The 105,052-nt window shown below is 42.1% G+C and overlaps 6 protein-coding genes and 1 non-coding gene across 10 annotated transcripts; 3 read left to right on the forward strand and 4 right to left on the reverse strand.

The window, feature by feature from the left end:
• The first annotated feature begins 3,731 nt into the window (after positions 1-3,731).
• Positions 3,732-10,341, forward strand: ogfr (opioid growth factor receptor). The gene is made up of 7 exons (XM_069141579.1): positions 3,732-3,890; positions 4,382-4,447; positions 4,553-4,634; positions 4,741-4,819; positions 5,716-5,782; positions 7,198-7,346; positions 7,457-10,341. The coding sequence occupies exons 1-7, from the start codon at positions 3,759-3,761 to the stop codon at positions 8,499-8,501; spliced, it is 1,620 nt and encodes a 539-aa protein (XP_068997680.1). The 5' UTR covers positions 3,732-3,758; the 3' UTR covers positions 8,502-10,341.
• Positions 10,342-11,891: 1,550 nt separating this feature from the next.
• On the forward strand, positions 11,892-27,326 carry col9a3 (collagen, type IX, alpha 3). Of its 2 annotated transcripts, XM_069141580.1 has the most exons (32): positions 11,892-12,146; positions 13,091-13,159; positions 14,310-14,345; positions 15,084-15,155; positions 15,358-15,411; positions 16,956-16,991; positions 17,339-17,362; positions 17,524-17,577; positions 18,210-18,263; positions 18,459-18,500; positions 18,613-18,669; positions 18,771-18,824; positions 18,966-19,019; positions 19,159-19,212; positions 19,297-19,350; positions 19,565-19,618; positions 19,711-19,764; positions 19,879-19,932; positions 20,414-20,467; positions 20,676-20,720; positions 20,820-20,873; positions 20,990-21,043; positions 21,817-21,870; positions 21,962-22,033; positions 22,784-22,819; positions 23,036-23,080; positions 23,654-23,686; positions 24,359-24,505; positions 24,614-24,668; positions 24,778-24,960; positions 25,849-25,926; positions 26,171-27,326. In XM_069141580.1, exons 1-32 carry the CDS (start codon positions 12,081-12,083, stop codon positions 26,353-26,355), a joined length of 2,037 nt encoding a protein of 678 aa, XP_068997681.1. In that variant the 5' UTR covers positions 11,892-12,080; the 3' UTR covers positions 26,356-27,326. The 2 variants fall into 2 exon arrangements, with proteins under 2 accessions (XP_068997681.1, XP_068997682.1); XM_069141581.1 differs by lacking the exons at positions 11,892-12,146; positions 13,091-13,159; positions 14,310-14,345 and having other exon boundaries at positions 17,344-17,362.
• Positions 26,441-31,751, reverse strand: LOC138192904 (transcription factor-like 5 protein). Its single transcript, XM_069140582.1, has 6 exons — positions 31,171-31,751; positions 30,923-31,079; positions 30,667-30,820; positions 30,327-30,519; positions 29,439-29,580; positions 26,441-28,080 (listed from the first exon to the last, which is right to left on the reverse strand). Exons 1-6 carry the CDS (start codon positions 31,749-31,751, stop codon positions 27,967-27,969), a joined length of 1,341 nt encoding a protein of 446 aa, XP_068996683.1. The 3' UTR covers positions 26,441-27,966.
• A 2,671-nt stretch (positions 31,752-34,422) lies between these two features.
• On the reverse strand, positions 34,423-65,514 carry LOC138192905 (uncharacterized). The gene is made up of 17 exons (XM_069140583.1): positions 65,495-65,514; positions 64,823-64,839; positions 63,490-63,570; positions 62,058-63,228; positions 61,644-61,935; positions 61,095-61,403; positions 60,798-60,978; positions 45,847-46,417; positions 45,423-45,582; positions 45,145-45,261; positions 44,902-45,009; positions 44,568-44,724; positions 43,830-44,448; positions 43,539-43,692; positions 43,341-43,430; positions 43,051-43,246; positions 34,423-42,188 (listed from the first exon to the last, which is right to left on the reverse strand). The coding sequence occupies exons 1-17, from the start codon at positions 65,512-65,514 to the stop codon at positions 34,987-34,989; spliced, it is 11,445 nt and encodes a 3,814-aa protein (XP_068996684.1). The 3' UTR covers positions 34,423-34,986.
• A 155-nt stretch (positions 65,515-65,669) lies between these two features.
• Positions 65,670-81,705, reverse strand: LOC138193215 (MYND-type zinc finger-containing chromatin reader ZMYND8-like). Of its 3 annotated transcripts, XM_069141104.1 has the most exons (21): positions 81,598-81,705; positions 81,267-81,502; positions 76,077-76,147; positions 75,357-75,520; positions 73,564-73,785; positions 72,992-73,105; positions 72,753-72,845; positions 72,529-72,616; positions 72,389-72,444; positions 72,214-72,291; positions 71,986-72,101; positions 71,369-71,844; positions 71,118-71,246; positions 70,849-70,998; positions 69,959-70,471; positions 68,924-69,394; positions 68,682-68,827; positions 68,402-68,482; positions 68,236-68,314; positions 67,844-68,083; positions 65,670-66,883 (listed from the first exon to the last, which is right to left on the reverse strand). In XM_069141104.1, exons 2-21 carry the CDS (start codon positions 81,278-81,280, stop codon positions 66,705-66,707), a joined length of 3,480 nt encoding a protein of 1,159 aa, XP_068997205.1. In that variant the 5' UTR covers positions 81,281-81,502; positions 81,598-81,705; the 3' UTR covers positions 65,670-66,704. The 3 variants fall into 3 exon arrangements, with proteins under 3 accessions (XP_068997205.1, XP_068997206.1, XP_068997207.1); XM_069141105.1 differs by lacking the exons at positions 81,267-81,502; positions 81,598-81,705 and adding an exon at positions 79,110-79,430; XM_069141106.1 differs by lacking the exons at positions 81,267-81,502; positions 81,598-81,705 and adding an exon at positions 76,260-78,291.
• Positions 81,706-81,864: 159 nt separating this feature from the next.
• Positions 81,865-94,081, forward strand: LOC138193216 (translocating chain-associated membrane protein 1-like 1). Its single transcript, XM_069141108.1, has 11 exons — positions 81,865-84,966; positions 85,951-86,011; positions 86,131-86,249; positions 87,639-87,755; positions 87,842-87,900; positions 88,292-88,376; positions 89,263-89,333; positions 89,989-90,093; positions 90,210-90,353; positions 90,457-90,617; positions 90,733-94,081. The coding sequence occupies exons 1-11, from the start codon at positions 84,847-84,849 to the stop codon at positions 90,804-90,806; spliced, it is 1,116 nt and encodes a 371-aa protein (XP_068997209.1). The 5' UTR covers positions 81,865-84,846; the 3' UTR covers positions 90,807-94,081.
• On the reverse strand, positions 82,549-82,621 carry trnak-cuu (transfer RNA lysine (anticodon CUU)). Its single transcript has one exon. It is a non-coding gene; the product is annotated as a tRNA-Lys (tRNA).
• Positions 94,082-105,052: the final 10,971 nt, after the last annotated feature.

Raw genomic sequence — 105,052 nt, forward strand, 5'->3', positions numbered from 1 at the left:
TGAGTTATATTTGGTGCCGTGGTAGCTACAACAAGCACAGAGGACCGCTGCACTGCACACAAGGGCGAAGCGGAGGTATTTATATCACATTGACTTTAAATGAAAACACACTGATCGATAAGACTTGAGCGTTGAAGATTTCAGACCTCTTTTGCAAGATAGAATACGTATTTATTTCAAGTAGGAGTTAACAGATTTAATTGCAGTCAAATGCCACTCCATGCTTCAGGAGAAATACTTCCCCTTTGTATTTGATGATTTCTGTCATGACATTTGATCTCTTTCTCTTTTTTTTGGTATGTCCCTAATTTCTGTTCCTACTCTTCACTGAACAGGAATAAACCTTTGTATGTCATCTGTTTACTTTGTCAGCAGTTCAACAGTTTACCGGATTGCTGCACAGTGGAAGGAAGTGATACTATTTATGCCTTAAATGACCAATGAGCACTTTAGTAGTCTTGTTTTCAAAGGTAGTCCCAATTTCTGTTCATTCGCATGTCATGCAGCTCATACGGTTTTTTATACGCAGAGTCAGCACATCATTTCATGACCACCTTTACTATCATAATGAATAAGGAGTTAAAGCACTTAAATTTCGGTCCATAAAAATGTGCAACATGGTGTTTGTATTATATGTATTTAAATATAAAATGTGATATTTATCAAATAAATGTAGTAAAGAGAACAATATCTGGCTCCACTTTGTAGAACGGAATTAGCAGAAAATGGAAATGCTACAGTTCCATTGTTCCATAATACAGTATTTGATTAAATGTATTTTCCACCATTGGTTAGGTTCTGTGTGTTAAAAACATTCATTTCTCCATGTAGTAAATACAACAAAGTCGATCTTACATTCACAAAGAACTGGCTTTCAATATTAATGTGATCTTTGGCCTCTTCAAAATGTAATTTTGGGGAGTTCTTCTACAACTTGTCATGCTATGGTGACTTTATGTTCACATGTTGTAGTTTAAGGTGCTACAGATGTGGTCACATGACATGATGTTAAGTTGTTTCTCACCAGCTGGAGACATTGTTTACGTTTTAGCGGTCTCTGATTTAGCACATCAGTTAGAAACTAGCTAGTGAGTGAACAAACACCTGCTCCTCGTGTGCAGGTGATCCTCGACTCCAACCACCGGACTCCTGCAGGGTTTAACAACAGGGACCTTGTGGAGTTGCAATCTCAAGCTGAAGTCAGTAAAAGCACGTCAAATCTCTGACATACACCACCAGACTGTGTTTATGTTCTCTGTGTATTCTGTCTGAACTCACTGAGAAAAAAAAAGGCGATAGGGAATCCATTTTATGAAGCAGAGGCATTAAAACAGCAACAGCAAATACCGGATTCCTGCAGAGGCCTCTGGTTTCCACAGTAACTAAGACCAAAAATAGTAAAGCACACCAACGGCCATTCAACACTGAATCCCCTGAGATAATACGTGATTCTATTTATACCCTGTAATGGTGAAATGCTTCCTTGTATAAACGCATCTGTCCAATTACTGTCAAAAGATGGATATCATATGACCAATTTTACGTTCACACCTCTCAAGTCCCGCTTTATGCTGCTATGAAACCTGACTACAGCTTATGATTCCGTAACACAGAAGCTCATACATGTGTAAGACATCTTTACTGAGAACTGAAACTCGATCAGTCCGACTATATTTGGACTTTGTGTGTTCGGGCTGCGGAGGCTGAATGGCTGCATTGCTTATAGGGCTCAAATGTTAATGACATGAGATTGATTTGTTTTGAGAATATGCAAACATTTTTGCGGCACAGTGCTCACACACACACACGCATGCACACGCACGCACGCACGCACGCACACACACACACACACACGTGCGCACGCGCGCGCAACATCAAACGACTCATCTATCAGCACATCAGATTTTCTGCATTTATGTCCGATGAAGACCAACGTAGAAGCTTTTATATGTTTGCTTTTGCAGCAGCATCTAAACAATAATCTGAAATTAGGATCAAACAGTTATTAGATTAACTGACAAGTCATTTATAGAAAATGCATCATCAGCTATTACAGCAATTGGTTAATAGCTAAAGTCATTTATCAAGCAGAAATGCCAAACATGCCCTTGTTCCAGCTTCTCTGTTTAGAGAGACATGAGACTAACTGTGGATTTTGGTCTGTTGCTAAAAAAAAAATAATAATAAAAAAAAAAATTATGAAATAATGTTAATTCCAGTCCTAATTTTAAATTAATTGTTTTGATTTAGTGGTGGCTGGGGCTCAGGTGGTAGAGTGGGTTGCCCACTTATCTTAGGTGTTCACCTTGCATGGCAGCTGTGTCACCATTGGTGTGTGTGTGTGTGTGTGTGTGTGCGTGTGTGTATGTGTGTGTGTGTGTGTGTGTGTGTGTGTGTGTGTGTGTGTGTGTGTGTGCTTATCAATGAGAGTATGGGTGCAGACCATCTGCTAATATCATTTAAAAATATCGATTTTTCAAAATTGCCAAAATGTCTTTGTGTATCAGCTGATTTTGTGCTTACTGGTTGGTGAAACTTTATTAATTGCCTCTTAATCCACAGGTTTTCTGCAGTGTTTCCACCGTGATCCTAATTTTCAACATAATCACTGAAGAGTGTGTGCACTACACTCACCTCAACATCAACAGTCCCACAGATACGTAAATACAACGACTTAGCAGCACAGCATCTGGTTTTTGATTTTTCTGTAATATTTAAGACAATATTTTTGCCATTCTGCTGACAGAGAGAAAAACACATCCACATGTGGCCTATTTATCATAGGCTAGTACACAATATGCTATAAAGTAACATGGGTTAGACCTTAATGAGGTTGTGGTCTGTTACGAGTCTGGTACCGTGTTATTTTACATCATATCTTTAATCGTTATAAATTCCTACTATAGACTAATGGATTTGATAATACAATAGTTTCCTGGTTACTTCATACGGTGTTGTTATTCTTTTAAGTTTGTTTGTTAATCAGATATTATCTATCATAGTATTAATGTTGCTTTCTCGTTACATAACAGTAAAGTGAAAGAGGTTTTTCTGTACTTAGGATAGTCTATCTGACTCAGCTGGTTTGCATTTTTTAACACCATCAACCAACACAGCAAGTGTGTTGCCTTCCAGGCATATCGGAAAATCGAAACGCTCATGTTAAAGTATCTTCAAATCATAATTAAGTGTCAAACAATACCGCAGTGGGGTAAGAGGGCTTTTAGGATCAACGTTTACCTGAAGACAAGTAGTCATGAACTTTTTTTTTACTATCAATGATTTGTTCTTCCCATTTTGTGAAGCCACGTGGTGATTATCGGAGGCAGCAACCAACAATTACAGATGTAGGATTTTGTTTTGTCTTTAAAAAAATAAGTTGCCTCCAAAAAAATATATACATATATATATATATTTTTTTTAATAACCAATTTGTCTCCAATAAAATTAATACCAACGCAGTTGCGCGTCGTGTTGTGTGAAGTTGGATAATTCCTACTCGGGGGGGGGAGTCCCTGAAGGCAGCGTCAGTGCTGCAGCCACCGACGGAGCCGCTGTCTGACGACGGTGGGCTGGAAACACGGATGGTCAGGTCCGTCCCCGTCGAGCAGTAACTCGATTCATCCCCGGTTATAGTGCTCACCCCGGGCTACACGTTTCTTGAGCTTTAGCTGGTCATTACTTCCTTTTTATTTATTTTTTTTATTTTTTTTTTTTTAGGGGTGGGGAGAGGGAGGGGGGGGTGGAGGAGGAGGACAATGGAGGACGACTGCGTTTGTGAGTACGACTCGACCTGGGACACGGAGAGTGATGGAGACGATCCGGCCGGAGAGACCCAATCCCGGCGGTCAAATCAAGACAAAAACAAATCCAGTTGGACTTTAGTGACGGTAAAGGGGCTTTTGATTCCCGCTCAGCCAGCCGGACCGCCGCGCTGCGTGGAAGTGGTTTCTCGCTGGTCCTCCGGTGTCCTGTGCAACGCGAAAGCTAACGTTAGCTCACTGCTGCAGCCCTGCTAACTAGCCTCGCTGGACGTTCAGCTCCCATTTGAGTTGAAAGTCGCAGACGTCGTGCTTAAATATTCACGCCGAGCCGCCGCGATTAATATCCACGCTCAAGTAATTCATAGTTGGAATTGGAGCCTCCCGAGTTGTTAATTAAGCTTCTTTTTTTTTTTAGCTCGGCCCTACGTCAACGTTATTTCCGCTTTCCTGTCGTTAGAAACGTAAACGTCGCGGCATAACGAGCTTTGATAACATGATTTATCTTTTTTTTTTTTTTTTTTTTAAATTAAAAAAAATAAATCTGTTAATACTGCGTCATTTATTCGCTGTTAATGTCACTATTTATTTATTTTTATTTTTATTTATTTTTTTTGCAGTGGCATCACACGCCCAGAAACATGAGGGCGGCAAAGGACATGCAGACCTACAGAAGAGGATATCCCGTAAGTAAGAGCTTAAAACACTCGGTTAAATAGAAAAAGACCACACCTGAGAGCCGACCAGTCAACGCCTGCTTTTTTTTGTTTTTGTTTTTGTTTGTTTGACAGAATCTCACAGAAGAGGAGTGCTCGGAGGACAAAATGACCAATTTGCAGTTTTATCTCAACAAATTCCCCTCCTCTCCTGACGGTAAACGTATTCGGTCACTCTCTCGAAAGGCTTTCTCAGCGTTCAGGAAGGTTTGCGATTGTGGTGGTGATGATTTGAGATGTTTTCCTTTCTTGTGTTGGCGCAGACGTCTACATCGAGTCGTTCCTTAAAGAGTGGAAAAACGACTACAAGAGACTGGAGAGGGTTCACTCGTACATTCAGTGGTACGTACCCGTTCGAGTCTTTCGGCTGGTGCGTTTTTCCTGTCTTGAAGTTTGTTCACGCTTAGAAGAAAAAAAAAAACAACCCCAGCAGGTATGAAAACTCAAAATGCTTCATGTTCGCTCGTGTAAAGGTAATGAAGCGGCTTCTCGCATCCGGCGCGAGTAACGTGGGGAAACAAAACAGAAGTGTTTTGGTTCATGTTGTTGTTGTTGTTTTTGTCTACTTGTGACATTTATTGGCAATTATGTTAATATTTTAGGATTATTTACCAGCATTGATAAATAGCAAACTGTTGACGATGAATATGTTTTATGGAATTGAAGCAAAGTTTCTGTTTTTAGTATTTGCGATGCATCGCGTGTGCGTCGAGAGTTCGAAGCCGCTTTTATTGTTAAAATAAAATTGAAAAAAAAAAGTTCTGCCGCTCAAGTCCTTTGTTCCTCAAAGATCAAAGTGAGAAAAAAAAAAAAAAGGATTTTCCTGCGTTCGCATGAGTTTCTAAATGATTTCCAGAACTTGGAAATTACTCTTGAAACTCTGAAGTTGCTTATTTTTTTTTTTAACGATGGCAATTTTCTTGTCTTAACCCGTCACAGTACATTAGAGTAGGTGATAAAGTGAACTCGTCGTTCCAGTGATGTCCGGAGGGACGTCGACGCTGTCTCTCTACATCGTGTTAAGTCGTCGTTTTCAAAGTGTTTCTGAGAAATATGTAGTTCGGGTCAACCGTGGGGCTTCGGAGGTGCTCCGCGCGCGGCGTTTTGAAAACCGTTTTACGTCGGGCTCATCGACGGTCACAGGGACGCCGACGTCACCTCCGTCGGCTCGGAGCGGATTTGGTTGGAGGTTGACTGTCTTTCTGTTGTTTCTCTTTTGAATGGTCTGCGGTCGTCAGGCTGTTTCCACTACGAGAACCGGGGGTGAATTACATGGCTTCGGAACTCACCAAGAAGGAAATTGAGGTAAGTTTATCTCAGGAAACACGTTTTTTTTGTTTTTTTTTTTGGAATGAACACTTAACCAAATAGTTGCAGAATGTCTTTGTCAACGCACAACACGAGGCCGCACAACAACATCATTTGCCCGCTCGCGACGATGCCGAGAAGACGGTATCGGATGAACGCGAAGCCTGAATCGGGTGCCGTCCGGTGAACCGGGTCGTCGGTGTTTCTTCTGATGCTTCGACTGGAGATGCGTCATCTTAGAAAGGCTCCGAACGCCGTGTTCGATCAATCGGAAGGACGAGCAGCTGCTGACGTTTCTCTTTAAGTTCACTTCAGTTTTTGCTGGAGCGATAAAGTCCTTCCAAAACGAGACGAAGAAGTTAAGCGCGTTAACTTTGTGCCGGTGTAAAGGTTTAAGACGCTTCTATCTTGAGTTGTATAATGCCTATAAAAAAGTATTCACACCCCAACCCCCCCCCCTCCCCCCCCCCTGGATGTTTCACCCTTTTGTTGCTTTTATACATGAAATCGTGGTCAATATAAATTTGGCTTTTTTTTGACAAGAATTTGAAAGAAAAAAAAAAAAAAAAAAGCTTCTTTCTTTCTTTTGCAAATTCTTGTCAAAAAAAGCCAAATTTATATTGACCACGATTTCATGTATAAAAGCAACAAAAGGGTGAAACATCCAAGGTGGGGGCGGAGGGGGAATAACATTTTTTTTTATAGTCGTTGTATATTCTCTCCGTCCTCTCATTTTCTCTCACCTTTCTGTTCAGACTCAAAATAGTAGAACCGCTGCATTGTATTGCCTTCATCCGATACCGTTTCGCAGTCCCGTGATCTTTTATAAAATAGCACGCGTAGTATCAAATCACAGCACAAGTTTCCTCAGGGCGCTCAACAACGTAAAGGTCGAGGGCTTAAACGTAACGGAGGGAAACAGTTCGGCAATTCCCGCATTAAAACGACTGTAGGGAGCGCACACGCACACAAAAAAACAACAACAACAACAACAAAAAAACTCCCTTTTTAGAATAGAGAAACCTCCGACAGAACCAGGCTCCGAGGCGAGAGGCCGCGCGCCTCGACAGGATGGGGCGAGGGGACAAACCCCCGGGCGGGCGGGCCGGCCGGCTCGGATAAGGAACAAGCGGCTCCTCTCGGCCGGAGGTTCCCGCAGAAAGCTGCGCGTGGAGATTGGACCGAGAGCAAAAAAAAAGCACCAAGTCGATGACGCGCGACGGCGGCACACAAATGCGCGGGGGCGATAAATAAAAGAGCACGGGAGAACGGTTAACCGCCGGTCGTCACGGAGAGCGTCATTACACGTCGCTCGTGTTTGGCGCGACCGTAGAAGCTGCTTAAATGTCTCGCAATGTTTAGTGCAGTTCATATTTTTTTTTTTTTTTAACTCCAATGTATTTGCTCACCAGACCTTCAAGAAGAACGAGGACGCCAAAAAGAGACTAATCGAGTCCTATGAACTCATGTTGGGTTTCTACGGCATCCGTTTGGTCAACAAAGAGACGGGCGAGGTGAAACGTGCAGAAAATTGGAAGGAGCGCTTTGGAAACCTTGAGCGGTAAATATGAAATGCTCTGACGGCGGTAACTTTTGAGATGTGCACTTTTTATTTTTACTTTTTTTTTTTAAATTTGTAATTGACAGCTTCAACCGTCTTAACTCTCACAGGAATATGCACAACAACCTGCGGATCACTCGCATCCTGAAAAGCCTCGGAGAGTTGGGCTTCGAGCACTACCAGGCCCCGCTGGTACGCTTCTTCCTGGAAGAGACGCTGATCAAGAAAACCCTCACCAGCGTCAAACGCAGCGTGCTCGATTACTTCCTGTTCGCCGTGCTGGAGAAGCAGAAACGCCAGGAGCTGGTGCGCTTCGCTTACCTCCACTTCGAGCCGAAGGACAAGTTCGTGTGGTGCCCCCGGAAGATCCAGAAACAGTTCAGAAAGGCGGAGAAAAGGGCCGACGCCGTCGGGAACGGGGACGGGAAAGAGGAAGTCTGTCCACGGGGCAAAAGCAAAGACGGAGAAGCAGCCGCGCAGCAAAAAGAGGACGGACCGGACAACGTCGCGAAGGCTCAACAAGAAACCGAGAAAACGGGAAGTAAGGACAAAAGCAAACCGTCCGAGGCGTCCCCCGAACCGAGACCGGAAGCTGACGCGGTCGGAAATGGAAACGTGGAGACTGAATCGAGCAGTGACATTTTGGGGAATGGAAGTGACTCCTCGGACGACGTTCGCGAAATGGATCAGTCGCCCCGCGCCGACGCCGCGACGGCAAAAACCGAGCCCCGCGCAGACGACTCGAAGGACGCCGTCCGGGAGGCGGACGGCGCCATGCGAACCGAGGGGGACCCGGACATGGAAAAGCCACCGAAGAAGAAGAGGGAAGACGACAAGGTGCCGCCGAGCGACGGCTCGGCCGGGAACTCGGCCGGCGGGCGGACGGAGGGAAAAGCCGCCGGTCAAACGAGCCCGTCAAAGCAAACTCCTCCGAAGACCGCGAAACACTCCCCCTCTCTGACCTCGGAGAGGGAGGGGAAAATCCCAAGGACGGATTTTAATCAAGTGCCAGATAAAAAGGAGGCGGGAGAAACGACGCAGGGAAACGTGTCGGCGGCAAAAGGCGCGGATGAACAGACGAATGGGAAGGAGGCGGAGGACATCGACATGGAATCGAACCCCTCGAGCTCAGACCAAAATACGGGGAATTCATGAAGAGACTACAGAAAATGCCTAAAATGTAATATAAGGGACAGAGTATGATTTAAAAAAAAAAAAAAAAAAGACTTTGTAGGCCTTATTTTTACTATACAAGGGGCAATCAAAAACTTTTGAGTTATCGTACCGGTGCAGGTACGTCTGCAACTTCACAACGGACTGAAAGCGGCGCGCGTCGCCGTCGTCTCGGCAACGGGACCCCCGTCCGTATCTCGTTTCCCCGACGGGGGGGAACGAGATACGGACGCGCGCGCGGAACAGCCGTTACCTCTCGTAACTCGTCTTTCATACCGTTCCTGTGCAGCGGTTTGGTTTTTAGCTCGGCACGAGAGCCGCTCTCGCATTTTATTTGATTTATTTTTGTTGCAACTGAAAGTGGCGTTAATTCGTCGGTTCCTCAGCCCCGCTGCTCCGTCCGTCTGCGTTTCACCGAGGTCGACGTCGGCTGCGCTCGTCTCTCTGACCGTAAAGGAAGCGTGGTTAAAACAGCCGAAATGAAGCCGTCGACGGGCAAACCTCGACCTCAAAACCGGCCGCGGCCTCTGAACGTTTTTTTTTGATCGCCCCTCGTATCGGATGTCAAGATATTGGTTCTTTCCGCTTCGAGGGAAGTATTTGAGTCGGGTCAATTCACCAAATGTGGTTCTGGATGTTTTCTACGCAGCCATCAGACAATATTAAAGAATACAGTTCGCGGCGTTCTATGTTTTTTGTTTTTGTTTCGATTGTTTTGTTTTTCCCCAACAAATCCAATAAAGACCAGAAGCGGCGGCGGCGGCGGCGTCAGCCGGGCTCTCGATACCTTCAGGTGAAGACTAAACTGCAATAATTATGAGTTAAGAATGTGCCAAATTTATCCTTCGGTATGATATTGTTACGAGTTGTGATGTGATGAAAAGACTTTCATATTGTGATAATTTATTAATAATATTTTGACCTGTTGATGTAAACGATGTAAAAGTGTTCGGCGGTGTGTTGGCGACAATAAACACGGCTGAAAGCGGCTCGCCGGTGGAGAAGTTAGTTTTAAAAAAAAAGAAATCAACTTTTTCACATTTCCGGGCGACACCGGCCGCCTTCAACCACCACTTAAAATAAGTCTTGTCGGTTTTGGTCTTCATTTGATTTGAACGGAACAAAGAAAAATATAGAACATTGCCGGACTCGGCAGCGTATTTCACATTTCTGGAGAACGCGCAAGACGCCGTCGTTCATGTATATCAATAAAATGAAGGTCGCAACACTTTTAACGTCCCGATAGTTTTGACAGTTGAACATTTTTTTTGTTGTTTTTTTTTTTTTGCACCGAGAAATAATTTGTTTTCTTTCTCTCTTTTGAGCCATTTTTATTTGTGTGAATTCGAGTCATCCTGTGTTTCTGCTGTAATTAAGACTGAATTGTCGTTTTAAGTTATATTTCGGTACTGTCGCGCAAGTCTTTGCGTTTCCATGGAGATTTGGTAAGTTAGACTTCTGACCCAAACTCGCCAGCCTCCGAAACCGCGATGAGACTTGGTTGATTGTACAAATGTGTTTGTAATCTCGGCAGAGAATTGATAAAGCTTCGGCTTTCATTCAAACTCCACCGGAAGTTGATTTTTGAATGGCTGCGTCCACGGCAACGTCCGCAAGCCCCCCCCCGGGGGGGGGGGGGGGGGCGATTATATTGATCCATCAATTTATATTTGCACTTCATTTTTCCACTTTTACCCTTTTGAAGTTACTGTGTTCACCTAATGAAATGGTAATAACTTTCGACGTGAATTTTTTTTTTTTTTTCCCCAGACTAAAAACCTGGCTTGTTAACGAAGCAGAATAAAGTTCCGCTATTTTCTGATTCTTCTACGACGTGAATGTGTTTAGTCGACGTCTAAACTCCCGTTGAGTTTCTTAAACTACGTTTCTCAGGACGACGGCGTCGGCTCCTCTTACTTACTTGATTTTGCGGTGCGGCGACATATATTGAACAAATGTCCGTTTTTTTTTTTTGGTTTTCCGGTAAACGGACTCGGCGAAGGGATGCGACTCGGAGCGGAGAGAGGGAAAAAAAAAAAAAAAAAAGATTATCGCGATTTCGATGCGGCGCAACTTGTTCAGGCCTCAGGATTGGTGTTGAGGAGGAAGGTCAGTCGGAAGAAAACGCTCGCCGTTGGAGATGCAGCTCGGCGTCGGTGCCGGCGGCCTATCTATAGATCCCCCCCCCCTCCCGTTCTCCCTCTCCAAACGTCTCTTCAGACTCGGATTAGATCACCGGGCGGACGATCTGCTCTTCCTGCGCGACGGAAGATGCGAATATGCGATTGTTTGCTCGTCTCCGCTGGGTCTGTTTTTGTCTCCCGTGTTTGTCGCGAGGCTCCGATCGTTGGTGAGGTTTCCTTCTCTGAAGATTGTTGTGGTCAAGATGGAATGATGATGTGACCCTGTGTGTCAACAGAAAGTTAATCTGCAGCTAACTTGATAATGGACTAATGATCGAAGTGATTTACAGCAGCGGCCCTGGGTGTGTGGAGGAGGGGGGGGGGGGGGGGGGGGGGGGGGGTTCAGCACCGCAGACTGCATTTTCCAGCACAAATAGCAAACAAGCACTTGATCAAGCAGCCAAATTCTGAGAATGCGCTGCTCTTCTTTGATTAATGTGATGGTAAGGTGACTATTTTGGGATTTTTTTTTTTGAACGGTAAGTATATGTGTAATTACAAAATTGATATTCTTCCATTATATTCTTGACATTTTATAGAGCAAAATATGTATCTATAGATTGAGGAGAAAAAGGCTGCGGATGAATTTGGTGATGAAAGTAAGCTGCTGCCGTAGTTTGAGGACGGATGGAGAATGAACGTAACCTGTGTACGGCCTGTGTGGCGACTCTGGGCGAGCCTTGTCAACTCTGATGATGTCATTGTGATGTCATCGGGGTTATCTCGGCAAGGGCTCTGTGAGGAAACATTTGAAACAAAACCTTAAGCTTCAAACTGGATGTCGGGGAGTCTAATGAGAAGATGGAGCTGCATTATGGGAAATGTAGGATCCAGTATTTATTTATTTTCTTTGGACACTGTCCTCGCTTCATACTACCTCCAGTTTGTCCATTTGTCAGTATACGTGTCTCTTGCGAGTCCTCTCTGGCTTTGTCCCAAGGGCAGCCTGATACTGAATTGCTGTAGAACCCCTTTCTCACACTGTACTTCTACAAAGTGCCGCGCTGCATCCCTTCACTTTCCTACCTTGCTGACTCAAGACTTCCTAATTGGCCAGTTGGGTATTTTCAATATTTCTTAGCTCGGCCCTCTTTTCTAGTGTCCGACATGGATTCCCCTCTGCGTGCTACCTCCTCTCACCACTCCCCCCCCCCCAACCCCCCACCCCGTGAGCAGTGTGCTGGATTGAGTTCAGCCCCTTCTGGCTTGGAGGCTCGGGTTTATCTGGGACCGAAGAGAAAGCCATTCGGAAGCTGCGCGACGTGAGGTGAAGGAAAGGCTCCGTTGCGGACGCTGGGGGGGACAGAGAGAGTACCGGGAACCAGGGATTTGACCTTTTCCGCATAAAGTCGGGGTTTGTGAGGGCGAGCGGGGAGCGATGGCTGTGTTCTCTCCTCTTTGGGTGCTCTTACTGTGCCAGCTTTTGACATCATCCTCAGCCCAGGTAAGTTACCCGGAGCTCCATCCCCGCTTTCCTTCAGCTGCCCCGCATCAAGTGCCTCGTGGTGACCGTGTTTTCTCGTTTGATGCCTAATCTTAACTCAATGCAGTGCACGTGACCCTCCCATCAATTAAAGTTGTATTTATTTATTTTTTAGCTCTTGTATTAATGATAGTGATGATGCTGATGATGACAGCCCTCCCCACCCCCACCCCCCCCTACCCCCCCTACCCCCTTCTTTCCAGCAGCTTTAGGCCTGCTCTTGTTTAACCTAACACCTGATGCTCGTCTCTTAGTGTACAAGGCGCATTTGTTCCTGCTCTCTCTTTATTTCAGTGTGATTGGTGTTTTTCCTCCCTTTCCTCAGGAGGCCTATTCGAGCTCCACTCCGTGGGTGTAATTGCGTGCAGGTGGCTCTTATCTGTCGCACTAGTCGCTGAAGTCGGGGTTCTGTTTTCCCTGAACCTGCGGAATGCGCGGATTGGAGATCAGTGCGCACAATGCCACCTCTGTTCATTCAGCGTCCCCGACTGAGCTAAAACTCCGCGGCGTGTTTGGAAAGTTCTCGGGGAAAAATGTTTGTTTTATTAATCGAACAATAAACCGCAGATTTGTTTGTGTTTTTGTTTGGCAGTTAGTCAAGCCTTCGTGGTGTTAATAAGAGATTTAAAGCGGGGTGTTTTTTTTTTTTTAGACGTGGGTACTTGCGTCCTTCTTTTCATAGTGTTGCAGTTTTAGATCATTTACGTCTCGCTGCATCTACAGAATTGGGCTCAAATATTGAATTTCGTTCATGATTTTTTTATTTATTTATTATTATTATGTCTCACAAGCTTGATGCCAAAACATACCAAACCACAGCCTACACATTTTCTTTGCATCAAAGCTTCAGTGGTTAATGTTTCACATGGAGGAATGCTTGATTTTTAATTCATTTTCTGTTGCAGAGGCCGGGCCCCAGAGGAACTACTGGGCCACCAGGATCCCCAGGGCAACCAGGACGGGATGGCACTGATGTGAGTAGACCGGACTCCAATGGTGTCGGCACTTTAAACTAATGTTCCAATCATCAGAGTTAAAAGTAGATAAATTAGCTCATAATTTTATCTTTGTTGGTCATAAATTCATTTATTTTTCTCCTTTTGAAAAAAATAAGGTGAACTTAAAGATCAAGAACACCAAAAACTAGAGTATATATATATATATATATACATATATATATTTTTTTTTTTATCTGTGACACAGACTGTTGAGTGATAGTTGATGTTGTGTTTGAAATGTGGATCCCCACTCATTTACCTTTGGTAGACAGTGTTTTACTTGTGCATAAGTGTGGCTGAATGTCTGTAAATGTTAGTTTATCAGATTGACTCCTCCCACAGCCCCTCCCACAGGAATTAAATGATTATTTATAGACCTCAGGTAGGCAGGGTTTAGGTGCGTGTCTTCTAAATGGAGTTCTGTGAAGTAAAAAGTGTTTGAAAAACTACAGTTTAAGTTATGGTACAAAGTTAAATGATGTGATGGGACTCTATTTACACATGTTATAAGAGGAAATTAGATTAAAGGGAAGCTAAGTAAAAAAAAAAGAAAAACTTTGTTAAGTCTTTCATTTCTAATCTTTTTTTTCTTTTTTTTTTTTTTTCTAACTTTCTGTTACATAGACAAACGTCAGAAAAGCATTTCAGTCGTAGATATTTTTGTGACTCCAGTAAAGTTTGGACACACACAGGGCCCATTCATACATTCCCCAACCCTGTGAGACCCTCTAGAGTTTCACCTCGCACCTCCCCTCCCTCCCCCCCACCCCCCCGCCCCCGTCCAAACCAAACTGAGGCTTTTCATCGTGTGACCGGGCTGCGTCGGATCCAGTGTTTGTTCTTCCCCAGCCACTTGCAGAAGCTGAACACTGCGGACTTGTGATGCAGCCCACAGATTTACTGCTTCGGCCACTCGCTGCACAAAGTTACTGATGAATCCGAACGAGGATCCGCTGCTGCCGTTTCAATAAAACGCTGCAGTCGCTGGGAATGTTTGGGCCCGCGTGGCCACGCGTTAATAATAAAAACTTCATTCGTACGACCTTCTGTCGGCTAAAGATGTACAACAGATGAGCTTTTAACACGAATGGAAGTTTGTAATAATTATTTTTGATGTCGTAAACAGGGCAAACCTGGACCTGCTGGACTGCCGGGGAAAGCAGTAAGTATTTCCAACAAGTCGAACAAAGTCACTTTTTTTCAGGGGTCGTATGAAAAGTAGGAAGCTGGTCAAACTTTTGGGTTCACTTGGTAAAAAACAAATATATATATATAAATAACTCTCCTCAGTGTCATTACAGTTTTCTTAGCACTGTGCATTTGACTTAAAAAAAAACAAAAAACAGCCTCCCTGTAACATGCCAACATAATAGAAACCGTGTTAATCTGGTGCCACTTGTTCAATCACGTGCTCCAATTTAAATGAATACAACTATGATGCAAAGACAGAACTGTTGTCCTCTGCAGATGGAAAAGCAGAATCTCTATGAACCATAGTGCAAAGAGGAGCTGCTTTTTTTTTCATGTAAATAATGATCTATGTAAATTGGGAAGAAAAGCTGATATTAAAATGTGAATTTAGCATGATGAAAAAAATAAGACCCTTTCTGCTCTTCAGCAAAAGTCAGACTACAGACCTCCTCTATTCCTTCCATGAAGTCCCTACTGTAACCTAACATCACTAATATTTATTACAGGGCTGTACAGCACACAATACTCTATTTTCTTAATTCAAACATTTCCAAAAAGCCTTTAACAAAGTGGAACAGCGTTTTTTTGGGGGGTTTTTTGTATTTTTTGTTTTTGTTTTGATGATGTTGAGATGGAATTTAATTTTTTTTTAAAGTAGAAATCAGTTTCTCAGTTGGGTAGGTAACTACTTCATAAATCTGTGATTCAGGGTCCCAAAGGGAAAGCTGGCTTAGCAGGAGGACCAGGACAACCGGGCCTGCCGGGACTTCCGGGTGTGGATGTAAGTGTCCGATAAACACACACACACACTCTTAAAGTAACATCAACACACCACCTCTGTGTTTACCTGCGATGGGACGTCAGGCTTTAGAGCTCAAACGGTGTCATTGATTAAACTGAAAATGCAGAGTCACGGACCAGGTTCCAAATGACATCAGAGCGCACGACGTAATGAATAAACACCTGCTGCGTTTCCTCGTCAGGGTTTGACGGGTCCCGATGGTCCAGCCGGCAAAGACGGACCCACGGGGGAGGCGGTAAGTGTGTCCCGGGTCTCCTGAGCTTCCTGGAATACGTTCAGAGATGAGTTTCATGACCTCCTACCTCCTTCACGCCGTCCCTCATTAATCGGCTATAAATCCACCACCAGCAAGACGCGGGAACCCGTCTGTACGTAAACTACACGTCGATCGGGTTGCGTTGTGCGAAGATCTTCGTGAGGCTCTGACGGGCACCGGGTCTGTGTTTTCTCTTGTCAGTCTGAATTTGTCAAGCTGGCTCAGCCTCCTGGTGGGAATATTTTTAATGAGGGATCAGAATCGGATTTATTTCTGCTGCTTCCCTAATCCGGCCCGGAATGCGCTGCGGTTTCCCACCAACCTGACACTGTGAGAGATGACGACCTGTTGCCCCGACGCTGAAGGAAAACCTGTATTATCCCGAGAGGGGCACAAGAGGAGGCAGGATTACAACACGCGCGACATCTAAGCTGCTGCTGCTGCTGCTGCACCACCGCGCGATTAAACGGGACGACATTTTTTTATTTCCCACAATGAATAAAAGATATGATTTAGGGACCTCGGCTGTAAAGCTGCAAAGTGACTGTCAAGATAGATAACAGCCCCTCCCTCCCTCCCTCTCCCCGCCCACCCTCCCAGCAATTCAACTAATTAGCCAACCTAATGAGGAAGCTTGCGTCAACTCATGTCTCTAATTACTCTGATAACTACACTGTTATGGCTGCCTCATAGTGCTGAGGAGTCATACGAGGACAATCGGGGTAAAACAAAGCCTAAGATGATTTACAGCTCACTGGGCAAGGCGACTTTTATTTATACAGCAACATTCAGACTCAAGGCAACTCAAAGTGCCTCACGGAGGCACACAAACGCGTGAAAAACAAACACAAGAAGAAGTCGCAACTAAATGAATGAAAAACAAACCGGATATGAAGTGTTAAAGTAAACGGAAGCGTTATATGCAGCCACTGAGGAATGCAGTGAAGAAGGGTAACGTCGCCGTGTTAGGCCTCTTTCTTCTTCCGGAGTCTTTTGCCAACTCGTCATCTCGACAACACAAATACAGCTGGGAGGGTGCAAACAAAGGCGAAGAGGAGGAGGAGGAGGAGGAGGAGGAGGAGGAGGAGAATTGAAAGCAAAGCAGAGGGGGCACCACAGGAAAGCACAGTTTGATCATTTACTCTACTTTAAGTCAGTGGATGACGCAGCGAGATTTATGAATGTATTTATTTTGAATTTATTTTCCCTTCCCGGGGAACGTTGCAAAGTTTCTTAAATCTTAGTACTGATAAACGGTGTTCGTCCAATCAGATGACTTTACTTTGACAAACTAATCCGTTTTTCCAAACACACATTCTCCTCTCAGTGTTAGTAACCGTACAAACTGTTAAGAACATTTCAGTACATCACTTTCCTTTCCAACATGCGTTTCCTACTTTTTCCTCTTCTTAATACAGATTTGGTTGCATTTTCACCTCGACCGTTATTTAACGGCCTCAAGCTTTTCTGTCCTTCTTGATTCTGTCCGAGAGGCTGATTGTGATTTTCTTTGCTGTCTACAGGGTGAGTCTGGACCTTCTGGGCCAGCCGGACCTCCTGTAAGTGACCCCCCCCCCCCCCCCCCCCACGTACCCCATGTTGTGACGCTCACCGCGTCGGCCTGAACAATTCTTCCTCGTTCTTGCGCCGACGCGGTTTATTTAATTATTTAATGCTAACGGAATCCAGTTCTGCAATTCTGCCCCTGTTAAGTCGGCGCTTACAATCAGACGCTACGTGAACGTTAAGGCCGAAGGACGCTCGTCGTCCCTGGCGTGAGAGAAACGCCACCTCGTGACGGCAGCCTGTGACAGACTTTGAAAGCGCGTCGGAGGCGGTGTTAGATTTGGTGTTGTGAGTGTGTTCGGTGTTTGTGACTTAATTTGCCTTCCCGTGTCTTCCGTAGGGCAGAGGGAGACCGGGAGCTGCAGTGAGTACACACACCGCCGTCTCTCCATATCCGACCGAAAGGATGTGACCGTTTGATGTATTCATTTCATTTTGACACCGCTGAAAGTGTCCACTCGCTGTCCCAGTCCGGACACAGTGCTCCGATGTCTTTGCACACACCGGGTGTCTTTTTGTTTTCAGGGACTACCTGGAACCAACGGGTTGCCGGGCGGAGTCGGACCTCAGGGTGCAGCGGTGAGTATCCATCTCATCTCCCCGGTTAAGACTTCCTGTCGTCGACGTCCGATCCAGAATGAGATAGAACAAATGTATTTACAAGCGTGTTTGTACAAGCTTTAATGGACCGTCCATTAAAGCGGGCAGCGACCGTAATCTCCTGCTGGTATCAACCAGCACGACGCTGCCCTAAATTCCTGTTTGCTGTAGCAGGGGGATAAGAATAACCGCCGGACGGGAAGGACACGGCCTGCCGGGTCACTCTTGTGTTCTGTGTAAAAGCTCGCTCTGTTCCGCAGAATAACGTGAGGTCTGAAACGGACTGAGCAGATTTCACCGAGTCGGAACGAATCTTAAATTCAGGTCAGAATCAGGAGTGCCTGAACTAGTGATGTCACAAAATCCTGCCTTGGTTTGTAAACCATAAATTCAGATTTCCCTCTTCGACAAGATGAACCGTGAACCGGCCTTTCGGTGTCCAGCACGCGTCCACGTGACGTGACGAATAGAAAATCATGTTGTTTTAGTAGCAGGAGACTTTTAAGTGTTACTCTTTCCTGAAAGACCGCAACGGATCGTCATGACGGTGCAGAAGAAATCACTTTGTTTTACAGTGAGACGCTGAAGCTGCTCTTCTGTCTGATTCTCAGGGTGCCGAAGGTCTTCCAGGACTTCCCGGACCTCCTGGGCCCGATGGACCCCCGGTAAGTGCGCTTGTCCTTATTTGTTTCATAACTGGCACTATGGCGTCGTCTATTTTCCCGCCGCCGCCCAGCGGACCTCCTGTTTAATATCGGTGAATTCACTCAAACACGCCACCTGCTGGGTTAAAAAAAAAAAAAGAGAAAAAAAAAAAAGAGAACGTACTGCAGTCCTGTTAAAATGTCTCTTTCTCTCAGGGTCTTCCCGGCACTCTTCATGATCTCAACGGTGATCTTCTGGTAAGACTTCCTGTCACGTAACCTGTGAAATCCGTGTAATGACAGTAAACTGATGTGTCCTCATCGTACAGTGACTTCAGAGTCCTCAGTGTTTTGTCCCTGTCCCCTGCAGTGTCCCGCTATCTGCCCCCCTGGTCCCTCTGGTCCTCCTGGGATGCCAGGATTCAAGGTAGATAAGAGTCTCTGTCGTGGTCTTTTTTTTTTGTTTTTTGTTTTTAACTTTTATATTTCTCATCGGTCGTGCTGACTTCTGTGTTTTTGCTCATGTAGGGTCACACCGGGCACAAAGGAGACAAAGGAGAGTTTGGAAAAAATGGAGAGAAGGTGAGTTGAACATGCGACGTGAAGATTTTGGGCTTTTACTAATCGCAAAAATACTGATTTTTAGAGTTTCAGTTCTGCTGCTCATCTCCCTGCGATGTGGCGTTTCGACGGTGCACTAAATGTCCCTTTGTGTCTCTCTAGGGAGACGCCGGTCCACCGGGCCCACCGGGTATTCTCGGCACCGTGGGTCTGCAGGTGAGACACACAGAGGGGGAAAAAAAAGTCAAGGAAATAACATAACGGACATTTATTTATTTTTTACAAATAATTATTCAATATTCTGAGCGGTGACGTCTCAAAGTGTCCTCTTCAATGCTCCAACGCTTCGTTTCAGGGCCCGCGCGGTCTCAGAGGTTTGCAAGGTCCGATGGGAGGCGTAGGCGACAGGGTAAGTGGCTCCCTTTTTCACGCCGACGTTTAGACGCGCGTCCGGCGACGCTTCCTCCGACCTCATCCTCCGTTTCGTCTCCAGGGCCATCCGGGTTTCCGAGGCAAGCCGGGCGTCGCCGGCGTCATCGGGAAGACAGTGAGTCTCTCCTCGTTTGCACCGCATTCATCACCAAAAGCAGCGCGTGTGTGTGCGCGCGTGTGTGTGTGTGTGTGTGTGTGCGTGCGTGTGTGTGTGTGTGCGTGCGTGCGTGTGTGTGTGTGTGCGTGTGTGTGTGTCGGTGGCTCGCAGCTAGAACAGATGGCTGGTCCCATCAATGAATAGCTGCGTGTGTTTCATCTGATGTCTCCAGGGCGACGCCGGAGAAAAAGGACCGCAGGGATTCAGAGGACCCAAAGGAGAAATTGTGAGTAAAAAAAAAAAAAAAAGACTTGTAAGTTGTGACGGTCGGTGTATTTAAGAAGTATAACCGAAACCCTCGCGCGCGTCCTTCAACAGGGTAAGATCGGTCCTAAAGGAGCCCCCGGGGGAGCGGGACCCGAAGGAGAGCCCGTGAGTGCATATCGGCGAAATTGGCGCATTTCCGATGTCCGTCGGCTCTCGGAGCCGTGAGGGACGGGAGGGAGGGGGGAGGTCATATTTTCACATTTTGACGTGTTTCCGCAGGGGATCCCCGGCCGAGATGGCAAAGACGGGACACAGGGACTGGACGGCGAGAAGGTAAACTGCGCCGCCGCCGGAGGAGCTTTTGTCTCCCCTCTTCTGCCGGAGAGTTCAGAAACGTTGTCGACCCGCGTCGACGTCATTTCGCTCCTCTGTTGCTGCTTGAAGGCGGATGAATGGAATAAAAAGGCATCACGACCTCCTCAAAAGTGACTTGAATTGATCCATTTTGAGAAAAAAAAACAATCTACCAGAGCCATATGATTGAATTATTCGATCTCCGTTTTAATTAGCATTGTGCAAAATGAGCTGGTGGGAATATGTGTTGCTCTCTCTCTCTCTCTTTCTCTCTCTCTCTCTCTCTGGCCAACATGGGAGCATCACTTCACTCAGCAGATGTAACGAACTCTGAAACGCAGAGATTCGTCCGATCACGTTTACCAACAGCTTGAATGTCCTCCAGGTTTAAGTTGGTCGCGTGCGGCGGGCTCGAGTAAAGCTTGACATCTCGGTCTCTGTGTTGTGCGTCTGTTGTTAGGGCGACGCCGGACGCCACGGAGTAGTCGGGGAGAAAGGACCAAACGGGCTTCCTGTAAGTATTGAGGAAAAAAAGGACTTTGGATGTTTCCTGTCCTAATGATCACGCCGGTCATTCCTCATTATCGTAATTTGTACATTCACGGGCGGGGGGGGGGGCAGTTTGCTTGTAATTTTCTGCATATTTTATTTTCCCGCTCAGCCCCACTCACCGATTTTAGTGTTTCAAAAATAGCGTGAGAATGACATATTTCCTGTTCCAGGGTCTGCAAGGAAAAGCTGGCGGAAAGGGATCTAAAGGAGAAGCCGTGAGTATTGCGACAAAAAAAAAAAAAGAGATCCCGACTTCAACCTTAAATCGAGATTCGTACCGCCGAACTCGCGTGTCCTTCTTTCTTTAACGCCAGGGTGACGTGGGGTTGGCTGGGGAGACGGGACCCTCGGGAGAGCCGGGTATTCCTGTAGGTATCTGACGGGATTTCTTTTTGGTTGGGTTACGGCCTCTCCGACGCGTCACTTCACCCGACAACGTCCGCTCTCTAACCCTAACCCTGACTTTGTCTACGACGTCTTGCAGGGCGAGATCGGCGTGCCGGGAGAGAGGGGGGCGGCAGGTCCCAGAGGACTGGCGGTGAGTTGATGCTCGCACGGGACCCCGCCGTCACGTCGCGAGCAATGCGAAAGCGCAGCTGTCGAACGCTTCAGACGCGTCTGTTAAAGGACATTTAGGAAGAATCTTTGCCCCCATTTCAAGTGGAGTTGCGAGACTTCGTGCCGCTCAGATGGCCCGTCTGTTGGGTTTAACCGATTTTGCAGAATCGACGCTGGCTTTGACGTACACGGCTCTGATGACCAGTGTGCACATAATGACTAAAAAAAAGAAGAAAGAAATGAAATTCATTTAAAGCAGCGATATTAAAAACGCAAAAAAAAAAAAAAAAAAAATGCAGAGCAGGACTGCGACATGAAACTGGAATAGCAGGATAATCAACCACCCCGGCCTTCGAACCGAACAATATTCTACAAAAGAGTCTTCCTTCAGACCCCGAGGCTCTCGGAGGCGGAGCTGGTTAGTAACGGAGGCGGATACCTTGCAGGGATGTGAGCAGGAATTCACGAGGGAGGAATTCATAAACAGAGAGATCTTTTGTTTTTCACATCAGACCCCGCGGCAAGGGGAAAAAAAACAAAAAAGATAAAACAGCAAAGGGATTAAAACACTGCTGTCAGACGCCGCGCTGCACGACCAATCACACCTCAGACAGCCGCCACGGCAGTCCGATGTTTAGATCCTCCTCTTTGAATCAAGGTTGTCCAAACATCGTTAATGTGCGTTTTCCCGTTTCATGTCCGCCGCGTAACGCCGTCTCTCTCTCTCTCTCTCTCTCTCTCCCCCCCCGGCAGGGAGGCATCGGAGCGGCGGGAAACCCTGGACCTCTGGGAGTGAAGGGCTTCCAGGTCAGTTGGGCGACGTCACCGATCCTCACGGGTGTCTTATTGTTATTATTTTTAGTCAACTCGCCGGCTCTGTGTGCGTCATGTGCTGCAGGGAGTCAAGGGAGCTTTGGGGGATCCGGGTCTTCCGGGGCCGACCGGAGTCCGTGGAGAATTTGGCGAAAGGGTGAGTTTTTTTCCCCCCTGCGAGATGTTATGGGCTTATCGTGATACGATTGAGGGACGCGGCTAATCGTTATTGTTACTACATATTCGTTGTTATTGTGATGAATAAGTCGATATCGGTCAATAAAATGTCCCCGGAGTCCACCGCCGCGTCCTAAGATGTCTTAGTTTTGTCCGACCGACAGTCCAAATCCCAAAGGGTGGGTTTTACTTAATATGAAGAAAAATGAGAAAATAAGAAATTGGGACGATTTAAAACAATAATTCATGACAAAATAGCAGCCAATTAACTTTTTGTCATTTGCACAACAACAAAAGAAAAGTAAAAAAAAAGAACTCCGTTATAATTCAAACATTGTCCAGTGCTGCTGCACACCAGCTCATCTCCATGCAGAGGTATGTTCACTGCATCCAGCCGCATCCAGCTGCATCCAGCCGTATCCAGCTGTGCTCATGGGAGTGCAGCGTGTGTCATTAAGCAGGTCGTCCGTCCTCGGTCTTATTGGTATAAAATCAAACTGCTGCCAGCAGAGACACAAAGCGGCGTCCTGTTCAGAGTGTGAGGACAGAGAACAAAGCCGGTCTTTATACCAGTCCTGGTTCCCCTCAACCAGCGCGCCTCACTTCCCTTCACCCCCCCCCCCTCCCTCCCCCACCTCCCCCCTTCCTTCGCCCACCGCCGGACTTCAACAAATCTGTGCAGGGCTCTCGTTTATCTTCTTTTTTCTTTTTTTTTTTTCAACCCCTACAGGGCCCAGTTGGAGCTTCTGGAGCCAAAGGAGACGTGGTGAGTGAAAGTCCTCGCGGGTCGAGGTTAGGTATGACGTCCCGTGAAAGCCCTCGCCCGACTGTTGGAAGGCGAGAAGAGGGAAATTGTCATTTCGCATGCGCTCCCGACGGGCCGGCCTCGTTTCTCAGTGACGGTGCTGAAAATGTTTTGTGTTTCAGTCACGCGTTTTGAGAGATTTCGTCAAATAATTCAGACGTTCCGTTTTCCTTTTAGGGCGTGGCGGGAAGTGACGGTTTACCAGGAGAGAACGGAGAACCTGTGAGTATTTCCTTAACTTCATTTGTCCAAATCCAAACACCTGTTTCAGGAACCCCAAACACTCCTGATTTTGTTTTCAGTAATTAGTTGTACAGCTGCTTTATGACGCATTTACACCCGTTTGAAACCTGTTACTTTAGTCTCTGTGTTCATTTAAAAAAAAAAACCAACATCTAACTTGTCTTTAGAGGACTTCATTGTTGAGTAAAAGTTGACTCGGCGCTTCGTGTCTTTTGTGTTGCAGGATGTTAAAAACCTTTGGTGAGGCGGCTCGGAGTTTTTAGGCTTGGGGATGTTAAAAAGCCTTTAACCACTTTAACCTGCCTTTTTATTTAAAAGTGTTGCTTATTTCATTATTTAATTATCTTCGAACATGTTTTTGGTCTTTTAGCTTTTTATGACATTATCGTTTTTTTTTGTTTTTTTTCATCCAGGATATTTTTTTTTGCTTTTTTTTACTTTTGCCTTTAACCCGTGTGGAAGGTGCTCAAACGATACAAGTTTTGTGGATGGATTGAGTCACGTTTGGAAATCTAAAAGTCCGTTTTTCACATTTCCCCAATTTATTTCCAGGGTCCTTTCGGGCCGGTTGGACAGAAAGGAGAGGTGAGTCCCTTCATCCGTTCTGATGTCCTCACTTTCGAAGTGTCTTCCGCGCTCCTGCGTGGAACCCCTCCCGCAAACCGGTTCTCTAAATCCGGTCGACGCCCGCGTGTTTCGCGCCGAGCGTAGATCAGATGTTGTGCGTGGGTGTTATTGGCGGCACGGGTTTTGTTCCAAGCTCCCTCTGCGTGTCTGCTCCCTCGCTGAACATTTAGAAAGTGGCGCCTCGCTCTTGAGCGCTTTCCCGCTCGTCAAGAGTCGCTGCACATGATTCAGCCTCGCATTCCAGGTTTAATAGGATTAATTAGAGACAGGTATTGCTGCTTTCGCTTTATTGGCCCGTTTGCCGCCGTTGCCACGAGGGAAAGACGAGGCGCGTTAAGCTGCGGCACAATTTATGTAATTAGAGATACAGCCCTGATGAGCTTCACTCTCTTAGTCTCATTTACTGTTTGCTGTGCCGGTTGGAGTAATTATCAAGCAACGAGATGCCGTATGAATCCACCCCCGCGTTGTCTCAACAGACCCAGTTTGCTCCTCGGCTGGTGCTTAGTCAACAAACAAATCTCACGGTTGTTTTTAAAGCTCCAGTTTGGAAAAAGTTGATTTGTTTTTTTGTTTTTTTTGTGTGAAACGTAATGAGTTATTTAAACTGATAATTCTTGTTGATTGTAGTCAGGGAAGAGGGGTGAACTGGGGCCGAAGGGCGTGACGGGTCCGCAAGGAGAGCTCGGGGCAAGAGGGCTTCCAGGAAAACAAGGAGTAATGGGCTTCCAGGGGGAACAGGGTCACCCTGGAATCCCAGGAAAGACGGGAGTACCCGTAAGTCTGTTTTTTTTTTTTAAATCCTTACACAACTGTGAAAGTGTCTGATTAAAGTTGTCATATAAACTGCCTGAATGAGTTTACGCTTGTCCTCTTGTGTTTCAGGGTAAACTGGCAAGTGAGCAGAACATCAGAGAGCTGTGCGGCTCCATGATCGATGGTGAGAGATCTTGATTTCATCTTCACCGACGAGTCACTCCGATGTGGAATAAAAAAATGTTTTTTAAAAAACAAAGCCGAGAACCGAGCTGCTGTTTTCTGTCTTGCAGATCAGATTGCGCGGCTGGCCGCTAACCTGCGAAGACCCCTGGCACCCGGCATGGTGGGCCGACCCGGCCCCGCCGGGGCTTCGGGGAACCCAGGAGTCGCCGGTTCTGTTGGGCATCCGGGGAACAGCGGACCACCGGGGTACAGGGGCCTGCCAGGAGGACTCGGAGATCCGGGTCCCAGAGGTGAGAACCGTGAAGGCAGACTTCTGATCTGTTGATGGGAGCGCAGAAATCAAATTAATAAGTGCCTCTTTAGATGTACGGAGGGGGGGGGGGGGGGCATGATCTAAATATTAACATCAGCGCTGGAGGACGTACTCAGATCCTTCACTTTTAAGTTAAAAGTACAACGGCGTGAAATACTCCATAAACATCTTGGATTTATAATCCAAAAATAAAGTGATCGGCGTAATTGTTTCAAAGGAGCAAAAATTCAAATACTCATTCTTTATGTGAAGAAAATGGACCCCGCAGGTGATATCCTCTTTATTTCACATTATTAGATTGTTAAAGACTCATCAGTGCATAGGCAGCATATAACCTAGTTTTACATATTTGATATACGGTCACATAGTTGAGTTCTTCCAAAGAGCCACAAGATGAACAGGGTAAGAAAAACTGTCCTGCTGCATCAAAGTTATCTGCAATATTGTTATCTTCTCTTTGCTTTTTCACAAAATGCTGAATAATTTGATCTCTTGGAGCTTCAAACATTTATCTAAATGAAACAATCTGGTAAAGTTCTGAAGGGAAATCAGTTTTTGATCAGTTTTTGGATTAAACATAAGCCAATGAGGTTGGGATCACTGGTTTGAAACGCAACAATCCGTTGTATTTTGTAAGGTTATGTTTTTTAGTTGTTTTTTTTTAATTTTTTTAAATGTAACCTTAATCTGAAAAGTAACTTCTAAATATATTTATCGGCTAAATGAAGGGATTAAAAGAAATTATATTATCCTTTTGGAAGATGGAAGAGTTAAGTAGCCTGCAATAGAAGTACCCAAGTAGAAATTCAAATTGTATTTAAGCACCAAACTTAAATGCAAATCAATGTTTGTATTTACACAACAGGTGATGTTGGCCAGTCCGGTGATAAGGGATCCCTCGGCAAAGCTGTCGTCGGGCCCACCGGAGACCAGGGATACCAAGGTATGTGGCCTCATACGGTGCACCTTAATCTGAGCCCGAGTTGTTCCCCAACAATCCAAAGGTCACTGTACATAAACGCTTCAGACATCGAAGACATGAATGTGTCCCATGTGACATTCATGTTTGTGATTTAACAGTAAAAAATGCAAGGTGTGCACGATGATTATCCTTTTCTGATACTCTTTGTGAAATTTGGGCAAGTGTTGAATCTATTCAACTTCTGACAACAATACTTTTGCCACAGGACTTCCGGGTGTACCTGGAGTCGTCAAAGATGGCCGCGACGGGGCTCCAGGAGATCCAGGCGAGCCCGGAGAGCCAGGCAGGGGAGGTAGGACCGGGCACCAGGGACCTCCTGGAATCTGTGACACATCAGCCTGCCACGGAGCGTCACCCGCCGGGAAATCCTCCAAACCCAAGAACTATTAAACACGACTTCCTGCAACCCGATGCCATCCGCTCCCGAGGAGGGAGGGCGACGAGTGAGGGAGGAGGGCGTGAAAGAGGAGAGTGATCACAAAAAAAACCTGCTCTTTATTTTAAATACATGTATCACAAGATGGGAAGAGTAACAGCAGAAGGTGTGATATTTTGAGATGAATAGAGGAACATCCCAGGAGTGACGTGAACACCAGAGCAAACTGAGACCAAACAAAACAAAAAAAACAAACAAAAAATAAATAAATAAATAATACAAAGAGCCAGAAATTACGTGGACAGAGGCACGGAAAGGTGCAAGAGAACAGCTGCATTGATCCGAGTACCATCACATAACAAGACTTGACTTACAAACAACTGGAAAACGAATGATGAGTCCTTTTGTGTATAAAAACTTTGTACATGTTGTTTCCATGCCCCAGTTACGTTGGTTAACATCCTTCTGGCAGATAACACGGTGGCAGCGGCTGTCTCTGAAGTGAATGTGCATTTACCACGGCCGTTATGTAAATCACAGGTGTTACCTCAGCATACAAGCTTACAGTGTAAAATATGGAAACAGGTGCCGGAGGCAAAACGCCTCCGCCGAGGAGCTTTGTATGTATTTGGAAAAGGAATAAAATAACAAACACCCAGGTGCTCACAAATTGTGTAGATTAATGCAAAAAAAAAAAAAGTCTTTCTTTTTTTTTTTTTCTTTCCCCAACTTGTTTTCTGTTTTTGTTTTTGAAGTTACATGTGAAATTGATTCTCCAGATTTGAGAGTCAAAAACGAGATAAAACTTGTGGATGCACAAAATCAGACTTTGTAAAATACAAAAAGTTTAAGAATCTTAGGCGAAAGGTTGTTTTAAAAAAAACAAAAAAATTCTTTTTTTTTTTTGTTTTTCTTCCCAATCTGGAATGACCACATCCACTATGTACTACCGGTGCTGTAACTATTAAATATACATGACTTTAAATACTATTTATTATTTGTGGGTGACTGTTGTATGTACAGTAAGATGCTACAGCGACATGTTGTAAGAAAGAACAAATAAAGCCACTTTTCAGTAAAACATCACTCTTCTCTACATATCAAGTGAACCGTCTGGATTTCCGAGTAAGACGCTCTAAACACTATGAAATCAAGTCAACTCATTCCTTCACCAAGTAGCAACACTTACTTGTGCACCAAAACGCTTAAATATAAGACTACAGAATAGATGTTGGCAGGCAGTGAGCTGAAGAACGTTCTCTGTGTGAATTAAGTTGAACCACAAACAATTTAATAACTTTGAATAAAAGCGCAACGATGCGGATATTATTACTGAAATCGGTCTCATCTGTTTTTCAAAGAGAAACGGCGCCACCCGTGTGTGAAAAGTGGTACATCCCAGAATCCCAATCCTACTGTGATACATACAGAGTGGTCTCGAGTTGCGGCTGAAGAAAACCTCCTTCTGTGACCCCAAAAACCTTTAACTTCCCAAATCATTGCAATGCAGCCAAGAGGACGTATTAAAACACATCGACGTGACCCAGACCTCCCCGGAGGTTTAAGATTTCATTAAAACATCGTCATACGCGCGGCTGATGTTGCGGGACCAAACCACGGGGAAGTCACTGTTCCGCTTTGCTCAGCGTCTCGTTCATCTCCTGCTGGATCGCGTCCTCACCTGGAGGACAGCTGGATTTAAGGAGTCCTTTCTCAAGAATGAAGAACTTCTGAAACTCCTGCAAAGGAAAGAACGGGAAGTCAATGTGGTTAAGGACAGACTGTACCCGTGCTAAGGCTGCCACCGTCATAAAACTTTTAATTAACGATGAACAGTCACATAAAGTCACACAAAGTCTGTTTATTTTATACTACTGTTAAAGTAGAAGCATAATGACGGCTTCGTAACACCTTATAAAAAAAGACTCGCCAATTATTGGCACTGAACATTATAATACATGCGTATATGAAATTGCAATGCTGTTTACCTTTTGGGCTTTGCAAACGAAAACGTAAACAAACAGAAATAAACTGAAGAAGGGGACGCAACGAGATGATGTCGTCAGAGGAGCATCAGTCAAACATTAAACAGGGAAACAACATGGAAACATAAATGGAAATATAAGATTTCGGTTAGTTTCATGTGCGTTTATACAGACGAGTGGAAATGAAATGATTCTAACGATGATGCAAAGTGACTGTTCAGCTCAATAATTTTGACAGGCCTCACCTTACAAAGAGGTTATATCGGAATACATCATTTTGAGTTAAAAGTTTATATACATATATATTCTGAAGGTTGGTGGTTCGATCCCCAGCTCCTCCTGTCCACACGCCTAAGTGTCCTTGAGCAAGACGCTGAACCCTGAATTGCTCCCGATGGTTTACCGTCGGTATGTTGTAAGTCGCTTTGGATAAAAGCGTCAGCTAAATGAAATGTAATATGTTTAATATAATATACATATACACACACACACAGTTGAATTACTTGTTACATTTTCAACAGAATATCTAGTAATCTGTAATCTTTTACATTTCAAAAGTAACATTTCCAACACGGGTGGTGGAAAACAGTTGTTGTGACCGGTCCAGAAAGGAGTGCATAAAGCTTTAGCCTAATGTGAATTAAAAGATATTCACTCCAGTCCATCCACTGGCCATGAAGACCATCGAGTGTGCACTTACTACTTTGACAGGGAGGATTACTTGCCTCCAATAACGAGAAGAAATCCTCCACCGAAGCCTTCATTCCCCCAAAACAAATACCGGACCGGATTTGAAACGTTTCATACCCAGTAGTCACTTCGACCCGAAATGGGTTGAAAAATGCAGGTTTTATTTGACTTTATTCCTTATTCCAGGTGGCGCTTTGTGCACTGTCAGTACGGTTTGATTTGAATTGCAGATAGATAATCCATCACATTAAACGATAAAGTTCATTTCAGTTTGCGGTCAAATCTGATTTGAACTCTCTAGATAAGTCACATAAAGTCAGCTGCTGCACTAATTAGACAGGCAGAGAAGAAAATGTAATTAAACTCTTATCTTCCGGCTCCAAGTTTCTCGTCCCAAATAATTCAGTTGCAGCCAAACTTACCTCTTTGAAGAGATCTCCGTATGTTTTACTGAGGTATCTCAGGAAGGTCGTGGTCCACTGCAGGGTGGTGACTTTGTCTGTATCCGAGTCACAGAACGGCACCATCGTGTTCAGCTCATCACAGCACAACCGGATCCGCTTCCTGTTCGATAGTACAGGCAGTAAATATGTTTTTTTTTTTTTTTTTTTTTTTAATCAGGGCACCTCAAATGATTCTCTTCGATCCTGAAGTGTCGTGTCCAATTACTTATAGAAGAAATAATGTCTGTTCATTTTTAACTGAAATACACGTCACAATATCTGCATGTCAAGCAACAACATACTGGGTTGAAGCAGCACCAACTTTGGGAACCCCTGGACTGAACTAGTGAGTGTAGTGCTGCAATTAATTACAATCAGTAACAGTGTTTCCCAAAATCCAAATTACAGCCTAAAATGTCTTTTTTTTTTGCCCGACCAACAGTCCACAACTAAAAGATTTATTATCAAAAGGTTTATTATCATCGAGGACTAACAGAACCTGAAAATATTCACATTTAAGCAGCTGGAATCTAAGCATTTTCTTAAATAAAAAATGACTAAAAACAATTGGAAGATATTTTTTTTTTTTTGTCAATCAACTGATCGATTTGTCGATGAATCGTTGCACCTGTAATTTAGTGTTTGTTCTGCCGTGTGCCAAGAGATTAAATATTGGACGCGGTTCCTGTGATGGATGACGGACATTTAAAACCGTTTAAACCAACAACATGCTCGACTGCAGGGATCATGTGTAAGGCTGCGGTGACGCAAAATTCAGAAAATGAAAATGAGTAATGAGTCCCACGAGGTCACGTCACGCTGTGGACGGTGCAGAGACGCCAGCAGGCGTTCGTGACGGCTGCTCACCTGCGTTCCCTCTCCTTGCTGTTGTGTCTCTCCTTGCGCTGGCTGATCGACAAACAAGGTCGTGCTTTTTTCTTGCCGTTGTTTTGTGATTTTCCCGCCGAGTCTGCCGTTTGCTTGGCTTTGGCAGCCTTGGTGGTCAGAGAGCAGTGGACGCTGCAGTGACTCCTGGAGGCAGCAGGTGTCGCCACATCCTCTGTTCAAAAAAAAAAAAAAAAAAAAAACAGGTGTTCGTGAGACCAAGTAAGATTTCCACGTGTATTTGCAGCGTGCGGTACAGAAGACAACAGCAAAACATTTACAACTTTTGAAGCAATCTTAGATATAGCGTCTCAAATATTACTTTCAATCATCACCAACTGCTGCTCCTCTGCTGGATTGCCGCTGCTGGTATAGTGAACTTTTGAAGCGACCCTCTCTGGGTGAAGATTAAATAGAAAAGTCTTGGGGATGATTACACCTTGATGCTTGTTAGGTTCAACCATGTGGGCAAGAACCTGAGATTACAACAGGAAAAACAAGGATTTAACAGCGAGTGCTGCCTGTGACTAATGCTGTGATAAAAATCCATGTTAAGTTTTTTTTTTTTGTTACCATACCTGCCCACACATGTTGGTGACAGGGTCAAATACACCTCCTACATACGAGCTAGGAACCTCGAAACCATTTGCTCTGTCGGGTTCCTTCCACTTCTGCTTTTGAGGTTGTATGACTGCCTCTTGAGCCTCGGTCGACTGCTGAAGTATCGTCAAAAAACTGAAACAAGACAGCGGAGATTTTGCACATAGAAATAAAAGCGTTATATTTTACTATGAGGGGGAAAAAAATAGTCAAATATGAATCCTACTTGCTGAAAACTGCAGATTGAAAATCCGGCTGAGTTGTGATGTCAGCCGACATGGTGTTAAATCTTTTCTCCAAGCAAACTCTCGCAGCCGATCTGGATCGCTTCTGCGAATGTGATCGAACGCCGCCGGCGGGTGGATCGATCGCACTTTCTTCACCTCTGATTCTGGCCAGCACAAAACCCGGGACCTCCCCGTAAGACACTGGTGTCTTTTCTCCTGGCATCACCAGACAGTGGTCATCACTGGAAGTTGACAGGTCAATAGCTTGAGTGGATGTGAAGGGAGAAATCCCTGTGGACCCGGTGGTGTCTTTAAGCATCACCGTAGCGGGGTGAGATCTGGCATCGGGGCCGTCCGGAGGCCCAGCCTGCGTTTCCATGTGCGCTTGGAAAAAGTGCTGAAGATGTGAATATTCAACCTCCGTCATCTCCATCAGACCAAACTCGGTGCCCAGCATCTGGCCCTGGTCGTGGGTCGAACACCCGCTTTGGCTCAAAATCAGTCCGCCAGACTCGACGGCTTGTTCTCTGGACGAAGCGGATACGTTAACGGTTTTATAAGTGGAGGAAAAGGACGACATCTTTCACTGCAGAGATGGGAGCAAGATCGGGAAAAATATTATTTATCTCATAGGTGGAGGGAGTACTCGGCAATATCACGATGAAATAATACTCAATTACAAGAAGAAGTCCTGTCGTTATAATTAAGTAAAAGCACAAGAGTCCTGTCGGGGACGTGATTTAAATATCACAAATAAAAGTCCTCAATATGCAAAATGGCCCATTTTAGAGTGTTATATCTATTGTACATAAATAATTGGAGTATGTACATTTTAATGTCGTCGTGGTAGAGCTAATTTACACACATGGTGCTGTCAAAGAGTCTAATCTACGTATATTAATGCATAAAAGCATCTGGTCACATATTTTAGGTATAAAATGTTGATCTGAAAAGTAACTAAGAACTAACGCCACCATCTAAATGTGGTGGTGTGGAAGTATACAGTGGCATTAAATGGAAAATATTCAAGAGTAGTACAAGTACGTCTAAGTTGTACTTAAACGCAGTACTTGAGTAAATGTACGTCGTTACTTTCCACCACCGGCTGTAATCACGTCAACTGTGCTGTTAGCCTTTTTACACTTTAGTCTGCGAAAGTTGCATACATAATTATTCAAGTTGGCCTAAACGACCAAAACAATCTTCTAATTTTTAAACATTTAAATTCCAAAAAAGCGAGCTAGCGAGCCAAAGCCAGTTAATGAGGAATTTAGCTAAGCTAACGTCGGCTAATTAGCATTCGTATCTCGATAAAAAAAAAAAAACAACTTAAAAAAAAACTCGCCATTTTAAAACGGGTGACGTCAATAAAAACGCCTTAACATTTTTTTTTTTTTTTTTTTTTTTTTTTTTTTTTTTTAAATTTAAATGGACAATTACGAAGCCGAATCCCTCTCGTAATAACGCAGTAGCGGTTGTTAATTATCGATATTTGCGTTGTCTTTTCTTTTTTTTGGTTCTTAAACTTACGTCTCTGTGTGTGTGTGTGTGTGTCAGCTCCGTCCTCGTTAACTTGCGGTGGCAACAGACGTTGTTGTCCGACTGCCAGGTGCTATGTGACGGTTGTGTACACGTCGCGAGACGCACCCGCGCGGATCAAATGTATCAGAGCGTACTTTGTGTCCGTCTCGAGAGCGTGAATTTCATACATTTCAGAGCCTCGTTTATTATCAACTTTGACCGGTTCAGTTTCACAACCCTTCTTCGTTTATCTTGCATTTGAAACCCTCGTTTTATTCCGAAGTTAAGCTTCGAAAAGACGTTTTAAAATAAAAATGAAATGAACACAATACAAACAAATTAAGGTCTTAAAACTTAATTTTTGATTTGATTGTGATGAAGTTTTACTTTATTTCTAATGGATTTACGCAAAATCAAGTTATGTTAACATAAAATTCAATTATGAAAATCTGACTTCTGGACATCTGCATATTTAACCCAGCTTCATGTGTGGTGGGTTCAGGTTAGATTGGAATTGAGGGAAATTTAAGTATTTAACTATATGTTTGCCCATGATCACAACTGTGTTTTTGCTGAATGTCTAATAGACAATGAACTATCCTAAATGGTGAGATATCACTGCTGTGGTAGTGGTAGCTCTTTTTTTTTTTATTATCTGCCCTGCTGTTCAAACCTCACTGAGCATGCTGATAAATAAAGTATTTTTTTTGGAATGACAAAGTCTGCATTTGATCAGATATTAAACAACAATCGAAGTCTTTTAACAATCCCCAATCTTTTAATGCCATACAATATACTAAAAGATGGCATATAGTAAACAGATTTTAAAATAATAATAATAATAATTAAAAGTACATTTATAATTGGCCTGACTTGTTAGATATGCTGGGGCAGTTTTAAGGATTAAAAAGTACTCAATAGAAATCAGTCAATCAAAATTCCAAAAATAGTAGCCAATTCTTTTTTTAAAGTGGGGAAAATATATAACTATGCACAAATATATGAAATTGCAGTGGTAGTTCATATTTTATAGCCTATTTATTAGCCCTCAGGAAATGACATGCACACTGTAGGCAAAAGGGAGAAATAAATGTTAAGGCAAAAGGGAGGAAATTAATTAAAATAACAGCAACAGTGCTTGAATTACATTAAACTACTATGGTTAGCAAATCTTCTGCCGCCCCCCATTGGTAAGACTGGAGCTCTACAGGAAGCCGTGGAGGGTCATGGACATTATTGCCTTTTGCACACCTTTTTGTCTTAAAAATGTTTCCTGCTCTCTTGCTCACTTATTCTCAATTCCCATGTACTTGTCACAAAAAAAGCCCTAAAAAACAGAGAAGAGCAAACCAAAACAAGACAAACCTGCACACTGCCATGTCATGATTCAAGATTGGATTGCCCCAACAATGTAAAGGTTACACCAGAGTAAGTAGCATGGCAGAAAGCATTTTCCCTGGAATGGGGAACATACCATTAGGTGACAAAACCAGTTAAGATCTTTTCACTTTGGCTGGAGGATTTGAAATCTTCTACCACTGGATACTAATTATACACATTGATTGGAAATATGTTAATAATTCATTTCAGAGTTTGATTTATCTCCATAATGGAAGAGCCGGCACTGCACTTTAATATGTGATTATTTTGGCAAAGTAATAGCTTTGGGTACTACTCATGTAGCTATAAATCAATCCAAATATCAATAACAAAATTAGACATAATACAAATTGAAAAAGGTATCTGACTTTATTGAATTTTTGCATCGTAAAAGAACAATGAAACCAGTAATTTTTTTTTTACCAGCAGATGAACATACAAGCCAGACAAAAGCTACTGTATTGACAGTATGGCTGTGTTAAAAAAAAAAAGACAAAGAAACAAAAACTGTACATTTTCGCTACAAAATATTTCCGACTGTTTCCAACTAGATATGCACATCAAGCGGAATTTACAACTGATTAATTACATTTAGGAGGCCTTTAGTCATAATCAAATACAAAATACATATCTACTTTGAATGCAACAAAACAACACTAGAACTCAATGAACTCAAACACATCTCCCTATGACTAGTTCCATATCGAGTTACAATGTCAGATTCTTCACATGGCTTTGCCTATGGATCATGTTGAAATTACAGTAATACATGGTTAACCATTCATTGAGAAAAAATAAATTCAGTGGGTTCTGCTGAAGTATCTCTATCCAGTGTGATGATTATAAGCATTTTTTTGCAGGTAAAAGTTACGAGCCTCAGTGTCCCAAAGAGTTCGTATGTTGGGATTTTCTTCCTAATTTGGCTCAGCATTGCTTTGATTTCCATCACTGTCCATACTTTGATTGGTTTTAATTTCTACATCTGCACCAATTCCCTGTTCATTTTTTTCCTCTTCTCCCTCTGTGTTTGCAACTACAGGTGTGCTTGTTATATCAGCAGGACCTCCCTGTCCTTGACCTGCGACAGGACCTTTTTCTCGACTCACTGATCTACCTCTACTCTGCTCCCTGCCCCTTGGGCTACCAGTTTGCTTTTGTTTCATGCTGAAGACATCAGGATTCATATGATTTGGGAAACGTATGAGACCTTCTGTTGGAGTAGGAAGTAAGGCACCTCTGTGTCTCGGTGGTTTTATGGCTTGCTGATTTTGTGGGTTCTCAAAACCGGGGAAAGATTTTCCCTCACTGTTTGGACCTAGACCTGGACCTAGGGACCTATTGAACGGTACTGAATGTGGATCACAATGGTCTTGGAATCTGGCAACATGATGAGGAACTCCTCTTTCCCTATCCCTCATGTCCGGGCCTCTGCTAATATACCGTGGGCCATCAGACCCTGGACCTTCACTGTTTGAACTTCTGTTTCCAGGTCCTGGAGTTCTTAAATCTGGACCTCCTGGGCCTCCTCTATCAAAGCCTTCAATCTCAAATTCAAATGGACCTCTCCTTTGTGCTCCTGGTCCTTCCATGTTTGGTCCTCTCATTTTCCCCCTGAAGTCTGGCTTCCTGCAGTCATTCCCCATACCTGGATGCCCTCGCATATGTGATCCTGGTCTTCTACCTCGACCTCTATTGTAGTCTTGTCCTCTATTGTCTGAATCGCTTTCCCGTCTGTCAAATGACCCAGGATCCCAACTATCTGGCTCGCTCCATTCATTTCCATGTCCTCCCCTACAAGGCCCTGTGAACACCATATCTGGATTATCCCAAACAGGCTCTGGACCCCTGCAACCAGGACCATCCCAGTCATCTCCTGGAGGCCTAATAGGCCCTGGAAATTCCATATTTGGTCTTCCCTGTATGGGCCTGGGCCCCCTACGACCAGGACCTCTCCATTCACAACCAGAGCTTTGCCTATTATGTTCTTGGCCTTGTTCATCCGGCCCTTCTTGGGTAGGTCCAAAACTCCTATTGCTATGTCTTTCCCAATCCTCGCCTGAACAACCTCTTTCATTTCCTGAGGCCTCCATATTGGGCCCTCTTTCATCTGACCATGGCTCCTCAGAGTCTGTACCTCTCCTATCAGGTGCAGAGCCCAGGAAGTCTGGCCCTCTTCCTCTTATGTTTCTCCTCATGGGTCTTGGACCCCCAAAGGTTCTGCCTGTCCTATCAAATCCAGGGACCTCTATATCTGGGCTTTCTTGAATAGGTTCAAAAGGACCTTCCCCAGGAGGATACTGACTCCCCATAACTGTTCTGTCAGGGCCTGCTCCTCTGAAGTGTGGACCTCTCCTATCAAACTGTGGGCTCTCCATATCTGGAGGTCTTTCTGACTCAGGACACCTGAACGGTGGGCCACCGGGAAAGTTCCGTCTATTTACTGTTGCCTCCATATCTGGAGGTCTTCTTTCTGGCCCTGATTCCCTGAAGTTTGGACCTTCTGGCCCTCTCCTCTTGGGCCCCGGGCCCTCTATTTTTGGACCTGCATGTTGAAGCCCTGGTCTCCCCATTTTTGGACCAGGCCCTCTTCTGTTGAATATTGGACTCTCCATACCAGAAGCTGGTCTCTCTAACCAAGGTCCCCTGACATCTGAACCTCTTCTGTCAGGCCCTGGATCCTCCATATTTGAATGTCCAACTTCTGCACCATGTGGTCCTTCCTCTTCTATACTGTAAGGCCCTGGACCTTCCATACCTAGACCAGTTCTTTCAGACCCCAATCTTACGAATTCAGGCCCAGCACCCTCCATATATGGCCTTCTCCTATCAGGGCCGTGTCCACCAAAATTTTCATCTCCTGGTCCTCTCCTGTGAGGCACTGGCCCATCAAGTCTCCTTTCAGACCCTTGTCCCCAGAAATCTGTTCCTCTTGGTCCTCTCCTTTCAGGTTCTTGGCTGTCCATAGAGGGACCTCTCCTTGCATGTCCTGGCCCACTAAAATCTGGACCTCCTGATACTCTCCTGTCAGGCGTTGGACCACCCATAGCAGAATGTCTAGCATCAGGCCCTAACTCACTGAAATCTGGCCCCCCAGGTCCTCTTCTCTCTGGCCCAGGACCCTCCATACATAAGCCTCTGCTTTCAGGCCCTGGTCCCCTGAAGCCTGGACCCACATACCCTCTATTCTCAGGCTCAGGGCCTTCCAAAGATATATTTCTCCTCTCATGCCCTGGTCCGCTGAATTCCAGATCCCTACGTCTTCTCCTGTCAGGGCCAGGTCCCTCCATAGACAAACCTCTGTGGTCAATCCCCGGTCTTCTGAAATCTGGACCTCCAGGTCCCGTCCTGGCAGGGCCAGGACCTTCCATAGCAAAATCTCTGCTTTCAGGTCCTGGTCTTCTGAAATCTGGACATCCAGGCCCCCTCCTGTCAGCCCGAGGCCCCTCCATGGTAGGACCTCTCCTTTCAGGTCCTGGTCCTCTAAAATCTGGACCCCCTGGTCCTCTTCTGTCAGGACCCTCCATTGTTGGACCTCTATTTTCAGGTCCTGGTCCTCTGAAACCTGGACCTCCGGATTCTGTCCTGTCAGGACCCTCCATGGTGGGACCTCTATTTTCAGGTCCTGGTGCTCTAAAATGTTGACCTCCTGGTCCTCTCCTGTCATTCCCAGGACCCTCAATGGTGGGACCTCTCCTTTCAGGTCCTGGTCCCCTGAAATCTGGACCTCCTGGTCCTCTCCTATCAGGCCCTGGACCAACCATATCTGGACCTCTCCTTTCATGCCAGGATCCCCTTAAATCTGGACCCACTGGCCCTTTGATGTCAGGTCCTTGACTCTCAATAACTAGACCTTTCTTCTCAAGTCCTGATGCTCCAAAATGTGGACCTGCAGGTCCTCTTCTGTCAGGCCCAGGGCCCTCCACAGGTAATCCTCTTCTTTCAAGTCCTGGTCCAACAAAATCTGGACCCCTTGGTACTCTCAAGCCAGGTCCTTGATTGGCCATAGTTGGAACTCTCCTTTCAAGTCCCGGTTCTATGAAATCTGGACCTCCTGGTCCTCTTCTGTCATGTACTGGGAACTCCATGTCAGTACCTCTCCTTTCAGATCCTAATCCCATGAAATCTGGACCTTCGGGTCCTCTACTATCATGCATTGGGTCCTGCAAACTTGGACCTCTCATTTCAGGCCCTGGCTGTCTAAATTCTGGGCCTCCAGCACCTCTTCTATCAGGTCCTTGGCTCCCCATGCTTGGCCCTCTCCTATCAGACTGATGGACTCTCCACTCATCTTGTATCAATGACCCTTGTCTGAGTGGATCTGAGCCTCTCCTATCTTGCCCTCTCCAATCATCTCTTATGTCTGATCCTGGGATATTCCAATCTGAGTCTCTCATTTGTGGACCCAGGCCTGTATTTTGAGTCCTCTGAACAGGACAGACAACTCCTGGTTCTGATTCTTTCCCATCTGGATTTGTGATATTTGGCATATTTCTGTCTTCTTGATTCATTTGTTCATTTCCCCTCTCTAACCATGGACTCTCTTGTCCAATGTGAGACATGTTAGATACACCACTTTTATAGTTTGACCCTGGTGTTCTCATGTGTACACCTCCGCCTCTTTGTGGGCCCTGTCTTTCATCTGTCATTGCTGGGGATGATTTATCAGATCTTGGATGTCTACCATCTGAGCTTGTAGATGTGTTTGAATCAAAACTCCCTACTCGACTATCACCCATCCTGCTCAAGTCTGCATTTCTGCCCTGTGGATGAAAACCCCTTTTCCAGGGGCCCCTTTCATCTAAAGATGGACTGCCATCATGCCTTGGTTGCCTTTGAACTCCTCTCAAATCTCTTACATCCCTTCCTCTCATATCGGATCTCAAAGGCTCATTTTGTAGACTTTCATCCCTATATTTTTGGCATCTACCTCCTCCTACAATATCTGCCTTAATTTCAAAATGTGAACCCCCAGGTGATTGCTCATTAACTGTAGCTGATCCTCTTGTTGAAAAAGGATTCCCTGACCCCAAGCCCCTATTGTCAAGCCCAGGTCTATTTGACAAAGGGCCCTTCACAACGGGATCTCTCCTTTCATTTTGTACACTTGGTTCTCCCATATGCAAATCGGTGACAGTTGGTGCAAGCTTCTGCGTCATATCATTGCCTGAACTTTTAACTTCTGGGTTCATACCTTCCACAGAAGAACTTATATCCGTATTGTGATGCTGAAAACGTATATCTCTTATATTTGGCTCTGAACCCTGCATACATGTCCCTGGTTCCCTCACGTGTTTCCCTTGACCACATTGGTCTTGTATGTGTGGTCCAGGACCCCAAATATTGGGGCTCATGCCTTGCATGCCAAGACCTCTTATATCAGGCCCTGGAAATCTAATTCCAGATTTCCTTAGATCTGTCAGTGGTCCCCTATGTCCAGGTTCTTTCATATATGGACTAGGATTCTTAATTCCTGGATCACTCATACCAGGTCCTGAATATTTTGTCACAAAGTCTGGTACTGGGCCCTGCATATCTGAGGGTGTAGCTCGATGTGAATGTCCTCCCTCTTGACTAATCACTTCCGGATTCTTTAAGCTAGAGCTTCCTAGTACTAACTGATTATCTGTTTCTAACATGCCTTGAATTCTGACACCAGGGCCTTGCAGATCTAGAGGTCTAAAATCCAGGTTTTTTACATTCGATATTGGCTCTCCAACAGAAGGACACAATGTTTTGGGCATTGTTGCTTGACCACAAATGGGAAAAGAATTATTTTCAGCTTTAACAAAAGGCAGTGAGACACTCGTGTTCTCCTCTGGATCTCTGATTTCCTCAGTGTTAACATTCTTCTCTACACTGCTAGGTTTCAAAAACTGCGGCTCTGGATCAGGGCTTTGAGGTGAATCTCGAATGGGGGGATCAATTTCTCTTAGAGGAACTGTGCTGTCAATTTTGTTCATAAACAGAATTTCGTGTTGAGAGTATTTATCCACCTGAGTAGAAGAACCACCAACTGTATTATCATGGTCACTGATTGAATCTTTTTGAAGTTCCTGAAATCTTGCTGATTCTGAACTCTCAAGCTTCACATTATGAAGAAGTTCATCTGAACAGGAAGAAATGTCTTTCTCGGGGTTCTCGACAAGATTAAATTCTAACTGATGTCCATCAGGATCGTTTTTCATAGTAACTGGGGAAGATGATGATGTGTTACTCTTTACAACCTGTCCAACAATAGAGTCCTGAGCATTGCACGAAACACCTTCATTTTTTGATTTCTCAAAGACTTGAGGGGGGGATACTCTGTGCTGTTTTGATGAAAGGGACACAGAATCATCTATTCTTGGAGATGATGGGGATCTTCTATGGCCATGAGAATGTCTGTGTGTAGCATGGTCTTTGCGATGGCGTCCCTGCCGTTCAGATGGATCTCTAGATCTGTGCCTCGACCTGTCTCTTTCACTTCTTTTATGTCTATCCCTATCTCGACGTCTCCGGGAATGTGAAGGAGAACGCCGCTGTGACTTTCTTGAAGGACTTCTATTGGGATCTCTTTCACGACGACTCCGCCTCTTTGGTGATGACTTTCTCTTTCTGCTGTGGGATGAATTCGGAGATGTAGCCTTGTGCCCGGCACTATATCTTGGTCGAGAAAAAGTATCAATGGCCTTTTTACTTCCTGCTCTAAAAACATCCTCTTGGATTTCATTAAAAAGTGATTCATCTTCCGGATCATAAGCTAGGTCAGAATCTCCAATCTCTCCAGCGGAGGAATATTTGTCACATTCCCCATCGTTTACTTGTGTTTCATCTTGCTCTACAACACTGTCTGCATCATTTTTCAAATTAGGGTCGGTAGTTGTGTTTTCTAGATTAACAGTTTGTGAATCCACATTAGAATTATCCACAGTGTCTGTAAAGGGGCTTGCCTTGACTGCTGATTCAGGAATTTTTGACTCTGTTTGCATTTTGCCACTCTGCAGAGATGATAATTGGCTTAGTGGCAAAGATTTCGTTGGTGGAGACATCAGGGAATCAGAAACAGAAAAGTGAGCCATGAACATACCCACGGCCTCTCTCTGCTGACGTAGTGCCTCTTCCTGCTCTTTCAACTGCCGCTTTTGCTCTTCAATTTGCTTGTTAAGTTCCTCAAGCATCCGCTGTTGTTCACTCAGTGTTGCAGCTGAGACAACCACAGAGCCTGACGGAAGGTTTGACTTTAATGCAGCTGGAGCAGATGTTTGCGCTGGAGTCGGGGTGGAAATTGGTGCTGGGCATGATGGAGAATCCAACATTTGAGTTGGAATAGGGGGCTTTGTTAAAGCAATTTTACTTTGAATATCTTCAAAGATAGTCTCATCTTCTGGATCATAGGCCACGTCATCTTCCACAGAGCCTGATAATGCAGGGCCATCTGTCTTAACTTTTTGTTTTGTCTGTCGCGCCACCGTTTCATATCCCACTGCTGGATCATACTCCTCCTCTGGGTCATATGGTCGGTCAAAGTCATTTTCCTCCTCTTCTATCTTTTTGACTTTGGATTTCTGTCCATACTGTTGGACAATAGGATCCACCATTGATCTGGACACCTGAGAAAACCCTGGGATCTTCTTAGCACTTACTTTTGGTTTTGTAGAATTTCCCTCAGAGGACGCCACGGAGTCAGACTGCTTACTGCCAAACAAAGACTTCAAAATAGTCTGTAGTGGTGTCTTTTCATTGGGTGTTGGGGTGGGATTCTTGTCAGAGATGCTATTAGAGGTGGACTGTGCAGCAGCATCAATGGCTGAGGTAGAAACAGGAGGGGTCGCTTTAATGGAGGTTACAAGTGATGGTATGGTGATTGAGCCTGAAGAGGAAGAGTCTGATGGTGACCCAGGGCATGATGGCGTACCAGGACGGATGGTACTAGCAGGAGTTTCTGGATCATAGGGTTGGAATATTTCTAATTTGTCAGAGCCATAGAGCACCGGCGGTTTTGGGATCCACATAGGGTCTTTGGACATGTGAACTTTTGGCCTCTTCTCTTCAATGTCCTGTGGCAAGCTTGCTGGACGTTTTGCCCTCTGGACGATTGCTAGTCCCAAAAGAAGATTGGGCCGGTTTTTTTCAAGCCCTGAAAAAAGGGGGGATGAATAAATCATTAGAACGCATCTAAATTAAACTAAATTCATTTAAACCAAAGTAGGAGGGCAACTTCTGTCACTACAGCTACAATGACAATTGTATATACAGTTCTCAAGGCCTTGCAGTGGCTTCCAACATACACAATAGAAATGATGAATGATGGATGATCCCTTCCACCCACTGTGTATCGCAGAAATACCGTGTGCTGACGATATTATATGCAACTAGTTTACACAGTAGTAAGCAGAGGGTGGAAACAGTGGTCGTTCGCTTTCACTTTCTAGATTCAAATTATTAGAAACTGCTAGTTGTCTAGTTAGTTACTGAATACATTAATTACTTTTTCCCCCCTAATTGGTTGAGCTCTTAACTCGTTCCACCTCTGCCTGGCCCCCGTCTCCATACCAGCTAGGACTGCGCAGACTTTGTTTGCGCATGACGTCAACACTGCAAGATGGCAGCACCCATATTTTGGCTGTATTTTTTGGGAGCGGTCATGTCATCTATCGTTATAGACAGTCTATGGTTTAGACTTATGGCTTCAAACCTATTTGGCCTGTTTCATGAACATGGCTCAGCATTATGCAATATCAACATATTGGCATAATTTCCTTTTAATTACTCTATAGAAGAAAGTAGATTACTTTATCATCATGTTACAGATTGAACTGTGCCCCCTGGATCCCTCATTCTGACCCCTTAAACAAATTACTGAAGTAGGTGACCGAATATTCAATCGGTCAGATAGTGGAGCCTAAATATAAGTTGTTACCGTTGAGCCTAAAAGGTGTTAATACAGGTGGTCACCCAAGGGAAATGCCAATATTTAAGATGCAGTAGTATTTTCTCACCTGGCCCTTGAAGAGGTTGTAGTATGGATGGGATCGATTCCTGTGCGCTGAGGGGGACAAGGTAAATATCCTTGATTGAACGGCTGCCATTGGCAACCACACCGAAACGACCTCTGCTGCTGAAGTAGGAAAACAGGGAGACGTAGGCCACCTCTTCCTCTTCTGTTGCAGGGTGAAACCGGATCACACATAACTCCTAATGAGCAAAAAGCAGACAAAAGAACACACAAAATGTTGGTATATTCTCAACATTATCGCACAGAAATAAATTTAAAAAATGCCCTGCTTGCCTTTGTAACAGAGGTCTTTAGTTTTGCGACATAGTCCCAAACTGTTTGAGGCATTATTCGTCCTCCGATTTGTATGGTATCAGGTAGATCCTAAAGAACACAAATAAAACAATGTTTTTCATATCTTTGCTCTTTGACAATGACAAATCTTTTCTGTTCAGCTTAGTGAACTAAAGTTATTTTTGTGCGTTGCTATACCGCTTTAAGATTTTCAGCCGATCCTGACACCAGATAGGCCTTGGTGACAAACTTGGCAACAGTGAGCATGTTTAGAAAGCCTTTCCACAGGATGTCATGCGTTGCCAGGAACTGAGCAGTGTCACCGTCAGCTGGGGAATCAGAGGTCATGGTCCTGAAACACAAACCACAACAGCACAATAACAATCATATCAATACATCATACTGATTACCCTCAAATATGTACAATCTTAAACAGAATAGAAGAAAAATGAATGGGCCTTAGTATACTTCCACAGCTCTTTTAAATACCTTGAGGATGAGCCATAAAGTCTGGGGTCTGCGATAGAAGATGGCTTCATTAAGATAGATTTAGGTAATGTTTTCGTAGGTGGTAGTGAGGAGGCTGGTGCTGAGTGCGAGGCAGTAGTCTCTTTAATAGGGGTGTAAGGGGCTGCTTGGTTGAGGGTAGTATTACTAGAACCAGCGGCACTACTGGATGAAGCAGAGAATCTGCTTGCTGCAGTGCGGGGGTCACGCCTTGTAATGGTTACCGTGGAGACAGCTGGAATCACAACTGGTGTGTATGCTCTATTTGGTGCCGTAGCTTTAGGGGTGTCTGGGGTTGGGGACGCAGGTGACTCCATGATAGGGGAAGCAGGAGACTCTAAAGTAGGGGAGGCTGGAGAATCCATTACAGGGGAAGCAGGTGATTCTACTATAGTCAATGCTGGAGCGTCAATAATAAGGCGGGAAGAAGGCTCCATGAGAGAAAATGTGGGAGAATCCATTTCAGGTGAGTCAGGTGGTGCCAGCAGAGGTGAGATATCTCCTGCAGACTTCCTCCAAGATGGTTCACGCTTTTCTCTTGATACAGATATCTTGGGCTTTTTCTTTGCTGGCTCCTCCTCTTCCACAGGGAGTATCTGACCTTTGGGAAGGAACGAGAAACAACTTTGAACAACTAACAGCAACAACAGCTGGTCATTGGACAATAATGTTTACTCTGTGTTGAACAGTCATTGTCAAACCTTTTTTTATTATTATTACCTGTACATATCTTGCATTTCAGGTCAAAGAGGTGAGCTTTGTGCTCTGATGTTGTGTCCTTGAGCATGCAGGCCAGAATATCTGGCACAGCACGAGCCTGGCTTGGTCGGCTAACTCTGGTCTTGAGAGCAGGAGCAGGAAGAGTTCTCTTTTGCTCCTGTGAAACATCATATACCAACACAAACAAACAGACAACAAGACTTAACCCACATAGATATCATCTCATCTATATTTCTTTCATAAAAGATGTTTATAGGGAGTAGAAGAAACAGTATAATGACCAAAAAAACCATTACAATTCCATCAATGTAGTGCAAATGAGATAGGTACATACCGTGCTATAAGATTTTCTGTCTGGTCGAGTAGGATTCAAACTTGGCAAATCAATCTTCACTGCTTCAGGCTTCTGCAAACTTGTTACTTTAGCAGCGACATCCTTAACCTAGATGCAAGAATGCAATCGAAGATGATAATCACTTTACACAAAAAACCTTAAGACATATGTGGCCTGATTACAAGTGCAAGCATAAAATCAGATTTTGTTTTAGCTATTGTGTTGTGTTGTACTACAATTTACCTCTGTTTTTTCTTTTGCACTTGGCTCAGGTGCCTTTGTAGCCTGCATATCCTTCTGGGTCATCCTGACCAGTCTGAAGGGACCGATTTCTCCACGTACAACCCGATACAACAAGCCCTTGAAGAAAATCCAGAACTGGACTGTTAATTTGACTCAGAAATAAGTAAGCATGAGTTGCTCCTACAAAAACTTAACTGCAATATGCAGACTCTTACTTAAATATCTAGTAAGAATAGAGATCATAAAACTGAATTGTGTTTTATCAACTTTCAACAAACCTTGTTTCTTGGATCTTTTAGGTTGAACATTATAGTTCTGTATTTGTTCATGTATTTGCTGTCTGTGTTGCGAAATATGTCAAACATCTCCTTCTCAATGCTGGCGACAAGCTTTGCAACTTCACTTTCAGACATCTCCAGATCCTCACAATCACTTACCCTTAACAAATGAAAAGAGAGATAGTCAGCGAATTTGTTCTGCATCAATGATGTAACAGTGAGATGCAATTCTTACCCTTTAAAAGTGAACAAGCCATTTATAATATGTGGGTCAAGCTACTTTAATAATGTGCATACTTTTGAAAATTCAACTGAAATATAGATGAGAAATTAAATCAATAAAATGGTGTTGGTTTTAAGGTGCATTTTTGTCCATTATAATCAAAAAAAGGCTTTTCATCTGAGCCTGTGAAGTAGTTCTCACCTTTTGGAAAGGATGCCAGTGAGGGAGCGCTGGATGCTCTGTCTGACCTGGTTATTGGGCTGAGAGGGTCTGGAGGAAGGCGCACTGGGTGCAGGTGACACAGGCAGAATTCGGGTTTCATTCAGTGCCATCAGGACTGTAGAAGGCTTAGGGGCTGTAGAAGGCTTAGGGGCTGCAGAAGGTTCCGGGCCTGGTGCTGAGGCTGACCCGGAGCTGGATGGAGACTGAGATCCAGACTGCTTCTTTGGTATGACGTATGTGGTCTTCGTGACCATAAGGGCCCCAGTCTCACGATGTCTAGGAGCTGAGGTGGTTGGGGACTGTGGGTCTGGAGACAGACTAGATTTTGCTGGGGTGAGAGATATTGAGGAACCTGATTCTGCCGACTGCTGCTTCGGCACATCAATGTTTAGTGGCTCTTTTGCTTCTTCTTGAGAGTTGCTCTGTGGTGGCGCTGCCTCAGCTGCAGGCTGGGGAAGGAGAGCTGCGTCTGTTAAGGGCTCCTCTGGACATTGTTTTGAAGGAGATACAGCTTCACTGTCAGCCTCTACCATTTCACTGTCCTTGTTAGCTGTTAGAAAAAAAAACAGTGGGGTATTTTGTGAATATGAAGAAATATAACGGTTATTTGTTACATAACATGGGACAGCAGATATACAAATTAGTGGCATCTTAAGAAACCAATCAAATCTTACTGATTAAATTTGTGATCCATAAATAAAAACAAATTGGCTTTTCGCCATCAAAATAGTCAGGGACTAAAATTAAATGACAACTTAGCTATGTTTATTGTCTGTCAAGCATATGTTTATATCAGAAATGTGTTAACATTTTAGTAAAATGGGTCTGTATTTAGAAGTATTCGGTGAGAAATAAACAAAATAGTGAAACTTTGCAAACATGTATGTGAAAAGAAATTGTAATTAATATGGCTCGAAAATTACAGATTGGGTATTTAATCATGTAATGATCATGAATTCATGACTGTATAATTATTATAAGTAGCAAAAACTAAATGAAAAGCTAAAATTATTTGATGGTGCAACAAACATAGGAGCAAAGAAATCTGATCAAAAGTAAAACCCATTAGATTTATACATACACTTTTTTTAAACTGATCTTTACACATCAATATTCAATCGTATGTTTTTCTGTTTTTCTCTACCTGTTTGGTAAACTTAGAATTTTACAAACACTTTATACCACACTTATGGTGTTTCTTGAATCAAGACTTAGATCATTTTTATTGATAAAACTGGTCAATGAACAGGTTTCTTTAAAAGCCCTAAAGAAAGAAAACATTTTGTAGATGCTTTATAAATTAATGACTTCCGAACGTAGCTAGATGTGGAAGGACATACATGTGACAACCTCTCTGTACAGGTCTGTTATTGTTAGCTCATCAAAGTTTTAGTGTAGCATATAACACTACTGTCCCTATGTGGGACTATGATCAACACATGTTCAGTGATGGCAGAGATGCGCAGATTGAGATGCCACCTAGCAGTTGTCTCCCTGCTCTCCTCTAGTGACTTTAAAAACACCACTTTAGTTTATCTCCTTCTCCAGGAGGATGTAACAACAGTCATCTTCCTGCTGATATTCTGTACTCCCTTTTTTTTATTATTATTAATGCAACGTCTGCAGCAGGAGGAGTCTAATTAACAGACGGCAGGTGTAGACGGTGATGTAGTGATGCGTTACACGTTCAAGAGTCTGTGCACGGGTATTTTATTTTGAAAACTGCCTGGATCGTCTTTGTTTTCTTCCGTCTGACTTCCTGTCCGGCCGATTTCCTTTTGGGGACACCACTTTAGTTTATCTCCTTCTCCAGGAGGATGTAACAACAGTCATCTTCCTGCTGATATTCTGTACTCCCTTTTTTATTATAATTATTTTTTAAGACTTTTATATCATCAATTCTGCTGCATAGAAATATGCTTTTTATTTTGTTAAATGACAGAGTTTTCAAAGGTTTTGTACTTCTTAGGCTTTTTGTTTTTTTCCTTGAGGTCGTTTTGAAATTGATGAATGATGACTGTTTACTGCGCGATTACCGAGGCAAGGCAAACATGTTTAGTCTCGATAATTAAAATCCCATGAATGCACTTCACATTTACCACTGTGGAGCAGGATTTAACAACTTTCTGCTTGAAAACTACTGAAAGATAGCAGCAGTTTATCATTTGTATTCAAATGACTAACATCTCACACACACACACACACACACACACACACACAAAATGTTTGATAAATGGGGCTAAGTATCTCAGACAAGGTAAGTGCTGGTGTAAGGAAAAGAATCACAGCAAAACTTGTTACAGAACTTATTGCCTTCCTGACCTAGTCACACAAGCTATTCCATGTGAATAACAGACACTCAGAGATAGAAGAGTGTATATTTCTGTCTTTGTGCGTAAGTGGAAATTATGCGTCTGGTCCTTTGCGTCACTGTACAATATGAGATGATACCGTAGTAAGTAAATAGGTGTATTGAATGGTTTCAGGGGTCACAGGTAACACAACCGTGCTCATGTAGAACAACACCAGATACAATGAACTACTAGCCAACCTCTGTAAGATCACAGTAAGCCCTGTAGACCTTGTGTCGTATGGACCGGGAGTCTCATCCAACACTGTGTCCAAGTGGATGAAGATTTATGGTTTGTTTATGAGAAGTGCTACAGGCTGCCTCAGAAGAAGCCAGTGAAGTGAGGATGAACAACCCTTGGTAGATGGCGTGGCGTAGGTGAGGCCCACTTTAATAAACCTAGTATGGGAATCCATCATCTGAATTTGACCCATGACAAACATTTTGAAGCAGCAAGCAGCCACAGTTCTGACAACAGAGCCTTGGTCAAAATCATCAAAGCATACAAGTCCGTACAAACACAGAGAGAACATACAAACGTGATAACATCTAGTTAGGAACGCTGGGACCCTTGGTTAACCTCTGAGCCACAGGGCTGCAGTTTGCTGTGCAAGAGCACAGAGGGGAGAGCTTACAAGATGCTGCAAATTCATCTGAGCCTTCAGGAAATGCAGTGGACAGAAGTCCAATCTGCAGATGTTCTCCTTCCACACTATGCTTAATGTAGATGTTCTTATTAGTGATACAAAAGGGACATTTACTGGGGGTTGGGTTAAAAGTGGTCTCTCCTTCGCAGTGTATGCCTACCAGGCAAACACACTGAGGCTGTATCTACATTAAATTAAAAGAAATTCTGTGCAGAACAATGATTTAAGAAACAAGTAAAAACGACACAGAGACTCTGACAGATAATAAACACTTAAGATAGTTCAACAGTGTTGAAAAAAAATCCATGTGCAGTTAAAGTGTACCATCTGCAGACATTCACGTTTTGCTTTAGGCCACCGACTAGCAGGATGACTAACCCTGGATGAATAAAACAATGAATTCAAAATATTTATGAAGGAAATACTAAAGTAAGGAAGGAAAGATGAAAGAAGCAAATGTGTAAGTCACTTTTCCGTATCTATGAAGTAAAGAATAAAGAAACTTTATTTGTGCTTGATGATGCTATCATGTTTATGGGTACAAGTGAGGAAGAAAAAAACATTTGCTTCAGTGAGTAAGTGCAGTTTCAAGCTATAATGCACACCTCATGTCACCTATCTAATACATATCTATGAAACTGCTGTACATAATCACACCATCAAGAAATATGTTTTTGATAGTGAGAGCACCTGAACATGGAAAGAAAAATCATGAATATTCATGAAGTCCAAACAGAGCTCTGTGAATTACTTTTTATTTATTCCCATTCTATCTTCTTAGTCTTTTCCGTTACTTCCACTGTCCCAGACTGTCAGTTCCATCAACATATGTGATCACTGATATTGGAGCCAACATGATGTCATTTTGTCTTTCAGACCTGCTGTTGTGTAACCCACTACCTCACAAACAGCAGCCAACGGTGACATCACTCGTTGGTTTGTGAATTGCCGTCCTGAAGCCTTGAGTTCAGTATTTTGACTGTCGCCACTTTGCTATTTTAGAGCTAGAAGTAGCCATATTTGGACGAGCTGGGGAGGAGCGAGCGGTGGATCTGACTATCTGAGTGGGAACCTGAGGGCACTATGCCCCGCCGGCCAGTAGCGGAAACCTGACATTATCAGGGCCTGTTAATCAAACAGACACGCCCCCAAAAATAGTTTTTTGAGGCCTAATTTCTAATTAATGACAGGATTATTTTCAGATGGACTGCAAAAACAAATAAACAGTGATGACCGGGGAATGACACCATTATGACTTTATTCACTTTGTATTTCATGAGAGAAGTTGAATGGGAGTCTACGGAGCCAGCCTATATGAAGCCAACCCCTTGTGGCCCATCTTGGTATTGCAGTTTAAGGCACTTCCGCATTGGCCTCATGTTCCCCGACCCCGAACCTACGTCCAAGTTTATAGTCTGTGCCACCTCCCCATCACCACGTTGACCTTCAGGATGTTCCAGAAGACAACTGAAAGTTTCCCTCTCTCCATCAGGGGACCCTGACCTGCTCTGTATCTTCAAATGGCCCTACACTAAATGAAGCACCATGACCGGTGCTATGTGACATATTGCTGCTAATTCAGCCACAAATCGACCTGCCAGCTGTTACTTTGTTGTTGTTGTTGTTTTTTTTGTGATGGACTCGAAGAAGCCTTGAGAGCATCTTGAGCTGCAGTGACAGATTCACCTCAATGAGTGGTGGGCTAGAGGCCCTGATCCCCTTGACAAACAGTCAACAGCAAACCAGGCTGGACTTTCCAAATGATTTCACTTGAACACAACAGACAAAACAGTGCCACAACTAAATATTTTCAGTGCCAACCATGTGGTCATAACAGGTAAGATTTTTTTTTTTAGTCTTCATCCCTGCTGTGTTGCCATTTTTTTTTTTAATTGTCTATATCAATGCAGATATTATGCTATCTGCATTTTGATATTATGACCCCGTATGAGCGGACGAGCTTCTGCAGGTGTGTGACTGTATGCAGCCATTGTGTCAGCTTGTTCTCTGTGTACCTTTACGTATGGTTGGACTTCTTCTGCTTGTGTGTCTGAATGTGAGGTTGGAGCAGGCAGCAACCAACAGTACGTCAGCGATTGGTTTGTGAACGGCCGTTATGAAGTCTTGAGTTTGGATTTTGTCCGTCACCATCTTGCTAGTACGGAGTTGTTTGGAGCCAGAAGTGACCTTATTTGGACGAGCGGTAGATCTGACAATTTGATTGGAAACCCAGCACTACAAGTGGTAATAATCCCCAATTTCAGCAAAAGCAAAAGCCAAAAAAAAATGTTGGCTCTTGGAGGTAGGCCCACCCGATTTTGTCCATGTCCTACCACAATATAATTTTTGATCCCAACATTATCTTTCATTAAACTTTTCACTGGTAGCAGTTTTAGGTAGCCATTTTGTCCTCCTCGCCTAACAACTGTTCACCTTAATAGCAATCTTAACTGTTAAGATGTTTTATGAATCCAGTAACCTTTCTTATTAGTTCATGTTTAATCTTATTTAAAGCGGACACTTTTTAAAATCAAGATTGCCTCAAGAATATTCACAGAATCCCATCAATAAAACTTAAGAGGCAGGAATCTTTGAGATTAGTCTTTTTATTTGATGCTGGTGATGATAATAATTGTGAAAAGTGAAATCTGACTACTTCACTCTGTACTCTTGACATTTAAAAAGGGATTTCCTGACAAACACTAAATATTAGGAAACCAATTATAACACTGCAATTTGGTCTTTCTGATCTGTATTATAAAAACATTTGCACGAGTCCCATTGCCCTAACCAAAGTTTATATAAACTTCAGCAGATTTGATATGTCTTAATTTTAACTTGCGAGTAGCTGCAGACATGGATCAATACCTCCACTCAATATAGTGTATGCATAGGCCTATTAATCACTGAACAAAACCAAGCAACCAAATCTAGGAATAATGACCGGCATTGTCATAATCTAGGTCCAATCAGGCAAACTGAAGTCACAACATCGATCACTTTTTACACAGCTCATTAAGTCTTTTTTTCCCAAACAATTCATGGCTCTATCCCAAAATTTTAGATATTTGCAGCAAATATCTGAAGACAGTGGGACAGACAGAATAAGCACCATGTGACATGAGAACAAAACACACCACACTGCTAGTTCATTTATCAAACCATGAAAGAAACCAATACAAATTTTTGTCTTTGGATAGGCACCATATCAATGATTAATTTCTCACTTCAAAATCATCCAAAACTATTTACAGGTATGATGTTTCATTGTATATAATTAATTTCACCATTGTTAATTTTGTCTTTTGTTTAAGACAATTGTAGAACAGAATAGGCTTGTTTGGTTAATCTGTATGTATGCTCTAGTTACAACTAGAGATCTTGAATTTCAAGAAAGAACATACTAACATTTCAGTAAATTTACTTTGGGCAGACATGAATGAATGTATGGACAGGGTCAACCCTTATTTTTTCTCCAAATTTCAAACAATAGTATTGAGGCTCTCAAGATTGATATTTTTCTTGCTACAGGTCAGTATGTGCTCAGTTGTTTGTTATTGTGAACAGGTGAATTGTGTCTTTGCTCTTTTGTCTTTGTTTCTTTTTAAAATCAGAAAGGGTGCAGAATTTGGAGATTAATATTCCAAAATGTCTTGCACGTAAAATTTTGCTTAGAAAGCTACTTTACATCAGTTCTATTGTTTTCCTTAAACCTAACAGGCAGAAAAGCATGTTAGGTTTAAGGAAAACCTAAGTTTTTTTCCCACTCCAACTGTAAATGTATTGTGAAAATACAAACTGATTTTGTTTCTGTTTTGTTTTTTTTAATCTATTAATATTCAGGTTTTAATTTCAAACTTGAGACCACTGCAGTTCACTGACTAAGCACCTCAATAAATAAATAAAATCTGAAAACACATCATCCTCAATAGCATAACTGCTAGACCGGATCTCTAAACTTGTCAGTGAGTTGAACTGAACAATTTTTTTTTGTGCTTAAAACAAGTTTGTCATTTTAGGAGGTCTTTCAGGTAAATACTGATTTGTGGCTGAGAATTCTTGACATAACGACCAGAAGCGGTGGGAAATAGGAGGCCTGGCTTTGTTCAAAAGTAACAAATCCTCCGACGTGCACCTTTAAAGCTCTCCAATCAGCATGTAACATGTTGTTTATTTATTCCACATAAAGTCTGAGAAATAAACCAGTTATTAGATTTACAGAGGACAATGTACTGGGCTATTTCTTGAATGAAAGCAGTGGCTCCTTGAAGTGCAAACCTAACCAGCTTATGCCTGCATAGCCTTAAAGTACATTGAATTAACACACGATAATGAAGCTGCCAGCAAAAAAGCAAATCACCAAATTTCTGTATTTCCCAAAGTTTTAAAGCTATTTCAGTCAGACAACTAAATCCCACTGTATGAAGGCTTTTAGATAATTTATGCTTGAGCCAATATTAATAAATACCTCCTTTTATATATTGACACATTTTTCAGTTTTGTGCTGAATGTTGCACCTTCTTTCCCTTGCTGGCAGTTTTTCCATCTCTACGGGGCTCACTGAAGGGAAGACGGTGTGGTTCGGTCCCTATTTACTCTCACAGGAGAGCTCGTGATTAGTCACGATTGTGGCGTCTTCGTGAGTCATCATATACGTGTCGGGTGGTTTACATAGGATTTTCCCTCAGGGGCAGCAGACAGTATAACAAATAGGAGAGTTTGTGTATGTCAAGCGCGTAGTTATCCTTTAAACTGAACAATTGTACAGACACGGGCATGGTGTTTTAACAAGTACTGTATGTATTTATACCCATAAATCACTGGTGGGCGAAACATTGTGGGATACATAAAACCCACTTAAAGCCAACTTCAGAAAACATTTCAAACGCTTTAAAAGCGGTGCAACTGATGGGGCTATTTAGTCTTTGTTTAAATATTTTGAGTGATTTTGTTTTAAAATTTCTATAAATAACCACTGAAACCTGAACACTTGTGAAGTCTTAATAACAATGATATAATATTTAATTATTCATATTTTAAGTTCACTGCTTACACTAAGCAAACATAAAAGAATGTAAAACACTGGGAATATCAGTGGTGTTCTCTCTGTGGCTGTACATGACTTGTTTTGCCAGTAGAGGGTGCTTGTGCTTTACAATAAAATGCTTGAGACATAGGAGCTGAAATTATTAAAAGCACGCTGAGGACATAGAAGCTTTGCGAGCACATGAAGGAGCACGTTAAGATGTAGCAAAGAGCTAGAAAGGAGATTCAAGAGAAAAATCACAAATAAATCCCAAAGTCTGACGTTATTGGCAGCCGTCGTAGTAAATAAGTGTTTTGCTCAGACATTACTTTCTCAACTCCCTCCTCCAACACCTTCCAGTACTTGTGCACTAAACCACAGTAAAATAAACACATTACTACCCTAGACTGACTTGTTACTGTTGTAAACACTGACGGTAATCAACACAATTCACATGCCTTTTCCCATGCCAGCTACACGCTGCACTCAAGCTGAACACAAGAGTCTAAATGAACACTCATGGAAGGAAAACAATCCACTGTAAGAAATACTTTAATCAAGGAAAAATTCAACGACATGTTTTGTCTTACTACCAAGTAAACATGCCTAACTTTCTATTTCGATTGATTGTGATATTTTGAAAAATGTGAGTGTATGTGATGCATATTGGGAATTCTTGACCAGACTTCAAACCAAAACATTTGGGCATCGTGTGAGTGGATTAGTCATGTAAAAGTAGTATGAATTCCCAAAAAAACAGCACTGCACTCTGGGATGTGTCCCAAACTTTGAGATTGGTTTGAGAAGTTGAGGAAAAATTTCAAATAAACATCTCTCAAGGAGAGCTTCCTTCAGACTGTCTCAAATGGTTTTGGCTGATACAATTCACTACATTTCTATCAAAGTCATGGAATGAATTTGAATTATGTGCATGCAAGTACGCAATTATTTAAAAAGCTACAACTCCTACGATCATGGAATTGATTTAGGAAAGTATTAAAAAGATGTCACTGTTCGCAGTGGGGAGACCAGATAAAAACAGGAGACCTTGTTCCTTCCAGTGACTCCAGACTAATCAAACTGCAGCAAGGCCTTTTATGTTCGTGCGTTTGTGTTTTGTGACGCACATCAAGACTCGCTGTGACTGAAGTGTGACAATGACTGTGGCGACAAAGAACAAGATTTCAACTGAATGCCGAGGAGGATTACTATGAAGCAGAGGGGAGCCACTATTTACAAAAACAACATCAACAGTTTAGAGCAAAAACAATTGTGCATCAGACAAAAATGAGCGATTATGATGAACCCTTTAATCAAAGTTCAGTGTGAGTCATCTGTGGTTTAAATTATCTATGGATGAGTTGTCTTTGTTGTTGGTACAAACCCTTTATGAAGCACATGTACGATTGTTTAGAGGTGGATTTAAACATGCTGTTATTTTTCTCCCTATTGAGTAATAAACCCGGGTCAGAACATATGTTGGAAGTGACAATCAACTACTCTGAATGAATGTTGAGAGTTTAAGTCAGACTGTCAACCCCAAAGCCAGTGTCTCCTACTGATCAAGTACAGTACATCACAAGAGTTATCTCTGACAGTGATGCAACAACATTGCAGCTGGTTGGAGCACCGATAGTGCACTTGGTCCTCTTGTGTGTCTCTCCAGTTTTAAGTCTTTTAATAGCAAATTTCTGACAGTAATAAGAAATTTGCTGTAAATGGGTCTATGTGTGAAATTAAACCTTTCGGGCACGCTCTTGTTCTGGGGTTGCCTGTCCAAGTTGACACTTTGGAATTCGACAAATTTGAGTAGTTTGCAATCACCTGTCTCTGTGTTTGAAAATTAAAGTTTTACCACTGTGTAGCTTCATTAAAGTACAGAATTCCCTCTCTTTAGAGCAGCCCCTGTATCTTAAAAAAAAAACACAAAAAAAAACACTTGTTTGCGCTGAATATTTTATCTGCAAACAGTGAGCGGTAACTCTGTTACTGTTTTTCTTTTCATGGTTTTAGAAAAGAGCATCTTTCTGTAGAAACAAGCTTATCAAATGTTTCCCAAAATGGCACTCGAGCAAATCAAATGTTCTTTGATCTTGGAGCAATTACTACTAATTAATGAGTTATATGTATTCAAACAATTTCAAACAAAGTACTAAATATTAAAGGTACTTGAACATAAGGGCATGTTTTTAAGAAGGATTCTATGACAATAACCTAAAACAAGTTGTTTTTCTTAAATAGTGTATATAAAGGAACATCTGGATAGAAAAAATAGGTCATGTGACTCATGACCAGCTGAAAATGAATGACTGAAAGTAACTTTAAGCTCTACAGTAATCAATCATACTTAAAAAAAAAAACAATTTAAAAAAAAAAAACTATGCTCTTTCCAATATGTTCAAACTCTATTATGTCACTGCCTGACGTAAAAACATTTTGACTAAACCATCTTGCTTATAGTGTTAGGTGAAATCAGTCATTCTGCATTTTTTGCAGAAATTATAAAAGTCCACAGACAAAGTGGACACGTTTCATCCCACACTGTGCATATTAGCAAAAATACTACTCAATGCTCATCAAAGTGTCAAATGCAAAAAATGGAAGTCTGTACTGCTGGAAAAACCATCTTAGTGGAAAAAGCATTCCTCATTTTACCATTTAAAAAATATAAAGGGATTAACTTCCTGAACCAAACATTGTGTTTTGAGATTAGGTATTCTTTCTTTTGTTGGATAGGTTATTTGAATAACAGAGGTTGTTTTGGCAAATTGAAAAAGTCACTTTAAATATCTAAAATGGAAAAATCTGTTATATTGTAGGGAATAGAAATGTTTTGCTATATATACTGATGGAAAAGAAAAAAATGTACTAAGTGGGAACTATAGAGATAGGCTGGTTTCTTTCACATAAATATTTTTGTCTTCTGCTTTATGACCAGGCTCCAAAACTAGAGATCAACGGGAGTAGTTTGATCTCCACCAGGAGCATCAGCCGCTCGTCATCTTCAAAAAGCTCCTGACCTAGAAATTCAGGTCACTGATAAAAAAAGGCCACAGTTTAGACTCCCGAGTTCTATGACGTCATGTGTTGCAGAGAGGAAATTGGAGCAAATCGTCACATGCAGTGACACCACGGTTCATCAGGCCATGCTCAGCTGGTGGTCACCACTGCCTGGGGGGAAAGACTGGTGTGAAGATGCTGTCTCAACCTGCATCATCTCCTGACCTCAACCCCGTTGAGACACTGTGACGCGACAGCTGAAGACCTGAACATTGCCTTGTCAGGAGCCAGCAGCTTAGTCGTGACCTTCTCCAGAAATGTGACAGCACCTCTCAGCTGCACATTCAGAGGCTCACAGCTCCATGAGGTGTCAAGCAGAGGTGGCTGCGACCAGGGATCAACCAGGCTTCTGATGGACCGATGGACAATTACGATAAATGGACTCCAGGTTTTTAAAGAAAACTTACTCCTTTGTGTTGTTTGTCTGTTGTTTGTTTTTGTGGGGTTAGATATATTTTTGCCATCAGTATATATCGCAACTTACTGAACCACCTAGCATTTAGATATTTTGATCCACAAATCCATCATCTCTCACTCTTCAACCTATTTAGGTCTTTAAAACATGAGCGTTGCAGGTTAAGCTAAAGATTACAATTTATCTCCAAGCAGCAAAGCGTAAACTTGCACAACATTCACGGACGACAGAAGCAGACCCCAGGTCAGTGTGCAAACGAAACCACGGAGATGATTGGTATTTGAAATCAGAGTTGTGTGCTTTTGTCTGTATGTATGAAAATATGATTAGAAGTGTATTTTGTGACTGTCTGTACAAAAAAACAAAGGAGGTTGGGATTTGGAACATCAATCGCATGGTTGTGTCATTATATTGTATCTAGTAATGGGACTTAATGTGACACGATATGACCCAAGGAGGGTTTTTTAACACTATAACTGCATCCATCTTTCATCTTGACTTTGTTTGCATGTGTTGAACTGCAATTCTTCATTTGCAGCTGGGTGAACACCTGCTCAGAGGAATGGAACATTTTACCGACACTGGCCAGTTGACACTTCAAAAATCTTCATGGAAATATGACTGAAAATCTCCCACGGACTCTCCTGTGAACTTCAGGTGGAACCTCATTCTAGCATCTGTACTGATGAATCTTCCTGTGCCCTGTGCCCTCTGCACCTCTGTAGCAGCTCTGTACCTCCCTCTTCCTCCTCCTTCATACCAGCTGAGAGTCCCTATTCATTCAGGATGCCGTACAACGTAATACTGGTGTGTCTGTGTAACAACAGGCTGAAGAGTGTGTTTGTGTGTTGAATACTGATGGATAAGGCACTCGACGTTGTAGAAGAGACTTGATGGAAAAACAAGTTTTCCTTGAGATACCAGGAAGGTTATTTGAGGATGTCACAAAGGCAAGGACCATTGTAAATTGCTGTATGAATATGTAATGAAGTGCACTTCATGAATTCTCAACACTGAATGCAACTGCCCACAAAATAAATCTGCAAGATGTTGCCTGTTAGAGGCATCGGACTGCTGTTTGAACAAGAAATGCATCCTTATGGTATGAAGCTTGAAAATGGGGCTCCTCCTTTGAAAAGATGAACAACTTTGAGAAAACAATATGGTGTTAGCACTTGGACATGATTAAAGCTGGGGTAGGGAGTTCTCTGGGAAAGGCAACTTAAGAAAATCAGCAGAGTTTGAAAATGCCACCCATGTCCTGCACTTCTAACCCCTCCAATTTCTGTTCTAAGCCCCTCCCACCAAACTGCCTGCTCAGATGCCCCAAGCCGAATGGTGGGGGTGTCTGTTGGTCAACAGCTTACCTCCCTTCCTCCAGGTCCGGACAGTCTCAGCCCCTCACCATTCGTTGTTCTCCCTTTGACGTTTGTGTGGGTCTCTTGAGGGACGCGATCTCCGCGGATCTGGGCCTCTTGTCGCTTTGCCAGACGGGCACTGCAGTCAGAAACAACCCCCAACTATTGCCATCGGACAACCCCGTGTCCTCCACCACTATCTCCACCTGGGCAACGCACTTCTGGCAGCCCGCTTCAGGAAGGACACTTGACTTCATGATGTGTGGGGAGGCCAGTGCAGAGTCCTCATCTGGGGACACCTGAACCTCAGCGTGGTGCAACATCTTTGCTCTGGTAACCAGTTGAAATGGGGTGTTCGATGTCTCCTAGTTGTTGCCAATGCTAGAATGGTTTCCACCAATGAATATCTGAACAGATGTCCATGCACATCTGCATTTGTACAACAGCCAATAGGAACACCTTCTTGCTAAAAACAAACTGTGTTTTGCCGAAAGTCTCTGTCACAGACTAGATTTTCCAAAGAGTGAATAAAGAGTCAAGAGGATGTGCAGGAGTCTAGCATTCGCTCAGATCACTTAAATAACAATATGCTGAGAGGTTATCATTGAATTTTTGCCCAACACAAAAAAAAACAGCCTACCCCAGCTTTAAACAGGCTTCATAAAACCAGTGTATTTGATGGCACTGTGGAGCAGTGCAGATTTGATGTGTGGGAGACTCAGATTGATGCCTGTGAGCAAGGCATACTAAGAACTGCAGTGGGTCTACAAAGTGTGTGAAATGTCGATGAAGAAAGCAGACTATTTCAAAACATTTGTTTAGTGTCATCGTGGTTTAGACAGGATGAGTATTCTCTTTTGTTAAACAGAAACGTCATGGAGCTTCTTATGTGAGTTGTGTTTGATTTAAGGTTAAAGACATTGTATGTTTATCCTTGACAAAATTATTTTAAAGTACAGATCCTTTGAAGAACCAACTATTAATTTCCTATATGTTGAAAAAAAGAAAAGAAAAGAAGAATAGCTTCATTAGCCTTATGCATGCTATTTTAATCAAAACAAGCTTCTGGGCATAAACCACGTTCAGGCTGCAGAATAAAATAAAGTGTGTGGAACGTAATAATTTAGATAATGGAGCATGTATAAATCTGCTCTTTGTATCTATGTTTGGCCATATTTCTAGCACTTTCCTTACTTTTAAAGAAGATTAGATTTTATTGTGTTTTTTATTAAATATCTACACATTTACTTCGAAAACTATTTTGAGTATCTAATTTTTTTAAACTGGATGTTTGGAGGATATAACAAAAAAAAAAAAATGTGTGGTAAATTATTAAAATGACAAGCAATGTTGTGAATATGTGAGCATGTTGAATGTGAGCAGGACTGTATGTTTTATGTGTTTATGTTTTTGGTGAAAAATAGACCCTGAACTTTGAACTGTAAAGTTTTCTTGTAGCTCTTCAAGAAGTAGTAGGAGTTCTTCATACTCTTAAATGCCAGCAGCCGAGTTCAATGTACAAAGCATGTTTGCAGAATGAGAAATTGTTGCCAAAAAAAAAGTTGCTTTCAACTTGTGTACATCATTCAATCGTTCATTGATGGCCATGAATGTTTTTCAGTGAGAACCTTTGAATTTGCAGAAAACCTCTGAAAAAACTGTACATCAGACCAGTGTTTCAAAACATGGGATACCAGCGACGGTTAAGCACCCTGCCTTCCCAGCACTGCACAATTGTTTGTGTGTTGCTCAGTTAGCACTTTCCAGTTATGAGACTGGTTTAAATGAGAGGGTTTAGTTAATACTTGAATCGTGACTCCTCAAAAATGCTTCAGCAAAACATTTTGGACATTCAGATTCGACAGAAAGGCTATAAAAGTGAACATACTTACCCACTGCTGACCCCTGCTACTTATCGGTCATCCCAGAGAGAACATGAATAAGTATGTATGTGTGACTGTGTGTCGATTGTGTAATGCTTCAAAGGGGAAGGAACATCTGTAATGCCAAAAGAGGCCCTTTGTGCGTGGTGTGTAAACTGCTTGAGTGTGTATGAGTATTGAATGGTACATACACGCTGTGTAAACCTTAGGTGATGGTATGGAAGTGGTCTGAACTTCTGTGAGACTGGGGTCACAGGCTGCAGGAGATGCAGCCGCCTCCTGCTCTCCATCCTCCTTCTTTATCTCCTCTTCTTCACCTTCCTCCCCAGCTTTTGCTGCCAACCTTTTTGACATCCGACCTGACCTCTGAGCCTGTGTTGGAAATATTTTGAACGAGTTAAAAATACTACACAGACCCACCAAAAGAACATATTAATTACACACCTCAAACTCTTCTCAGTCTGCCGTTAAATGTTAAATATGCCTACCTTTGCAGGGGGTCTGGCCACGGCAGCTTTTTTCGGTGGCCGTCCTCTGGATTTGGGCACCTTAGGGACAGAGGACACTCTCTTCATAGTGACTGCAGCGTGCTGAAGGATGCAGTCAGTGCCACAGTAAACAGAATCTGGTAGCGCTTGTTTGGAGCAGCCAGGTCCAATGCAGAGAGGAAGAGAGCCGTCTATCTCCATGTCAGCTTCAGATTCAGGTTCTGACTTTCTTACTGGAACCTGCTCCTGCTCTTTCTTCTTCTCCACCTCCTCTTCCTCCTCCTCCGCGGTGTTGACCACTACATTCTCCTGAAAACAGATTCTCATCTTAAACCCAGAGAACTGCCTTCCTTCATGCAAATCAGTCAGTGACTAATAATACAAATATTATACTGATGATGAAATACACATGAACTGTCACACTGGAGATGGAGATGAAGCTAAAAGCCAACTGATGAGGCAAACAAGTTGATAAGCTATTTTCATTTTGTTGTAACTAAAATCAGCGAGCCATCTGGAGGTGAATGACAATCCGAATGAAATTCAAACCTTTCTGGTTTGCTGCTCCTCTTGTTCCACCTGCTGGTCTTCTTGTTCCACCTGCTGCTCCTCTTGTTCCACTTCTTCTTCTGCAGGAGGACTTGTGAAGCATTCAGGAGAGCTAAGCTCAGGGTCTGGCTGAGTATGAGACTCAGGCAGGAGTTGGCTTTGCTTCTTTGTATTGCAAGGGGGGCAGATGTACTCTTGGCCTTTCCTCTCCATCTTACGGCCCTGAGACTCACTGATACCGACGCAGTTGCCATGGAACCACTCCTGGCAACTGTCGCAGCAGATCATGAACCTAGAAAAGCAGTGAACAAACAGCGGTGATCAGGAAGTGAAACTGACATATGGTTCAGGTATGCAAATCTCCGAAAGAGCAGCTCAGGCCAACAGGGCATATTTCCAGAATCGAGTACGTACCTCTTATTGTGTTTTTGTCGGCAGATGCAGTACAGAGCATTGGAGTCATATCCCTCAGAGTCTGATATGCTTGAATACTCTTCAACATTCTTTGCATCTTTTTTCTCTTCCTCCTCCTCCTCCTCCTCTGGTGCATCATCATACTGGCCAGGTGTTACATCAGTAGTTTGGTCAAAATCACTATCTATGATTATGCAGTCTGAGCTTGATCCTTGAGCAGGACTCAGAGTGATATTAAAGTGCACAGGTGATATGTGGGGATCATTTTCTTTTTTCTCTTCTAGTAAATATTGCTGCTCAGCTGGACTAACAAGCATCATCCTGTCCTCATCATTGTCCTCATCGTCTGCAGTGCTGGACTCAAACTCCACTGCCCTTGGCCTTCCTCTACCCCTCCCTCTACCCTTTCCCCGTCCTCTTCCTCTGCCTCTCCCCCTTCCTCTGGCTTTTCCTCTTCCGCCTCTACCCCCTCTACCCCTTGTGACTGTCTGCCTGCTATTGGAAGCCAACTGCTCCTTAATCTGTATTAGTGTCATGTTATCACTATCGTCTTCTTGACTAGAGATCAAAATCATATCATGGATCTTCTCTTCTTCCACACTGTCAGGGACAACTGGTTGTGTAACCTCCATGTCATCCACATTATCAGACACCTCAGCTTCCTCTATAGCCTGTGAATTAGGGGCCTCAATGGCATCAGTGGCTTCTAAAATGTCTGGGACTTCCAGGGCATCTGACATTGTCATTGACAGGCCCTCATCCCCCCCGAGTAGGGAGAAGGCAGTGTGAAATGCAGAGCCAAAATCCTGCCATAAGGTAGGATCAAGGCTCCCTCCCGCAGAAGCTTCTGATGCCGGTTTGCTATCCTCTGCGACAGGTGAGGATGGGGCAGACCACTGGAGGTCATCTATAACACTCCTAGCTGTACGAGCTCTCTGCGAGGAGCGGGTCTCTGTAGTGGTCTGGGTGTCTGTAGTGATCTGGGTTGTCTGGTTGCCTTTACGACCTCTGCCTCTTCGAACAATTGGAGGACTGAGGGTTAGGTCTCCGACTTCATCCATGAATTCCCTTTTAGCAATCGTTGTCCGTCTGAACCCCCAGGACTTTTTAACCTGTGACAAGGTTGGCCTAACGCTCGACTCTGCCTCTTCTAACTGCCTCCTCTGTTCTTCTATAGGGAGACAGAAACACACTGAATTAACAAACAAATATGAACAAACGTCTTTCTTTCCAGTCAATTTAGGCAAATCACAGACCTGTTGTACCTGAATTATTATCATGAATAACATTATTTTCCATTGGGTCCATACTGACATCTACAGGTACCAATCCTGCCCAAACCTAGAAAGATTTTTTTTTTTAGTTAGTACACAATCTAAAAGAAATTGACACTATTTGAGAGGTTAAGGGCTAAATGTAGAAAAACAAGTACCTCCACGATCTACATGCAGATGACTGCAGCAGCCAAGCGTCAGGGCGTGTGAAGTGTCATTCCACTTGTCTCTCTGTGTACCTGTAAAAAATAAGGAGATTAAAATACACCAAAGCATCTGCATTAGATGAAAGAAAAAAGGAAAAGTAATAAAAATGTAGATAAAAGATTGAATTTTTTTGTAAATGTAATTGGCTTGTTCAAAACAACGGCACTTTCATAAATGCTACTTTCCTAATAAGGTTATAATGTTAGTTTTTGTTGAACAAAAACAACTGTTGAATAATATTGTGCTAATGTGTTCTGTAATGGGTGAATAGTAGTAGCTGGAATTTCTAATAATTGAATAGGCTCACAAACAGCTTCACCAACATGTCTTACTAATGAAGACGAGAAAGAGAAACAATTGGTTTTGATCAAAATCATAGCAACACAAACATTGGGGCGTCACACATCTGCTGTGGCCTAATGTGAGCGCATTTATCCAAATAATAAATGTGCCTAAGTTCATTTGGGAGGGATTTCTACTTTACATGTGTATTTCCATTTTATGCTACTTTGTAGTTCAGCTCTATTACAATTCAGGGGGAAACAGTGTACTTTATACTTTCCTGGTTGTTTTTCAGGTTAAGATTTTGAGCAAAAAGCATATGAAAAGCTTACGAAATGAAATATATTGTTTAAGACTAAAACAGCTATTCCCAATTTTTTTTTGTTGCCCTTTGAAAAAAAAAAAAAAAAAAAAAAAAAAAAAAAAAAAAAAAAAAAGCAGCATCTGCTTGGTGGTTCTTGTCATATTTCAGATGTCTGAGTGTTGTTAGCAGTTCCATCAAGACCTATAAAGGATGAACTCACGTACAAAACATATCTTTTTAAACATAACCCACTGTAACATTTAACTTGTTAACAGTATGTAAAACTTTTAAACTGCACTCTTTAAGTGGCACTTTGCTTCATAAGTACTTTTACTTTAAATTGTTTTTTTTAAAGATTTTGCAGCTAACATGCGCTTTTACTTTAGACATTGACTTGAAGTTGTTACATCCTGTGGTACGACTACTTATACTAAAGCAGTAGATCTATATATTTGCCAACACACAATTTTAAGTGCTTCTCTGTTACTGCTGCAGATAACTTTGAATCATTTTTTTTTAATCCATTTCCTCTGTGAGTAGCTGGCCCTCCACATCTTAAAAGTGTGACTGTGGTTTTATTATTATATACAATATAATATATATCGGGGAATACTCGGAGCAACGCGTTCACGTGGATCAAACCCAATGTTCAATTTGTTATCGACGCACATTTTGCAACACAAATTTAAAATACCTACTCGAGTTTGAATTACGTCTCACGTCAAGTCAGCTCTGGTGTTAAATACCTAAAAAAAAAAAAAAAGAGGTCACCAGTTCCATCATAGCAAAACTGACCCTTCTGCAAATGGGTGGTTTATGTAAAAGGCTCCTCAACGAGGTGAGCTCGTCCACGATGCCCTGGACTGCAAACTTATTTGATTCTGGTTAGCAAAACGGAAACGAAACAACAGGCCTTACGTTTTTACCTACCAGATCTCAGTCGGCTGTAAAAAAAAAAAAAAAAAAAAAAAACCGCAGAAATGAAACGCCCTTTTGCTCTGCAACACCTCCGACACTCACGAGTTATAGTTTCAACGCAGCAGATGAGTTTTGTTTGTGGTGGCGATCGACCATTTGTTTCCTGCAGCTAACGTTAGCTGACCGCTAACATTAGCTGTTACGCTACCCGGCAATAACTGCGAAGCTGATTGTCCGTAACGACAACGTCCTAAAGGATTAAAATGGGTGAACGATCGTAGACAGATAGGAAACTCGCGCTGTCGATGTAAATGACACATTTCCACTTACGGTTAGATGCGTTCAGCTACCCAGCTAGCGCAGCCTTCCATTTTCTTTATCTTGCTGAAACGTAATCTCGCGAGAACTCACCACCGGCGGGAAGAACCGTGGTTTATCGTTCATTGATTTACAGTCCACCTTGATCAGTCATGGGTGGATTTTGGGTTATTTCTCTTAAATAAGTTATGACACAATAACAAAAAATAAATAAAAATAAATAAAAAACATTAGTTCAATGACACAACGTTAATCTAAGTGAATTATTTTCCATTTTCTCACCACTCTGAAGAACAAACAAGCACCAAGTTGATAAGAGCAGTTTTATTTTTTCTTCACGATACCATTTATTGTATTTACAATATGTAAACAAGAACGAGACACAAGCTCAAAACAGACATGCTCACAGGAAATAATATCCAGCCAAAAATACAGTTTCTATACATGTCCACCCAGTTCTTAGACACAGTCTGACCAGGATTTACATCAGCTTTGGGTAACCAGTTAAACAGAGACTTTGCTCAGTGATGACATTCATGTGAAGTACTTTATTTTCAAATAACTTTTGTTTTTAGACACATAGAAATGTGATTTCAATAAACATACTATAAAAACATATAACACTATAAATATTGTTCAGGTATCTTCTTACAAAAACTTTGTACAGTTTACATTTTTTAGTTATTTTTAATAAATCAGATATTTTTTTTTTTTTTTTTTTTACGTAGGCCTATAAGATGTGGAACGACAATACAAAACTGGTATGAGACAAAAATGCCACCACTTACATGAAGAGGACATGGTTGAAATGTGATCATTAAACTTGCATTACTCAACACCTCAGTTGACGTGAAGCAGATGTGGTTTAAACCAACGATGACACTTGCATAACTCAAAATATCTCTGATGGCACCATGGTAAATGTGTATCTACTGCTGATGGCCGTTTCAAATGTTTTGTCTCGCAATATGGAGATCAATCAACAAAATAAAAACAGCCGTGAGGTGCTTAGAAGCAGCATTGAAAGGAATATTGTGGAAAATATTCTGTGGGTTTATACAATCTTGTTCAAAGCTGAAAGAAGTGGTAACAGAGCTATTACATAAAGCTACAGTATGAAAACATACAGACTCACATTTTATTTCTCAAGAAAGACTACTTTCACATGCTGAATCCACCCTTTGTGGAAACTGAGAATGAGCGGTGAACCAAAAAAAAAAAAAAAAAATGTCCACCAAACTGATGTACACATGGGAATGAGAAAAATCCAAGTGATTTGTCACAGAGGTGCAAGCCTTGAAGCACCGAACAGCGGCATCACAAAGTGTGCCTGTAGAGTTGAAGTTAGGTCACAGTAACACCAGCACTGTCTTTGCTTTTGTCTATGAATGTGGGAGAGTTGCTTTTGTCTGATATGGATCCTGTACCTGGGGGTATGGTCTGTGTGGCAGGAGAGTGGCTTGATGATTTGATTGAGGGGTCAGAGTTGGAGTCCACCTCTGGCTCCTGCTGTGATCCTGAGGCTGGAAGGAAAAGCAAAATATAACATGAGAAAAGTCACACTGTGCATAAATGCTTTAGGTTTGCCTTTCATCCCACAGATGATGTAAGAAAGGAAAAAGTCTGCAATAATAAATACAAATAGGTTCTTTTGCAAAGTCACACGATACTTTTAGGGCTTAGTGGCCATAGGGATGTTTTTACAGAGGGACCGACTGTACGGAGGCTGATTTCATGTTCATTTTATCTGACAGCATAGCCAGAGCAAGACAACACAAAAAAAACTGCCTTACAATTTCAAGCAGGAATGTTAAAGATTCCGTCTCTAAAAACTGAAATGGCATCAAATAACCATCCTACAGAAGTCTTGTGCGACTGTACAGACTGTTTTCTGCTAAATCCAGGTATGAAACAACCCATATACTAAATATATTATCAGTAGGAGATTCATTGTGTCAGACACATCATCCTTTTGTACAATTATAAAAGAAAATCATGATTACTAAGGTCCAGTAATATTCTCCAAAATCAATATTCTTCTGAATAACATCAAAAGACACCTATTCTCATGGTACACAGTAAATTATATATTCTTCAGTATACAGCTCCTGTAGTAGAATAGATTACCTTTAAATTAATGCCACTTCAATGTCATGGGTCTTACATGCCAAACAACATTTTACTTTTGGGTGGTAATACTTGATGAGCATGTACAGGGTGCTTCATCTGCAACAGACACACTGCTGTGGTGGTGAATTGACATTGATCAGACTGATGACAGCTCTGTCATCATTAAGTGCCCCTCGGCCATCTCTCCTTTACTACAGCGTCATGTTTTCATGTTGTTCCCCATCTTTTGTAGGCTACATTGAAAACCTTTGTGTGAAAGCTTTGTGCACAGTGCAAAATATTAATCAACATAAGACGGTGTTTTATCAGTTTTTCCAAATTGAATCAATTTATCAGAAGTGTGTTTATGTTACCTGACTGTGTGCAGGACTTCATGTGCTCTGGCCAGTGGGCTTGTTGGCAGGGGTAATCACAGTAACTGGTGTTCCAGCAGCAGTAGAAGATGGCCTCCTTCCTGCAGTTGGCGCACCACTGCTTCTTTTTGGTCTCGTCCACTGCCTGCTGCTTTTCCACTTCCATCTGCTTTTTCACCTCAGCCACCAATCGTTCTCTTTCCTGCTCCAGACTCTGCCTCATCTCGGCCATCGTCAGTTCTGCATTTAAGCCAGAGAAAGACAACAACAAAAAAAAAAACTCATCTGAGACTTATGAGTAAAGCAGCTAATGTTCCGGTAAAACCTGTCTGAAGAGTGCATAAACTCTCAGGTGGTGAGGAGACATACAGTCTTGAAAGCAGAAAACGTACCCAGATTGTGCTTCATCTCTGACAACTCTTGCTGATGCAGCCACTGGAGCTTCTCAATCTCTATCCGTAACCGTCGAATCTGAGGCAAAAATACACAGCAATTAGGATCACTCAGAATAGTACAATGACGCATCAAAATGCACCCATTTGAATGTTGAATGTTTACCTCTGCAATGGTGTTTCCTGAAGTGCTTTTGGAAAGATCGTTGTAGATTTCAGTCATTGTCCCCTTTATCGAGTCCATGATCTGCAAAGTTTTGGCAAAGCAACGGGATTTTAGACAGTTTTAACTATTCTAATCCTGTAAAAATGACATCAACAGTTATTTAAATGTATATGAAGCTCTTTCATGTAAGTCCTTTCCCTTAAGTCACATACAGTACATCTAAATTGTTCCAAAATCATAACATGTGAATGTAATGACAGCGCTGAGGACTCCAACTTACTTTGTTTGTGTATTTGGCTATATCTGCAGCGACATCTGCAGAGACTGTGGGGATCTGCATATCTCCTGACATGTAAGAAGAGCTACCCGATGTGACCAGGGCAGCTGTTGATGAGGACGCATTCTGAGGCGGGTCTTTTTGTTGCCCTGCAGAGGATAAAGTAGGAAAAAACCAAGAAGGATATATTTAGATACACTTTTAAATTGTTATATCTCAATGAATAATTATGAAGGTGTACATACCTTTGGCTGCTTGTCTGGTCTGATAGCGAGTACTTGAAGAGGAGTTTTGCGGTTGTAACTGCAGCTGCTGTGGACTGCGTGTCTGCCCCGGACTCTGGGCCTGTGTCTGCACAGCCGACTGCTCTCCATGCTGCTGCTGCTGCCTCTGCACCTTCTGCATGTGCCACTTCTGTGACGACGTTTGAAACTTAGTGGGATTCCAAACCACCGCACGCTGCACGGCTTGAGCTGTCTCTTTAGGCAGTAGAGGGCGCTGTTTCTTCAGAACTGCAGGTCCTGGGGATGTTGTGGAGACAGGAGAGGGGGCACTGGTAGAGCCACTGGTGGTAGTAGTGGTGGCGCTGGGCTGACCAGAAGCTGCAGTGGACACAAGGTTGAGCGCTGCCGTGATAGAAGGTTGTAAGGAGTCTTTCAGGTTGGACGCAGCTTCTCGTGCTGGTGTGACAGATGCAGAAGATGAAGGCAGTTTACCTGAGCAGAAAAAAAAAAAAAAAAATAAGGGTGAGGAATTCTGGAAAATAGGAGGTTTGAAAAGTCAGAGAGTTTATCAGGCACTGGAAGTGTCGTCAGCTGACAATTCCCGACCTGCCTTACAAGCCCAAACAAGTCAATTAAGGCCGAATGAGATAATCAAGTTTTGAGACGTTACAGTTGGATGTGAAAGCAAAAAGCAACAGTGCATTAACATTTAAGGAAAGGCTCATTTTTAATGTCTTTTACAGAGGAATATTTACTTTATTTCACTACAAAAATCAACAAAATGTGATTTTTGCTCATTGGTGCTCTAACTTTTGCATAAAACTGTTTTTGGAAACCAGAAATGGCCTTTGACACAAATTTGAAGACAAAATAGCCAAGAAAGTTTAGAGAATAAATGATTGGAAATTACTTGTGGGACGCTGACAGTGGCCTTCTGTGAACTGTGTGTGTGCTGTAACATTATAATACCATTTAAGAGTACCATTTCCTACAAACTGAGATACAAGTCATAATGAGAATCACAGGAGAAAGTAATTAGTTTTCCAAAGGCCTCACCTTCCAACTTGGCAACACTAGACTCTTTGAGAGTTTTGGCACCAGAAGACCCCAGCTCTCTTCTCGCCCTCTTTGAGTCACGGCCTCCATGTTCATCCCCAAGATCAATCACCAGCTCTCTTTCAGAATCAGAGTCTTGTTCAGGCACTGATGTAGCAGCAGCTGCTCTGCCCTCCTCTGGAGCTTTGGGCTTATCAATGTGAGGCTGAGAGTGGGGTGTTTTGGGCTTATCCTGGAGGTCCCTATCTGAGCCATTGCTACTCTGCTTCTCTTTGAGCAGAGGTTGAGAGGTGACTTTTACCCCTGTGCCCGCAACTCCCTCCTTATTGTCTCCCTCCGTGCTCGCTTTGGGCCTTTTTCTCTCTGCTTTGTCCTTGTCATCCTGGGCGGAGCTCTTTGGCTTGTGTTCGTCATCACTGAGGTACTCGCTGTCACTTGAGTCTGATTTCTCGGAGTCCTCAGAGTCACTGTGATCCACATCCCTGTATACATCTTCAGAAATCTCATCAATACCTGTGTGGAGAGATGTACATTCTTCATTATGCGTTTTTGAAAGTGTTAACTAATCTTTGTCAGAACAGAGCAAAGGCAAATAATAAAAACGTTCTTTAGTAATAGCTGTTATCTAACCCGTCACAAAGTCACACAGTGTCATAACAGGACATGTTGTAAAACAAATCATGTTATGACACATTTATCAAAATATAAAATCCAAATTATTCTTGCAAATGGGCATCATACATAATAAGTGAAATACTTTTGTACTCTGTTATGATATAATGTATCTTATGTTTACACTCTTTAAGTGTAGACATCACATTGCATGTCATGTACAGTACTTGTTGTAAAGTTCTGTGACAAAACATAACACAAAGTGATTGTGAATGTACCGAGCTGTGCCTTGCAGCTTTCAATAGTCTTGTCCAGACTCCTGATGGGTCTCTTTAGGGTTGCGAGAGTAGCTGGTGCACCCTGTTGTTGCTGTTGTTGTTGCACGGTCTCACTCAGCTCCTTCAGGTCCATCTCAGCCTTCACTCGATCTGAAAGGAACGGGTACATGTTGGATTAAAGCACAAATTCATGAATGAAGTCATGATAATAATAAGTATTAGCCTTCGCGACAACATAAATACAGGAAATTTGTGCTGTCGGCACTGACCTAGGTTGAGATTGAGGATGCCCCCCGTGGCTGCAGTCCTCTCCTGCTTGGGCACCAGTCCAGGGTTAAAAGGCTTCGGGCTTCCTGTCACACTGCCTGCAGCACCCATCTTCCCTGAGAGAGGAGATGCTGTAATTACAAGACAAAAAATGATTCGTTAATTTGTAATAAAAGTATCAGATATAATGTTTCAAAAAAGCATCATTGCAGTCACCGCAGCCAGAGTAATGTAAGCATGAGCATTTGTTTACCAGTGCAGTCCATAGATTCTTCTCCGGTGCTATAATGGAAAGCAGGATTCCTGCTGGCCTTTTCCATATCTTGCTCTCCATCGGACCCGGTGTGAACCGAGGAGTTGGTGCTCATGGGAGACCGAGGCATGTCTGTCATTGACACCCGCCGACTCAAACTACTGGGTGTGGAGCTCTTGTTGAGGACCATCTTGGGAGATGCGGTTATATCAAAGTTGAAGCGAAGTTTATCTAGTTTCTCTGTTTTTACCGTCCCAGCACCGGGGTTGGAGGGATCCAGTAGCATCTGTAGTTGGTTGTTGGGTGTGTAGGGAGTGCGGAATGGTGCGTAGTTAAAGACCCCAAATTTCTTGCGAATGTTTTCCACATAGACCTCCATCTCTTGCATGGCACTGTTGAAAATGCTCTTTGTTTTCTTCACAGAGAAAGGGATCTCTTTGGACATGAGGTAGCAGTTGTTGATGGGAACCCAGGCCCTGTGTGGAAGGACAGCACAAAGCACAATAAATCATTTAATAAAACAGACCAACAAGGACACTAATCATGGCCGAATCTGGATCAAACAACTGTAATACAAGGAGCCTGTTTCCTCTATAGTGCACAAAGATTAATGTTACCTGTCGTGTTGCCCAAAGAAGCGTGCATCTACTTGCCCATCTTTTTCACGTAGTGCTTTTGCTGGCCAGAAAGGAAAGCCCTTGAGCTTAGCCCAGACCAGAGGGTGTGGTTGACTCTGTTGGAAAAAAAACAAAAACAATGAGATCAAGTGCTTCGCAGACATACAACTGTATAAATTCAGCTTAAATGTAGTATTTAAGATAAAAATTTAAAAAAAAAAGACCTACACATGGCTCACAGAACCAGTTGTCCCTTTTTTGGCATGAAGACAGGTAGCACTCAGGACACACCTCAATCTCATTCATCTAAAAATACATAGAAAATGCCAAGAATTACATTCATCCATAAATGAAATATATTTACAAAACCATTGGCATCATTAGGTTAGTAAAGCTTCTTTACCTCATGTTCACAGATCTTGACAATGACTTTTGCAGTTGCTGTTAACTTGTGGTTACCTGGAACGAGGACACAATTTTATTTATATTTTCGTTTGTAAATTAGTAAAGTAGATGGATTAATAATATATATCAGCACCCTACCTCCATTATAGATGATACAATTGTGTAAAATCCATTTCATATCAGCAAGAAAAGCTTCAGTGCAGCCATACATTTTCTTTTTGACATTCTATTGAAGAGTGAAAATAATAAAAGAATTAATGACAAGAAGCATCAGTGAAAATAAGCATTTTGTAAGACTTTTTGCCATTTATTTTTATTTTTTTTATAATTTTTACTGTGCAAAATGAAATAAATATTGGTACCTTCTCTAAAGTACACAAGTCCATGGGATGGAAGATGTACTCTGCATAATCCGGGTGCTGTTCCAAAGATACCGGTTTCTGAAAAGGCTCAGTCTGCTCAGTTTGGGCAAATGTGAAATCAAAAAACAGATGCATTAGTCCAAATTTGTTGCCTCATTTCCTGGATATATTTCCAAAAGTTATGTGTTTGAATATAAAACCCACTCTTGGGCACAGACAGACTGTAATACAATCCTTACCCCAGGCTGTTTAATCTTTTGGAGTGCATATTTCAGCAAGTAGGAGAGCTGATCTATCGTCAGCATTGTCATTGCCTTGCTCTGAGTTTCAATGCATTCAGCAACTGTTATTTTCTGCAACAAAAAAATTATTTATTAATGAATGTACAAGACAAACTACAAACACCAAGCAAAACTAAGGAACACAGAGACTAAGTACATCTTTGTTCTATAGTTTACATTATCTGCTATCTTTTGATTTAACGTGTACATGATAAAAAAAAGAAAAGAAAAAAAAAAAGAAAACTGTGCCACTGAGTTGAATTTAATGATGAACTTTATTCCTCTAATAATTCCCTGACATTGTGGGCTATTAGATACGCTTGCAGGGGTGTCACACCATGTGTCATGCAGGGCCAAGAGGGTGCAGGTTTTGGATCAACTAAAGCAGGTGATTGCATTTATTTGTTTCTCCTCACTGGCCGGAACTGCTCATGGCACATATTGCGACGCCCCTTTCTGTCCACTCAGCAAGCGTCATTACCACCGTCATTTGTGTATAACCACACACATGCATGTCTTCTGCGAGATACCTCACACTCTGGACAAAACCAGTCGCCCTCGGGCTCAGCTGGTAGTTTGAGGCACTTGGCGTGGTACACCCTGGGGCAGAGCTCACAGCAGAGCACCTGACCCTCGCGGTGGCACAGCCAGCAGTAGAAGTCATTCCTGCCGTCCTGCGGTACAACATCAACAGGGTCTGTGGTGAGTGCTGGCTGCTTCATATAGTAAAAGGGACCATGTCTTAGCTCTGACTGAAATGCAGGCAAGAGAAACAAGGGGGCAGGTTTCAAAAAACACGCAGGAACACAAAAAGGTGCAATGCAACAGAAACAAGGCAACAGTAAGGTGGGATAAGCAGGGTAAGCAGCATAGAGGGTAATACATACGATAAATCTAACACAATTTGTTTATAACAAATACGTAAACTATCTGAACACCTAGTCACGTGACAGTTTCAACTGAAAGACTAACCCAACAGGTTTTGGAGTGTGAGCTTAAGCATAGCTCATCTTTCACCTGATGTGGCTCTCTGGTAAGTACCCAACTGCTTCATTACTGGATGAATAGAAGCTGATTTATTTGGTTTAACAGCTCAAGATCATTTTTTTCTCAGTGTTAATCACCTTGAGCTTACACCAAATAAATGTTTGGTGTTCATTTTCAATAGTAGTGATAAAGTTTAACTTATCCCAGAGAACCAAATCATGTATTCTAACACTAGCATGAAAGTGCGAACTATGCTTATGCCACATACGTGTCCAAAAATAATACTACATAGGCTAAAAATAACTTTCAACATGCAGGTTAACATGGGAATCACTAAGCTATATATTAATGCCAAAGTGCCAAAATGCACAACACCTTAATACAGCAAAACAGCTGGATATAAATAACCATTAGTGACTGATGTTACATTTTAGTAGTAATCAATAACACAAATCAAGTGGGGCTTTTTTTTATTTTTTTTTTTTTAAAGGATTTTGAGTTGACCATATATGCATTCGTGAAACACCCTCCAACCTACAGACATGCAGTATTCACCCTCACAGCAGGTTACACTCTTATATGTTGTTCCCCTTTTAAAATACCAGTATGTTTCAGTCACTATCAAAACTGGTGTGTTCTCATAGGCAATATGGCATATTTTTAAAACAAAAACAAGACGCCCAGGACTGTGCTTTTTCCATCTGCAGTCTATGCAGGGTTCTGTTAAGAGTTTATTCAAATTTCTCTCGGTCTTGTTCTAGTCCGTAGGTTTCTGTTAGACTAGCTTAGAGAAGAAAACTAGCAGTGTAGCCTATCAGAACTGTGTGTCAGGTGGTCAAATGGCTTCAGAAAAGCCCCCTGCAGCTTTCTAATGCTGGTTTCAGGAGGCTTTGACTAACTATTTATTTTTAAAACCAACAATAATTGGCCAGCTGTCTGAGAGTGAAAGCGTACTCTGGGTTTTACTCCTCTCAGGCTTTCTTTTTCGATTCTTGACACAACTAACTACAGGACTTTTTGTGTGCACACAAGTTGTAATGCTTTCTATGAGAGACACTGAAAATGTGCTCCCTTATTGTATTCCCTTTAACAGCCCGCTTTTCACCCTGCCTCTTCAAATTGACTATAAACGCATGTAATTTCCGACGTGGTCTTTAACGCGTCATACTGTCACAAAATGTTAAGGGCTGGGTTACGTCTGAAAATAACTACTTTGCTTATTGCGTTTTCAGTGTGATGAATTGCTTAAGAACAAGATTACTTTTTGGCTGAGTGGACAGAGAAGGAGCCTTTGAGAACACACCAGGTTGTGAAATGAGCATACCGGAGCCCTTACCTGGTCCTTGTTGTTACAGCCCAAAGCCCCAGGCTTTTTCTTTTTCTTGATGGGGCTGGGGGAGGTGTCTGAGGGAGAGTGTCCATTGGAGGAATGGGTGGGACTGGACACCTTTCGTTTCTGTGGTGCCACCTGTCGCTCGGCCAACCCCGGTGGATCCGGGACTGGATGCGTAAAGACAGTTCAGGTCATCACACAACAGGAGTCACACTTGTTTTGTTCAATGCACTTAAGACCAACACATTACACAAGCTTAAGAAGATTAAAAGACAGGTGCAAAGACAGTAATTCAGACAGTCCTAGGATAAATCGGAGGGTATAAGGAGGGAAAAAGAAACCCAGAAACTGTAAAATGTCATCCTGATTATTTTAATGAGCCCAATGAGAACCCAAGGGACGAAGTGCCCTCTGAAGCATTCCGTTTCAGCTGAGAAAGACAATGGATTCAGTGTTTTAGCCTTCAATTTTTAGATACTATTAACCTAATCCTACAGCAATCACAGCAATCTAAAAAGCAATTACTAAAGATGCTTCCTGTAAACTAACTACAAGCCGTGTGCAAAAACAAGCAGACAGTAAGCCATAATACATTTCCTTTGCAATCACAGGAAACCAACAAAATGTATCAGATGCTGCTCTGAAACCTTACAGTAAATAACATCTACACTCGATCTAAAATGTTTGACTGCTAATGTGAGGTACTCGGCCTTAGAGACTTACCTTTGGATCGCACAGATGCATCCATCCCCTCTACCACATCAGACTCCGTCTTTATCTCCTCCTCAGCCAGACTGCAGAGCGCCGAACAGGGGCACACAGAAACACAGAAAGAGAGGCAAACACAAAGTCAGAAAGGATGCTGAGAAACCACATCAGCATAACAGTAAACAAGTGGAACACCACCTAAGGCACCCAAGTCCCAGAGGATCTGTCAATAGGGACTCTGCTGGTTTCCATCGTTATGGTTTTCATTTGATTTTACCACATCGCCGACGTTGTGGTGTGAAGTTCAAACCCTTTCCATATTATCAGTGACAATCCAGTCTGAAAATGTTCTTTATAGTGCAAGAGAGAGAATGGTAACAATCACCATGGCAACACTCCTCTCCGCAAAGCACAAGTTGAGAGTCTATAGACCTATAGTAACAAGGAAGCCAGAGGGAGTTGGTCCATACTACTGAAGGGACAGCCTTTCATGGTGATTAACAATATACATGTTTCTGGTACCTCATAAGCCCCTTCAGTAACAACAGGGTACCCTCGATGGATTTGAGCCCATTCATGGAGACCAATAGCAAGAGATCCATCTAGCAGCCTTCAAACTATAATAAGGATATGTTCACATAATTGTGGCGTTTTGACTTTTGTGTTTCTCGAATTATAATTTCAGCCATCAACCTCGTTCCCCTCCGTTTTTACAAACGGACATACATCAGTATATCCGTTCACAATGAATCCATCCAAAAGCTAAAATTACAACACGCCTATCTACTACTGGAAAAGCCTCCTTTCTTACATCTTTGCCTTTGCAAAGCATCTCATTTCCTCTGAGGAAAAAAAAAGAAAAAAAAAGAGGGCCTGGCGATAAATGAAGGTCTTTGAGTGTTTGGCTCCTCCTTTGTCAGAGCAACGGAGGGCCTCGTTCCAAGGATGTAGCCTTTATTCACAAGCCCGGAGAAGAAAACCCTCCCAAGGACCCCTGACAGGTCACACACTTGACCAGTTCATAGCTCTGGCTGCAGCTCTGGTTTCCAGCTAGGATGATGAGTTTTCAGGCCACAACTCAAAGGTCAACCACATTTGTGGGATAAGCCTCTTTTTTTTTTTTTTTTTTTTCCCAGGAATGCTCCTCATTTCCCCTCCTCCATCCTTAAAGAGACATCCCACACAAAGTTAATCAAATGTCAGGCAGAGGAAAGTTAAAATGCCTATCTTTAAGGGTTTAATGAATGAGATACGACGAACCGAAACCCTTAAAGAGATTAGATGTGATCACATCAGCAAGTAAAACTATCCACACTTAAACATCACTACAACCTAAATGTTACCATCGCAATGTAGGGACAATTAATCATTCAACAATGAACGAAAATTGTCATTTGATCCGAACAAAATATGCAGCTACTGTAGCTCACAATCATCAAGCTTTCTAAACACCTTCCTCTGTTCTTTCAAATATTCAGTAGACTCCACAGATAGCTTGTCAAACTGAAACCTCAGATAATAAAAGCATCAAAACTTGCATTGCCTGAACAGTGACGGACGCGGGTCGAGCAGTGTTTCTTTCTTAAAAATATGGCATATGGGTATCCTGTTTCAGCCTGCCAACAGTCTCACACACACACACACACACACACACACACACACACACACACACACACACACACACACACACACACACACACACACACACACACACACACACACGCCCCCAACCCCTCCGGGGCCTTCCTGTTCCGGACTGAGTGAACAAACGAGGCCCACATGAAAATAAGACAACGTTAGCCAAGTCACTCTGCTACGTGTAGCACAACCCTGAAAAGAGAGAACATTCGCCGTCACCAGGTTGCTGAACAAAGTGCCACAACCCTGACATTTGCATAATTAAAACTAAAGGCAAGACATTGCTGCAACTACCAGAAAGACAGGATGAGCAGTAGTCAAAAAGCAATGATGATCCAAAGGGCTTTTTTTTTTCAGATCAGGAGCTATGATCCATCATACAAGTAGTAGTTAGGCAAATTAGATCCTCAGCAGACTCTGAGATATATTCCAGAGAGATCAGGTTCAAGAAGACCCTCTCAGTATTCCCCTCTGCAAGTACTGTAGTACCTGATGGACAAAAAGGAAACAACACTGAGTCAATGCCTTTGGATTCCACTCCTGTGAGAGACGAGCAGGGTTCTCTCGTCACAGAAAATGGAGGCCACAGCTTGCTCCCCTCCCCCCTCTCCCCCATCCCCCACTCCAAGGCTCAGACTCAGGCACTGGCACATCCATGCAGGAGGACCAGAGAGATCTGTGGAGATTACAGTCCAACAATTTTTAAAAACACGGCTGTTTTCAGGGCAAATCTGCACGGGCAATAACAGAGACAGAGGACAGACGCCGAGAGGGAAGCACGGGGAAATCCAGTTAAGTGAGAAGCACTGATCTGTTTTTTTGTTTTGTTTTTGTTTTTAAATGTCTTTGATCTTGGCTTCCTTCCTTCCCCATGAATACTGCTGTCATAGCATAGCTACAACTTCATTTTCAGGAAAATAAAAACAACACTGTAAAGCCACAGTCAGATCCTGGCTAAGCTATTCTCCATATGTAAATGAATAATGATTTTAAAAACATTAAATAGAGAAATATCTGTCATGTGGCTCTATTTGGAAATCCGGAAATCTGCCATTGAAAACACTGGGAATTCATATTATTGACTAAAAAAAACATCCTACTCAGCTTGCACCACAAAACCCCTGAGAGAATATTTGGTCTTGTAGTATCAAGAGACACAAATTCCTTTTTCAAAAGACAAACAACCACATGCAGACAAATGAAAAAAAATAAATAATAAATAAATAAATGCAGACTGTTAACTTTTGCTTATCCTGACAGTAACAAAAACAAAAATAATTCAAAGCATAAGATGCAAACATTTCATAAAATAATGATTTTAGCTTTATAAATATGACTCTTCTAGCACGAATCCCAACACTTCATACTGCTAGTATGTACAGTATATCCTGTATAAAAGAAAGATTTGACCTGGATCTTATACACGGCTGTAAAGGGTGAATCAAAGATGGCTGTGGAATTTTCCAGAAGGCCCTTGCTCTCCCTGCTGCTCTCCCTCAGATTGTCAATCTTTAACCTCAACTGCAGCTGCAATTGGCTGGAGGGCCAACAGGGTGGAACATTATTGGTCGGCTGTGCTATGCCACACAGATCACAGTGTGCAGACTCCCCTCTTCCTCTTAAATAGCATTTTTTTTTTTTTTTTTTTTTTTTTTGCTGCAATGCAGAGATTTCCCCCTGCATCACACTTTTTAGTTCGCTTTCAGTTGAGGTTGCCCCTCTTGATTAAGACATTTTAAAAAAGAAAAAGGTGATTTTTTTTTTTTTTTTTTTTTTTTTTAAAAGGCCTTATGGGAGATTTATATTCATGGTTGAGACACATAACTCAGTGGCTGTTATTCAAGCTCTGTTGCGTTGATGCCCACAAAAACCTGCTCCAAACACCAGGACGTTACACATTACTGACACATTTAGCTGTAAATGTACCATTTATGTCACATGCTCTCTCGGGCACTGTGGAGTAGTAAGATTAACTTTTGGTTTTGGTTTTACAGAGTGTGAATTAATCGTAGCTTAAGAAGAAACACTGACTTGTTACGTTACTGTTTTCTGGCTGTTGTGTAGATGAAAAATGCCTCCTGTCAGGCCGCAAAAGAAAATAAATCCTTCTTTGTTTCCCCTACGCAGTTGAAACGGCTAAAAATATGCAGCATGACATAACACAACGTACCATCTAGTTACGTCCTGAAAAACATCTTATGACATATTAATATTGTTTCCAAACTTGGAAGCAACAGTGTAAAGCCTCTTCACACATCTTTAGATTTTCACATTCCTTCTCAACTGCATTTTTAGATTCTGCATCATAGCATTTCATCTTATGTAAAGCACACTATTTTGGTTTGAAACGTGTTATACAAATAAACCTGCCCTGCCTTTGTGTCCTTTCACAAAACCTGTTTTTTTTTTTCCCCCTTTAAATATCTGGATCAACAACGTTTTTGTTTTGTGAAAACAGGTAAAAACAGCAACAGGGAAAAGAGAAAACAAACATGATTGTTCAACAGCAGCACATTTTAAATACTGTCAGACACACAAGAACACAGGTGTCACATACAGATCCTGACAAGTCTCGTGCTGTTTCTCTGAGGGGCTGTCTGATCTGTGAAGTGAAGGCTAAAGTTCTTCCAAGAGGAGCTCTCTCAACACAAAATGGCCACGGTCTGCTCTGAGAGTGGAGGAAGCGGTTTCACAATAGTACTGTGGTGTGAAAGAAGCCAGGGGCAAGAAACTCAGGGCCTACGACTCCATACAGATGTAAACCAGTGTTTTAACAGTTCATTTCTAAATATTAGACTGTAAAAACTGGAAGAGATTTGCCCTGTGATAAAGGTCTTTGAATGTGGGCTCATCTTTTGACCAGTATGGAGCAAAAACTCCTGCTTCAGTGGAGTTTTCTTGTATGTATACCAGATCATACAGTTTTGAGTTTCTGAAGAATATATTTCACAAAAACCTATGAAAACACGAGAGAGAAATACAGTATTGAGTTATGCCCTGTACGAACTTGCCCTCCTAACAAACACATCTGTTGCCCCCTGCATCTATTACCCGGCTTGGCATGACAGAAGAAAACAGTACAGAGCCAATCCACTTACAAAGGGTACATAATGCCCCCCCTTCCTCCTCCTCGTCCACTGCCCATCCCCCATTCTTTCTCTGCCAGCCTACAACACAAGGCTGCCACAACAGAAAGGAGATGTGGGTGCCATTTTTAAATCCAACTCTCTTTTGCATTATAAAAAAAAAAGGAAAAGGATTTGCCATGGTCCACTCTGCCTCCTGTATGGCAGCCTGGTTGTCTGGGGCACCCATGTGACCCTGAGACATAGAGAGAGAGCAAGGGTGAGAGTCGTTACCCAACCCCCCACCCTCAGTGCTGTGGAGCACAGAGGCCTGCCGAGGCCTCCAATCCACCCCAGCTCCTCCTCCTGCTGCTGCTGCTGAACACTAAACAGATTTTAAGGTGTGCACGTTTCATCATTAGAAACCAACATTCACCACAACAACAAGAAGGAAGCCATGTCGTTATCAGAAGGCTGAGATAAAAAAAAAGACAGAGCTTACCTCTGTGGATGCATGGCTGCCTGACACACTGTTATGTCAACACTTATAAAACATGGAGGACACTCTCAGCCCTCAGCCGGGGAAGGCTCCGCTCTTCAAGCAAGGCGATCAGGCCCCGGTGATGTTAGCCAGATCCTGACTGGTCGCTTTCCTCACAGGCAGGATACAAGGCCGCACCTGATTGGCCGAAATGTTTCCTGAGTAATTATCTTTGTTCAGTGCAGGCAGGGGCAGCACTGAGAGTCAGAGACAGGGGAAGAAAAATAAGCACAGAGCTCGGTCTAAAAACAGAAAATAATGTCATTAATATGGGTATTTTTGACATACAAACCCCATTTAACAAGGTTTTGAAGCTTCCAGGTGTAGAATCTGGTGGTGGCTGGCTTAGTTGAAGGCTTTAGAAGTAGAAATGGCAGCATGTAGAGTGTTGGTAGCAGGACACCATGGCTTCTCTGCACAAGCCTCCATTTTTTTTTATGTGGAGAGGGCCTTTGTTTAAACTCCTCCCTCCCTCTTGGCTGTATTCAGAGAAAGGAGAGGCTACAGCTCTTCACATATTTTGGCAGGTCAGTCTGCAAATAAAAAAAAAGAAGATTTAAAATGCAAAATGTTATATACACTTGTGTAATCGTTTGTATAGATTATTAAAGAAGACCTGAGTTTAGAATTAATAATTTATTGTTATGTAACACTTTTCTGCTGTTACTCTAACAACCTTAATATATAATGGCCTACCTAATGAATGTTAACCAAACAAACAACTATGCATACAAGCCTGTGTGTTTAGCAAACTGTCAAATAAAATGTAATAAAATATCCATGTTCCTTTCTCCTCCTCCATAAGATGAAAAATTCAAATTAAATACTGGAAGATTTGTCCTTTTTGACTTTCAGCAGCACACTGAGACACAACCATATATTCAGAGATCGGAGAAAGAAAAATCTCTGCAATGTTATGTAGTCCTGTGCAATAACCCTGCCAATGAATACAATATTCAGAATATATACAGTGCTCTTATTTTGCAGAGACTGTATTATTTGTTCAGTCTGCTGCCTGGTAATTAGTGAGACATTGAGTGAGATAAATTAATCAATTGCATTGTTTGCAAATAACTGAGCTCTTCTTTTTGACTAGAAAAAAAACCCTAACTAATGATATCCTCAATATATATCTAGTCCATCTTTTAAATAGTTAAATGGAAAAGGCTGCTAACTGAATGGACAAGGGCCTCAGAAGTTGTGATCAAAGGACAAAAAGAGAGAAAAAAAAAAAAAAATCTAGCGCCCAACGTGGGGCTCGAACCCACGACCCTGAGATTAAGAGTCTCATGCTCTACCGACTGAGCTAGCCGGGCTGCGCAGAAGAAGGAACGAACGATGCTTTTGACCGCAGCTCTCAGAATCTACATTATCTATTTATTATAAGTGTCTCTGTCTCATACTGCCCCCTACCGGTCCCACACAGAAGCATCTCTTTAGCTGGACGTAGTCGAGTTCACTGAAAACTACTGAGAAGTTAGCTCATGATTATCTCTCTAATTAATATGTATTTTACAAATAGTTGTTTTTAGGTGGGGGTGGGGTAAGATCGCCCCTAAAGCCTGAATAAAACTTAAACGGTTATTTGATAAAGAGACGACAGTTGGCTGTTTTTTTTATTATATATATATATTTTAAACTAGCAAGAGATACCTAACGGTTTATTGCGTTGGCTATTTCAGATAACATCAATTATTGGACGTAAGTATCACCGTTGAATTAAAGGAAACTAATATTATGTTAATATATATTATTGTGTTAACATTAAAAAAAAAAAAAAACACCACCATTTGACGTGGAAATGGACGTCGTTTACCTTCGCTGTCTGCGGTGCCGCCGAACTGACTCAAAGCTGCCACTTCCGGTCCTGTTTATTTGAGTAATAAAATGTTTTTCGACAGGTAAGTGAAAATAAATAAATAAATGTGCCTACGAGAAAATAGTTCAATGTCTGTCGTGTTTTGCCACCAGATAAAGGACGAAAAACTACACAAGTACCCGGATGCTTTAACCGGAGTCAAACTCCTTGTGTGTCTACATACATGGTCAATAAAGTGATTCTGATTCTTTACTTGACTAAAAGTAAATATTCACCAAATAAGATATGTTATTGTTAGGCCATTAATTTATAGAGAATTAAAAAAAAAAAAAAAAAAAATGCTTTAGAAAGACTGTAATCAGCCAAACGTATTTAAAGTGTTGGAATTGAAGGTGCTTGCTCTGCAGACCCTTTCATTGTTATATAATCTCAAATTGTGGCATATTATTCATGCATTGATATGTCAACAAAGTAAAAAGAAAGATAAACAGGCTAATTAAACATATTTACACTGGGTCATAGAGATCCCCCTTATTTGAAAATGGATGAAAAAAAAAAATCTATTTTAAACAAGTGAAATACATGATTCTATTATGCAAATTATTTTGGAGCGGGTGATGATGAATGTGAGATTAAATTGTTTAAATATGACCTACATTTTATGCCAGCAAAGCACAACAGATAGCCTACAAGGACAATTGGCTTTGAGTGACCTACAGTGTAAAACAAAGTGTCAAAAATCCTTATCAACCCGAGTACAATCTTCATTTTTGTTGCGAGACAAAAGAGGTTTTTCTGGAAAAAAAAAAAAAAAAAAAAAAAGTACTAAAATGGAGAGCTTTGGAAATTCAATATTTAATTCCAACTATTCTGCAGGCTGCATTAAGTGGTGATGTGTAGTATAATACCTGTTTCTCTGTGCCAGTAGTTTGGGGGTAATTTCCCTAAACAATCTTTATTGGGAATATATTCAACATTAGATAAAGAAAAGTAAAATAGTGAAGCATTGTGTACCAAAAAAATGAAGTAAAATTGCACTTTAGTGGCTTGAAATAAATTAAATTACCCAAAGCCTCCTTGGGCCACTGGGGGGAGGGGGGGGGGGTGTCTGGTGGAACTGGTAATTCATCCATACTTTATTATGGATATGATATATGATACACAGGAAGAGAATGATCATTTTAGATGATGATGTGCTAAAATATTGTGAATTATTGTAACGTCATCTACACAGCATGGATGCAGTCAGTGAGACGTTTTGTTTCACTACGACTAGTTTGCAGAAATACCTGAAAACTGGTTACGTGTGGTACTTGAAGGCACCACGGGCCTGGGTTCTCCTTCTACGTCAATGACACTGGGCGGTACATGAATGGGGTTTTGAAGTGGGAGGGCCCGTCATCTGACTTTACCAAGCAGGGAAAAAAAAAAAAAAAGTGGGTGTTGTTGTGCTGTGCTGTTTGGTTTGGTGCATCTTCATGACTGCTTTTAAACGCGGGTAGCGGATCACCGCAGCGGAGGGATCGGCCCGGAGCAGCAGCAGCAGCAGCACCACCACCACCACCAGCAGCACCACCACCACCAGCAGCAGCAGCATCCATCCATCCATCCATCAGACGTGCAAAGGCCGGCGTCGGTGCAGCAGGGGAAGCTCGCTCCGACCCCGCCAGCCTCAGCGACGGCGACCCGGAGCCGCAGAAGGAAGAGTCGTGTCGGTGAGCCATGGGTTTCCGCAAGAAGAACAAGAGCCCGCCGGTGCTGAGCCACGAGTTTGTGATCCAGAATCACGCCGATATGGTTTCGTGCCTGGCCATGATCATCCTCCTCGGCCTGATGTTTGAGGTACCGTGCGAGTGGACAGGAGCTGTGGTTAGCCGGGCTGTTAGCTGATGCTAACTTACCTTAGCTGGCTTGACAGCAGCCCTCCAGTGGCAGCGCGCTAGCGTGTCTCTCTCCTTCCCCTTCTCATGTGTCTCAACGACTGCCAAAAAAAAAAAAAAAGAGGGAGTAGAGGCCCACTGGCACAGCTAATAAGTCATCTTACCAGGCGGCTAATCCACTGCCTCCAGAGCTAAACAGTGCATGTTTCTGGCCTTTGACAACAACATGGTCATCCTAAATATTTGTCTGCATGCTACACATTTGGTTACCTGTCCTCTTGAGTCGACACAGAGACGAGTACCCAGCCACGTTTGAATGAAACAAGACAGCTTTTCTCCCACAAACCTGTCCCCACCCATACCCAGCCTGCGTACTGGAAACACTGGGAAGATAACTATCCACCTCCAACTTCCCTGTTAGATTAAATCTGTGCCTTTAATCAGCCTTTGTTTGTAAAGACAGGGGAGTTACAGATTGGTGCAGAATTATTAACACGTATACTATAGGGGGACTGTGAAGCCCATGACACACACACACACACACACACACACACACACACACTCACTAATCCTGACACAATAAGAGGCATTGTGCTGCAGCAGTGAACTTACTCATTTTGCTGGAGGCCCCTGGGAGTCCCTCCAGGCAGCTCCTGGAGGTCTCCAGACCCCAATTATGGGAATCAGTGAATTCAGGATGTTGTGGAGGCACCACAGTCCTCGCTCATCACATACGTGCATGAAATGACTGAGTTTTTCCACAGCTGAAACTCCAAACATCGAGCATGGACGCAGTCAATGAGACGTTTTGTTTTACTACGACTAGGTTCAGTTCATTCGACAGAGGATTAAATGTGTTATAGTGTAAATTCATTAACACGAAGACTTGGCTCCCGTTTTATGACATTTGTCAGTGGTCAGTGACAAACCCCTCCTCTCCTTTCAGGTCACAGCAAAGTTTGCCATCATGTTCATCACAGTCCAGTACAACGTAACTCAAGCGCAAGGTGAGCTGACATTTTTTGGCCACTCATCAATTACCTGTTCTGTCTTTCGCAGCCACTGTTCAGGCTTCAAGGTTTTAACTTCGTCTCTGTTTTTCTTTTACATTTTGTTCTTCCTGTAGATGAGAAAAGAGAGCCGGCGAACCTTTACCAGTACGGCCCTAAAGATGTGGCCACTATCTTTTTCTACTTGCTTATTGCAGTCATCCTTCATGCCTTGATACAAGAATATATTCTGGACGTGAGTACATCGGTGTTGAAGCTCAGCACCTATCTGACGGGCTCACACTGTTTTCCTTTTGTAACACTGTAGTTTTTTTTGTTGTTGTTGTTGTTGTTGTTTTAAAGAAGCTCTCCAGCTCTACTTTAACAACTTGCACACAAGTCTCTTTTTCAAGTGAATCACAATAGCTGCCACAACCTGTGTGCTCTCTACAGTAGTCTTTACTGTTTCCTTTCAAAAGCATCAAAGTTTCAGACTCCACTATCTGTCTATTCGAAGTGTAAAACTTCCTCCCTCCTGCCTGTGTGTGAGCTGTAGTGACTAAAACAGTGCTCATGTTCATCCTGACATCTTTTGACTTTGATGACTAATCCCAGTAGGATATCATTTAAGATGAAACAAATTTTAATATTTTATTCCAAAAGTTCATAAAAAAAAATAAAAATATTTTTTTTTTGGACCACATTTAACAGTATACAAGGAGTTATTATATGAAATATTTTTCTATTTCAAAAGATAGGATCACATTTTTGTCATGTCTGTCTTAAAACAATAGTCAGGTGACACAGAAAGACGTTCTGCTTGCTGTAATGTTTTTACTCTTTGTACTGGCTGTCAATAGATCTCTTCCCTAATGCACTTTAACTTTAAGAAATTGGGGCCAACGAGCTATTTAAACCCACTCAAACTCCCGAGCCACTCAGACTTGAAACCTTCTGTGGAAAAAGGAAAAAGGCAAGGAACTATTTACACTGATTCAAATTGATGTTAGAGCTGTGACAGTCACTCAGAAACAGGCCACGTTACACACCCTTATTTTCCACATGAATCCTGTAGGAAAAATTTCACTAAACAGATGTGAGTTTTTAAATGAGAGGGCGTCACTGAAAAATGTGGCGCTTACTTTGATAAGGAAAGATTTTGTATGGAAAACTTTTGCCTTGTTTTGCCTCCCAGTTCGCTTGCCACTTCATCCTATCCTGATCTCCACTGTTTGTGCTTTTATCTGCTATTGTAAGGATGTAAAAAAATCCTAAGCTTTATAAAGAAATGAATGTCCTTCACATCACAACAGAATTAAAAGAAATCAAAAGACTTGAGAACAAATAAGCAATTAAAAGCAAAAAGTAAGCAATAAAAATAATCAATACATATAATATGAACAATATTAAGCAAACAACACATGATGTACAGTAGCAGTCAAATCAAATTGAAATGAATTAATAAAAAAACGTTTTTAAATAAGAAATAAATTGGGCCTAATCAGGAAAGGTTTCAGTCTTGATTTAAAAGCTGGTCATGAAGTTGATTTCCTGTTCTGGGGGATGAGGCTGGCCCAGTCTGGATCATCAGCATGTGATACGGCGTTTTAATGTGTTCACCATATGTCTTTATTTTTAATTTCAGAAAATGAATAGAAGGCTGCACCTGTCAAAAACCAAACACAGCAAGTTCAATGAGTCCGGACAGCTCGCAGCGTTCTACCTGTTCTCCTTCATCTGGGGCTGCAGCATCCTGACGGCGGTACGAGCGGACAGGACACCCAGAAACGCACTGACCCAGTCTGCGTCAGGCTTTTTCTCATGCTGTGTCTCTTTTCTCTCTGACAGGAGAACTTTGCAACAAATCCTACTTTCTTATGGGAGGGTTACCCACACACTCATATGGTGTAAGTAAACGTTATACACCTTTGTACAGCATAAGCTCACATATTACAATTTAGTGATTATTCTTAGAAAACACTTAATTCCAATCTTCAACAAGTTCCACTGAGGAAGTGTTTTAATTTAGAAGTTAGAGAACTTTTTGAATGATACATGATTCACATTTGTTTCACTCGTTTGGATTCATAAAATTTCTATCAGTTGGCTTAATGTCACAGATTGATGCCAGACTATGTTTGTATCTCACTGGCTTGACTTGTTCGTGCATTTCAGTGTGTTTTAGATGATAGTTGCACAACATTGTCTAGTATTGTATACTAATATGATGTAACTTAAGTCCATGCTGAAATGACACCCAGGTCCTCTCATCCTCTGCACAACCTGTCCTCTGTCTAGTTTTCAGGTCAAGTTCTTCTATATTTGCCAAATTGCCTATTGGCTCCATGCTCTTCCTGAGTTGTACTTTCAAAAAGTACGGAAGGTAAGAGTCATTTTCAAAAGTCATGAATGGAAAAAAAAAAAAAAAACACATTCAAACTTTTGCCGCGACTTATTTGTGTAGTTGAGTACTCTTGAATTGTAGCTGTGACACCTGGGCTCAGGTGAAAAGACAAGTCATCTACTTTGAAGGGAGCTTTACAGCCACATACACCATTTACATCTGGAGTCCTTTTTGTCCTACTTTCCAGTCTGTCAACAGAAACACACCACACTATGATACACTTCATTTTAAAAGTCTTCAAAGTAAAAGGGACTATTGTGCCCCTACAGCTTTTAAACTACACTGAGTGTTCAGTTAATGTCTTTCCAGGCACATGTTGACGTGTCTCAGGGAGGAATCAGCTGAGTGCTGTGATTCACGGAGCCCATGTGCAGTATGGCGCACATGGAGGCTACTTAAAACAATTTGTTCTTCTGCTGCACGACTTAAAAACAAGCAAGAATGACCAGAGAAGTGTTCGCTAGGTTGGGATGAAGGAGCTATTATTTATTAATGCCCCGTCTTCTGTTTCTTTGAAAAGATCACATTGATTTGTGGTTTGTTGAATAAAGCATGTGAGGGAAGTTCTTTTGCTGTTTTGTCAATACCAATTGTGTGCACATAAATATTTTGGAGTAAACTGGAGCCACGTAGACGTCATGGCAGAGAAAATATGTCATCGTTTCAAAGATGACTGGTGGTTAATGAGTCGGGCTGTGTTTTAAGGGTTTTACACTGTAAAGAAAATGGCATGATGCTCTGAGTTTTAAATGCTGAGGTCCAACACGAAGCATGTTTTGTCATCCAGATATGTTTCCAGCAAACTGTAGTATTTCTGTTACATGCTGTTACTAACACAAACTCTCCCTTTGTTTTATCCTTCCAGGAAGACATCCCCCGCCAGCTTTATTACATTTGCCTTTACGTTGTCCACATCACCGGTGCCTATGTCCTAAAGTGAGTCCAATAATTATTTTTTGTCCTCTGAGGATGAAATAAGGAATTTTCACAAGAAGCACTTTATCTCATAAAGATCTAATTCAGTCTGATAATGACTGAGAATGTTTCAAACCAGCGCCTATGAAATAGTTTTAACTTTTTATTGGCTATTACACTAAAATATATAACAGTAAAATTAGTACATAATTATTAATTAACAGCTCTGACCTCCTACTTGACACTAATCCACTTCAGTGTCTTGCAGCTCATGGGGTGATTGATTTTTTTAGTTTTTTATTTGATGGACTGTGAGTAGTTTATCGTCCTCAAATGCACCCATAATATTTTCATCCTCATTTTAAAACTCTCACTCGGGTCATCTGACTTTTCCCCCGCGCAGGGAATGAACGTTTTCATAGTTGTTGTTGTTTTTTTACCTGTGAGCTCTACCTGTCATTTACTCTGGAGTCTCTTCCCTTTTTTTTTTTCATACATTTTCCTTTTAAGATTATGAATCTAAAAAAAATGTAAAGTCAGGAGCTGGTATAAAAGGGTTAAATCTTCTGGTCCACAGGCATGTTCTCTCAGAAGAGTGGGTGATCAGTGCTGCATCCTGATTTTGGCCCTCTGTAATTTCTGTACTGCCTTCCTTCTCTGTCCTCTTCCTGTTCAGCCTCCACCGACTGGGCCTGGTGCTGCTGGTCCCTCACTACCTGGTGGAGCTTCTGTTCCACGCGTCACGCCTCTTCTACTTCAGTGATGAAAACAAGCAAAAAGGGTACCACTTTTGATCTTTCTTTTTTTTTCACTCAACATTTGCTGTCGTATTTAGTGAGTAGTAGTACTACTTCTCGGACTGAGCAGCTTAATGCAACAGCTAATTTTCCTCTACAGTTTCACTCTGTGGGCTCTGCTTTTCGTCATCGCCCGCCTCCTCACCCTCACACTGTCAGTTCTAACGTTTGGCTTCGGCCTGCCCCGTACAGAAAACCAGGGCTTTTCCTTAGCAGAAGGCAACTTCAATGTGCTCACCATAAGGTAGGCTCGGATGGCAATTTACAAGAACATCTCTTCATGTATCATACCTGGCACGATTGAAGATGGCACCTTAAAATTAAATAAACACCACTCCACCCCTTAGGATGACTTGTCTGGCAGCTATCTGCCTGACGCAGGCCTGGATGATGTGGAAGTTCATTAATTTCCAGTTGAAAAAGTGGAGAGAGCACAGCCAGAACCAAGCCTCGAAGAAGAAGACGGTCAGTCCAAAGAGCAAGCCTCACAAAAGGGAACCTACAAGGGGTCAGTATGCACAACCGATGTTTATGATTATTTATTGTTTAATTTAGCTCATTGTTGAATTTGCCTATTTGAAATCGCTGTAATCAGAAGTGCTTCAATGAACTTGTCTTGTCAGGAGGTGCTGCCAATGGAGTGGTCAAGTCTGAGGATAAAACATCGCCACGGGCACGAAAAGCCAAAGCTTCATAGAGACAGAGGAGTTGCACGGTAGAAAAAAATTAGTGAGGGAGTTCTGACAATGTGACATTATGTCTTTACACAACTTAAAATTTTGTCTACTGCTCTCTAAAACAAATGTTTAAGCGCACTAAGAAACCTTGCATAACTGTCCCTGTGGGGTTGGAACTCCTTTCTGAAACAGTTCAGTGTTACTTTCTGCTAGAACTGTTTATTATTCATTTGGGGTCGCTGCAGATGGGACGTTGGCAGGTCAGTGCTGGTTTTGATGCTTTAACAGGATGGATTTAGCTCTTCAAAGTGTCCTTTTGTGTAAAGATACGATCACTCGTCGGGTACTTTAAAATGAGTTGCTCTTCAGTAATTTGACATTGAATCAGTTACCGTCACAGTACCTTAAAAAGCCAATTCTGACTTCAGGGCAACTTAATATAAAGTGTTAGCGTACAGATTACAGACTTTACAGGGTGTCATTTTAAGTTTGGGCCTTATTCAGTTAAACTCACTAAACAGGCCACTGGCTCATGTCCCAAAATAAAGCCTTTCTTGCTCTGCAAGACAGCACTTTGATATTCTGCTGTTGTCAGGAAAAGATCCTAAATTAATCACTCCGGAGGAATATTTGTGCTATTTAGGTATTTGGCATAACTGCAGCCACAAAAGTGAAGCTTTTACTTTAACTCCTTGATCATTTACTGCCATTATTTGACAGCCTCTGCCATTGAAATCCAACATGTTAGACGAGGATTGAGGCACTTTTATATTTTTAGATTGCTTTTATCACCAGCCTGGTAATCAGCCTGTTCCATGGGGCTCATCCGGGTGAGGAGACTTAACCAAGAGGAAGCTGTACTGTAACCTGTGATGCTGTACTGTATGCATACAGTTAAATCTTTATAATGGCATGATTGGAAACTTTAGCAAGAAGCTGTGTTCGAGGCTGCACTTAAGTCTTTTATATGGTAATGTTAATGCATGATGGTTTAAGGCTAAAGACTTTATGGCTAGTTCCTACCTGTGCTGTTGAGTTTGCATCTCTCTCACACACTACCACAAAAATACACTCACAAAACACAAAAGCATTCAGTGGCCTTTTTACAAACTGCTGCAAGAGGTTTCAGTTATTTATTTTTGTCATATACTACAGATAGTTATTATTTTATATGCTTTGAAAAGCTATAACCAGCAAACACAGCGGTACATAGCAACTGCATTTAGTTAATCCAAACAATACAATCTTTCTTCAAGTGTCCTTATAATGTTGGTGGTTTATTACACTCGTTCTGCTTGTGTTGTGTTCTGTTTGCCTTCTTTCTCTTTGCTTTTTTATTTTTGTTTTTATTATTCTTCAGGGGTATCAGGGGACAAGGTGTTCACCACTTACACCAGAAGTTACGTCCCATGGTGCAATGGAAGGTGTGCTTGTGAGGGACTGTGTTCGTACGCCCGCGTGTACAGTATTGTTTTGCCTCCCGTGTATGTTTGTGAATTGACTTGGCCTGAATGATGACGGGGGTGAATAAATGATGTTTATAGCTTGTCTCGTAAAAAGAGTTATTGCCTGTGTGCAGAGCATGAAATGTGACAATCTGTTCAATGACTCCGGCCCATCGGTTGTGTTTCACAATCATTTCCTGTTCTTCGGTTCTCTTTGGTCGGGCCTCAGCCTCAGTTCCCAACAGGATTCTGTGTGTGAAGCACTGAGTTGTGGATAGGTGTACGTTCTGTGGGTTATTGGTTACTAAATGCTTATGTGTTCAATGTCTCTGCCCCTCCGAAGCTCGAACCTGTGCGAGAGAGACTCTGTTTGCCGAGTATGGCATGTTTTGTCCTTCCTGCTTCACCTTTTCAATGATCCTGACATTGCTATGGAGCACACCTACTATACTGTTGGTCTCTCCTCTCATGGACCGAGTCCTGCTCTGCTACTAAACCACTGTGCATGTGAGACTCCGTACAGAAAAGACTGCTCTACCTGTTGCACAGACAGCTGGAGTTTGGAGTCTTAGTCTTGAGTAGGAAGGAGAGGAAGATGCCGTTCATTTTTTTTTTTTTCTCCCTTTATTGCTCCTTATTGGGACTCTGGTGGTCGTTCAAGCCCTATGTCTGTCTATGGCAGTGTCATAGGAGGGAAGGAAGAGCAGAGGACTTATGTACCAGCCTGTTATTAAACTGTCTCAGATGTAAACTATAAAAAAAAACAAAAAAAAAACGACTTAACCCTACACTGTACGAAACTGTCAGATTTTTAAGCTATTTTTATAGAGGGAAAACTGTTGAAATTCACTGTTGTTCCGTACACGCGTGTGAATATTTCTTTTGCATCCATGTTCTGAATTGTTTTTTTTTATCTAAGAATGAAGCTTGCTAAACTGTTAGTGTGGGTAAACATTGTGGTATGGGTGTACAATTTACTTATCCTAATGGTTTGTTTAACTTCATGGCCTTATTAGAGCAACGTGAACGCAGTTGTATGACAGTGCTCAGTAAACACTATGCTGCCGATGTACATTGCAGCTTTCACAACCACATGTTTCATGGTAGTAAAATACACCGTCATAATGACACTAGTCATCCGCACATCAGTTTAAATCTCTGATCAGAGGAGTAAATGGAATTTTTTTTCTTTGTTCCAGTCCGGCAGGTGACAGGCCTGTTTGTAAAGCTAACAAAGTCGATTTTTTTTTTGCAGTGAAAACATCTGTCGGCTTTTCTTTGCTCATCGGATGTCACGCCGTGCAACAGTCAGGCTCTGAAACATGAGCCACACCGCAGTTCACGGCCCCCTCGCTTTGAGACACAATAGCCTGTATAAACCCACAGGAATGCACTTTTTTGCATTGTATGCATTATGCACCACAACACTGCCCACTTTGGGTTGTTTCTTTTCAATGAATTACAAATTGGAGTTGCTTGATTTAAGACTGTGTGCATTTTGTCATTGTTGAAAACATAAAAAGAAAAAAGAAAAAGGCTGCAATGAATTAACTTTGAGCAACCTCTAGGTGGCAACAGTCATCAAAGCATTTGAACATGAGATTACCTTTAAAAAAGACATGCATAGAGACACAATGTTTATTGTATTCTATTAATTCATTCTGCATTGTCCTTGATTTGTTTTATTTTGCTGCTTGTTTATAGATGTTGCGATATATTTCCTTTTAAAATGTGTTGTCTCTGAGCTGCTCTGATGGTATATATTTATGCAAATTATTGTGAGTTCTGTTCATTTTTCTTTGTCACTATTTTTTTATTTCATTTTTTGAAATAAAGCTTTTGTTCATTACACAAAACTTGTTTAACACATTTTGTACATACTGCCCTCAGGTTAATAAAACTGTTTCCATGGAAACTCCATATAAAAGACATGTGAACACACTGCAGTTTCAAAGTGCACAGCAATTTATGAGAGATGTAGATGATTATCCACTTCTGAGGTGAGGCAGCAAGGAAAATGTCCTTTTGTAAAGCAGAGATACTCAGATATTGTTTTTTGAGGCTTCACTGTCTCACCTCCTGTTCATTACATATTTCCACTTATTTCACTCGAGGATATATTCGGAGACCTACTTGATTTTAAACATTTTTTCATTTACACTATTCATTGGGGATGGTGTCAGCAGGCATGAGGAAATATTTGCCAAATCGTACTTCACGGCTAATTACCACTAGGGGGCAACGCTGAGCTTTTTGCCTGAGGGACAGAAGCAGTCTGTTGGGGCATAGCTGCATGCAGACCTGCATTAATAAATCACTAGTCGGACTGAGAAAGACAGAAACGTTGTCTTATCACACGATATGTGGCACAACACTCTTAAAACAGACGTTAATGACAATAAACCAACAAAAAAATAACCAAATAATGGCTACAAAAACATGTTTATCCAAATAAATATGTATATTTTAGATAGAAGTCCAGCTCTTCACTGCTATTTGCCTGAAAGGCCACTGTAAATATGACATCTGCATCCATGGATGGTGAAGAATGAACGCAACAGAGAAAAGAGACACCTGCAGCTCACTGCTAATGTGTTGTGGTTGTTTCAGACTAATGGCTTTTCTCTGGGCAATCAGACAGCATGATGGATCAGTGGGAACCAGAGAGGCAGACTGGAGCTCTGCAGGGTCAGAACAAGGACAGGAGATCACACACACGCTCTCCATCACGCACATACGCACACTGATGGCTGTATCCCCAACCCGAACGTACATGACCTGAACCCTCTGGGGGCGCTTGTGCTTCAAAAGCAAACTTGCAGAAAGAGTCCAACAGCAGGGACCAACGAAAGGGAAGAAAAAAAAAAAAAAAAAAAAAATCACCGTGCTGCTTTTTTTCTTTATTTCCTCCCCTTCATCCAATGAGGATAAATCTCTCGCTGAATCGTCAGTATTATGTGTAATTTCCATATAAATTAGCTTCATTAAAATGGGAGTACTTTCTTATTTAATGAAGCTCATTTGAAATTCTGTATTTAATAAGACGTGTAATCCCAGACTTGCAGACTAATAGCCAACAATTAGCAGGACAGGAGTATTTGTGTGTGTGTGTGTGTGTGTGTGTGTGTGTGTGTGTGTGTGTGTGTGTGTGTGTGTGTAAAATGTCTTGGAAGTATTGTGGTCCTTCAGTGTTATTTTCATTGATTGTCTCAAATTGGGCAGCAGCTGCTCTCTGAGTCCGCTTCGCTTGCAGTGATCCATGAAGCTCGGTGGAGATCTAAGACGCTCATGACCTCGTGATTATTTGTGGGTGAGCAGATGAGACGGGAGTGTGTGAGAGGTGACCAATGGAGCAGGTGTAGACCGATGAAGGACAGAGTGTAGGGTAGGAAACATCTGGAGGGCTCTGTGCACCAGGAATGTGACGCCGACAGGAGTAAAGACAAAATGGTAAAGAAGGAGAGTGGAAGACAAACAGACAGCAATGTCAAGCAGAGTGCTTGGATGTAAAATAAAACTAAGTACTGTAATGGAGAGGGGAGGAGAGAAGTTGCCCTATCAGTGTCCATCAGAGACAGCACATAGAAATTAGAGTACAATCCTAAATGGTACTGCTACGGAGAGGAAAGTGAGATTAATGAGATGAGGGAATGAAAGGAAAACAAAAGATGATCCATTTAAGGACAGGAAAAGAAATGTTTGAGGAAGGATTTTCATCCCTCTTCATTTAAAGTATTTTTCGACTTCCTTGTTTAGTGTCCAGCTGTTTACCATTTAATGTGCGGCATGCTCATGTTTGTGTGTGCTGCTGTGTGTTGTTGTTGCTTTAATGAGTCCAGTCTGTTTAGAAGAAATAATTGTTTAGCAACTGCCTGGCAAAAAACAAATTGAGGAAAAGGTTTAAAGCCAAACAATAGCGGACAAAAGAGTTAAAAGGCTATAAGTCTAAACAGTGCTGCTTATGTATGGAAGTTCATTTATGGCAAAAAAAAAAAATGAACAGGGCATGAAACAAATTTAAATGGTAATCAGTTTTTAGGTCAAGATTTTAGTTAGTGCAGGGACATATTTATAAGCACCGGATCAGTACTGTGAGTAAGCTGGAACAGAAATGTGAGTCCATATATTTTGTGAAATATATGTGGTGTCTGCATGTATTTTAACACATAGTGTGACGGTACCACGGGAACAATGGAAATGGAAAGTCATTCAGGATCCTCTATTGTGGTAGCCACAAGAGTCTGAGCTGGAGAAGGGACACAATAGACATGACGTCTATATGTGAAAAATGTGTTCGTTAGGAATAGGCAGGTTAGTAGGTAGCAGGATGGAATAGAGGGCATGATGCCATGATGACGAAGTTTGACGAACTTTAAGAAAGTTGTACTTTAACCAACAGCAAGTTTCCAGAGGTCACTTTAAGTCAAACTATCGTGTTTTCTTGACCCTGAGTGGTTTTTGTGTCCAAACTTAACCAGGCCTTAACCGTAGCATCGTGACAACACAAAACATAAAAACATATTTCAAAAACGATTATAACGGTTTTGGAAAGTGCAGACGTATCTCACAGAAAGGTGTGACATGACCACGACCTCTATTGCGTGGAGGCATTTAACACATTTGGAGCCATCGTTGCAGTGTTAAGCGGTCGTGCTAATTTCATTGGTTGGAAGTCACAGCAGCAATTAAAACAGCAAGTTTCCAGTGAAATCAGTCCCTTTAACTTGAACTGCTGCAATCAGTGAACAAAGAAAGTCAAGTTGAGTTTAACTTTGGCCAACAAAATTTCAATGCTGACCAAAAGCAAGACATTTTAACAGTGCAGGCCTTGTGGACGTAGCTACCACATTTTACCAATTGGAATAGCCAGAAGAATTCACATCAAGAAGCCTGTGGCACTGCAGATTTATAGATGTAAAAATGAATTTTGAAAGCCTCAAATTTCATAACAGTCACACCTTCTGTGGCCCAGTGACTTTGCCATTGGCATTACTATGAAACAGATGTGAGGCAGCATAAAATCATCGTCCATTTGAAGCATGTTATCCAAAAATCTTTTGCCTCTCCTGGAGTTCCCAAAAGCTCTGACTCTGCCAAGACTGCAGGGGAAAATTATGAGAGTACATGTTGAACTGCATACAAAATGAGGGTTTTGTGCTTAAGACTTGTTCCACACTTTCAAAACAGTCCCTGTGTGCTCTAAAACTTAGATTGAATGCAGCTTGAATTTATTCCGTGCTTGCTCACTCAATAGTTTTGCAATTAATAAACTGTGAGACATATGGACAGTATGTTTGTGAGAGAGTTTTATTGTGGTGAGTATTTGCTGCTTCAGGCTGTTTGCACAACAAAAACATGATTCTGTGTGGCCTGTGTGAGCCTGAAGAGCTATTGAGGATCTCGGTTATGGAGTCATCAGCTTTTGCCTGAAGCATTCACATTGAGCTACACAGAAATCAACAAAGATGCAGAGCAACATAAATTTGATTTCTGCATGTCCTCTCCACTGTGTGGAATGTTTTCTGGTTTTTATGTGTGCCACAACAAGCTGCACCTCTGGAACATGAATCCCTTCAGGAATACACACACACGTGCACACACACGTGCACACACACACACACACACACACACATACACACACACACACACACACACACACACACACACACACACACACACACACACACATGGCTCAGCAGGGAAATGGGACAGCTGACAGCACCAGCGAGGTCACGTGTATTTACACAGTCTCCTTTATTCCTTCATTGCCTGAACTCTCCTGGTAACACCCAGTTTGTGCACTGCGATGGTAAACACACAATCCCAGGCTCCGTCTTCCTTTATCACTTCCTTCACCTGTGTGGGTTTCATTTTTCAGAACAGCAACTTTATCATCTCTGGAGGCTTTCAAGCCAGTGATTCAACAGCTGCCTCCATTTTTGCTTTTATCTGTCCAATCATGTTGTATTGATTTTGCATTGTATGATGCTGAGGTAGATTTTACGACCAGAATTGGAGGCAGAGGGTAATGACTACGTGGGACTCGACCATATGGTGGCATGAAAAACCGGATTATTTAAGACGGGTCCACTTGTACCTTCTTTCCAGTATTTGCAGAAAGACCTTCCAGATCTCTTTTCTCCTTTTAGAATGAATTTCAATACAATATGTTCTGCATCCATTTGAGTGGCAATAAGCCCACTTTATCTGTGTCTACATAGGCAAGGTCACCTCTTAACCTTCCCTTATTTTTATGTTCAGCACAATTCCTCCTGAACGTAGAGCATAAAATCAGCAGCTCCCTAACAGTATGTCTCCTACATGCGGATGAAGTGCTGTCACTTCTTCAACATCCAATTAGAATCTAGACTAGATTTTACTCAAGTAATGATCCTTTCAAACTGACATCTTCAATCGCCTGTTCCAAAAAACGTTGGTGAAATAAAGACGATTCTTCCAGTAGGTCAACTTGGGATGTTGTACAATAGAAACAGGGCTGCAACTAACAACTCAGTTTGATTGTTGGGTTATCTATCAATTGATGTAGGACCAAGTTCTTGCCTTTAAATACCTTGTTATTTCTTACTGACAGCCAAAAACCCCAAATTAATTTTCTTTGAATAATTGCATCCAGCTACACAATCAATTACACAAAGTAGTTGGCAATTAATTTTATGTTTATGAGTCCATTAATCGTTTCATCTACAAATGTAACAGTATTCTCTGCATATGGGTTGCCTCTTTTTGTCTCTACATGCCTCACATCTGTGTGTGTGTGTGTGTGTGTGTGTGTGTGTGTGTGTGTGTGTGTGCGCGCGCACGCGCTGGGAGCTGTTCCACTACCCTCCTGAAGCCTCGTTCCTACCTGTTTTGAATTTTAAACAGCTTCCTTGTTCCTCTCACCTTCCCACAACTCTCGCTGCAGTCCCTTAAATTCTCACTGAGAAAATGTCTCCATAATAAACTGTATGCTGGTGAATTCAGAATGATCCTCTTCGGTCCATGCTTTAACCATCTAATGGACTGATACGTGTGCTTTATTGCATCTGGGAGGATTAATGGTGAAGTCGGATTGTGAAGGCACAGTTGAGTGTAGAGGTGCAACTGCTCTGTTGTGAGTGTGTTTCTTCTCATTACATTTTATTTTCTGCCATTTCCGTTCTCCTTTAGCCTCAGGCGACCTGGAATTTTCCAATTTGATGGACAGTAAGTACCATAATAATGTGACTTTAAATATTGTGGAGCTGCAACCTGAAGCCAGCTGGCTATAGAAAAACAATTCTCCACTGTTTCACTCTCTCAGGAACAGACCTAATGAATTTAAGTGTTTCACGCCAAAATGCAATAGAGAATATCCATTTAGCAACTTTAGCAGATATTCTCAAAGGCATTCAACTGTTCAATAAATATGTTTCAGTGAATTCATTTGTTAGCAAATGTCTGATATAATTTCCCAAGTTATCCTGTTGCAGCATTACTTTCATGCATTATCACTTCATCAAAGTATCCTAAGTGTCACATTTTACAAGAACGAAACAATTATTCTTGCTGTCCCACACCCAAAATGTGTGTTAATGGATCATACCAGTGGATTTTCCTTCATTGGCCCATTTACTACCACCATTCTCATTATTGCTAACCATTATCCAGAGTATACAATAGTGTTTTATATTTCTGAAAGTCTTTCCGGCCTCCAGGTAGTAATAAGTTTCTTCTCATTTCCAAATAAGACACAAATCAACTTGTCATTTGAGGGACTGCAGTGAACAAGAACATTATTACGCTGTCACCATGATGGATAGTGTTTTAACAAATGGAAGAAGTTAATAAGTTATACTGGTTATCAAAAAATATCTTAATTTCAGTTGCAAAACACTCTCAAAGGCAAAAGTAGAATCCATTAAGTAAATTCTGTGGAAAAAAAAGCTTCTGAAAACTTCACAAAGAAGTTTTTCAAACAGGAAGACACACTAGCAGCTCTGAAATGGACTCAGGCTTTGCTGAATGCTAACCTCATCAAATTAACACGCTCACAATAACAGTGGTAACATGCTGAAGTTTATCCGGTACGTTTAAAAAAAAAAAAAAAAAAAAAAAAAAAAAAGTTTGGCAAGACTAATTTTAGGCATTAAAATCAAAGTAAAGCTAAGGTTCATGACAATGACAGTAATTAAAGTCTTGACAAGATTACAATTTTAACCTACAAATAGAAGTAGATTAAAGTTTAAGGGTTCATCAAAGTGATTACAGTTCATCCTGAGGAGGACATCAGTGTGTGTTCCAAACTTCATGACAATCCATTTATTCCATTTATTAGTTGTGGATACATTTAAAAACAAAACTACATTTTTAACTCCATAGTGGCAAAAAAAAAGAAGAAAAAAAGAGTCAGAATGTTTTGAAAGTCCAACAAGTTTCATTTGGGTCATCCTGATAAAGGTGTTACAATAAAGTTGTTCTTTATATAAGTGTGCTGAACTCTTCAGAGGCTTCTCTGCACTCTAGGAGTCAATTTGTGTCCTGGAGAAGTGACGTAGTTCAGATAACGACTAACAACAGTGGAGTTGGGAGCAGAAAACTGCTGTTCCCATCTCTTTTCCGACCTCGAGTCCAAACCATTAACTTTCCCTAACCAAGTTTTTATGGCTAAACCCAGGGTCGCTGATTGAGGGAAACACTCCTGTGGGTCGTATTTGACGACCTCTATGGTCACATGGGTAGAAGGACCAGTGGGGAGATAAATCCCTACTCTGCTTTTGCAAAGTTTTATAGCAAGGCCTTCGAATAGCGGTGATATTTCAGGCTCAAAACAATGGACTGAGCTACTGCTGTTGTTGTAATCACCATGACTATGACACTTGAAATGTGTGCATTTTTGTTATCAATCCCTTTTAACAGCCATTTGCCTCGACCGGTTGGGGTGAGGGGAGAGCAGAGAGAGAAAAGGACAGCATAGAGATCCAAGACATGAACACGGAAGAGATGGTGGGGCCGACAATCACAGAGAAGAGACATGCAGCTCTGTGGCCAGAGACATCTGCAAAAGAAAGAACATAAACTTTGCGAGCGAGGGAACTAGATGGAGAGGCAACAGACAATAAGCAAAAATTGTGGGAGAGAAAACGCATGAAGTTAAGGAGATGTGATGGTGATATATGAGTGTATAGAGAGTGAACGAGTGAGAGGAAAGAAGCTCAGTGCATCACATGAGGTCACATGAGCGGCCCAGGCCTATCACAGCCTAACTAAGGGATCAACTGCGGGGTTTTTAATGAGTAATTTGGACATCCTAACAACAAGGAATGACAATAATCCAGCCTGGAAGTAACAAATGCATGAATTTGTTTTTCTGCATCACGCTGAGGAAGGATTTTCCTGATTTTATTAATATTACATAAATGAAAGGCAGTCCTGGAGACTTGCTTTATATGGTGGCTAAAGGACAAATCCTCACCAAAGATGACTCCAAGGTTCCTCACAGTGGTGTTGGAGGCCAAGACAATGTCATCCAGACAGAAGTGATTAGAGAAAGAGTTTCTGAGGTGTTTAGGATGAAGTATAATAACTTCTGTTTTGTCTTACTTTAGAAGCAGGTAATTTTTGGTCAACCAGGCCTTTATGTCTTTCAGACATTCTTCAAGTTTTACCAGCTGATTTGTTTCATCTGGTTTTATATAAAGATATAGCTGCGTGTCATCTGCATAACAATGGAGGTTTATGCAGTGCTTCCTGATGATGTCTCCTAATGGAAGCATATACAAAGTGAAAAGTATTGGGCCGAACACTGAGCCTTGTGGAGCTCCGTAGCTAACTCTTGTTTGTCTGGAAGACTCATTGTTGACATGGAAAAACTGGAATCTATCCGATAAGTAGGATTTGAACCAGTCTGATGCAGTTCCTTTGATCCTCGTAACATCTTCCAATCTCTGTAATATAATTGTGTGATCAATTGTATCAAAAGCGGCACTGAGGTCCAGAAGAACAAGTCCGGAGACAAGTCTATTTTCTGAGGCTATTACAAAATTGCTTCAGTAAAGCCTGCCAGTGGACCTCAAATATGTCTAATTTTGTTTAAAGGAAGCTTAAATGTCTCTAAATCCTCTGGCTAAGACTTTTCCCTGCGTATGTGTGTATCTGTGTGTGTAAGACAGGGTTAACATGTAGCACGCACATTTGTTTCACTGGTTGTTTTTAAGTGAGTAGCTGCTTTCGAATGTACAAAAGTGACAATTTTAATGAGTGTTTTTAGGTTATGATTTTCTAAACATGATTTTTATTTTTTCTGAAATAGTAGACTGCTGAAATTAAATTTAGAGGATCTTTCCAACAAAATTGCTGCTCTGGAGGATCATTCACATTTTGTAATGTTGCGCTCAGTTATATTCTAATCACATTTTCTTCTCTTTAGCGGGTCTTTTAGTTTTTCCTGATGAATTATGCCTGACCCATGAGGCTAATTGCTTAAAACATTCTCTACAAGCTTATTTCAACATTTTCTTACTTTCTCCTTGCCCATCCTCCTTTGCTTTCTGAGTCAAACCAGTGTAGATCTACCTTATTTTCGCTCTCTTTATGTTCCTTTGAGCTACAACACTTCCCTTTCTCCTCCATCACATCAACATCTCCACACACTCCTCTTCTCTTAACTATTTTTCTACTTTGTGTGTCTTTAACACCTATAGGTTTTCCCAGCTATGCTCCTCTTCAGGCAAAAGGCGCATTTATCATTATCTGCGATCTTGTCTCTTCCTAAACTGCCTTAAACTAAACTCCACTATCTCATCATGTTGTCTCACCTTCCTCTTCTCTTCTTTCATTCCCACTGTCATTGACACAGCAGGATTCTCACTCACTCTGTGTGCGTATGTGTGTGTGTGTGTTTGTATGTGTATCTATCTATCTATCTGTGCTCTTGTCTGCCTGGTATCACCATGGTGATGGATTTTGGTGCTATCTGTCCCTGCCTTGTAAATCTTGGCAGCAGTCGGGGCGCTGTGTTGACGTGTCCCAGTTCATAGGCCACCCGGCTCCGACGTCAGTGCTTCACATTGACCCTGCCAGCTCGCATATGGAGCCCACATATGGGCCTCATCTATAAGAGAGAGGTGGCCTGAAGGAGCCACAGCCCCTCCAGCGAAACAAAACCCGGTTCACAGAAGGCCAGCTCCAGCAAAAAGGCTGCGGGATGTGAAGTGACATTTCCGCGTTTGTCTGTTTATGAGCGGCTACAAAGATCTGTAACAGATACAGACACAAGTTACAGATAACATAATATTTATAGCATGCAAGGGAAAATGAATATTGCTATTGTTACAATACTATTGTTAAGGAAGTTGGAAGAATGATTTTTTTTACTTTATTTTTATATTTGACTTATTGGCGATTTATTACTATTTTACTGAGGCCAAAATGTGGGGAAAAAAAATCACACTCAACATTGAAATTTGAGTGAGAAACTGCATCATATTAAATGAAATTATGTTGCAGATATTAAAACATACCACTTATATTGATTTTTCTTACTCACATATTACTCACTACTCTTGTCTCTGTAATACAATAGTTATATCAGTATTTAAGAAGAACAAAGTATGGGTAAATTAGAGCTGAAAAGATTAGTCGATTCATTTGACTGACAGAAACACTGTTTTGGTGACAGATTCATTGTTACCCAACATTGTCTGTTTCTAGCCATCTGCTTTTCAGTGTTGTTAAAGGTGTCTCTGGGATTTGGACTTGGGATTTGTAAACTGTAAAGGAATTTTTTTTATATTCAATAGACCAAGCAATTCAAGACGAGAGAAATCAACACCCTCTCTTGTAACAGTGAAGAAAATATGGCCATTTATTGATGTCAATATCTTGTAATATACCTAACTGACAAAAGCTTAAAAAGCTACAGATTTCAGTTTCGATGTTTTATAGTTGTAAGAACTAACAGCTGACTGATATTGATATTAGAGTTTATACATTCTGATAATTAAATATGATCCTTTTTTCATTTTTACATTAACAACAGCATTTTAAATAAAGACCTTTTTAATATGGTTATTAAAGAATTATGACATCAATGCTATGGACATATGATGGGGGAAAAAAGGATTTGTCTCTTCCTCTTGTTCGCATCGTTGCTCCGGAAAGTCTCTTGACAAGCAGCCTCCGAAAAGTTTCCTTTGTTTTCTGTCTTATTTGCAAGTGATTCTTTCCGCATCTAATTGACGACTCCCCGGGTGTCCTTATCTTGTGACCTACAACCAACTCAGTATTACCATACGAAAGCAGATACAAAGGGAATGGGGGTGACTGTCAACTGTTTGTCAACTGTATAAAAGCTGCCCTAAGGAGAGCCCTGCTACAGAGAACTGCTGGGGGGAAGAAGAAGACGAGGACTGCGGAAAAGAGGACTGCGGAGGGTAGAGCCCGGCTGGGGCGAGGACTGTTGGGGAGAACTGCTGGAGAGCCATGCTGGAGGACTGCTGGGGGGAGCAATGCTGGACACCTCTCTTTGAGGGTGCATGTAGTTGCTCCTTCTTGCGAGAATAAAATGTCCGATGTGTTTGATTTTGAACCAAGCCTCTTGAGTAATTTTTCGAACAACATCTTACAGTTGTAAAATTGCCTTGCTTCTTCTCACTGGTGCACAAACTATTTAATGGAGACACTTGTTGAATTATCTTAAACACATCGTTGTCACTTCTGTCCTACAGTTTTTTGTCATCCACGTGTAGCGACTGGATACCTTTTGGTGAAGATATGACATAATCAGACTGCTTATTGATTCAACCAATATCTATCTAGCTCTAAAGCGAATCCACTGTGAT

This window comes from Embiotoca jacksoni, unplaced genomic scaffold (assembly GCF_022577435.1).
Source record: "Embiotoca jacksoni isolate LCO1_2020_lvr unplaced genomic scaffold, fEmbJac1.0.p SCAF_9, whole genome shotgun sequence".
NCBI lineage: Eukaryota > Metazoa > Chordata > Actinopteri > Embiotocidae > Embiotoca > Embiotoca jacksoni.

What these genes read in the sequence shown, in the direction of transcription:
- ogfr (XM_069141579.1), top strand. Translation starts at nt 3,759, where the DNA reads ATGGAGGACGACTGCGTTTGTGAGTACGACTCGACCTGGGACACGGAG. An exon ending in TCACCAAGAAGGAAATTGAG is followed by an intron (nt 5,783 to 7,197) that starts GTAAGTTTATCT and finishes TTTGCTCACCAG; the next exon opens with ACCTTCAAGAAGAACGAGGA. An exon ending in CGCTTTGGAAACCTTGAGCG is followed by an intron (nt 7,347 to 7,456) that starts GTAAATATGAAA and finishes TAACTCTCACAG; the next exon opens with GAATATGCACAACAACCTGC.
- col9a3 (XM_069141580.1), top strand. Translation starts at nt 12,081, where the DNA reads ATGGCTGTGTTCTCTCCTCTTTGGGTGCTCTTACTGTGCCAGCTTTTG. An exon ending in TCGGCACCGTGGGTCTGCAG is followed by an intron (nt 19,020 to 19,158) that starts GTGAGACACACA and finishes GCTTCGTTTCAG; the next exon opens with GGCCCGCGCGGTCTCAGAGG. An exon ending in CGGAGACCAGGGATACCAAG is followed by an intron (nt 25,927 to 26,170) that starts GTATGTGGCCTC and finishes CTTTTGCCACAG; the next exon opens with GACTTCCGGGTGTACCTGGA.
- LOC138192904 (XM_069140582.1), bottom strand. Translation starts at nt 31,751, where the DNA reads ATGTCGTCCTTTTCCTCCACTTATAAAACCGTTAACGTATCCGCTTCG. An exon ending in GCAGTTGGTGATGATTGAAA is followed by an intron (nt 30,520 to 30,666) that starts GTAATATTTGAG and finishes TTTTTTGAACAG; the next exon opens with AGGATGTGGCGACACCTGCT. An exon ending in ACGGAGATCTCTTCAAAGAG is followed by an intron (nt 28,081 to 29,438) that starts GTAAGTTTGGCT and finishes TTTCCTTTGCAG; the next exon opens with GAGTTTCAGAAGTTCTTCAT.
- LOC138192905 (XM_069140583.1), bottom strand. Translation starts at nt 65,514, where the DNA reads ATGACTGATCAAGGTGGACT. An exon ending in AGGAGCAGCAAACCAGAAAG is followed by an intron (nt 61,404 to 61,643) that starts GTTTGAATTTCA and finishes ATCTGTTTTCAG; the next exon opens with GAGAATGTAGTGGTCAACAC. An exon ending in ACAGAAAATCTTATAGCACG is followed by an intron (nt 44,725 to 44,901) that starts GTATGTACCTAT and finishes GATGTTTCACAG; the next exon opens with GAGCAAAAGAGAACTCTTCC.
- LOC138193215 (XM_069141104.1), bottom strand. An exon ending in ACTTGTGTACTTTAGAGAAG is followed by an intron (nt 72,617 to 72,752) that starts GTACCAATATTT and finishes ACTCTTCAATAG; the next exon opens with AATGTCAAAAAGAAAATGTA. An exon ending in CAGGAAACACCATTGCAGAG is followed by an intron (nt 68,315 to 68,401) that starts GTAAACATTCAA and finishes TTTTTGCCTCAG; the next exon opens with ATTCGACGGTTACGGATAGA.
- LOC138193216 (XM_069141108.1), top strand. Translation starts at nt 84,847, where the DNA reads ATGGGTTTCCGCAAGAAGAACAAGAGCCCGCCGGTGCTGAGCCACGAG. An exon ending in TACAAGAATATATTCTGGAC is followed by an intron (nt 86,250 to 87,638) that starts GTGAGTACATCG and finishes TTTTAATTTCAG; the next exon opens with AAAATGAATAGAAGGCTGCA. An exon ending in TTCAATGTGCTCACCATAAG is followed by an intron (nt 90,354 to 90,456) that starts GTAGGCTCGGAT and finishes TCCACCCCTTAG; the next exon opens with GATGACTTGTCTGGCAGCTA.